This window comes from Loxodonta africana, chromosome 14, assembly GCF_030014295.1.
Source record: "Loxodonta africana isolate mLoxAfr1 chromosome 14, mLoxAfr1.hap2, whole genome shotgun sequence".
Classification (NCBI taxonomy): domain Eukaryota; kingdom Metazoa; phylum Chordata; class Mammalia; order Proboscidea; family Elephantidae; genus Loxodonta; species Loxodonta africana.
In genome coordinates this window covers 23,924,579-24,068,757 of record NC_087355.1, presented here as the reverse complement: position 1 = coordinate 24,068,757, position 144,179 = coordinate 23,924,579, and the positions used below count along the sequence as shown (strand labels likewise).

Genomic DNA, 144,179 nt, shown 5'->3' with positions numbered 1-144,179 from the left:
TGGCCGGGCACCAACTAGTTCTTCTGGTCTCAGGATGATGTAGGTCTCTGGTTCATGTGGCCCTTTCTGTCTCTTGGGCTCTTAGTTGTCGTGTGACCTTGGTGTTCTTCATTCTCCTTTGCTCCAGGTGGGTTGAGACCAATTGATGCATCTTAGATGGCCGCTTGTTAGCATTTAAGATCCCAGACGCCACATTTCAAAGTGGGATGCAGAATGTTTTCATAATAGAATTATTTTGCCAATTGACTTAGAAGTCCCCTCAAACCATGTTCCCCAGACCCCCGCCCCTGCTCCGCTGACCTTTGAAGCATTCATTTTATCCCGGAAACTTCTTTGCTTTTGGTCCAGTCCAATTGAGCTGACCTTCCATGTATTGAGTGTTGTCTTTCCCTTCACCCAAAGCAGTTCTTATCTACTGATTAATCAATAAAAAAACCCTCTCCCTCCCTCCCTCCCTCCCCCCTTCGTAACCACAAAAGTATGTGTTCTTCTCAGTTTTTATTATTTCTCAAGATCTTATAATAGTGGTCTTATACAATATTTGTCCTTTTGCCTCTAACTAATTTCGCTCAGCTTGATGCCTTCCAGGTTCCTGCATGTTATGAAATGTTTCACAGATTCGTCACTGTTCTTTATCGAAGCGTAGTATTCCATTGTGTGAATATACCACAATTTATTTACCCATTCATCCATTGATGGACACCTTGGTTGCTTCCAGCTTTTTGCTATTGTAAACAGAGCTGCAATAAACATGGTGTGCATATATCTGTTTGTGTGAAGGCTCTTGTATCTCTAGGGTATATTCCGAGGAGTGGGATTTCTGGGTTGTATGGTAGTTCTATTTCTAACTGTTTAAGATAACGCCAGATAGATTTCCAAAGTGGTTGTACCATTTTACCTTCCCACTAGCAGTGTATAAGAGTTCCAATCTCTCCACAGCCTCTCCAACATTTATTATGTTGTGTTTTTTGGATTAATGCCAGCCTTGTTGGTGTGAGATGGAATCTCATCGTAGTTTTAATTTGCATTTCTCTAATGGCTAATGATCGAGAGCGTTTTCTCATGTATCTGTTGGCTGCCTGAATATCTTCTTTAGTGAAATGTGTGTTCATATCCTTTGCCCACTTCTTGATTGGGTTGTTTGTCTTTTTGTGGTTGAGTTTTGACAGAATCATGTAGATTTTAGAGATCAGGCGCTGGTCGGAGATGTCATAGCTGAAACTTCTTTCCCGGTCTGTAGGTGGTCTTCTTACTCTTTTGGTGAAGTCTTTAGATGAGCATAGATGTTTGATTTTTAGGAGCTCCCAGTTATCGGGTTCCTCTTCATCATTTTTGGTAATGTTTTGTATTCTGTTTATGCCTTGTATTAGGGCTCCTAGGGTTGTCCCTATTTTTTCTTCCATGATCTTTATCGTTTTAGTCTTTATGTTTAGGTCTTTGATCCACTTGGAGTTAGTTTTTGTGCATGGTGTGAGGTATGGGTCCTGTTTCATTCTTTTGCAAATGGATATCCAGTTATGCCAGCACCATTTGTTAAAAAGACTATCTTTTCCCCAATTAACTGACACTGGTCCTTTGTCAAATATCAGCTGCTCATACATGGATGGATTTATATCTGGGTTCTCAATTCTGTTCCATTGGTCTATGTGCCTGTTGTTATATCAGTACCAGGCTGTTTTGACTACTGTGGCTGTATAATAGGTTCTGAAATCAGGTAGAGTGAGGCCTCCCACTTTCTTCTTCTTTTTCAGTAATGCTTTGCTTATCCGGGGCTTCTTTCCCTTCCATATGAAATTGGTGATTTGTTTCTCTATCCCCTTAAAATATGACATTGGAATTTGGATCGGAAGTGCGTTATATGTATAGATGGCTTTTGGTAGAATAGACATTTTTACTATGTTAAGTCTTCCTCTCCATGAGCAAGGTATGTTTTTCCACTTAAGTATGTCCTTTTGAATTTCTTGTAGTAGAGCTTTGTAGTTTTCTTTGTATAGGTCTTTTACATCCTTGGTAAGATTTATTCCTAAGTATTTTAACTTCTTGGGGGCTACTGTGAATGGTATTGATTTGGTTATTTCCTCTTCGGTGTTCTTTTTGTTGATGTAGAGGAATCCAAGTGATTTTTGTATGTTTATTTTATAACCTGAGACTCTGCCAAACTCTTCTATTAGTTTCAGTAGTTTTCTGGAGGATTCCTTACGGTTTTCTGTGTATAAGATCATGTCATCTGCAAATAGTGATAACTTTACTTCCTCCTTGCCAATCCGGATACCCTTTATTTCTTTGTCTAGCCTAATTGCCCTGGCTAGGACTTCAGGTACGATGTTGAATAAGAGCAGTGATAAAGGGCATCCTTGTCTGGTTCCCGTTCTCAAGGGAACTGCTTTCAGGTTCTCTCCATTTAGAGTGATATTGGCTGTTGGCTTTGCATAGATGCCCTTTATTATGTTGAGGAATTTTCCTTCAATTCCTATTTTGGTAAGAGTTTTTATCATAAATGGGTGTTGGACTTTGTCAAATGCCTTTTCTGCATCAATTGATAAGATCATGTGGTTTTTGTCTTTTGTTTTATTTATGTGATGGATTACATTAATGGTTTTTCTGATATTAAACCAGCCTTGCATACCTGGTATAAATCCCACTTGATCATGGTGAATTATTTTTTTGATGTGTTGTTGGATTCTATTGGCTAGAATTTTGTTGAGGATTTTTGCATCTATGTTCATGAGGGATATAGGTCTATAGTTTTCTTTTTTTGTAATGTCTTTACCTGGTTTTGGTATCAGGGAGATGGTGGCTTCATAGAATGAGTTGGGTAGTATTCCGTCATTTTCTATGCTTTGAAATACCTTCAGTAGTAGTGGTGTTAACTCTTCTCTGAAAGTTTGGTAGAACTCTGCAGTGAAGCCGTCCGGGCCAGGGCTTTTTTTTGTTGGAAGTTTTTTGATTACCGTTTCAATCTCTTTTTTTGTTATGGGTCTATTTAGTTGTTCTACTTCTGAATGTATTAGTTGAGGTAGGTAGTGTTTTTCCAAGAATTCATCCATTTCTTCTAGGTTTTCAAATTTGTTAGAGTACAATTTTTTGTAGTAATCTGAAATGATTCTTTGAATTTCATTTGGTTCTGTTGTGATGTGGTCCTTCTCGTTTCTTATTCGGGTTATTTGTTTCCTTTCCTATATTTCTTTAGTCAGTCTAGCCAATGGTTTATCAATTTGGTTAATTTTTTCAAAGAACCAGCTTTTGGCTTTGTTAATTCTTTCAATTGTTTTTCTGTTCTCTAATTCATTTAGTTCAGCTGTAATTTTTATTATTTGTTTTCTTCTGGTGCCTGATGGGTTCTTTTGTTGCTCACTTTCTATTTGTTCAAGTTGTAGGGACAGTTCTCTGCTTTTGGCTCTTTCTTCTTTTTGTATGTGTGCATTTATCGATATAAATTGGCCTCTAAGCACTGCTTTTGCTGTGTCCCAGAGGTTTTGATAGGAAGTATTTTCATTCTCGTTGCATTCTGTGAATTTCCTTATTCCCTCCTTGATGTCTTCTATAACCCAGTCTTTTTTCAGGAGGGTATTGTTCAGTTTCCAAGTATTTGATTTCTTTTCCCTAGTTTTTCTGTTATTGATTTCTCGTTTTATTGCCTTGTGGTCTGAGAAGATGCTTTGTAATATTTCGATGTTTTGGACTCTGCAAAGGTTTGTTTTATGACCTAATATGTGGTCTATTCTAGAGAATGTTCCATGTGCGCTAGAAAAAAAAGTATACTTTGCAGCAGTTGGGTGGAGAGTTCTGTATAAGTCAATGAGGTCAAGTTGGTTGATTGTTGTAAGTAGGTCTTCCGTGTCTCTATTGAGCTTCTTACTGGATGCCCTGTCCTTCTCCGAAAGTGGTGTGTTGAAGTCTCCTACTATAATTGTGGAGGTGTCTATGTCACTTTTCAATTCTGTTAAAATTTGATTTATGTATCTTGCAGCCCTGTCACTGGGTGCATAAATATTTAATATGGTTATGTCTTCCTGATCAATTGTCCCTTTTATCATTATGTAGTGTCCTTCTTTATCCTTTGTGGTGGATTTAAGTCTAAAGTCTATTTTGTCAGAAATTAATATTGCTACTCCTCTTCTTTTTTGCTTATTGTTTGCTTGATATATTTTTTTCCATCCTTTGAGTTTTAGTTTGTTTGTGTCTCTAAGTCTAAGGTGTGTCTCTTGAAGGCAGCATATAGATGGATCGTGTTTCTTTATCCAGTCCGTGACTCTCTGTCTCTGTACTGGTGCATTTAGTCCATTTACATTCAGCGTAATTATAGATAAATAAGTTTTTAGTGTTGTCATTTTGATGCCTTTTCATGTGTGTTGTTGGCAATTTCATTTTTCCACATACTTTTTTGTGCTGAGACGTTTTTCTTAGTACATTGTGAGATCCTCATTTTCATAGTGTTTGACTTTATGTTAGTTGAGTTGTTACGTTTTTCTTGGCTTTTATCTTGAGTTATGGAGTTGTTATACCTTTTTGTGGTTACCTTATTATTTACCCCTATTTTTCTAAGTAAAAACCTAACTTGTATTGTTCTATATCGCCTTGTATCACTCTCCATCTGGCAGTTCAATGCTTCCTGTATTTAGTCCTTCTTTTTGATTATTGTGATCTTTTACCTATTGACTTCCATGATTCCCTGTTATGTGTATTATTATTATTATTATTTTTAATTAATCTTAATTTGTTTGTTTTTGTGATTTCCCTATTTGAGTTGATATCAGGGCATTCTGTTTTGTGACCTTGTATTGTGCTGGTATCTGATATTATTGGTTTTCTGACCAAACAATATCCTTTAGTACTTCTTGTAGCTTTGGTTTGGTTTTTGCAAATTCTCTAAACTTGTGTTTATCTGTAAATATCTTAATTTCGCCTTCATATTTCAGAGAGAGTTTTGCTGGATATGTGATCCTTGGCTGGCAGTTTTTCTCCTTCAGTGCTCTGTATATGTCGTCCCATTCCCTTCTTGCCTGCATGGATTCTGCTGAGTAGTCTGAACTTATTCTTATTGATTCTCCCTTGAAGGAAACCTTTCTTTTCTCCCTGGCTGCTTTTAAAATTTTCTGTTTATCTTTGGTTTTGGCGAGTTTGATGATAATATGTCTTGGTGTTTTTCTTTTTGGATCAATCTTCAATGGGGTTCGATGAGCATCTTGGATAGATATCCTTTCGTCTTTCATGATGTCAGGGAAGTTTTGTGTCAGGAGTTCTTCAACTATTTTCTCTGTGTTTTCTGTCCCCCCTCCCTGTTCTGGGACTCCAATCACCCGCAAGTTATCCTTCTTGATAGAGTCCCACATGATTCTTAGGGTTTCTTCATTTTTTTTAATTCTTTTATCTGATTTTTTTTCAGCTATGTTGGTGTTGATTCCCTGGTCCTCCAGATGTCCCAGTCTACATTCTAATTGCTCGAGTCTGCTCCTCTGACTTCCTATTGTGTTGTCTAATTCTGTAATTTTATTGTTAATCTTTTGGATTTCTACATGCTGTCTCTCTATGGATTCTTGCAACTTATTAATTTTTCCACTATGTTCTTGAATAATCTTTTTGAGTTCTTCAACAGTTTTATTGGTGTGTTCCTTGGCTTTTTCTGCAGTTTGCCTTATTTCGTTTGTGATGTCTTGAAGCATTCTGTAAATTAGTTTTTTATATTCTGTATCTGATAATTCCAGGATTGTATCTTCATTTGGGAAAGATTTTGATTCTTTTGTTTGGGGGGTTGGAGAAGCTGTCATGGTCTGCTTCTTTATGTGGTTTGATATGGACTGCTGTCTCCAAGCCATCACTGGGAAACTAGTTTTTCCAGAAAATCCGCTAAAAAAAAAAAAAAAATGCAGTCAGATCCCTATCAGAGTTCTCCCTCTGGCTCAGGCTATTCGGATGGTAATGAAGCCGCCTGACTGGTACGCTGGCTCCAGGCTCTGAAAACAATCGCTGCCTCCCTGTATTTGTTCATTCTCCGTCTCTAAATCTGTGTTTGTTGTTTAGGGTTCGTAGATTGTTATGTATGTGATCAATTCACTTGTTTTTCCAAGTTTTTGTTGCAAGAGGGATCCGCGGTAGCGTCCACCTAGTCTGCCATCTTGGCTCCGCCTCCTCTAAACATCATTTTTAATTACATGAGAGATAGATGAATACATTCTTCCCAAACCAAAGAGCACTACAGATAACTAATAGCCCCCTTGATCACTTTAGCACAATCTCACCAACCTCCTTCTCTCTCCAGAAGAAGCCATGATTATGAACTGGTGGATATACATCCAGGCTGGTTTTAACCCTTTACACACATATATATGTGCCCACAGAAAACACACAGGCTTGTTTCATGCAAGTATTTTTATATAAATGATTACCACACTGTATACATTAAAAACAAAAACAAAAAAGCCCATTGCCATTGAGTCAATTCCAACCAACTCATAGCGACCCTATAGGACGGAGTAGAATTGCCCCATAGGATTTCCAAGGAGTGGCAGCTGGTGGAGTCGAACTGCAGACCTTTCGGTTAGCAGCCAAACTCTTAACACTGTATACATATAATCTGAAAACTGCTTTTCTCACTCACTAATATGCTCTGGGAAACCCTGGTGGCATAGTGGTTGAGTGCTGCGGCTGCTAACCAAGGGGTCAGCAGTTCAAATCCACCAGGCGCTCCTTGGAAACTCTATGGGGCAGTTCTACTCCGTCCTATAGGGTTGCTATGAGTCAGAATCAACTCGATGGCACTGGGTTTAATATGCTCTGAGGATCTATCTCTATTGATCCATAAAGATCTGATTCATGTCTCTTACCTACTGGATGTTATTTTGCTTAGGCATTTCCCCTGTGTTGTATATTTATAATTTTCACATATACAAGCAATGTAGTATCGAGCAGCCTTGTATTATGTGACTCCTTGTGCTCAGATACAAGTGTTTCTCTAGAGAAGATGCCTAGAAGTGTAACTGCTAGGGCATGGAGGAGAAACCATATTAGTTATAATGTTGTTATTATTAGCTACTGTCAAGTTGGTCCCTGACTCATGGCAGCCCTATGCACAAGGAGTCGTGATTCACAGGGTTTTTATGGGCTGATTTTTGGAAGTAGATCACTAGGCCTTTCTTTTTAGTCCAACTTAGTCTGGAAGCTCTGCTGAAACCTGTTCAGCATCATAGCAACACGAAAGCCTCCACTGACAGATGGGTGGTAGCTGCACATGAGGTGCACTGGCCGGGAATTGAACCTGGGTCTCCAGCGTGGAAGACAAGAATCCTACCCCGAACCACTACTTAGGGCAGTTGGTCTCGTCTTTTAAGTGTTTGCCCTCAGGCTACAGGGGAACCACCATGCATTCGGCCTTGATTTAAGAATTTTCAAGAGCTTCAAGACTGAATCACTGACTCCAGCTCTGGGGGTATCCAAACCAAACCAAACCTGTTGCCGTCAAGTCAATTCCGACTCATACTGATCCTATAGGACAGAGTAGAACTGCCCCACAGGGTTTCCAAGGAGTGGGTGGTTGATTCAAACTGCCAACTTTTGGTTAGTTGCCGAGCTCTTAACCACCGCACCACCAGGACTCCATGAGGGTATCAATCAGGGTGAAAAAATTACCAATGGAAGTAATTTTTTTTTTTTTTTTTTTTGATTATCAAAAGCCTTGGCCAGGCTCCACAACTGGTAATAAAAACATTCCTTTTATGTAGATGGGATTAAGTGCAATGTTTTGTTATGGATCAGAAACTGACTTAGAAGCAGGAAACACATGGTAAAGACAAGCTCTGGGTAGAGACACTCAAACAACCAAATCCTCCATTGCCTGTAATTGGGAGTGGTCCTTTAAACAACATTGTGTGCAATACAAAGTACACAGTAGATCTTTAAGTCTGCGAACAGCAAGCTGGAGTCTGACAGATCTGTCCTTGGGCAAGTTTTTTAACCTATAAGCCTCATTTTTCTGATCTGAGAAATGGAAATAAATGTGCCCTCTTTGTTAGGTGGGAGCCCCGGTCATGCAGTGGTTAAGAGCTCAGCTTCTAACCAAAAGGTCTACAGTTTGAATCCACCAGCCACTCCTTGGAAACCCCTATGGGGCAGTTCTGCTCCACCCTTAGAGTCACTATGGGTTAGAATTGACTCGACAGCAATGAGTTTGGTTTTTGGTTTTTTTAGGTGAGTGTCCCTGGGTGGCACAGTATGTGCTCAACTACTAATCACTGAAAAGTTGGTAGTTAAAACTCATCTAGTGACACCGCAGAAGAAAAGCATAGCAATCTGATTTTTGTAAAGATTACAGCTAAGAAAACCCTATGATGCGCAGTTCTACATTGTAACATTGATTTGATGACAATTTATTATTGGTTTGTTAGGTGATGGTGGCAAATGAGATAATACATTTTAGCTCCATGCCCGGCCTACTCTGGTGTAACCGTTAATTTTATTTCTGAGAAGGAAATACCAGAACACCAAATCCATGGGGGGAAACTACAGGAAAATTTCAATGAAACGGATGTTAACCCTGAAGGATGGATGACATATGTATCCCAAAGCACATTTATCATCCTATTGAAAACCTGGGCTTCTTCCAGGAACATTTATCTCACTCGGTGGCACCACCATTCAGCTGACTGAGCCTGAAAAGTAGGGATTATCCTCAGTGCCTCCTTCACTGGCCCCCATCCACCCATCTAATTCTGTTCTAGCCTGTAAATATCAATTTTTCTCCCTTCCTCAGAGGTTAGCAAACTTTCTGAAAAGGAGCAGATAGTAAACATTTTTTTGCATCGCCAACCATAAGATCTCTGTCACAACTGCTCAACTCTGTCCTGTTAGCAGGAAAGCAACTGTAGACAGTATTTAAAGGTCTAGGTGTGGCTGTGTTCCAATGTAGCTTTACATAACACAAGTGAAGGGCTGGATTTTGCCCACAGGCCTTAGTTGGCCTGGCCCCTGATTTAGACCCTCACAATCTCCCTCCGTGATTACAACTGTGGCCTCCACAGCTCCCTGCAGAAGCTAGTCTAATTTTGTCATGGCCACTGGAAAATCTTGCAATGATTTCTCACTATTTTCGCAAAGGGTGGAGGTGAGACACTTCTTAAGATGCAGAGTTCCAGGCTCCTTTCTGGAGCCACTAAATCAGCATCTCTTGGAGAATGGGCTGAGAAGCCGGATTTTAATGAGCTTGTCAGTGATCCTCAGAGTGGTTCCCTATATCCTTTCAGGGGAGTCACAAGGTCAAAATTATTTTATAATGACACTAAGGTGACATTTGCCTTTTTTTCTCTATGTTAACGTTTGCACTATGGCGCAAAAGCTGTGGTGGGTAAAACTGCTGGGTCTTAGCAGGAATCAAGGGTGAGATTTCAAACTGAATTAGTAGTCATTGTATTTTCACCACTGGGCCCCCACAGCAAACAAAGAAAAAAAGCCATTAACACAAATATCCTTGGCAAATCTGTAAGAATTATTAATTTTATTAAATCCTGACCCATGAGTGCACAACTTTTTAACATTCTCTGTGACAAAATGGGGAGTCCACATAAACCATGTATGTTGGCAGTTCAAATCCACCAGCCACCCCTTGGAAACCCTACGGGGCAGTTCTACGCTGTCCTATAGGGTCGCTATGAGTCGGAATCCACTCAACAGCAATGGGTTTGTTTTTGTTGCCTATCAAAGTGCAGTGATTGTCTTCAGTAAAAGCCTTTGACTGATTGTTTGAGTTGCAAGTAGAACTAGGTACTTTTCATGAAACATCATTTTTACTTGAAAGAATGACTAACAAACTATCGTTATTCAAATTTAGGTATTTGGTAGACATTTTCTTCATGGAAAACAACTGCTTGTATTTGTTGCCAGTGATAAGATGCCAGTTCCCATGCAAAAAAAATAGAATTTTGGAAAACTTGTATCTGCCATTGTGAACTTGACACTTTTCCAATGCTTAAGCACTTTTCTTATGAGGTCAGTGGTGATAATAACACTGTGATCCTTTTTAAATGTTGTATAAAAATATGTCAACATTTGGAAGATCCATGTAACTCAGCAAATCAATATTTTCCCAATGATGCGTGAATAAAAGACCCACTCAAAGTGCAACATAGACCAATGAAGCTTAATATAACAGAGTGTGAAAAGTTCATTAGAATGGACTGAAGTTCACATTGCAATTAAGCTCCAAGCAATTGCCACTTGTCAAGTTTTGGTGTAATATCAAAGAAGAATATCCACAATTATGTGGAAAGGCTATTAAATTAATTCTCTCTCTTACAGGTGTATATTTGTGTGAGGCCATATTTTCTTCAAATACTTCAAAATAGATTTCACAATGGTTGGTGTTCAGTAGCAGATATGAGACTATAGCTGTCTTTTAACCACATGTTAAATGTAAAACAATGCCACTTTTCTCAGTAAATATTTTTTCATTTTTAAAAAGGTCTTTTTAAAAATAAAAATTGGGTTATTTAAAATAATGCATAATGTCATGGATTGAATTGTGGTCACCCAAAATATGTGTCAACTTGGTTAGGCCATGATTCCCAGTATCGTGTGGTTGTCCTCTATTTTGTGATTGTAATTTTAGGTTAAAGAGAATTAGGGTGGGATTGTAACACCGTTCCTAAGGTCACATCCCTGATCTAATGTAAAGGGAGTTTCCCTGGAGGGTGGCCTGCACCATCTTTTATCTTACAAGAGATAAAAGGAAAGGGAAGCAAGCAGAGAGTGGGGACCTCGTACCACCAAGAAAGCAGTTCCGAGAGCAGAGCGTGTCCTTTGGACCCAGGGTTCCTGCATGGAGAAGCTCCTAGTCCAGAGAGAGATTGATGACAAGGACCTTCCTCTGGAGCCAACAGAGAAAGCCTTTCCCTGGAGCTGACACCCTGAATTTGAACTTCTAGCCTACTAGACTGTGAGAAAATAAACTTCACTTTGTTAAAGCCATCTATTTGTGGTATTTCTGTTATAGTAGCATAACTAAGACACATAATGAACTTATATATATATATATTTGTTTTAACTTTTTTATCAAGGTGAAATTCACATGACACAAAATTAACCATTTTGAGTGAACAATTGAGTGGCATTTAGGACATTCACAATGCCGCGCAATCGCCCCCTCTACTTTCACACTATTTTCATCACCCCAAAGGAAACCCCAGACCTACTAAACAGTTACACCTGTTCCCCCTGTCTCCTCAGCCCCTAGTAACTGTCAGTCTGCTTTCTGTTTCTATGGATTTGCTTATTCTGGATATTTCAAATAAATCATATAATATGTGACCTTTTGTATCTGGCTTCTTTACTTAGCATAATGTTTTCAAGGTTCATCCACATTGCAGCATGCTGTTATTGTTATTTTTAAACAAATTGATAAAAATGTAAACATCTTTTCAGTTTTACTTTCTAAAATGTTAAATGCAGATAGACATAACACACCTAAACATAAGCTCTTTAGGGTCCTCAATATGTTTTAAGAGCGTGAAGCGGTCCTGAGACCAAAAACACTGAGAACCACTCTTCTTATGCATTCTGAAGGATAACAGTCCTTTGCCTATGGGATAAAAGTAAAGTCCCAGCACCTGGCATATGGACATTTACTTCAGCAACAAAAAGCCCTGGCAGATCTCCTCCTGCCTTCCTCAGCAGCCACATTTCCCCCATACCTGTCCAAGCACGTTACTTACCTACATATTTTAGGCTGTTTGTCCCCTCCCTGCTTTATTCATAATGCCTTCTCTTCCTGGATGCCTTCTAGTCAAATCCCTTTTCCTCAGCACCAATTTATCATCCTGAGGACTCATTCTAGCATTGCTTCCTTTGGGAACGTCACTCTTTGACCACCTCTCCAATCCGGGGTTACATGCCCATATCTGTGCTTGTAATAGTTAAGATTGTGTGTCAGCTTGGCTGGGCCATGATTCTCAGTGGTTTGAGTTATGTAGTGGTGTAGTTTGTCAGTTATGTAATGATGTAATTTGGCAGTTATGTAATGATGTAGTTATCCTCCATTTTGTGATATAATGTCATCACCTCCATGATGTGATCTGATGTGATCAGACAATCAGTTGTAAGAGGAGTTTCCTCAGGTGTGTGGCCTGCATCCAATATATATAGACATTTTGGCAAAGCTCGCTGGTTTTTGCTTGCTCTGGATTCTGCATCAGACTCATCATCATCTGCCCTGTGGTTCTTGGGACTTGAGCCAGCAGCCCGCCCTATTGCCTGCTGTTCTTGGGATTTGTTGACCTCTGCAGCCTATGAGTAAACAGCCTTGCTGCCTGACCTGCTGATCTTGGATTAGTCAGCCCCTGCAGCTACATAAGTCAGAAGAAGCCTCCAGTCTGAAACCTGACCCACAGACTTGGGGCTTGCCAGCCTCTATGACCATGTGAGCCATTTTCTGGAGATAAATAAATAAATAATATGTACACTACATTGGTTTTGCTTCTCTAGAGAACCCAGACTAAGACAGTGCTACATTAGGCTCCCTATACACAATTCTTTGTTGCGCTTAATCTACTGTACTAAGTGTACACATGGATATACAAAATTCTTCACTGGGCAGGAGCTATTCCCTCAATATTTCCAGGTAGGAGAGCAGGGCTTTGGAGTCTGACTCTCTGCGGTTGAAACCCAGCCTCTCCATTAGCTGTGTGACCTTATATAAATAACTTAATCTCCCTAAGCCTCCATTTTCTGATCTGGAAAATGTGCATTATAATATGACTCACCTGACTACATTTGAGCTGAAGATCAAATGAGATACTGTATTGCATTGGTTTTAAGACACACTTTTTTTTTCTTCAAATTTTAATGTTTCTGAAATTGGGCCTTGTCTTACAATTGATCGTTTGTATGGTAAGAAAGCAAGGTGTCAGATTAACTGGAGTTTTTTTTTCCTTAGTGCAATGCAAAATAATGGAGCATTTTACAATCCAAGACCTCTTAGATTCTATCCTAATCAAGTAAAGAATTTATGGTGGTGCCTGGCACAAGTGGTCAATTCTACTATGAATGAATGTGTGAATGGCTGACTAGATGAATGCTCAATGGCTCCCCATAGCCTTCAGAACAGGTCCAAACACTTCTGAAAATTCTACAAAGACCCTCATAGTCTGTCCCTGGTTTGTCACTTCAGCTTCAACATTCTCCACTCAACCCATTCATGCATGCAACAAGTATTTACTGAGCACTTACTATGCTCCATCCACACATGAGTCTAAGTGCTGGGGATAGAACAGAGAACAAAGGGGACAAAAATCTCTGCCCTTGAAGAACTTATATCCCAGTATACATATAGAGAGGAAACAAAATGAATAAGTAACCTACATAATATTTAAAATTTAGGTGGTGATAAATGTGAAGTGAAAGAGCGCTGGTGACACAACAGTTAAGCCACTCTGCTTCTAACTGAAAGGCTAACGGTTCAAACCACCCTGTGGCTTCATGGGAGAAAGACCTGGTGATGTGCTTCTGTAGAGATTACAGCCTAGAAAGCCCTATGGGGCATTTCTACTCTGTCACATGGGGTCACTGTGAGTCGAAATCGACTTGACAGCATCTAACGACAACAACAAATGTGATGCAGGAAAGGATAATAGAGTGTGTTGAAGCGGCAGGAGGGCCTCATGGAGAAGGTAGTAGCTGAGTACAGGTCTGAAGGAGGCAAGGAAGTATCTTAGTTACTTGGTGCTGCCGTAACAAAATATGCCACAAGTGGGTGACTTTAAAGAGCAGAAAGTTATTTTCTCACAGTCTAGGAGGCCAGATGTCCAAATCAGAGCCGTGGCTATGTTGATTCTGTCCTTGTTGGTAGCCCCATGTGTTCCTTGGCTCCTTGGTGTTCCTTGGCATGTAGACGATCCTTACATGGGGTCTGTCTTCCCCTGTGTGTGTGCGTTTGTGTCTATTCTTTTTTCTTTTTTTTCTATAATTCAGAAGTAACTAGGTTCAGGATCCACCTTACAGTGCTATGGCTTCATTAATATAACAAAAGAAAAACTCTATTTTCAAACAGGATCACATTCACAGGTACAAGGGCCAGGAATTCATTACATATTTTGGGGGAAAGAATTAATCCATAATAGGATTAATAGCATTCCAGGCAGAAGGAACAACTGGGGCTAAAGGCCAGTGTGGCCGGAGTGAAGGAAGGAAGGAAAGAGCACTGAGGGTGAGAAGATGAGGCCAGAGAAAGGGGCCCAGACAGATGGAGTGGGGCCCTGGAGGCCATTGTGAGGACTTTGGCTTTTACTCAGAGCAAAATGGGAGTCACTGGAGTTTTGAGCCAGGCCAAGCTATGCAAGCAATTCTAGGAATTTAGCCATCTTTTCTTCCTTCCCCAAACAATCCTTTCTTTTCTTTCTCCCTCCCAACCTGAGAATTTATCTTTCTCCCCTTCTGGGGTATAAGTTCCTTGAGGACCCAGGCTTGTCTTATCTTCCTTTATCTGCGGTGCCAACAGTGCCCAGGATATTATGGGTATTTGACAAACATCGAAGAACCTCAGAATGCCACTGTCTTCCTTTGGGGCTTGTTTCTGATTTGAGCTTATAAGAACTTCTTGAGAAAAATGTAGTCTTTTTAAAAATAAACATTGAAAAATATTTGTTTTCCTATAAGTAGCTTAATAAATGACGTATTATCTTTTATTTTAAAAATGCCATCATCAAAAACCCAGCATTTCACCAGAGGACCAGGAATCAACATGCCTTTCCTTTGTGATCATAAATAAATCTGAACTTAAAAAAATGAGTATTTTCTGGATGCGATTCAGTGGCATTCGAGAAGCAAACCCCACTTTTCTGTATTGGATCATCAGGGAGTTTCACAATTCTCTTTTCTCAGAATGTAGCTGGCCTTCTGAGCTTATGTGTCTCCCGCACTGCCCCAGGAGGATCTTTCTGGGCAGTGTTTTCCTCAGCGCCATCTGAGGAAAGAATTAGACACTGTTTCCGCTCACAACACAAGCTGTTTCCTGGCCTGAGACCCCAAGGCTGCCATCTGGGAGCTACACAGCATGGGTCCCTTTCTTTCTCCTGGTTCAATCTTCTCTCCTCGTCATGGTCAACAACCGGCCACTTTCCTGGCTGTCCACAGGACTAACCACCTCAGAAGCCCAGACAAGACCTGCCTGTGAGAACCTACCAGAAGCTCCCTTCCTCTCATCCTTTTTCTTCCAAAAAGGGCATGAGGGAAGCAAAAGTCCCCACATTCCTTTCCAAAGCTTGAAGTGTAATGAACTCTAATGGAGGAGATTTTAAGGAAGAGGAATACCATTGTTCAAAGAAATCATAGTATCTGTGTGTGTGTGTGTTTGCAAGTGCCTAAATGTGTGGCCCGGAGTCCCTGGGTGGCACAAATGGTAAATGCACTTAGCTGCTAACCGAAAGGTTGGAGGTTAGAGTCTATCCAGAGGCACCTCAGAAGAAAGGGCTGGCAATCAAACTCCAAAACCAGCCACTGAAAACCCTAGAGAGCACGGTTCTACCCTGACATACATGGGGTCGTCATGAGCCTGAATCTGTTCCACGGGAACTGGTATAGGAAAATAAAGCTTTTTTCTTCCATAACTGAGTGTATGGAACAAGGCTCACTACAAGTGAATGGATAAATAAGCTATAGAAAGATCACATGCTACTTATGTTTATCTTTTTTTTTCTTGTTGAAGGAATAAATGAGTAACTGGGGAATTAGGCCACAGGACCCTGCAGGAGGGAGATGAAATCAGTTTCGAACACCTCTTCACCAGAACTACAATAAAACCAGACCAGTTTCCAACAGGAGATGGGTATCTTGTGTGTACACAGAGAAGACAGAGGGTCTCAAATGCCATTGAATAAGGAGGTGCATGTTACCTTGCCTAGGTATCAAGATTCTCCCTCTCCACAAGTCTCGAACTAAGAACCTAGCAGGCACTTAATTTTTGTTTTTCAAAATAAAATAAATACCAACAACAAGATGGTGTGCAGATATTTGAGAAAGAGACAAGCAGAACACACTGACCATGGGGTGTAGGGATGGGGTTTCTTACCCAGATTCTGTTTAAGGATTGGGACTAAACAGCCCTTGCTGCAACATTTCTTTATACCTGAACTTGTCTCATCAGTGATGCACCTTTTAAACCAGGGTTGTGTCTGGACTACCGTAGGACAATCTCCTTTCCTCCCTGCAGAAAAAAGGGAGACAGAGACACAGAGAGGCAATAATGGTACCCGGTGACACCCACAAGCATAACAGAAGGGAAAGTAAGAGGAAGGCGTGCTGAGCTTCACTGAAGCCTCTCTGGGCTTCGGTGCTAAAGCAGAAAGACAACAAATATGACAACAAAGCAATAATAGCTAACACTTACTGTTAACATTTACTGTACCAGGAACATCTCATTTGATCCTTACAACAATCCTAATAGTTGGAAACAATTACCCCCTATTTTGTTGTTGTCGTTGGGTGTTGACAAGTCGATTTTTGACTCACAGCAGCCCCAGGACAGAGTAGAACTACCCTATAGGGTTTTCTTGGCTGTAATTTTTACAGGGGCATATAGCAAGTTCTTTCGCCTGCGGAGCCTCAAGGTGGGCTCAAGCCACCAACAGAGCCCCACCAGGGCTCCCAGTATCCCTATTTTACAGATAGGGAAACTGAGGCTTGAAACTTAATGCTCAAAAGAGCTATTTCAGGCTTATTTAAGACAAAAAGTCTGCCTGGCTCTAGGGTCTACTCTCTTTTTTGGGGGGGGGGGGTGAGATAATTTTTTCATATTAATGCATTATCCTCCTGGTGCTAGTTTTTGAAGAGTTTTCAACAGGTATGGATTACAGCTTTATTGAATACTTTCTTGATATTCATGAAAGGCTTTGATTTTTTATTAATGCTTTCCATTAAATTAATACATGTATTTTTAAAATTAATTTTATAAGATACAAATGTGGAACTGAATTTAGAGGATCAGTTGAATAATACTTGTTAGATTATTGATGACTTTTTTTTTTTTTTATGGGTCCAGCAGTGTTAGGTGTAACCCATTGCCATCGAGCCAATTCTGACTCATAGGGACCCTATGGAATAAAGTAGAACTGCCCCACAGGTTTCCAAGGAGCAGCTGGTGGATTCGAACTGCTGACCTTTTGCTTAGCGACCAAGCTCTTAACCACCAAGCCACCAGGGCTCCATGTTAGGCATGGTGGGACCTAAAGAGATGTATGTATGGCCTAGTCCCTGCCCTGAAAGATCTTGCAATCTGCCTGGGTAGATAGGACTACGATCCTTGAAACACATACAGGAAGACAGAGGTGCTACATGGTCAACTGCTAAACTGCGCAGACAGAAGTTCAGAGAAAGGTGGAATCAATGTGTTTTGGAATAAACAATGAAGGAAGCTGGTATTTGTGACTTCAGAGCTTATGCAGTGGAATATCTTAATATTTGGAAATACTACCTGGGAATTACAATGGTTGGTCTTACCCTTGTACCTATTTATTTAACAAACCTTAGTATGTGGTTAGCATTGTTCTAAGACCTTTGTTTATTTGACTTAATCCTTAAAATGACCCTGTGAAGTAGACTAGTATTATCCCCATTTTTCAGATGGAAAAACTAAAACACAGAGAAGTTAAGTAACTTGTACAAGCTTACACTGCTTTTAAGAGGTGGAGATGGAATTGCGAATCTAGCTAGGCAACTGGGCTGCAGAGTCAGTGCTAGTGACCACTATGCCAGCTGCCTGTGTTTTGCTTAGACTAGAATGGTGCCTGGTACAAAGCAGGCATTCCATAAATGTTTATCAAATTAATGTAGAGGTATGCTCAATAAATAGTTTCGTTTTCTACATTTTGCCTGAGTAAACTTTAAATCCACCATGTGTCTGTTACCTTGCCCATAAAGTGGAAGCATCCTGACTCCCTCATTAGAGACGTGGGAGATGGAACTCACCAATTGGCTCTCAACCATGTTCCCTGCAAGGCATGGTAGGGAGGACACTGACACGTAACATGTCCCCCGAATCCAAAGAGTTACAGTGTGGTTGGGAGGACAAAGCTGGGGAAACTAAAAGAGAAAGCGATGAAAAATAAACATACGAAGGCCAGAAGAGGCTGACGTCACGGCCAGAGGAACAGAGTGTAGGGAATAGGGGAGAGAGAGAAGGGAAGGTATCGTTGGAAAGAAGAATGAAATGAACAATGAAGTGGAAGCAGGGACGAAAATGGTAGGTTCCAGTTTTTACAGAAGATCAATATGGCTGGAGGGGAATGCTGATGTCACGATCTTATCCTTAGACAAGAGAGAGGTGCCAGACAAATTGTGGTAGTTCCTAACACCAAGCTAAGGAGTCTGGACTTATCTTGTTACAAAATTTGCAGGGCTCAGCGCAAAATAAAAATGCAAGACTGAGGTGATGGTTGAACAACATGATGAACGTAAGTTAGTGTTACTGAGCTGTACACATGAAGAATATTGAAATGGCCAACGTTTTGTTACGTATACAGTGAAACCTGTGAGAACAGGAACTTTGATGGGATTGCCTTGATTTTTTCGTGGTCTCAAATATTTCTGCCTTTGGCAGGGTGCAGTCTTACTATTTTTCTATGGCACGTTTTAGTGGAAAAGATTTGAGTTTTCCTTCTCTGACAAGTTTCTGGCTTACACAGGTTCTGGCTTTTGAAGGTAGTTCCTGATGTATGACAGGGTTCCATTCCGACGATTTCATCATAAGTCCATTCTGACATGTCAAATACCTCTTTATTTTTAAGCTTTCATTCTTATTGCCTTTTGCTATCAGTATCTTTATAAATCTGATCTTTATTTGTCTTTGAAGGTTGGAAACATCATACATAAACTTACAGATAAAACTTTATACATACATACATTTGTAAAAAATATACACGAATCATAAAAATTTACTCCAACGATGAAGAAGAGTTGGTGTTTTGTCAGTTGCAGTAATAACACCCCTTGAGGAAGGTTCTGGGTCATCTGGATTATCTCTAGCAATGAGGATGGCGTTTCTAGCCAAAAAATTAGTGACAGTTGCCTGTATGGCCCTTGTATTTTTTCTTCGTATATTTTGTGGTAATATCTCACTTATTCCCAAATCTGCATATTGACTTTAGCAAAGTGTTCAGCATTTGATTCCATGTTTTCAGGCAACAGAAGCCCCTGATTTAGTTGAGAAAAACCTCAGCTAGTCCTTTCGCTGTGAAATTTTTTGACAACTTCTTTCCTTCCTCTTTATTCTTTCTTTCTTCTTCAGCATTTCTTTCTTTTCAAAATGAGTCAATTCCCCTTCTTTGTGATCTATGTGCTGTTCCACATTAGTGATATCAAGTTCTGAATTCAGCGTTCTTGCTGCAACATGCAGTGCATATTACTGACTTCATAGGTCGTATCTCACAAAGCTCACCTAATGTGTAAGTACTGAAGATGCATTGAAAGATTTTGAGCAAGGAAACGCTGCTTAGAGTGGTGCTTCAGAAAGATTAGCTGTTGGGTGCCATCTGGATTTCTACGAGCAGGAAGTGAAGGCTGGGATACCTATTAGGAACTCCTTAGACTAGTCCTAACGTGAGGTAAAAAGTGCACAGAGAAGTTTGGTGGTTGTAGACATGGGAAGAAGGGATATATGTGCTGTGTTGGGATGGGTCATTGAGTTTGTGGGCTGACCTGGGGAAGAGCCATGGCTCTCCATGGTACTGCTGTGGTTTGAGCTTGGACAAAGCTGGCATCATCATGAGAAAGAGGAAATGTGGACAAGGGAGCTGCCTTTGAGAGGTTGACAAGGAATAACCAGCTTTAGTCATGCTAAATGCGAGATAAGAGCAGGGCCTCCAAGAAGAAAGGGCCAGCTGGCAGCTAAAGATGAGGAGGAAATGTCAGGTCTAGAAATGTAGATTTGAAAGATACCCCTGTTTCCTAACAGTTGAGGTTATGAGGCCATATGCAATTTCTAAGGAATTAGTGGATAGATAAGCACCGGCTAAAAAAGAGATGAGTCGGAATCCACTTGATGGCACTGGGGTTTTTTGGGGACTTCAAAATGGTATTTCCTACCACCAGTGGAAGGAATTGGGCAAGTAGCGGTGATGTCAGATCCAGCAGCCTAGTGGGAGATCTTTCCAATGGCAATGCACATGAGCTGGTTGTGCAGAATAACAGATCTGTTTGCATCTTTCAGTGCTAAAACATGGTTTAAAAAAAAGCTGAAATACTGGTAGAAAGTTATTAGCATTAACTGTCAAAAGGCTCTTGTGGCAGGTCTTTCCCGCCCCCCTCCCCTTTTCCTCACTTTTTAATGACCCATTTATATTTCAGACAATTCGTTCAGGAATTTCAAAGTTTAAGCAGGGGTTACGTGGAGAACTAACAGGAAATGTCTCATCTTTCCAAGTTTATTGTTGAGAGTGGCCAGATGTCATTTGTTTGTGAGTGGGAAATGGGAAGTTAGATCACAGAACGTGAAATTGAAAACTCCACGTTTAAAAAAAAAAAAGAAAGGAAAGAAAAGGGAGTGGAGAGGAGAAACACGCACAGGGAAACCACTTTGACTCCTGCGACTGTGTCAACAGCATAGTGGGGCAGTGCTCACGAGCAAGACGCTAATATGAGAACACGTTTTAAAGTCTGCAGGCACTGCTGTCTCAGAGGCCTGTGCGTAAACAGCTGGTCTCTGCCTGGCCACGCCAGGGTGTTTGGGAGCTCTCTGTGGATCTGCTATAATTATAAACCCCATGAAGGGCTAGGAACTAAGGCCAGTGTTCTTATTGGTTATCGTGCCCCAGAATAAAGAATCAGAAAGGAACTTGCAAAGAGTCCGAAGGTATTTAGCGCTTACAAAAGCAATTATATTGATTTTTTTAAATTATATTTTCAGCCTCTGTGGTTTAAACTCTGGGTCAAACACTTCCAGACGGTGAGGGCTGGCTGGCTAGGATCTGGCCCCTTGTCTCTAATTACTTGCTGACTGTCCCGGAAATACCCTCTTCATCCCTTGCTGTTGTTACAGTGGGCTTTGGCCCAGCTCCCCCATCGGCCAGGTGTTTTCTCCAGCAGTTGCCATGGCAGTGATGGACAACAGAGATTCTGTGGGGCTTGGAATTGACAAACTGGAGGTGGGGCCTGAGTTCCTGTCTCCAGCCCACAATTTGCTGACCCATCTGTTCTCCTTTGAGAGGGAGCAGAGACTGCAAGCTTGTGACTCCGTGAAAGATGACAGGCTCCAGGTCAGACACAAGACATAAACTTGGAATTGATTATTGGATCCCTGGGCCAAACACTGGAGCCTTGGTGGTGCAGTGGCTAAGAGCTTGGCTGCTAACCAAAAGGTTGGCAGTTTGAATCTACCAGCTGCTCCTTGGAAACACTACGGGGCAGTTCTACTCTGTCCTATAGGGTTGCTATGAGTTGGATTGGACTCGATGGCAATGGGTTTCTGTTTTTGAGGCCAAACATAGGGACACTTAGCTAAATGGGGAGATAAAAAAGGAAGGGACCCAAGAGCAATGCCAAGGTTCTTGTCTGGTTTGACAAGGGAAAAGGAAGAGAGCCACCACCTACCTGCTGCACTTATAAGGACGACAGGAAAGAGTCTCCTTAACCCCGCTCCTCTTCTTCCACTCCAAGTTATGTAGCAGGTTTTTATTCCTTGGGCCCCAGCAGAGATCCTGAAATTCCCACGTTAGTCTCTTCTTGGGGTTAAATTGTTAAGGCTCCATTTACACAAGTAATTGAAGGCATTGCCAAGCTTTTAAGTGATTCTTCAAAACAGAAATATGAACTCTGAAAAAATTCCTATACATTTAAAAAAATGGTGAAAACTTTATGAATGGAATTAATGCCACTGTTATGGGTTGAGTTGAGTTCCCACAAAATACATGTTAAAACCCTAACCCCTATACAAGTGAATGTGACCCTCTTTGGGAATAGGGGATTTGTTATATTAATGAGGACATACCAGAGTAGGGTGGTGTCATAAATTGAATTGTTTCCCCTAAAAATATGTGTATCACATTTGCTAGGCCATGATTCCCTGTATTGTGTGGTTGTCTACCATTTTGTCATATGATGTGATTTTCCTTTTGTTGTAAATTCTATCTCTATGATGTTGATGAGATGGGATTAGTGGCAGTTATGTTAATGAGGGCGGACTCAGTCTACAAGGTTAGATTGTGTTTTGAGTTAATCTCTTTCGAGAAATAAAAGAGAGAAACGAGCAGAGAGACACGGGGGCCTCAGACCACCAAGAAACAAGAGCCAGGAGAATAGCATGTCCTTTGGACCCAGGGTTCCTGTGCTGAGAAGCTCCTTGACCAGGGGAAGGTTGATGAGAAGGACCTTCCTCCAGAGCCAACAGAGAAAGAAAGCCTTCCCCTGGAGCTAACTCCCTGAATCTGGACTTGTAGCCCGCTAGACTGCGAGGGAGTAAATTTCTTTTGTTAAACCCATCCACTCGTGCTATTTCTGTCATAGCAGCACTAGATGACTAAGACCGGTGGGTTCTAAACCTAATCACTCCTGAATGGTGTCTTATAAGGGAGTGTATGGATACAAGAGAGACAGACACAGACATACATAGGGGAAGAGACACACGAGGGACCTTCCATAAGCCAAAGAATGCCCTGGGCTACCAGCAAGGAGGGACATTCCCCTAGAGCCAACGTCCTGATTTGGATTTTTAGCCTCCAAAACTGTGAGGCAATAAATTTCTGTTCATTAAAGTCACCTATTTGTGGTATTTTTGTTACGGTACTACAAAACTAAGACCATCACTGGATTGTATACTTAAAAAAGGTTAAAATGGTAAATTTTATATTACCTATATTTTACCACATTGAAATTTAATAAAAGGAAGCAATTAAAAAAAAGTCATGAAAACAATGAGGATATTGGACTCCTTATGATTTGTTATGTTTCCCAACTTGATCTGAAGCAACTGAAACCCTAAAATGAGCGATGGTGAAGTTTGTACACTTCCACTGCCTCTTGCCTTCCGTCCTCCCCGGTTCTAAATCCCAACAGTTGTTACGTTGGGTTATTATTTTTATCTTATCAAGGTTATAACGTTTACATTCACAACAGGCAAGTTGTGATGGGTGAAGTGAAGGGAAAAATAAGGGGACCAGGAAGTCTGAATACTGAGGCAGATCATTTCATAACACTGGGACCACATACTTGGGGCTTCACCATCACAGCTGAGTAATGATACTGATGAAGATGGGCAACTTTTTTGAGTGCTTACCATTGAGTGCTTAATTCCATGTATTAAGTTATAACAACCAACCGTCAATGCTACTGGCTACATACTTTTATTATTATTTTCACTCTAGAGATGAGGAGCTGACACTCTGTGAAAAACTTGCCCAAGGTCACAAAGCTGGTAAGACCTGGACCCAGGCAGTTTGACTGCAGAGCTCCACCTCTGTGTTCCTTCTCCTAACTGTAGAAGTGAACAGCCATTGGCTCTTTCTAGTAAGAATCCCCAAGGGTGAGGGAGGATTGTTGGGTGGTGGGTATCTAATCCTCTATGTAGTCATGGCATTTCACATGATGTATCTCATCTGCTCATCTCTGTTATATTCCCATTTGGCAGATGAGTGAGAGGGTAAGGGACTCCTCAGGGCACACAGCTGGTGCTCTGACTCTACTTTGCTCCTCTCCTTGGCCCAGGGCTCTCTGATGCTGATGATGGTCCCTGGCCAATTCAAATGGACTTGGGTGTGGGCTTCCTTTAAAAACAAAAGAATCCTTTTGAACTAACATCTTCTGTTGGATGTCAAAGAAAAATCAGGGGCTCTGTAATAATTTCCTGCGGCTGTCATAACAAATTATCACAAATTGAGTGGTTTTAAACAACAGAAATGAATTTGTTCACTGTTCTGGAAGCCAGAAGTCCAAAATCAAGGTGTTGGTAGGGCCACATTTCCTCTGAAGACTCCAGGGGAGAATCCTTCCTTGCCTCTTCCAGCTTCTGGTCGTTGCCAGCAATCTTTGGGATTTCTTTGCTTATAGGTGCATCACTCCTGTCTTTGCTTCCATCTGGAACCACTGAAATATGTACAAGTAATTCTAGTCCAGCATTCTCCCTATGTAACCCAGAAAATGTTTCTTTTCCAAGTGACTCTAAATATGTAAAAACACCTGTGAGAGACTGCTTCTCCTAGATATGATTTGATTGATTAAATCATTCCAATTCATGTCCCACTGACCAAATGTTAACAGTATGTATTCTGCTGTGTTCTTTGCTTTACATTACTGTGTCCTCTCTTATGAGAACACTTGCATTGGATTTAAGGCCCATCTTAATCCAGGATGATCTCATGTTGAAATCCTTAACCTAATTACACCTGACGTATCCAAATAAAGTCACGTTCACAGTTTCCAGTAAGACACATCTTTTGGGGAGCCACCATTGAATCTATTACAGGCTCGACAGGGAATGGCTGACTCCGAAACCAATGGTCCCCTAGTTGGTGTTTTTGAACCATCAATGACAGTGGACAGAAAAGTCACCCAGTGATTAAACTTCAGGCCTGTTTTGGGTTCCATCTCCCAAGATCGAGCCAGGCCAATGACTGCATATCTATAGGTTTTAAAAAAATCAAGTTCATTGCTGTCAAGTAAATTCCAACTCATAGCAACCCTATAAGATAGAGTAGAATTGCCCCATAAGGTTTCCAAGGCTGTAATCTTTGCAGGAGCAGACTGCCACATTTTTCTCCTGTGGAGCAACTGGTGGGTTCGAACCGCTGACCTTTCAGTTAGCAGTCAAGTGCTTAACCAACTATGCCACCGGGGCTCCGTATCTATAGGTTAGGTCCCTACATTTTGCTATTGGATGTATTTTCACTGTAGGGACTAAAACTGTACATCCTCGCTTAGCTTCTGACTGGATAAAAGACAGCAAAGCTCACATCCCACGGGACTGTTCACAAGTCTGTATATAATGCTCTCTTTCTGTTGGTCACACAAAAATCCCACAAAGGAGTTTTGTTGAATGTTTTCAACTGTCCCCAAATTTACAGGACATAATACAGGGTTGGAACATCTGGTAAATTATTTTTGGAAAATAAGCTGAGTCCTAGTCCAGAGTGTACATTTAAACCTGTAACCATTTGTTTAAATCTATGTCTTTAGCTAAGAGCATGGTGGTCTGGGAGCTCTGGTGGCAGAGTTGTTAAGAGCTCAGGCTGCTAACCAAAAGGTCAACAGTGTGAATTCACCAGCCACTCCATGGGAACCCAATGGGGCAGTTCTACTCTGTCCTATGAGTCAGAACGTTTCCTGCTTTTTAAGGTCTAAAATTTCAACTGCTGCCTTGATATCTTTGAACCTCACAGGGCCCCAAAGGCCTCTGTTCTCACCAGATATGCCCCCCACCCCACAAGAAAGGCTGCCCACCTGGCTAGTTCCCCTATCAACCTGACCAGCTGGACTTCACCTGTCCCTCAACCTAACAGTCTCACTTCCCTTCCAGTCTGTGGAATTATGCAAACAAACCAATCACATACTACAGGAACCAGGGGGCACCCACCCTCTTGTTACTACAAAGCCCGCCTCTCAGCAGCCACTGCTGGTTCACTCTGTTCCCAAATGCAACCTCCACATGGTCCTGCAGGGCATGCAGTATCCTCCTCCCCCAGGCTGTGAATATATGTGACTAATAAACTGCTGTCAGTCTTACCATTCACTGTCGGGTCATGTACGTTTGCCCATATCATAGTATTTAGGGTAGGGGATCCCTCCTTCACCAACAGGGTAGATAGGAGTGGTCAGAACAAACCCATCTCATACCTAATTTGAAGAGGCTTAAAATGGATCCCTTTTTTTTTAGTACCATCTAGTACCATTCAGATCTTTCCTAGAAGGAAGTCTCCTTTTTCATCATCCTGGTTCAGAAACCCTGGTGGCGTAGTGGTTAAGTGCTATGGCTGCTTACCAAAGGGTCGGCAATTCAAATCCGCCAGGTGCTCCTTGAAAACTCTATGGGGCAGTTCTACTCTGTCCTATAGGGCCGCTAGGAGTTGGAATCGACTCAACGGCACTGGGTTTGGCTTTTTTTGGTTTGTCTAACTCAGCACAGTAGGATTCCGACAATCATTTCCTTGAATATTTCCCCACTTACCCCAGGCCTCATAAATCAAGCCCTCCTGTGACATCTCAAAGGCTTTATTGCTGTATCCTTTACCAGCACTGGGCATACATCTTATCACCGCTGCTGGAATGTAGATGACTGCCAGTCTTCTGCCTCCATGTATCCCCCTTCTGTGTCTGGGACCAGCACTTACTAGATGTGAAGTCTACACTGTTGGAATGACATTGAAAGCCCTGGGTATACCTGCAACCCTCTGGTCAGCAGCAAGACACTCGGCTTCTCAGAATTCAATAGCTTCATAAAATTCATTCATTGTACAACAGGTCAGTCTTCCATTGATTTCTATTTATCCTGAAAATGGATTGCAGAAATCCCTAGCTTTGCTCCTTTTAACCCTATAGGGCAGTTCTACTCTGTCCTATAGTGTCACTGAGTAGGAATGGACTTGACAGCAGGGGGTTTTGGTTATTATTCATTTTATTAGTTAGAACCCATTCTGGTTTCAGAAAAAAATCTCAAGCATCACATACTGGAATTTGTCACATTTTTATCCGTGACTAATGCTATAGCCAGTGAACCAGTGAGATAAAGGCTACCAGTCACACATTGCTCCTACATCACTCTCTCCTGCTAGGAAATGAGACAGGATTCCCTATCAACCAGGGTGCTCACACCCAACCCACCTTAGTCATTACTGATGCATGACTCCCCACACTCAGTGGCAGAGAACAGCTTCCTCACCCTTCTTCCGTGGGCCCTGCTAAGAACTCACACAGCGTGTATTTGAGTCAGGTGCTGTTTATGTGCTTATACACATATTTAATCCACACAACAAGACTATATGATGGTCTCTATTATCTCCTCCACTATAAAAGGAGGAAACGGGGCTCCTGAGAAGTTAAGTAACTTGCCCAAGGTCACAGACTTGGACCCAAGCCCCTGGCCTCAGAGTCTGTGCCCTTGGCCCCTATGCCAGCCTCTATGCCAAGGCAGGAGGTGCACCAGCCACAGGGCCACGCTGCCACCTCTGGGGAGAGATGATGTATGTCTTAACAACATTCATCTGGGGCTTTGTCATGTGAAAAATAAATTTCGATATTATCTGATTTAGTATGACAAGAATCCCAGAGTTAGGAGACAGGCACTATTTTTATCCCTATTTTACTCATGAGGAAACTGAGGGTTCAAGTGGCTTGATTTGCCCAAGTGGGTAGGTGAAGGAGGCCAGATGTGAGCGCAGCCCTCCTTTCTCTGAGTTTGTGCTCTCTAACACATCTTACTATCTCCCAGGAGCAAGCCTTCCCTTAAATGCTGGGGCGGAGCCCAGCTAGTCCGATTTGGTCATATTGAAGATGCTCCCTGTCCTCCAAACATCTTCTGTACCCGCCTACCCTCTTCCTGGAAACCCTGGTGGCACAGCGGTTAAGAGCTATCGTCGTTAACCAAAAGGTTGGCAGTTCGAATACACCAGGTGCTCCCTGGAAACCGTATGGGGCAGTTCTATTCTGTCCTATAGGGTCACAATGAGTTGGAATTGACTCAAAAGCAAGCGGTTTTTTTTTTTTTTTTTTTGACCCTTTCTCCTGAAATCCTCCCTCCATTAAACCAGCAACTAGATGCCATCAAGTCGACTTTTTCTCATGGCGACCCCGTGTGTGTCAGAGTAGAGCTGTGCTCCATAGGGTTTTCAATGGCTGATTTTTTGGAAACAGATTGCCAGGCCTTTCTCCCAAGGCACCTCTAGGTGGTTTCAAACCTTCAACCTTTTGGTTAGAAGGTGAGTGTGTTAAACATTTGCACCTCCCAGGGACTCCGTTCTCCCCCCCCCCAATTAGGGCTCACTGCTTATCCTCAGCATCTGGCCTTTAATAGGTGCTGCTCACAAATGAAAAGTTGAAAGAAAGAATGGACTTGTTCCGGGTAAGGAGTTTTTCCCAGAAAATCCCAGTTAAAATGCAAATGTGTTGTCTGGCAGCAAAGCCTGGAATTTGTTTATTGGTTCCTTTCCAGAGAGCAGGGCTTTAAGGGAATAGGACTTGGTGGGACTAAAGGAGAAAGGGAGGGGAAGCCCTGGAGTTTAGGGAAATGCCCAGGGAAGACAGTGCCCTGGAGAGGTGAGGCAAGGCCCTGGGGAGGAACAGCGATGAATGGGCCCTGCCCCTTTCATTTTCATCGGGAGCTGGCCCCAGGGCACAGTGAGTCTGGCCACCTCCATAGATAATGTGTGAGGCCCACTGGCTGACTCTAAGGGCCAGATTCACCTGAAATCCTGGATAAGGGCAGAAAGAGCAGGTTTCCCCAAGACAACTCTGGGAAGGAGCTTTCTTACCCACTATTCTGTCCTGTTAGGTCAAGTGTCTCCTCTCCTCTCGTGGAACAGTACACTGCGAAAGCAGAGGCAATGTCATTGCGCCCATCTCTACCCCCATCCCAAGTTCATGGAGCAGGAGTTCCATAAACGGGCTGAGCTGAACTGTTTCTGCGGTCGAGGAGGCAACCATGGCAGGCCCACCAGACGCGCTTGAGCCCCATTTCCAAGGTTTCACCCCTGGCTATAGGCAGGCAGACAGATGACACCCAGAAAGGTGGGAGGCTTCCCTTTACTCAGGGCTATTTCCTCCCCTTTACCCAGACAACTGTGGTGGGGAGCCTAGTAAAGAACTGTGACCCCTCTGGTTTTGAGCTTCTATCTCCGGTTGTGGCCTCCAGGAGGAGAGACCACAGCCTCCACTATGGTTACCTAATGCTCTGGAGCCCTGGGCAATAGAGCAGGAACGTTAAAAACTGCACAAGTAAATAATTCAAATAGAACCAAAGTCTGCAGAATAAAAAAACAAGTCTCTTCCCTCCCTCTGGTCCTGCTTCCCTTCCCAAAGGTACCCTGTCAACGGTTGGGCAAATTTTCAATTTTCTCCCAGGTATTTTTCTATGCATTTACACACGCACACACACACACACACGCATGCACATATATACACATACATATGTATATATACGTTAATGTGCTCGGCTGCTATCTGAAAGGTTGGGTGGAGGTTTGAGTCCACCCAGAGGCGCCTCAGGAGAAAGGCCTGGCAAAAAATCAGCCATTGAAAACCCTGTGGAGCCCAGTTCTACTTTGACACACATGAGGTTGCCATGAGTCAGAGCTGACCCCACAGCAATTGGTTATACATATAAATACTTATAAAATATATAAATACTAATGTGTATGATAATGGGATCATGCTCTCCACGTTTCGTGGCTTACCTTTACCATTTAGGTACATTGAGTGCCCCTCACTGTCAATTCACACGGATCTGCTACCATCTTTTGAAAACAGTTGCATTGTCTTTCATCCTAGGGACCTATGCGACATACTGTAAAGTACTAAGCCATGGTCCGCTGACCAACAATGCAGTTGTCTCCAATTGTTTTGCTGTTGCAACCAGCGCTAAATGAACATTTATGTAAGAGCATCTTGTGCAGCTGGAGCAGCCTTCCCCTTTAAAGAGCTCCCACGGACCACCGTGGCCTTTACTTAGGAAGTGAAAACACTTGAGTGCGTTTCTCCTGGGGAGAGGGCTTGGCTTTAGAAACCCAGCTTCTAGCTGCCCTCCAAGCCGTGCCAGGGCAGCGGATGAATGGCTTCCCGGAGGTTTCTGAGCCTATGTAAACGAGAATGCACCGAGTGAGACTCCTGACCTCACAGGGGCGCCGCCCAGGCCGGTCTCTAGCCTCTCATTCCGGGGAGCGGAGGCACCCCTGCATCATTTTCTGGAACGCCGAAGGAAATCCCCGGATGAGGCGGACACCCTCCAGCCACACACAGGGCGCACCCCCGCTGGCGCGGAGATAAACGCACCAACGCTGGTTTCATCACGCTGCACAGCTCTTCCCGGCTGCCAAAAATCCTCTCAGCTCATTGCTGCCGCTGCCGCAGCCAGACACAGCACTTCCTAGGACATCGTCACTCCATTTACTGTTTATTCTTGGGGAGGATCGCTTGTTTCCCATTAGCTCTTGCAGCGTCCAGGGTAGATTTCTCAGTAAATTTCATGAGATGTCTCCATGAAGGGCAAAAGAGGTTCGTTATGCTGTCTTGTTATGTAATATGCTATGTTATTTGATGTTTAATGTGCCAGGGAAAAGGAAACTGTAGTTGCGTATTTAAAAACCAAGCTATAGACAGTGCTACATAGAGAAACCCAATACTGTTTTATAACCACGATCTTTAACTGTCCAAACAGTCAGGGAGGACAGGAGAACTGTTTGTTCATCACACAATGGAGTAGACAAATTTCTCATACTTGTCACTGACAGTCTTGATTTTTGCCGGACCTATGAACTTTCTTGTTGTCCATAGATGCTATCTAATCGGTTCTGACTCACAGGGACCCTATGCACAACAGAACGAAACACTGCCCGGTCCTGCACCACCCTCACAATCTTTCTTATATTTGAGCCCATTGTTGCCGTCACTGTGTCAATTCATCTCATTAAGGGTCTTCCTCTTTTTCGGTGACCTTCTGCCTTACCAAACATGATGTCCTTCTCCAGGGACTGGTCCTTCCTGGTAACATGACTGTCATGGATTGAACTGTGTCCCCTCGAAATATGTGTCAATGTGGTTAGGTCATGATTCCCAGTATTGTGTGGTTGTCCTCCATTTTGTGATTTTCCTACGTGTTATAAATCATAATCTCTGCCTGTGGTTAAAGAGGATTAGGGTGGGATGTAACACCCTTGCTCAGGTCACATCCCTGATCCAATGTAAAGGGAGTTTCCCTGGGGTGTGGCTTGCACCACCTTTTATCTCACAAGGAAAGGAAGCAGAGAGTGTGGGACCTCATACCATCAAGAAAGCAGTGCCAGGAGCAGAGTAGGTCTTTTGGACCCTGGGTTCCTGCGCAGAGGAGCTCCTAGTCCATGGGAAGATGGATGACAAGGACCTTCCTCTAGAGCCGACAGAGAGAGAAAGCCTTCCCCTGGAGCTGATGCCCTGAATTTGGACTTCTAGCCTCCTAGACTGTGAGAAAATAAATTTCCCCTTGTTAAAGCCATCCACTTGTGGTATTTCTGTTACAGCAGCACTAGATGACTAAGACATGACTAAAGTAAGTGAGATGAAGTCTCACTATCCTTGCTTCTAAAGAGCATTCTGGCTGTACTTCTGCCAAGACAGATTTGTTCGTTTTTCTGGCAGTCCATGGTATATTCAGTATTCTTCACCAACACCGTAATTCAGATACATCACTTTTTCTTCAGTCTTCTTTATTCATTGTCCCGCTTTGTATGCATATGAGGTGATTGAAAATACCGTGGTTTGAGTTAGGCACACCTCAGCCCTCAAAGTGATGTCTTTGCTTTTTAACACTTTAAGGATGTCTTTTGCAGCTGATTTGCCCAGTGATTGCTGCTTCCTTGGGTGTTAACTGTGGACCCAAGCAAAATGAAATCCTCGACAGCTTCAGTCTTTTCTCTGTTTGTCATGATGTTGCTTATTGGTTCAGTTGTGAGAATTTTTGTTTTCTTTATGTTCAGGTATAATCCATTTTTATTATTAGTTCCTTCGTATTATTTTTAATAGATTGTGCCTTTTAGAGCGGTTTTAAAACTCAGCAGTTTTAGGTTTACAAAAAATGTGCAGAAAGTATAGAGTTTCCATGTGACCCTTCAACCCTTGCATGCCATTTCTCCTACTGACATTGTACATTCTTGTGGTACACTGGAAACCCTGGTGGTGTAGTGGTTACGTGCTGACTGCTAACCAAGAGGTCGGCAGTTCAAATCCTCCAGGGGTTCCTTGGAAACTCTGTGGAGCAGTTCTACTCTGTCTTATAAGGTCGCTATGAGTTGGAATCGACTCAATGGCGGTGCGTTTGGTTTTTTTGGTTTTGTGGTACCTTGGCTACAACTGATAAACCAATATTGATACATTATTTTTAACTAGAGTCCATGGTTGATATTATGATTCACAATTTATGTTGTACAGTTCCTTATTATTTTTAATAACTTTTTTATGAAAACATAACTTCATCCTAATTAATAGCTTAAGTAATGAGTTTGATGTGCTACTGGTATTTTTTTCTAAAACCGAAAAACCAAACCTATTCCCGCAGAGTCAATTCTGACTCATAGTGACCCTATAGGATAGAGTAGAACTGCTCCATCAGGTTTCCAAGGAGTGCCTGGTGGATTCGAACTGCCAACCTTTGGTTAACAACCATAGCACTTAAACACTACAACATTTTATGGAAACCCTGGTTAAGAGCTTGGGCTGCTAACGAAAAGCTTGGCAGTTTGAATCCACCAGGCACTCCTTGGAAGCTCAATGGAGTAGTTCTACTCTGTCCTATAGGGTCGCTCTGAGTTGGGATCGACTCCATGGCAGCGGTTGGTTGGTTGGTTTGGTTGGTAACTTGGCAATCTGCTCCTGTAAAAATTACAGCCAAGAAAACCCTATGGGACAGTTCTACTGTGTCACATGGGGTCCTATGAGTCGAAAATGACTCGATGACACCCGACAACAATATTATGAATATTAACAGTTGGTCTTTTTTTTTCTAAAGCATATTAAAATTAAAATAGGGTCTATCACCTGGCGTGCTCAGAAGTCCTATACATTAGTGGCACGTCTTGATAAATGTTGGGCTATATTGTATTCCGGAGCCCTGGTGGTGCAGTGGTTAATAGTTCAGCTGCTAACCAAAAGATTGGCAGTTCGAATCCACTACTGCTCCTTGGAAACCCTATGGGGCAGTTCTACTGTGTCCTATTGGTTAGCTATGCGTCAGAATCAACTCGACGGCAGTGGGTTTGGTTTTTTTGTGTGTTTTTATACAGTATTCCAGACTCCAGCCTCCTGTTGGGGTGTTTTCGGAGGCCAATTGAGACCAGTTACTGTTCAGACATTTGTCATTGCATTTTTATGTTATCCTTCTCACAGATCCAGAAATTGGGGGTGGGATGGAGACATGTTCTACTTTTTGAAAGGCAGAGCAGCTTAATGGAAAATGCGTGGGCTTTGGAATCAGGCCTAGGTACAAATCTTAGTGACATTAGACAAGGTCCCTCATTTGTAAAGCAAGCATAATTAGAGCTACTTTATAAATTGGCCCAAAGATGAAATGAGACAATAGATGGCAAGTGCCTGGTTGAGGGAAGGTACTTATACCTGATGACAACCAGCAAGACTTTCAGTGCAAGTCCTGAGGTGGTAATCACCCACATGCAGATGGATCCTAGCAAATGGCAGGTAGAGACTCTTGTTCCACCAGGGTCCTCTCAAGGTGAAATAAAAAAATCAGCAGGCTTCGAAAGAGATTTCAAGTCATGAGAGGATCAACTTCCTAAGGTTTAAGAAAATAACATGAAACAACCCTGAACCCCTTGGGAGATCCTTGAGAGACATCCAGAGTCCCTGGGTAGGCCAAAATGGATAAGTGCTTGACTACTACTAATTGATGGTTCAAACCTACCCAGAGGTGCCTAGGCAGAAAGGCCTGGTGATCTGCTTCTGGAAGCCCTGTGGAGTAAGTAGTGCAGTTCTACTCTGCAGCACACGTGATAGCCGTGATTCTGAGTCAACTGGATGGTGACAGGTTTTGGGAGACATCCTGCTGGAGAGCTTCCTTTGATTACTGGAGAAGCATCAGGAGAAGTTCTCTCTGTTGTCCAGAGCTCTTGTACCTCACATTAGAACCAAGAGGTAAAAGGATCAGAAAATAAGATGAAATATTGGGCAACCCTCCTGAAAAAGGGAAAGGCGAGGTCCAGTTTCAGAACTTTCTTTGAGTATGAAAAGGCAACAGAGCATCATGGTGAAGGTGTGGGCCTGGATGGGCCTGGACCTGCTGCCTGGGTTTGACTCTTGCCACCAACATGTGCTATCCCTAGGACAGCAAAAACAAAGGCCTGGAGGTGGGGGTGTGGCTGGAGGGTCAGAGACATCAAGGAAGCTGATGCGACCAGAGTGGACTGAGCTAGGGCGGGGAGGGGGGGGCACTACAACATCTTGTGTGGTGCAGTCACAGACCACAGCGGCAGTGGTGCCCCCAGAGCTGGGGGAACTGAGCTGGGCAGATGAGGGTTGGAGGAGGTAGTGCAGGACCTCGAAAGCCATTGTAAGGACTTTATTACTCTGAGATTGGAAGGCATTTGAGGGTCTTTGAGCAGAGGAGTGACAAAACCTGATTTATTCTGTTTTTCTCAATTTAAATTACCCATATCACAGAGCTACTGTCTATTTCTCTAGGTCTAGAATAGAAGCCACGGTAAACCAAAAACCAAACCTGTTGCTGTTGAGTCAATTCCTACTCATGGTGATCCCATGTGTTACAGATTAGACCTCAACACCATAGGGTTTTCTTGACTGTAATCTTTAGGGAAGCAGATTGTCAGGCCTTTCTTCTGTGGCACTGCTGGGTGGATTTGAACTGCCAACCTTTAGGCTAGTAGTCAAGCACAAACCTACATTATTTGTACTCTAGTCCCAAACAATGGGATTCATTGGTTCTGGTGGCTCCCCCAGCTCTGCTCAAAGCCTCTGGGAAGAGAAGCAGGTGGGGAGGCATAGAGCCTGGCCTTAGAGACATTCACACCTGACCTGAGCTCAGAGCTTGACTCTATCCCTTGCAGACCATGTCATCCTGGACAAATGACTTAACTTCTAGGGATCCTCAACTTCCTCAGCTGTACAATGGGGATAACTATCTATTCACAGCGCTGTGGAAAAGGATTAAATCAAAACAAACAGGAAAGTGCCCTAGGCACACAGTAGGCCCACAGCCTATGTGACTGGCCTCTGAACTGTGCTAGTATTAACAGGTGTCTTGGTGCTATTAAGTGGGGGCTTCTTCTTGTCTTCTGGGAGCAGGGAGCACCATGAGGTAGTTGTGACTATAATCCACATTTTTAGCTGCCAGCACCAAGGGACTGTGCAATGATATAAAATAGTCATTCTAGATTCATGAATACACTGGGCAGAGTGTGGCAGGCACTTGAGGGCACTCTCTAGCTTATCTAAGCCTAAAAAAAAGCCTAAGTGCAGTGATATTTGTTGCCTTTTTGAGCAGAGGATGGAGGAAAAAAAAAAATGCACTTGGGGAACCAGAAGGGGTGTCAGGCACCCGCTACATTAACCTCCATTATTTTTGCCCCTCCCTGCCATTCTCTCATCTTCCTCTCCACCCACCACGCAGTGTGGGGTCCAGGCTCCCAGGCTGCGGTCCGGGCGTGGTGGTGGACAGGTCAGGGGAAGGGAGGACTCCACACCGGCTGAGCCCCTACCGCTAGCTCTCACAGAGTTGGCTGGCTTGGAAGACACACTCAGAGGTGATGCTCAGAAAACAGCTCTGCTTCCTGCAGAGACTTGGGAAGCCCACGCCCCTGTCTACCGCTGCACATTTTTGCAGCTGAAGGAGAAAACTGTTGGAAATAGGAGTTTCCCTGATGTCATTGGGACGAATCTGACTGTGTTCTCCCAGAGACACCGGGGAGTTGGTTCAGGAAGGGCTGGGTAGGAAGTGATGCAACTTTGTACAAAGTTTTCTGGCTCTTTACAAAGCCCCCAGGCATTTACTAAATGACCTGGAAGTAAGGTGGGTCCCCTGGGTCTGAGTCAGCTGAACTTTCCTCTGCCCTGGCAATAGAAGTTCCAATCTTAAGAGCAGAGGCTTTGGAGAAGGGGATGAGCAGGGCAGGGTTGGTGCCCACCCAGGTAGAGCCATGTGAGGATCTTGGAAACCTTCCTTCCTCCTCCCATGCTACCCTTCTCTATCCAGAAAGAAAAAACTTTCTTTCCTATTGATTCATTTTAGTGCTTTCAGCTCCCTTTATTCATTCTTCTGGGTTGCAGTGTCATCCTCAGGGGGATCCTTTAAAGATCCCTGGAACACGGAAAGGAACGAGGGCTTCTAGAGAAATGGCTGATCCCTGATCAAGATAGGAAATGTCCAAACTGAGTCAAAGACATGTGGTTGTGCCAGAAAACAGAGAAGCAAGCTATCAACAACTGGCCAAAGATGGGAATTATTTATTTACTATTGCACTTTAGATGAAGTTTTGCAGAACAAACTAGCTTCTCGTTAAACAGTTAGTACACATATTGTTTTATAACATTGGTTACCAACCCCACATGTCAACACTCCCCCTTCTCGACCTTGGGTTCCATATTACCAGCTTTCCTTTCCCCTCCTGCCTTCTAGTCCTTGCCCCTGGGCTGTTGTGCCCCTTTAGTCTTGTTTCGTTTTATGAACCTGTCTAATCTTTGGCTGAAAGGTGAACCTCAGGAGTGACTTCATTACTGAGCTAAAAGGGTGTCCGGGGGTCATACTTTCTGGGTTTCTCCAATCTCTGTCAGGCCAGCAAGTCTGGTGTTTTTTTGTGAGTTAGAATTTTGTTCTACGTTTTTCTCCAGCTCTGTCTGGTGCCCTCTATTTTGATCCCTGTCAGAGAAGTCAGTGGTTGTAGCCAGGCACCATCTTGTTGTACTGGACTCAGTCTGGTGGAGGCCGTGGTAGAGGTGGTCCATTGGTTGTTTGGACTAATCTTTTCCTTGTATCTTTAGTTTTCTTCATTTTCCCTTGCTCCTGAAAGGGTGAGACCAGTGGGGTACCTTAGATGGCTGCTCACAGGCTCTTAAGACCCCAGACACTACTCACCAAAGTAGAATGTAGAACATTTTCTTTATAAATTTTGTTATGCCAGTTGAGCTGTGGAGACCATGGTCCCCACAGTCCTCAGCACAGCAATTCCGTCCCTCAAGGAGTTTGGATGTGCCTTCCATGACCTTGCCTTGTACAGGTTGTGCTAGCTTCCCCAGTATTGTGTACTATCTTAGCCTTCACCAAAGTTACCACTTATCTATTGTCTATTTAGTGTTTTCCACAAAGATGGGGGTTTTTTTTGCATAAAAAATTGATATGTATTGAAAGATATCAAATGTAGAAATTCGTGAGTTTGTAATGATAAAACAGAACACTTATTGGTTATCATGAGAAATCACTCATTTCTCTGGAAATTGATACAGGGAAAAATAAGCATTGATCCTATCTTTCCTGTGTGAACTATGGTTGATGAAAGACAGTTCATCTTAATATAAGAATTCCCCCAAGGAAAGGCAGAAGGAATAGTAGGATTAGAAATCATGATTTTGCAATGCCTAAAAAAAAAAAATTTTTTTTTTTTAAATAAAATAATGGATTTGGAAATGATCATCAATAGATGCTAAGACTATTTGATGACAGGTTGATAGGGAACTTTAAAATAGGAAATACAAGGCAAAACCTATGAAGTATTCTTGAAACACAAAAAACTTAAACCTGAATCTAATCAAGCCTCCAGGTTTGTCTTGTTCAATATGATAGCCATATGTGACCCCTGAACACTCAAAATATGGCTAGTCTGAATTGAAATGCACTTTAGGTGTACAACACAACCTGATTTTGAAGACCTATTTTATAAAAGCCAGGAGTCCTGGTGGCGCAGTCATTAAGCACTTGGCTGCTAACCGAAAGATTAGTGGTTCGAACCCACAAGCTGCTCCTTGGGAGAAGATGTGGCCGTCTGCTTCCATAAAGATGACAGCCTTGGAAACCCTATGTGGTAGTTCTACTTTGTCCTAGAGGGTCGCTATGAGTCGAAACAACTTGATGGCAGTGGGTTTGGTTTTGGTTTTAGTATATATATTAAAAAAAAAAACTCATAATTTTTTATATCAATCACGTGTTGAAATGGTAATCTTTTAAGTAAATACATTATTAAAAATAATTTCACCTCTTTCTTTTAATTTCTTCTAATGTGGCCGCTAAAAAAAAAAAAAAAAGTTGCTGTCAAGTCAATTCCAATTCATAGAGACACTAAAGGACAGAGTAATGGATTTTGCTTCATCCATGTAAATGTAAATGGTGCAGCCACTGTGGAAAACAGCATGACTGACAGCTCCTCAAAAAATTTAACATAAAATTACCATATGACCCAGCAATTCCACTCCTAGGTATATGCCCAAAAGAAATGAAAGTGGGGACTTAAACAGATACTTGTGCACCAGTGTTCATTGCTGCATTATTCACAATAGCCAAAAGGTGGAAACAACCTAAATGTCAATCAGCAGATGAATGGATGTACAAAATGTGGTATATACGTACAATGGAATATTACTCAGCCATAATGTGAAATGAACTTCTGACACACGCTACAACATGAATGAACCTTGAAAGCTTTATGCTGAGTGAAATAAGTAAAACTAAAATGCCAAACCGTTGTCATCGAGTCAATTCCAACCTCATGAGTTGCAGAGTAGAACTGCAGGATAAAACCATAGGGTGTTCAAAGTGGTGACCTGTCTGAAGCAGATCTCCAGGACTTTCTTCCAAGGTGCCATTGGTTGGGTTCAAACCATAAACCTTTCAGTTAGTAGTCAAGAACTTAACCATTTGCACCACCCAGGGACTCCAAGTGAGACAAAAAAGGACAAGTACTGTAGGATCCCACTTATATGAAATATCCAGACTAGGCAAGTGCATAGAAACCAAAGTTTATTAGTGGTTACTGGGTCGAGTGGGAGGGGGAAATAGGGAGATATTGCTTAAGGGATACTGAGTTTCTGTTAAGGGTGATGAAAAAAAATGGAAATGGATAGTGGTAATGATTGCACAATAGGGTGAGTATAATTAATGTCACTGAGTTGTACACATAAAATGGTTGCAATGGCAATTTTATTTTGTTATATATATCATCACAGCAAAAAGTTAAAAAAAAAAGTATAATTTTACAGTTTCATAGGGACTATGTTTAAACTCTAGGTCAGTTGTTGACCAGTTGTGTGGCCTTGGGCAAACAGCCACTCTAAGCTTGGGTTTTGTAATAATTCACACCCTTGACTTGATTGCAAAAAAAAAAAAGATTATATAAAGCATCTGGTACAGTGCCTGGCGCCTGGAAGGTACTTGTTAAATGATAGCTATAGTCGTTGGTGGAAACCCTGGTGGCGTAGTGGTTAAGTGCTACAGCTGCTAACCAAAAGGTCTGCAGTTTGAATCCACCAGGTGCTCCTTGGAAACTCTATGGGGCAGTTCTACTCTGTCCTCTAGGGTCACTATGAGTCGGAATCAACTCGATGGCACTGGGTTAGTCATTGGTGTGTTACTATTATTGTTGCAACTTAGACTTCACCTTGTTTAAGTGTGTTTTGCTCACAGATGCTAAACTAAATGCCCAAACTAAAAATACTTCCACATTCCAAATGCAAATACAGCCACCCTTCCATATCCATGAGTTCCACACCACGGACCAAAAAAAATTTTTTTAGGAAAAAAAAAATTGATTCAAAATGGTTCCTTTGCAATAAAGTGCTTGCAAAGACAGAGGAAGCATTAAGTGTAAGCATTAATGACTATTTATATAGCATTTATATGGTATTAGGTGTCACAAGTAATCTAGAGATGATTTGGAGCCCTGGTGGTCAGTGGTTAAGAGCTTGGCTGCTAACCAAAAGGTCAGCAAATTCGAATCCACCAGCCACTCCTTGGAAACCCTATGGGGCAGTTCTACACTGTCCGATAGGGTCACTATGAGTCGGAATCCACTGTTGGCTATGGGTTTTTTAAATTAGACATGATTTAAAGTATACAGGAGGATGTGTGTAGGTTATGTGAAAATACTACGCCGCATTCTCAGGAAACCCTGGTGCATAGTGGTTAAGAGCTCAGGCTGCTAACCAAAAGGCTGGTAGTTCGAATCCACCAGACACTCCTTGGAAACACTATGGGGCAGTTCTACCCCGTCCTATAGGGTCATTATGTGTTGGAATCGACTTGACAGCAACAGGTTTTGGTTGAGCGTTCTCAGATTTTGGTAACTGTGGATTTTGGTATTCGCAGGAGTCCTGGATCCAATCCCCCTCGGATACTGTATAGGAGGACTATACGAGGCATTTCTTGATAAAATTAGAAGTGGGGCCAGGTTGGCTAACCCCGTAAACAAAATATATCTGACACGTTCATTCTGCTTGTTTCTCTGATCTAGCAATTCCACAGGACTGCAGTGGTGGGAAATGGAAATGGCTAACTTGGCACTCTATACAAAGTTATTAATTGCAGCCAAGTCTGCTCCAACTTTATGTCTAACAGAAGGAAACGTTGCCCAGTCCTGCTCCATCTTCATAATCATTGATATGTTTGAGCCCGTTGTTGCAGCTATTGTGTCAATCCATCTTATTGAGTGTTTCTCTTTTTTTTGCTGACCCTCGACTTTATCAAACAGAAAGTCCTTTTCTAACGATTGGCCTTTCCTGATGACATGTCCAAAGTGAGTGAGCCGAAGTCTCGTCATCCGCACTTCTAAGGAGTATTCTGGTTGTAGTTCTTCTGAGACTGATTTGTTTGTTCTTCTGGCAGTCCATGGGATATTCGGTCTTCTACAGAGTTAGCCTTATTTTCCCCAGTAGCTTGTCTCCCTATCTGCCCCCAAGCCCTTCTCATAGAGCTATCCTCTTCATTAGCAGTCTTCTTGTAAAGGATGGTATTAATGACTGATAGTGCTTAGTGGGTTACCCTCAGAAGGACATTTGCTTTTGAGCTCAGCATAGAGGCCTAACTTAGCTCAAAATAATAAGCCTGTAAAGATTCATGTCAGAATCTCAAGTGCCTGGCACGTAGTAGGTGTTCAATAAACACTTAAGTGATTCATGGAGGGAATTCTGGTACTGTAGTGACTAGTGGAGGGACATGCTTTAGGCTGGGGACTTTCCTGGAACCATTCCGATCACCCCACAGAGGGTGGTTTCCTCTTCCAATTCCTCAGAAGGTCAGCCCTGAGGAAGGACACAAGACCAGTATTTCATTCAGGGTTAAGACTGATTCTAATCGGGGCTTTAGGAGCCTTCAGCCCCACTGTGCTTTAGATCCATTAAAGCTTTACTTTGGTGAGGTGGGCTCCCAGAAGGAGTGATAGAAAGCTTACCACTTAAGTCATTTAAGCTTTGGCTGCCCAAGCCTGAAAAAAATGCCCTTGGGACTGCTCCTCAAGTGCCTGCGGAGAAGTTAAATGGCTTAATAGATCCTGGCAGCTTCAGAAGGACTAATGGCTCACTGTTAATTGAGTACAGAGTGAAGATGAATCTCAGAAAAGGTAATCCAGATTTTCCTGTGCAGCTCTTACTACTACAAAGCATTGCAGCAGTTGACCCTCAAACTGATCCTGATGATTAAAGACCCACGAAGGATCCACATTTGCATTGGCCTTCACACTCCTGATGCACTTGTTATTTCCCTCAACAAGCTTGTTTCGAGTACCTACTGGGGGTAGGCATTATGCCAGGGGCTAGTGACAGGAGAAGTTAAGGTCCCTGCCTCCATGGAAGGCAGAGCAGGAATCAGAAAACAATGAGGAAAACACTAGGTTCTTTAGATCCAAGGAAGGCGCATAGGAAGGTGGAGACCCTGGGGACCAGTGGTGCTGCATGTGGTGCTGGGTAGCCTGGGCGGTTCCATAGTTGGTTGGGGACTGGAGGAGCAAGACTGACCTTGAAGTAGGCAGAAGTGCACCTGGCAGAGGGAGCGGCATGCTCACTGAGGCCCGAGAGCTTGACTCGTCCAGGGAGCTGTAAGCAGCACACAGAGGCAGAAGGAGTGGTGGGCTGGAAAGTTGGGCAGGAGCCAACTCACCAAAGGCCCTGCACACCTTGCAGAGGCGTGTTTACCTGTACTCTGTGATGTGACAGTGAGTCACCTGAGGATTTGAAACATGAACCTGACATGTGTGGACCTTTGCGTTGTGAAAAGGACACTGATGAGAGTGTGGAAGTGAATGAGAAAGGGGACAAGATTAGAAGCAGGGGCTCTCTTTTAAAGTGATTGCAAGAGAAAAACAGGACGAGAATGAAGGTGGAGATGGGTAGGTGGTAACACGGTGTGGCACCTAGAGTCCGAAGTGGGGGTTTAAATTCTTGCTGCTCTATTTAGCAGCACTCTTAGCCTCCCTGAGCTCAGTTTCCTTCCTTATGGAGAGGAACAAATGATAAATTGCCTCACAAAGAGCATTATAGGGTACGGGTGGTGCAATGGCTAAGTGCTAGTCAGCTAACTGAGAGACTGGCAAACTCACCAGCTGCTCAGCTGGAGAAAGATGTGACAGTCGACTTCGGTAAAGATTACAGCCTTGGAAACTGTGTAGGGCAGTTCTACTATGTCCTATAGAGTTACCGTGAGTGGGAATCACTCAACCTCAATGGTGTTTTTTTTTTTTTTTTGAATTGCAAATGACAGAAAATCATCTTGGACTAACCAGTTGCTGGAGTCAATTGGAATTCATGGTGACCCCATATGTTTCAGAGTAGAATTGCACCCATAGGGTTTTGATGGCTGTGACCTTTGAGAAGTAGATCTCCAGGCTTTTATTCTGAGGTGCCTCTGGGTGGATTCTAACTGCCAAGTTAGCAGCTGAGTGCTTAACAGTGTGTACCACCCAGGGACTCCCATCTTGGATTAGTTTAGGCAAAAGGAAGAGTTTCTAGGAAATCTCATGTTGCTAGGGAATAGGCAGTGATGTGGTGGTCTTCGGGTGGCAGGAACAGTTGCTGGGAGGCTCTCCATATACGCATTTTTGTCCCTTTTGAACTCTGACACATTCCTTCCAAGGGCCTTCACCCACAGAGCAGAGAGACATGGCTACCAGCCAGTCCCACATGGCAGATCTTGCAGCTTCACCATCAGAAGAGTCTGCAGCTCTTCTTTTAGTTCTAGCACGAAAAATCCTGGAGAAAACCTTGATTTGCCAGGTTGGGGTCCGGTGCTCTTCCATGGATTAATCAATTATTGACTGGAAGTGAGGTACTGTGATTGGCTCAGTTTGGGTCTGGAGCCTCTCTTCAGCCAATTACATATGACCAGGAAGGCAGAACCCAGAAAAAAGCTGGTAGCTTCCATTCAAAAAAGAGGGTTGTATTGTGGGAAAGAGCATTTCCTAAAAGTATGAGTGCAAGGGGTACAATTCCCAGAAGAAGAGAAGAGGTGCTGGGCAGATATAACAACACATCTGCATTAAAAAATACTTTGTAAATTTAAAACACCATACAGATGTAAGCTATTGTTCACTCTTTCAGAGTGGCACTTTAAAAAAAAAAAATTGTGGCAAAATACGTATAACATTTGCCATTTTAACCATTTTTAAGTGTACACTCCAGTGACAATTACATTTACGATGTTGGGCAGCCATCATCACTATCTTTTACCAAGACTTTTTCATCACCCCAACTAGAAACTCAGTATTTGTTAGGCAATAACTCCCCTTTCTCCCCCAGCCCTGGTAAGAGTGGTACTTTTTTTATATTTATCTCCATAGAATTAGTGCATAGAATAGTTACTGACACATAGTAGGGACTTCATGAAAAATAGTATTGAGTTAGTGGATAGCATGTATGAATCAGCTTTATGCAGATGAGTCAAATTTTATGCAGGGATTGATTAATGTGGAAATCACATGTAATCATCATAACACTTGAAACCTCCCCAGGGAGGTGCCATGTCAAAAAACCACATACCGTCACTCAGTAAGTTTGACAGAAGCATTTTTCCTCCAAGGTTGGAACAGATCACTGTTTCCTTTAGTCAAACACCAGACGAAGTAGCGCCTTTTACTCAAGGGTAATGCTTTATAAAAAAAAATATATTAACATCAGAATCCCATTCAGCATGATGGGAACAGCAGGATTCACTTCTTCCATCTCAGACGCTCTCTGGATGTGGGTACACTGAGTGGAAAGACAGGTGGACTTGCTTGCCTTATTTAGTTATTTTTCTCTTATATTGCTGAACAAATGTAGTTGAAATTATGTAAATTAAATGGGTATTTAGTGTCATATTTTCTTGTTTATGTATTTGTATGTTGTCTTGTGTTCATCTATTAGAATATGTATTCAATGAGTTAGGAAGCCTGTCTGCCTTGTTCACTATAGACTCTCCAATGTATATACCCATTCCTGGCACATAGTAAAAAAAAACTGGTTGCCATCAAGTCTGCTCTGACTCATGAAGACCCCATGTGTGCACAGTAGAACTGTGGTCTTTCTAAAGTTGACTGCCAGGCCTTTTTCCAAGGTGTCTCTGAGTGGATTTGAACAACCAAACTTTTGGATAGTAGCTGAGTGCTTAACTGTTTGCTGCAGCCAGGGATTGGCACATAGCAGGCCCTCAAGAATTATGTGTTGAAGGAATGATTTCACTGCACCAGGCACAGTGCTTGGTACTGAAGAGGTGGGGATAAGGAGACCAGTGAGACTGGTCCCGCCCTCAGAGCACAGTCAATCTAATAAAGGAGATAAGACCTCAAATGCCTAAAAATACATGAAAAGACAATAGTACCAAGCAGAGAATGTTAATGCCTAATGACTAGTAGAGGAAAATGTTCTCATGGACTCATAGAGGAAGTAGGACTTCTCAGAGGACTTAGGATTTGAGCTGGGCATTCCATTCTCGCCCATCTCTAGGAACAGTCCTTCCGTTTTTTTCTGTAAACCCCATCCTGTCAGCTTCTCCTTTCATCCAGACAGGTTTGTGCTCTCCTTCAGCCTGGGGCAAATTCAACCCCGAAGGTTTGCTTCAACTTTTGCGTGGTGCCTGGAGCCAGCCTCCTTGGGACCCATTTGCTCAAGGATGTGCCTGGCGGGGGAGGGATTCCCAGCTGGCACTGGCTGACCATCAGTGAACACCAAAGCAGATTTCTCTGAGCTTGGAGAAGCATGACATTGTAATGACGCATCATGACAGTTAAGTCTTGACTTGGCGACAACCCCCAGGGTAGGGGTGGAGTATCTTACATTCTTTCCTCTCCCTTGGCCCACCCCTGGTTTGGGGAGAAGGACCCTGGCCTGTTCTGACTGCTGATTTGAGTATATGACCCTAATTCTAGAGCAAAGCTGCTGAGGACAGCCCCTACCTTTATCCTTACAAATCTGTCCATCTGAGGAGCAGCAACTCTCCCTTTTCCCCAAGAGGGGAACAAAGGCTACACACTCTGACTGACCTGCTGTGGTCTGGAGGAGTTTCTCTGGTGGTGGCTTTAGACTCATATACTGACGGAGGTCATGTAGCTGTGATCATGGGTGAGCCTCAGGATGGTCTAGCTGCCAGGTGTATGCTGCTGAGGGAGGCAGCTTCCAGGTTCATCTGATGGCCAGGTCACTTCCAGCCCATGTGAAATACATACATTATTTTATTTTACTGCAGAAAAATTAGCAAGTATGCATAAATAACCACTGTTTACAGGAAATACTCTTCCAGGCTTTTTAAAATTTTCTCTATATTTTAGATTAGAAGCCCTGGTGGTGCAATGATTAAGCACTTGGTTGCGAACTGAAAGTTTGGTGGTTCAAACCCAGCAGACTCTCTGTGGGAGAAAAGACCTGGCGATCTGCTCTGTGGTGAAATGAGTTCCTTTATGTGGCCTTTTGTCTTACTTCTTTGGAAAAACAGATTGAGAGATTTTCCCCCTAAGCCCAGAGGAGTTACCTTTGCCCTAGTTTTCTACTCCAGAGGGTTTGTTACTTTTGTCCAGGTTGACTGACATTTCTTGGGTAAATTGTAAACAACTTGGTTTTGATACATTTTGTCTGATAGTGGGCTGCAGTCTGTCCTGTGATTGGTATGCACCTTGCAGAGGTTGGTCAATAAACTATGCAAATAAGGTGATTTGTAGTCCATCCTGTCTACAATGCAAATAAAGTGAGTGTGGCCTAATGAGAGGGGATTGACTAGTTCATGGCCTTGGTGGGAGTGCCATATCTTGAAACTGACATGGAGTTTGTGTATATATGCAGCACCCCACAGAGGTTTTTTAGACAAAAAGAAATGAGAAGAGAAGCAGCAGGAAGAAGCAGAAGGAAGAAAGACGAAGCAGAGAGAAAGACAGGAGGCAAGGCATCTCCTAAAAGAGCTGTAACACTGTTCAAGGGCTGTATGTAACACTGAAGACACAGAGAGGCCCAGAAGGGGCCCAGAGGCAGAGCCAGTGGCGACAGGCTTAGAAGGGGTTCAGTAGAAGAGCTGGTGGTGACAAATGACAGGGCCAAGAGGAGTCTGTCTTGAAGTGGCCAAGAGGAGCCTTCCTGAGGGGGCTGAAAGGAGCCTGTCTTCAGGGGGCCAAGAGGAGCCTGTGCTCAGGGGGCTGAGACAAGCCTGTCTTCAGGGGTCTGAGAGGAGGCCTACACAACTGAGAGGAACTAAGAGAGCTGTCTTGCACTGAAGAAGGGAGACTCTGCCTACGTGTTTCCTGATTGTGGCTCCTGAGTTGTAGCCTGCTAATCCTGGGATCCCCAATTGTACCCTATTCCTTAATAAACCACTTAACTGTTGCATAAGGGCTTTTTAAATCAAGGTGTGTGGAGTATCTGAAAAGCCTGGTTCAGACCTGGACCTGACTCCATTTTTTAACTTCTTTTGCCTTAGCAACAGTAAACATTTGTAGAGACTCAGTCATGCAGATAAGGAAGTGCTTTCCTAGGTTAAAGATGTGGAAACAATATCTCTGGGAGAAGACCTTGTCTCTGACTCTTATCTAAATCTCCTATGCACATAACCACAGGAAAGATCTTGCTTGAGCAAACTGTTTCTAAAGAAAGAATGTCCTGTAATTAACTCATAACTACCCCGTAACTCCCCTTTTGTCACATACTCTTGCAATAATCGTGCTGTAACCAATCTAAGGAAGACACATAGCATTTTAAACCAATCCCTTTCGAGATCCGACTTCAAATAATCCTGTCTTACACTGATTTAAGTTTGTAACTTCCGATCAAATAATGTACCTTAATTTTTTTTTCTTACCCTATAAAAAATCTCTCTGCAGCTTCACCATTTGGGAGCACTGGTTTCAGTCCATGAGATCTAGTGTCTCCCTGGCTTGAGCTACCTCTACTTTCAATAAATCTGTCTTGACTTTATTTTAAACAGCATATGTGTCATTACTCCACAACAATTCTTTGGCACAGTCTGCAGGATTTGTAAGTGCCATATCTTCATTCCCGAGAAGCTGTGGACCCAGCCCTTCGATACCAAGCAAGCCCCTTGCACTCAGTCATTTCCTCAGGCTCTTGGGGATCACCTAATGTAAGCCCTCTCTAATCAAGCCTCCACTTATTGTGAAGATGGTTCTTTGAGAGATTTATTGTCTGTCTCTTCACTTTACTTTTGTTTTCTGCTTACCTCTGAAGCATCATGTTGAGTTCATTGCCAGACTAGGTTTGGTGAGGCTGACATCTGGTGGCCAACTTGTTTTATTGAACTCTGTTTTTCTCTTTCATGTACCCTAAGATTCAGGGTTTAATACTTATAAATTTTTTAGTAAGATGGGGATGCCATGTCCAAAACTGATGCAGAACCCCCTTGAAGGACTCTTGCAGCTTATATGACCAAGGATTCTGGCCCCAGTTCAGTTTTGTATATTGAGCACTGGCATGTGCTGACTAAAAGAAATTTAAAAGATCAGTGGCTATTTTGGGGGCACATTTAAATAAGTTAAGGTTTCTGTGCAGTAAATTAGAAGCCAAAGGCTCCCGAATTAGGCAAACACAATGGGATGCTGCTTATAGTTGGTATCTGGAAGTCCAGAAGGCATCGGGATAGCAATTTTGCCGCCCTGCAAGACACCATTTCAAAACAGGCTAAATAAATTAAGGAATTACAATGCCAGAGGCCTGTAACTTCAGTGATTGCCCACCCAGCTATGGTTCCTCCAACCCTCTCAGTCCCTTCACAGCCACCCCTCTTTTCCCATTTTTGCCATCCTAAGCCCCCCAACCCACTGCTGTCAATTCTGATTCATAGTGATCCCATAAGGTTTCCAAGGCTGTAAATCTCTAAGGAAGCAGACTGCCACATCTTTCTCTATGGAGCTGCTGGTGGTTTCAAACTGCTTACCTTTTGGTTAGCAGTTGCTCACTTTAACCACTGTGCTAACCAAGAGTCTAAACCTGTACCTGAGATGCCTTTTAAGGTTAAAGACCCAGAAGAACCCAAGAAACCTCCACAAATTACCATTTCTCCCTGGTCTAAAACGGAACTTCACATAATAGTAAAAGAATTTCCCAGACCTCATGAAAAGCCTCAGAAATTTATGTCTGAATTTAAAATCTTGATAGGAACTTAGGAGTCCAGGTTATCAAATTTATATCAATTGTTACATATGTTGGTGAGACTTGGAGAAGCCCAATTATGGATGGAGGTGGCCAACTGAAAATACTCTGAAAGATCTTTGGCCATGGGGATGACAATTTCTGGGGTTGAATTAATAAACTGGGCAAAGAATGTAACTAAAGATCTTTTGGATGCCATTCCCAAAGTGTTTCCTAGGAAAATAGATTGGGTAAAAGTCCAAAGCTGCAAACAATAAAAAGAAGAAAATGTTTACACTTTGACCAAAGTTTTTCAAGAACATTCTGGACTCAAATTAGAAGAACCTGGAGCAGGCATAGCCTTTAATTCCATATTTCTTAACAGGCTCCATCATGAACTTGTTGAATTGGTCAAAAGCCACAGATCAGACCTGGAAAATGTTTCCAAACCAGAATTAACTACTTTAGTCTACTAATTAGCTCAAACTGGATGGAGGCAGCAAGCTAAAGAGACAGAACAAAAAATTAAGTCTAAGCAGAATAAACTAATAGCCTTACAATTGCAGCAGCTACAAACTCAGCCAAAGGAGAAATTCCTATTTCAAAAAAAGGACCTAAAAATACCAATGAACTCAGGACTAATGTTTGCTTTTATTGCAAGAAACCAGGACGTTTTATAAGGGATTGTTTTAAACTAAAAAACAAACTCAATAATATGCAAATTAACAGAACATCTCTTAAATCAGAATGAAGGGGCTCTGGGGAAACTACAAGGGCTTTTCCTATGGTAGTGCTAAATTCCCAAGGAGAACTTACTATCCAGATAAACAGAGGACCACGTAAATTTTTAATCGACACAGGTATTACCTTATCTGCTATAAAACCCACAAATTTACAAAAGCCCTTGTCCCAGAGTAATAAACCTCAAGAATAGTGGGGGGTCACTACTCACGAACAAATTTTTACTCACTCTCAACCGTTTTCAATTTCTCTAGGCTCCATTGAAGACATGCACCTATTTTTCCTTAGCTTAGATACTCCAGTGAATTTATCAGAGATTTTTTATTTAAATGCAATTTTGCCACTTAACATTTTTCAAAACAGGGGAAATACTATTAGATTTACTTGATATTTACTACCAAATCAGCTACCCTATAGAGCCGGTTTCAGACGTAGGGGAGGCCCTTTGTTATTTACAGACACTTATCTTGTAGCCACTGGAAAGCAACTCCTTAGCTTCACCTGCCCCAGCAGACTGCCTGTCATCAATACCAGAGACTGTATGGGCTACTATATCTACAGATGTTGACTGAGTACTATCGGCAGAAACCATCAAAATTCAAATTAACACTTCCAAACCCTTACTCCCAAATCTCTCAATATCCCCTGAAAAGGGAAACTAAAGAAGGATTGATTCCTATAACTCAAGACTTTCTAACTAAAGGGTAATTATTCCTTGCACTAGCCCATGCAATACTCCTGTTTTCACTGTTAAGACACTCAGCAATTGAGATTGGAGATTTGTACAGAGCTTATGTTCCATCAACTGTATAGTGATTTCTAGATTCCTGGTAGTTTCCAATCCCCATTTACTTCTTCCTAACATACCCCCTAAAGCAATTATAGTAGTTGATCTTTGCAGTGCTTTCTTCAGCATACCAGTGCATCCAGACAGTCAATATTTACTTGAGGAAATCAACAATATACCTGGGCCATGAAGCCTTAGGGCTTCACTGAATCCCCCACCTATTTTTCTCAAATCTTACAACCTTTACAATTTACTCAAGAATCTATGTTGTCACAATATTAATTGTTCTAATTATTCTAATTATTGGTATGTTCTAATTCTCAGCAGGCACGTCCACAGATAGTATTCTGTTATTACAACGTTTGGCCACAGGAGGGCACAAAGCCTCCAAGGAAAAATTACAATTAGCCCAACCTTCAGTTAAATATTTAGGACACATAATTTCAAGGAAGGGAATCACTATTGACCCCAAAAGAAAAGGATGCAAATGTGATGACCAAGGCCAGGATGACCAAGGGCAGATAAACAAGAACCCTTTGAAGGAGAACCCTGGCCTAGGATACTCCTTTTTCAGAGCATTCCTTCCTTGGTATGGCATCACTGACATAGAACATGCAGTCCAAAATGTATCTAACTCTATGGAGCAAATAGCTGATAATATTGCTAATGGAATGTCAGTACAGCAGAAATCCCTAGATTCCCTTGCCAAGATTATAGAAGAAAATAGAATTGCTCTACATTTTCTTCTTGCCCAGTAGGGAGGAGTCTGTGCTGTTATTAACACCTCTTGCCATACTTGGATTAAGAGCTCAGGAGAACTAGAACAAGATATTAAGCTGATTCACCAAAAAGCCACTTGGCTCGTATACTTTCATGTTCAGACTCCCCCTTCTTAGAAATTTTTAGCTGGTTGCCTAAAGGCATTGGATCATGGATCAGGTCTATATTATTAAATGAATTAATGATATTCATCATCATTGTAATAATTGTAGGAACTGTTAAATATTGCATGAAATTTTTAACCAACAATGTCATCCAAAGAACTAATCTGATGCCCATGAAAAGGTTAATGAATATTAAAAGTTCAAATATTTCAGACAGATTTGAGCCTGACCTCTGAGCTGGCCCTAAGAAGCTAGGTTATTTCTCTAATATGGCATTGCCCTACACCAACCCTAACACAAGGAGACCACAGAAGCAAAAGGCTAAATTATGGCATGGTGAAGATGTTGGATGGTGTCTGGTTACATTTTCACATTTGTAGCATCTGGGGTATTAAAGGCTTGTTGAACAAGCAGCCAACCAAAATAATCATGCAGATCAAGTCCATGCAGAAGAAAGCACTCTTCAATGGTGGTTAATGAAGTGATCAAAAAATTTCTCTTGAAATTCTTGATCAAAAGGAGGGGTTGTGTAAGAGCCTTTTAAATCAAGGTCCCTGGTGTATCTGAAAAGGCTAGTTCAAACCTGGACCCAACTCCATTTTGTAATTTCTGCTTTTGCCTTAGCAACAGTTAACTTTTGTACAGACTTAATCATATAGCTAAGGAAACGTTTTCTTAAGTTAAAAATGTAGAAACAATGTCTCTGAGAGAAGACCTTGGTGCTGACCCTTATCTGAATATCCTATGCACATACCCACAGGAAAGGCTTCTCTTGAATAAGCTGTTTCTAAGGAAAGAATGTCTTGTAATTAACTTGTAACTTCCTGTAACCCCCCTTTTGTCACATACTCTTGCAATAATCATGCTGTAACCAATCTAAGGAAGACACATAGGTACTTTGAACCAATCCCTTTCAAGCTCCCACTTCAAGTAACCCCACCTTACATTGATTTAAGTTTGTAATTTCCAATCAAATAGTGTACCTTAAGTTCTTTGTTCTCACCCTTTTGGAGAGCTGGTTTCATTCTGTGAGATCCAGTGTCTCCCCAGCTCAAATTGCCTCTACTTTCAATAAATCTTTCTTGATTTTATTTTAAACAGAGTAGGTGTCATTACTTTACGGTACTATAAGTATGGTCTGTGAGTTCTGTGTGGCTATTGCAATGTATTATTGAACCCAGAAGAGAAGGAGAAAGTGCCAAGGGAGGAATGGCTGGTGTCAGAATTGGTAAAAATGTTGGAGAGTTGGAGGTATGTCTGACCTCCACCTTATAGGGAACAGCCTTGGGCTGATCTTGATTTGCATTATCTCCTGTGAAGTTAGACAGGCACTGACACTAATACCAATACTAGTACTACTATCACTATCCCCCACCATTTTACACGCTCTCATAAAGATTACAGACTAGAAAAACTATGGAGCAGTTCTACTTTGTCTTACAGGATCACTATGAGTCGGAATCAACTTGATGGCACACAATAACAGCAAAAACATATTTTAGACAGACACACAAATACAATATAGGATCACATTATCATTTTGTAACCCGCTTCGCTACATCATGAATATATATCAATATCAAGAAATAGAGATTTGCCACATTACTTTTTATGGCTACATATATTTCATTGTATGAATGTACCATAATTTGTTTAATAGTATCTTATCACTGGATATTTAGGTTGTTTGTTATTTTTTGCTATTATTATAGACAATGCTGTGATGAAACCTTTTATATACTATTGCATACACTTCTTTGATTATTTCCTGAAGAGAATTTCCTAGAAGTAAGGTTAGAATCAAAGGTTATGCACATTTTAATGTTGAATCAATTCACATCCTGCTAGCAGTAGATGAGAGAGCTGGTTTCCTGTCTTACCAATAGGTACATACACTGTTTTTTTGTCTTTACTGCTCATCAGATATCTTGTAAAGAGCTCTGATGGCACAGTGTTTTAAGTGCTCAGCTGCTAACTAAAATGTTGGAGGTTCAAACCTACCCAGCAGCTCCATGGGAGAAAGACCTGGAAATCTGCTTCTGTAAAGGTTAAACTAAAAAAAACAACAATGACAAAAAAAAAAAAAAGTTCCTGTTGAGTTGATTCCTACTCAGAGCAACCCTATAGGACAGAGTAGAACTGCCTCCAAAGGGTTTCCAAGGCTGTAAATATTTACGGAAGCAGACTGCCACATTTTTCTCCTAGGGAGTGGCTGGAGGGTTCAAACCGCCAACCTTATGGTTAGAGCCTAGCCCTTAACCACTGTGCCATCAGGGCTCCCTGTAAAGATTACCTAGGAAATCCTGTGGAACAGTTCCACTCTGTCTTACTATGAGTCCAAATCAACTTGATGACCCCTATCAACAACAACAACATGGATACATCACACAGTTTACCCATTCATCAGCTGATGAATATTTGGGTTGTTTCCACCTTTTAACGATTGTGAATTGTGCTGCTATGAAATTTCTTATACAATTACTGTATCTGTTTTTAACTTTAAAAAAAAATTTTTTTTTATTGTGCATTAAGTGAAAGTTTCCCATTTGATATAGTTTTACTTAAAGTGTTCCATGACATTGGTTTCATTCCCCACAATGTATCAACATTCTCCCCATTTCTGGCCTGTGTTCTCGTTTCCTTTTGCCCTGATTTTCTACCCTTCCTGCCTTCTTATATTTGCTTTTGGACAAATGTCACCCTTTTGATCTCATGTAATTGATTGTTCTAAGAAGCAGTTCCTCTCCAGTGTTATTGTTTATTTTATGGACCTGTCTATGGTTTGGCTGAAAGGTGGTCTCTAGGAATGGTTTCAGTTCCAGTTCAGAAGGGTGTCTTAGGGTCACAGTCTCAGAGATTCGTTTTTAACTCTTAAGGAGCCCCTGTGGCACAGTGATTAAGCACTTGGCTGCTCAAACAAAATGTCAGCAGTGATCTGAGGAAGAGAGATGTGGCAGTCTGCTTCTGTAAAGATTTACAGCCTTGGAAACCTTATGGGGCAGTTCTACTCTGTCCTATAGTGTCACTATTAGTTAGAATTGACAGCAATGGGTTTTTTTTTGTTGTTGTTTTGGTTTTCAACTCTTAGGAGTGGAATAGCTGGGTTATATGGTAATTCTATGTTTTACTTTTTGAGGAATCATCAAACTGTTTTCCACAGTGGCTGCCCATTTTACATTTCCACCAGCAATATATGAAGGTTCAGTTTCTCCACATCCTTAATATTTTCCATTATATTTTATTATAGCCATTCTAGTGGGTGTGAAGTGGTATCTCATTGTGGTTTTGATTTTCATTTCCCTAATGACTAATGAGGAAACCCTAGTGGTGTAGGGGTTAACAGCTACAACTGCTAACCACAAGGTCAGCAGTTCAAATCCACCAGGCACTCCTTGGAAACTCTATGGGGCAGTTCTACTCTGTCCTGTAGGATCGATCACTGTCTTAGTCATCTAGTGCTGCTATAACAGAAATACCACAAGTGGATGGCTTTAACAAAGGTAAATGTATTTCTTCACAGTAAAGTGGGCTAAAATCCAAATTCAGGGTGTCAGCTCCAGGGGAAGGCTTTCTCTTTCTGTCAGCCTTCTTATCAATCTTCCCCTGGACTAGGAGCTTCTCCACGCAGGGACCGTGGGTTGAAAGGAGGTTTCTGCTCCTCGCACTGCTTTCTTGGTGATATGAGGTCTCTACTGTCTGCTTCCCTTTCCTTTTTATCTATTGAAAGATAAAAGGTGGTAAAGGCCACACCCCAGGAAAACTCCCTTTATGTTGGATCAGGGATGTGACCTGGGTAAGGGTGTTACAATCCCACCTTAATCCTCTCTAAAATAAAATTACAATCACAAAATGGAGGACAACCATACAATACTTGGAATCATGGTCCAGCCAAATTGATACACACAGTTTTGGGAGGACATAATTCAACCCATGACAGTCGCTATGAGTTGGAATTGAGTTGATGGCAAAGGGTTTTTTTTTTTTTTTGGTTTTAATGACTAATGAGGAGCCTTGGTGGTGCAGTGGCTAAAGCACTCGGCTGCTAACTGAAAGGTTGGTGGTTCAAACCCACTGGCTGCTCCATGAGAGGAAACATGTTGGTCTGCTTCTGTAAGGATTTCAGCCTAGGAAACCCTGAGGCAGTTCTACTCTATCCTACAGGGTTGCTATGAATCGGAGTCCACTTGATGGCAACAGGTATTTTTAAATGACTAATGATGTTGAGCATCTTTTCATAAACTTAATGCTTTTGAATTGGAGGCAGTTTGATTGCCTTGTCAGAGGTTGTATTGTAAACAGGGAAAAGCATTTGGAGAATCTGACTCTGCCTTTTGGTTTTCCTTGATTTCCAGGGCTTGGTATTGACTCTGTGAGTTCTATGTTACCTCTATGTATCCCTGGGTGGTGCAAGTGGTTTATGCTAGACTACTAACCTATTTTTTTTTTTTTTTAACTAACCTATAGGTTGACAGCTTAAACTCATCCAGCAGTACCACAGAAGAAAAGTCTGGTGATCTGCTTCTGTAAAGATTAAAGTCAAGAAAACCCTGTGGAGCAGTTTCTACTCTGCAACACATGGGGTCGCCAAGAGTCATAATTGACTGGAGAGCAACAAGTTTGTTTTTTTTTATTTTAGTGGCACAAGAATTGGAGAACACCCTCCTCTGTTAAACAGGGACAGCGGTAGCTGCCTCCAAATGAGGGCAAATGAGATGAGGGAGTAGTTGAGAGTGCAGCTCTGAAACCAAATCACTGGTGTTCAAATCCTTCCTTCTGTGGCCCCACCTAACTGTGTGACCTTGGGCAAAATGAACAAATGTCTCTGTGCCTCAGTTGCTTGTCTGTAACTGAGTTTAAGAATAGTAACTCTCACATAGGGCTGTTGTGAGGATTCGGTGAATTAATATAGAAGCCAGCACTCAGTAGGTGTCTTCTATTATTGTTCTCAGCATTTTGTATTTAGGCTTCGGCCAGATGTAGGCTGTCAGGCTTACGTTTGTTCTGCTGCTCCGCTCACCAGCCTCCTCCGAGTTCTTTATAGACCATCTTCCATTTGAACTACATAAGAACTCTCTCATCTGTTATTTGTCTATATTAGTCTTCAGAGTAAGAGTGTGGTCTCATTTAATAGCTCACCTTATGTTCAAGCAAGACTTTGATGAAACTCTTTAAAAACTGTACAGTTCTGATCATCAGACATGGGGACAGGAACACAGATGGAAGAAGGGGAATTTGATATGTGAGTTTAGCCCTCCAGTTATTTGTGCACTGTGAGGCAGAAGGAAGCCTGTTTCTCCTTCCAGCCCAACCCTCCCTGTACCCTTCTCAGACTCCCATTCCAGTCCCACACTAGGTCCTCAGTCACTTGAGCATGTGGCTTGGCCCACTTAACCCTCCAAAAATCAGTTGCTGTCAGGTTGACTCCAACTGATGGTGCGCCCCCATAAGTTTCAGAGTAGAACTGTTCTACCAATGACTGATTTTTCAGAAGTAGATCACTAGCTCTTTCTTCAAGGAACATCTGGGTAGACTTGAACCTCCAGCATTTCATTTAGCACCCAAGCACTAACTGTTTCCAAAACTCAGCAACTCTGAACCTAACCTAAACACTCCAGAATGTTCTTCTAAAGAAATCCACCTTGAACCTTTCCTAAAGAAGCCTTCCCCTGCTACATCTAGGTTCCTTCAGCTTCCTTGATTCTCTGACTCCCACAGGTTTTTTGGGCCTTAAAAATCATAGGAAGGGAAGCTCTTTTGGAGGGGAAAGAGAAAAAAGTTACTTTGAACTTCTACTTCAACTATGCCTTTTACAACGGTTTTCTAGCTAGAGTGAACAAAAACAGTTTTAGGTGGTGGGAAACACCCTTGCCAGGGAGACAAAGCTGGGCATGAATGGGCCGTGAGAAGGAGGGTGGGCAGAGCTGCCATACATAGTGCCACCAGCGTTAAAGTCACAGACCAGTTCTGGCCTGAAACTGCGCTTCCAAGGTGTTTGGTAGGAGCCGTTCATGCTCACAGGAGCAGATATCTTGGTTTCCTAGCGCTGCCATAACAGAAATGCCATGAGTGGGTAGTTTTAAAGAACAAAAATTTATTTCCTCACAGTTCAGGAGGCTGGTAGTCAGAATTCAGGGTGTCGGCTCAAGGCGAAGATCATTGTCTCTTTCAGCTTCTGTAACCCTAATATTCCTTGGTTTCTTGGTGATACTCACATGGTGTATGTTTTCCCAGTATGTGCTTGCTTCTGTTTCTAATCTGCTCTTTTTATAATTCAGAAGTGATTAGGTTTAGGACACACCCTGCACTGGTATGGCCTCAGTATAACATTAGATTGCATTAAGGAAAGTGATTATATTACATTACATTGTATCTACAGGTATAGAGGTTAGGATTCTAACACATATTTTGGGGGGACACAATTCAATCCATAACAGCAGGTTTACCATAAAGGGGTCTCTCACTAAACTGCAGGAACTGCAGGTAGGTGTGACAGCAAGGGCACTTGAACCAGCTGCCCTGGTCCAAATCTTGGCAATGCATTGGTATTTGTGCAAAGTGGGATTAAACAGATGTGTTCCAGTATCACACAGACTTTAAACACGGGCTGTGTTTGGCTTCCCAAGATCTTTGAGCAAATCTTCCAATGATTGACCCAATAGAGTGTAGCTCATGCTCTCAATTGAATATATACGTATGGAAATCTAGCCTGGAAGAACCAGACCCAAGATAGGAAGACTCCTGGATACTTCCAGGACAAGCCCAAGACACACCTGGGGCACCCTACTTCACCCTCTGAGGAGCTCAAGAGCGTCTTCCAAGGATGATGCAGCAGGGTCTACTAGACACCAGTTTGGTAAATTAGGGGTGGGGGGATTTGCAACGAATTGGAAACCCAAGCTTCCCACAGCTCCAAATTCAAGTGCCTCTACTGGGCCTCATCTCCAACTACTTATTGATTTAGACTAGGCATTTGTAGTATGCAAATTGACTCCATTGCCCAGAGTAGGGGCTTCAGGGAGGCCTAGAGCCAAGGTAGGCACTAGGCACAAGGATGTTCAAAGCCTCTGAGAGAGGTAGGGAAGGAGATAGTGGCTCACCTCCTAGAAACACCATTGGCCCCACCGCTCTGACAGAAATGCATAAACCCCAAATCTGTGCCCACCTCCTTTCCTTCTGTGACACAGTGTTCTCTTCCTTCCTTTCCTCTTTAACCAAAATCAAAGAATCAAGAATCACAGACTCTATGATGGGTCCTGGGGGGGACCCTTTAGACAGGTTGGTAAAACAGACACTCAAATGCACGTGTGGGTATGTGAGTGGAGACCTATAAAGAAGCAAAGGCATATATTTATATGTCTACATAACTATCTATCTACTCATTGTGATGGGGCACCTCTGTTGGATAAACTGAGGGTTGACGGCTGGAGGGGGCTACCCCTCAATGCTCCTCGGATATGCTTGCATGTTCCTCCTTCAGGGCCTTTTCACTGGCTGTTTCCTCTGCTTGGATCACTCTCCCCTCAGATTTCTCTGTGGCTCACTCTTTTGCCTCTGCAAGTCTTTCCTCAAAAGCCACTTTCACAGTGAAGTTTACTGTATCCCCCCAATTCTGCTTTATTTTCTTCCAAGTCATGTAACCAAAAAAAAAAAAAAAAAAAAACAACCAAACCTGTTGCTGTCGAATTGATTCCTACTCATAGGACCTTATAGGAGGGAGTAGGACTGCCCCAAAACATTTCCAAGGAGTGGCTGGTGGATTTGAACTGCTGACTTTTTGGTTAGTAGCAGATTGCTTAACCACTTGCCACTGGGGCTCCAAGTCACATAACATCTTCTATAATTTTACTTATTTTTTGTTTTTATTGCCTGTCTCTTCCCACCACAATTTGAGCTCCATGAAAACTTGTTTTGCCACTGCAGTATCCCCAGTGCCTGGGACAGGCTTTCATTAAATATTTCCTAAAGGACTAAATGGGTGAAGAAATGACTGTAAGTTACCTCTAGCTCGAAGAGGCTTGGATTTTAGATGGTAAATATAAAAGAAAACTGGATTCAGAATCAGAGGGCCTGAGCTGGAGTACCAGTTCTATCACTTAGAAGCCAGAAATTTAATTGAAAGTATAGGCATCTCAGTTTCCTTAACTGTAAAATGGGATTAATAATAAAAAAAAAAAAAATTTTTTTTTTTAATAGATAATATTTATTTTGTATTTGCTGTGTTCTAGGCACTGAACCAAGTGCACTGCTACTTTAGCCAAGTGACAAGACTTAGTATCACTTACAGTGGGATAACCTGATATTACTTGTCTCCTGCAGTGGTGCAATATTCAGTATACTGCATCATCTACGAAGTATTCTTGCCAGAAATATTTAACACGTCTTTGGCCTAACTTCTACTTTACAAGAAAAGCAGAGATGAAGAACCACATTAAAACAATCCCATAAATAAATGACAAATTCCAAATCTGGGATATTCTTCAAGACAACTGGCCTACTCACTGTAAACTGGTTAGTTTCATGGAAATAATTATAAAGGTAAAGGACTGTTCTAGATTAAAATAGTATAAAGAGATATGCAGTGCATGATTCTTGGTTGGATTGCAGTTTTTTTGGGGGGGAACATCATTTGAATACACATTTGGGGACATTTGAATATGGACTTGGATTTAGATGACATTAGAAAATCATTGTTAACATTGTTATATGGTATGGTTCTAAAAGAAGATATTCTTATTTTCAGCAGATTTATACTGAAGTATTTTGAGATAAAGTGTCATGATGTCTGCATATTACTTGGAAATGGTTCTGTAGATAGATAGATAGGTACATAGATAGATAAGTAGGTAGATAGATTGATCTACCTAGATAGAGGTAAATAAAGCCGATAAGACAGAAAGTTAACAAGTGTGTCTAGATGATGGGTTTATGGGGGTCCAGGTCCCTGAATGGCTCAGATGGTTTGTGCTTGGCTAATAACCAAAGGTTGGCAGTTTGAATTCACCCCACGGTGCTGCAGAAGAAAGGCCTGGCATTCTACTTCCGTAAGATTGCAACTATTGGAGTGCAGTTCTACTCTGACATACACGGGGTCACCATGAGTCAGAAGCAACTAGACGGCAGTGGGTTTGTTTGTCTTGACATATATGTTCGTTGTACTATGTGTTTTTTTTGTTTTAACTTTTTGTATGTTCGAAAATTTTTATAATAAATGAAAAAAAAAAAAAAATCCAGTGCGTTTGAGTGTTTATGGAGCCCTGGTGGTGCGGTGGTTAAGAGCTTGGCTGCTAACCAAAAAGGTTGGCAGTGTGAATCCACCAGCCACTCCTTGGAAACTCTATGGGATCATTCTACTTTGTATTATAGGGTTGCTATGAGTCAGAATCGACTTGATGGCAACGGATTTGGTTTTTGTTGGTTTCTGTGCTTGTATAGTGGCAGGGATTAGGGAGAGGACACTTGATCTCGGATGTCAGCAAGTTTGGTGCCTCCTGGATGTCCTTCCTTCTCATCCACGTGGCCCCTCTGCCACTTCTGGAACGTGCTGTTGTGAGTGTGAGATTTTATTTTTTTAATGTCCTTGAGGGGGAAATTTTATGCATAGAAAAAACTATTTGTGGTTACTTAAAAATTCTTTTGTTCAATTTTATTAAGTACTAAATTGAAAAAAGAAACCCAAAATTTTCTTAAGCTTTCAACTTTAAATGACAACTCTAATTATTATATTTATAAATCTTGTAAATTTTAACAGTCACTTTTAAAGGAGTTTTTTACACCAAAGTTAATTAAATCCCCTTGTATATTTTAAACTGGATTTATGCATTTAATATTTGATTTTCTTTATAAACACTTCAAACACCTAACAAGCAGAACACTTCCAAGTACTTAAACTATTCTAATAAGTATAGTAAATTGATCTTATAAATATAGTGCATTTCAAGGTCCCATAAACATTACAACATTGTTTACAAAACTAGGACAGAAACAAACCTAAACAATGACTCAGTTACACATTTTAAATTGTAATCATGAGGTTAATACAGTTGAATCTTTAATGCCAAATCCTCTTAAACATCACAAGTATTCAAAATGCCAAATATATGCAGACTGTTACTAAACCTAAGAGAAAGTATTAATATTTAATTTGAAACTTCTTAAGGTCAAAAACACTCACTCATCAAGAAACAATTAAATTGAACCAAGCGACTTTCGATTGCCTCATATGCATGCAAAAAGTGGATAATAAAAAAGGAAGACAGAAGAAGATTCGAAGCATTTGGATTGTGGCATTGGTGAAGAATATTGAATATACCATGGACTAAATTGAACGAGCAGAAGAATGAGCAAATCAGTCTTAGAAGAAATATAACTAGAATGTTCCTCAGAAACAACGATGACAAGACTTAGATTCGCTTACTTTGGACACGTCATCGGGAAAGTCCAATCAGAGGAGGACATCATGTTGGGTAGAGTGTCAGCGAAAACAAGGAGAACCCTCAAGGAGATGGACTGACACAATAACCACAATAATAAACTCAAATATACCAACGATCGTGGAGGTGGCATATGACTGGGGCCGGACACATAGGTGCACTATGTTTATAATTGCCCCCTCACCGTCCCCGAACTGCTAAGGGACCTAATAGCTACTAATGGACAGAATGTCAAGTATGTGCTTTAGGGGGAGATGTTTGCCCTCTGAAAAAACCCAGAACTCTATCATGTTTTAAAAATGTATATATATAAACCCATTGCCTATGTATAGAGAGAGAGTTTCATTTTGAGGAAATGGGTCACACAATTGTGGATGCTGGCAAGTCCCAAACTGTGAGTCAGACAGCAGGCTGTAGAATTCTCCTGACTCAGGTGGCTGCAGGGGCTAATCAACCTAAAATCTGCGGGTCAGGCATCAGGCTGCTGGCTCACAGGATTGCCAGTACTGGAGAATCCTAAACCAGGCAGCAGGCTGAAGGCTTCTCGCGTTCCATGAACTGGAGGTCAGGGGATGTCCGAACGAATGCAGGACTGAGAGAGCATGAACTTTGCCAGAATATCCGTATACTTTGGATGCAGGCCACACCACACCCCCAAGGAAGGTCCCCTTCCAATTGATTGGCTGCTCACATCAGATCACAAGATTACATAATGTCTGCCAAACCACTGAGAATCATAGCCTAGCCCAGTTGACATAACATTAACCATCACAACCTGCATGACAGAGGAACAAGAAAACCAGTGTATCGAGAGCGGAATGAGCAAAAGCGAGAATCACAGATGACATTAGAAGGTAGCAGACCAGATTGCATGGGCCCTTGTAGGCAGCTGGGAAGACTCACAGCCAGAGCTCTATCTTAGTGGGGTAAATAAGAGCAGTTCTCTGTCACCAGTAAATTTAGAATAGACTGAACAGGGGCAATAAACGATGTCTACTGCCTACAGGCAGCCTTCTACTTTTAATACCCCCTTTTACCTGTTATTGCCCCCTTTCATTACCCCAAAAGGACTTGGTGGCACAGTGGTTAAGCACTTGCCTGCTAACCAAAAGGTCGGTGGTTCAAACCCACTAGCCACTCTACAGGAGAAAGATGTGGCAGTAAGCTTCGCTAAAGATTACTGCCCTGGAAACCTTACGGGACAGTTCTACTCTGTCCTATAGGGTTGTTTTGAGTTAAAATCAACTCGACAGCAACAAGTTTGTTTTTTTTTTTTTCATTATCCTTTCCCTTCCCTGCTCTCTGTACATGCTATGCGGCATGCAGACATTGCTGTCCGATTAGTATTTAATCCCAGGAGAGAGGAATTTAGGCGTTCTCCCAAGATGTGAACTGGGGCATGCTTTGATGCAATCTAACCCTGCGGACGGGAGCCTAACTTTGGGGAACCTAGGCTGCTGCTGATGTGTGCTGTTCTACTCATCCCTGTTCTGTCTATTCTGTGGCTAATAAATGCCTATTGATCACACCATTAGAAATGTCTGGTCTGTGCTCTGCTCCAAATGGTCTTTCTCTAAGAACTTGTGAATATAGTGACATTGCGACTGGGCAACATTTCATTTTGTTATACATGGGGTTGCCATGAGTCGGAGCCAACTCTACAGCACCTAAAACAACAACGAGAATATACTAGAAACCCTAAGGCTGATTAAAAAATACCCAATCTACCTCAGCCAGGGAGGGCAAAGCAGACAGACCTGGTGAATCTTAACAATTTCATGCATTTTTCTCTAGTCTACCATAACCTTATCCTTTGCCCTTTAGCTGACATTGAATTCATCTTTAAAGTTACTTGGAGTCCCTGGGTGGTACAAACAGTAAAGCGCTTGACTACAAGCCAAAGGTTTATGGGTCAAATTCACATAGAAGTGCCTCAGAAGAAAGGCCTGGCAATCTGGATTCATAACTACCTTTAAAATCCTATGGAACACAGTTCTACTCTGCAACACATGTGGTCGCTGTGAGTCAGAATGGACTGCGGCAACTAGCAAAAACAAATGAAGTTACTTGATGTCTTTTTTCCCATACATAAAACACTACTTCTTCCTTTCTAAGATAAATCATTTCAAACTGATATTTCTTCATTAAGAAAAAGCCAGAAGTACCCAAATTGCACAAATTTCTTGTTTTGTGGCTCCCGGAGCTAAAACCTAGAGGTGTGAATGAAACTCGTTCCCAAAAGCGCAGTCCCACAGAGGGAAATCTGGCCAATCCCTCTCCTTCAGAATATACTCCAGTTCCCTACTGCATCTGTAGCAGGTAAGGAGAAATGGCTCCTCAGCTTTCAGCTGGCTGTGGGCTTGTCTTCAGGGAATGACTCCAGGCACTGGTGGAGCAGGAAGTCCGAGCAGCTGGAGGAACTGTGGTTAGGGAGTCTCCCTGGAGGCTGCAGCTTTTGCTCCATCTAGTTCCTTCCGTGACAGCAGTATTCATTTCTTCACTTCCAGGCCAGGTTCTGCATTTCCCGGCTCTCAGTCCTCCAGGGCCTTTGCTTAGGAATGCTGAGGGCAGCAGATTGGGTTCAGGAGTCCGTCATGAGAAAAGCATCTTTGGTCCACTTCCAGAGATGTTCCAAAGACCCTTCAGCATCCTGCAGTAAATCCCAGAAAGTCTGACAATGTCACGCCATTGCCAAAGTCAGAAAAAAGGAATAGAAAATAAAATGCAGCAGCTTCTGGAAAATTGAGCTGTCTATTTATTTTCTTCTGAAAGTATAAGCTTTCCATTGTCACTTCAAGCCAGAAGAAAATGGTGTTTATAGGGGCTGGATTAAGGCTTCTCCACTTAGGTCTGCTCCAGTGCTTATCCTTCTCAGAACATTGTTAATTTTTGTTTAACTCTCCTAGCTTCCCAAGACTTCCTGATATTCTGAAGGGTTGGGAGGACTCTCCCTGTTCGCACTTTGGCAGCAGCAGCATCTGTGGCGGCACCTTGCAAACTTTTCTGGTCTTTAGTCACCTTTTGCAGATAGATGAGATGGATCAAAGCAAAGGGTTGAAGGGCATGTAAACAGAAAATTCCTTTGTCCTCATAGCTAGTTTAGATGCAAACAGAGCAGGGGGAAGAAAACAATACTTCAGTGCACAGAAGACTTGAGAAAGTCCCTTTCTTCGGTAAGGCAGAAGTTAACATATCCATTTCACAGATGGAGTCCCTGGGTGGTGCAAACAGTTAACTCAAAGGTTGAAGGTTCCAGTCTACCCAGAAGTGCCTTGGTAGAAAGGCCTGGCAATCTACTTCTGAAAAATCAGCCATTGAAAACCCTATGGAGCACAGTTCTACTCTGACACAGAGGAGTTGCCATGTGTTGGAGTCAACTTTTTGGCAACTGGTTTTTATTTCACTGATGAGATGACCACCAGGTGAAATTTGAAGAGCACATAGTGTCACTCAGGCCAACATTCATTGAGCGTCTGCTACGTGCCAGGCTCTGTGAGTTTCTAGGACTACTGAGATGAAGAAACAGGGCCCTTGCCCTCAGATGTACAAATAACTGATGGCAACACAGTGAGTACCATAAACAGGGACTCTGATATCTGTGCTGGCACCAGGGTCACCACTACCACCATTACTGTCGGAGGGAACCACATGAAATTGCCTTTTCTGCAGGCCAAACACAGTTGAGTGACAGCAATTTCATATGATTCAGCCTAACGCTATCTCTAGAACACTTAGTGAGGCATAGGCACAGTATTGAGTGTTTTAGGTGTATCCTCTCATATATTCCTCACAATACAAAACCAAAAAAAAAAAAGACCAAACCCCCTGCCATCGATTCCAACTCATAACGACCCTATAAGGCAGGGTAGAACAGAGTTTCCAAGGAGCGCCTGGTGGATTTGAACCAGGCAATTTCCTGGTTAGCAGCTATAGCACTTAACCACTACACCACAAGGGTTTCCTCACAATATAAACCCACCTCACAATATAGTACGCCTGAAATAGGTACTGCTCGCATTCCTGGGTTACACATGAGGAGATTGAGGCTTAGGGAAGCAAGGGGCAAAGGTGGGTTTGAGTTCAGGCTGTCTGGCTGCAGAATCTGAGCTCTTCACCCCGAACTCCACAACTGCAGGGTGCTAGGTGTCTGCGTCAGGGCTAGGACCACCCACTTGCCCCCTCAGCTTCCTGGACCCAGGCAAGCCCTAGGTAGAGCCTTCAGCCGGCAGTGCAAGCAGAGGCTGCAATTGGGGGAGGGGGCCTCGCCCCCATACCTAGGAGGGGCGGCCTGCGAGTGGCGTCCAGGTGGACCACCCAGGATGCGTGGGCAAGGCAAGGGGGCATTCTTCATGGCTGTTATGCATACACATCTCTCCCCGCAGCATGGTTTAAATCACCTTGACAGGAATGCCTCAACCTTAGAATCAGGGATGATGATGCTTTGTTTTTCTTGCTAATCCCTTCTCTTTCTTTTGGCTAGTGGTAAGAAAGGTTTCAACAGTCACTGCTGAAAAGCTTGTCAGGAGCTCCTGGAAGACACTGTGTACATTTTCTAAAGAAAGGGAGCAAGTTAACTGAGAAATAATTACTTGGGGAGTAGGATTCTGGATTACCTGCCACACATTTCCAGGGCTTTCCCGTAGAGAGGGTGTCTTAGTTACCCAGTGCTGCTGTAACTGAAATACCACTTGTGGGAGGCTTTAACAGAAAATTTCCTCAGTTTAGGAGGCTGTAAGCCCGAATTCACGGTGTTGGTTCTAGGGCAAGGCTTTCTCTCTCTGTCAGCTCTGGAGGAAGGACCTTGTCTCTTTTGAGCCTCTGCTCTTGGGCGATCTTTGTGGCTTGGCATCTCCTTCCCCTATCTCTGCTTATCACTTGCTTGTTTTATCTCTTTTATATCTCACAAGAGATTGATTTAAGACACGCCCTACACTAATACTGACTCATTAACATAACAAAGAAAACTTCCCCAAATGCGATTAAAGCCAGTTATAGGGGTTAGGATTCACAGTACATTTTTAGGGACACAATTCAATCCGTAACAGAGGGGTGGTTGCGAAAATGTGTCAGTGCTTCGAAATAGCTAGGGAGGGTAATGTCAGAAATGTAAGCCCTAGCAAGAGGCATAATAAACAGTACCTGGGATTTGGTCACTTGCTCCTCTGCCTTGACATTTACTAGGAGAGCTGGGGAGGGCAGTGGGCAGGAATCTTGACCTCAGGACTTGCCCCAGAGCAGTACGTTCTTGGCAGTGGAGCACTTAGTGACTCTAGGGAACCAGATAGGAGCCCGTCTGGTCATGTAGACAGATAGAAGCTGGTCCTGTCACATCTTTTTGGCACATAAAAAAGGTTGATTTGAAATAACATGTATCCATTTGGTGATACTTGAAATGCATTTTGTTTTTCCCCAGAGTTCTCATGAAACATTGCCTGTGCATTTAAGCAAGTCATGCTTTTGAGGCCAAGCAAACAAAATTGCCAAAGAACAACGGTTTCCAGGTTTCACTTAGGAAGAAATTTTCCTTCAGTCGTTTTAACAATGGATTCAGTTACTAGAAACCCGAGAGCACAGTAGAAGACTCCATGTGCTATCTGTTAACACTGGCCTTCACCTTTTGGGCCTCTGCCCCTAGCCTGGCCACACAGACTCTTTCTTGGGCCAGACTGAGGCTTCTTACGTCTGACTCAGCCTGGGGATTAACTCCAAGCAGAGGAGATAATTGTTTCTAGTCTGGTTTCTCCCTGGGATGAGGAAGTTCTCCTCCTAACTTTGTCCCAATGTTACCTTTTACGAATTCTCCTCCTGTTGCTGCCCCCTCACATTCCCCAAGGTTTTATCCCTGGGCTTCATCTCATCCTCAGCTTCTATGCCGATGGCACTGGGATAACAGCACCAACCTCTTTGCTGAGCACCAGACCTACCGGTCTACCTGCCTGCCAGTCACGGCTACCTGGCATCTTAAAGGCAGCATTTCTAAAATCAGATTTCAGTGTTCTGCTCTCACTAAAGACTATCTGGCTCATCTTGGATTCTCCATTCTTCAGTCTTTCAAGCCGGAAAACCTTTAAAGGTCCAATCCCTGGTGCAATCAGTTGTGGAGCCTTATAGTTTCCCCCACAAAAACTCTCATACCCACCTCTTCCTTCCCATTCTCCTGGCCGCTGCTCTTCTGCTGGTCTTTATCACCACTGGGCTGGACTACTTCAATAGCTTCCCTCCTAACTGGTCTCCCACTTCCTGGAAATCCTTGACAGCAGGCTAATTGATTCTATTGATTCACAACTCTGCTCACGCCATTATCCTGCTAAAAATCTTTCTAGGGCTTCCCACTTCTCTATCAAATGAAGCACCCATTCCTCATCCTGGAATAAAGGCCATCTTCAGGAATGCGTGCCATTCTCTTTGCGTGGTCTGCATTTCAGCCACAATCGGCCTCTACCCCCTTCCTGATAATCGATCTCCTGGAACGACCAAGCTCCCATTCCCTTCTCCCCCTGCTGCGTCACCAGCCTTCTCTAAACTGCCATCTCCCCCTTCACCCCTCCCCACCTTGCTGAGACCTCATCACACTCCCAGGCTTCTTTTTTGGTGTGTGCACATAAAGGTACACATATCTGTACTTGTGAATTACCTGCAGGTTACTCAAGTACCTGGTATAGAGCCCAGCAGAAGCCCAGTGTACCTGCTGAACTGAACGTGGATGAATGCTGAACTATATGCTTCCTGCACTGTGTCCAGCTGCTCTGGTCCATTACAGCCTTGCTTTCCCTACTTCTCGTTTTAATAAGACACAGGCAATAAATTTGGCATGGAAAGAGCTACCCTCCTGCTCCCAGCCCCCACTGATTTTATATCCTGCTGGCGGCAAAGCAAATTTTCAAGATTCAGGTCAACGTCAATTTAGACTTATTTCTGCCAGTTGGAAAACTCTGAAAAAGATATGACTTGATTTTTTTTTAAAACTTGGGAAAAATCTGAAAGCTAAGGAAATAGGATACTGTTAAAACACACACACAAACACAACAAAAAAAACTAGGTTGGCTTTCTGTTCAATCCTGTCAAGTTAATCTAATCTTCTGTGATGGAGCAGCAGACCTGGCAGATCAAGGGAGGAAACAATAGTTGGAATTTACCTTTGCCTGGCTTTGAAACTTTTGATTCCTGCGTCCCACACAATATGATTATCATTAAACTGGATGAAAGGTTAGAGAGAGACGGGGTTAGTACTAACTGGGGGACAGAGGTGGTACTCCGCAGGGGGTCAGCCTTGAGCCCAGTGGCCCTGAACACTGGCATGAATGGGCTAGGGTGACAGAAAAGAGAATATATTCAAAGACAGCATTAGCGTCAAGGTGGGGGCAAGGGTAGTGTAGATGAACAATAAGCAAGAAAAGTGACCTTGGCAATTATGTAAGTAATTAACAGAAGTATGCACGCTGGACTAGAAGAGTTCACGTTAGGGGGAAAAAAGTAGCAATCAGTAATGTAGCATTCTACTACGAATATGATACTGGGATGAAGAAATACAACATGAAGGGTCCTGCAGCCCTAATTTTGCCTTAACTGTTTCCTCTTCCAAACTCCTTGGCCAAAGATGAGAAAGAGAATTTAGACAACATTCAGGGCAGAACCACAGAAGTGATTAAACTGGACATGGAAATTAAAGACTCTTACCAAAAAACCTCATGAGGGCAATAACAAACACAAACAGAAATAGATTTAAATAGCAACGCATGTGAATACAATTAAATGTAAAGATGACTTTTCTTAGTCTTAAGGTTGATAAATGGGACATCAAGGTAGAACAGATCTATCTGGGATGGCTTGAGTTTGCTCCAGGTTAACTGGAAAGCAGACCTGGACAGCCTCTGGAAACATATGTTCCCACTCCATATGGTTATGAGACTACTTCAAGGTGCTTGTTTAAATCCATAATTGAACATTAAGAGGTGACTAAATGCCTCAGCTGCTATTATGGCCTCAGGTTTGGTTATTACTTATGAAGAGAAATTCAAACATATGATGGAGCTATTCCTTAAGACCAGCACCCCCTGGGGGGCACTAGCAGCAAGACTGTCCCTGGGTGGTGCGAATAGTTAATGCACTCGGCTGCTAGCTGAAAAGTTAGATGTTTGGGTCTATCCAGAGGCATCTCAGAAGAAAGGCCTGGTGATCTGTTTCTGAAAAATCAGTCTGAAAACCCTAGGGGAGGTCTATTTTGACCTGGACAGGGTCACCATGAGTTGGAACTGACTGGGGTAGATGGCATCTGGTTTTAGCAGCAAGCCAGAACCTTGCTGACGTGGACACAGTGCAGAGATTTGATCTGTGCTGCAGCCACATGGGTAACAGGATTCTTTCTGTTTTTCCACTTTCAGTATAAATAAGCCCGTGATAGTGTCTAATCTACGTAGATGGGAACACTGGAAATTTGAGTGTACGGCACCCTAGGTTGTTAGTGTCTATTCCCAAATGCTATCCCATTCAAACATTCTTCTTTAAGGCAGGAGAGCAGAGAAAGGGCAAAAACAAAACCCACGATGATTTTCCTTACAACACTGCTGATAATAATCACACAGTCAGTTGTAAGTTAATTCTTTAAATTTAATCAGTCCTTTATAAAACTTCCCGATTAATTAGTAAAAGTTGGCTTATTTTAATAGCCTTAAACATTGGTCACTATTTAAACAAGACATTCTAAAAAAAAAAAAAAAGGCAATCACATAATAGTTTATAGTAATTTACAAGTGGATGGTATACATTTAGATACAGAGGTAGAAGTTCACTTTTACAATGTTTCACTGATACACATATACCAAATTCAAGGCACAAAATAGTTTGCTTTACAAAAAAATACTGTAAAAATCTGATTTGCTGTTCTACAATGTGAATAAACTTTCAAATGAATCTTAACCCCCTCCCATACATATGCCATAGGATACGGTTTTTCCCCTTCACTAATCATTGTTGGCACAAAAATGGGGACTTTTCTAAGTAGAAGGTCCCATTTTTAGAAACTGTTTCTTTGTGGAGCTGCTATGTATGCCAGATGAGAGTCCATCCAAACAAATGAAACACAGCAACTTCCTGAGGAAAGGGCACTTTCTGTATGCAGCAAAATTCACAGGTAGAAAACGTATGGTCTTTTTGGATTAACTAGGTCTCCAGAGAGACTTAATGAAATATTTCAGAGATGAAACTGAAAATTTGCAAATGCTATAGCTATTATGACTTTAAGAAAAAGACCTGATTCTTCTCACCATAAAACTCAAATGTCATTTACCTTGAATTGAGGGAGATTTAGAAACACCTTTTTGACAGAGCTGAACATACACATAAAAGCCACACAGGTTTTTGCAAAACTGAAACTTAGGAAACATGAGAAGATATAGCACTGTTAGTCCTTGAAGTTGCAAGGATGTCAACTGGCTAGAGTTTAATTATAAGAATTAATAAACTCCAAGGGAATTAAGAAAAACAACATACATGAAACACACTGTAGTTATTATCTCTAGACTTTCTGTTCATTAAAAAAAAAAATGATAGTCTGAAGATAGCACACAGTGCATGTCTAAAGGTTGGATTGGTTTTAGGGCTCTCTCTAAAAGGACCCCGTTGGCAAGAACCTAACTTCATTTTTGTTGATCACATTTTCCAAGTACTCTATTAGTTAATTCACACTTTATTTTTTTTAAAAAGTTGATTAAAAAAAAAAGTCAACACAGGTATAGACTCCAGAGGATGTCAGTAATGCTGATGTGCACTGGATTGAAACGTTTTGATCGTCTTCTGATACAAACGATATTCTGTACAAAAAGATTCTTAGATTCCATTTTTTGCTTCATTATTGTTTGTGGCTTGCTTTCTCTGAGCAATAAAGGGGTACATACACTTGTCCGCTCCTAGGAACCGATACATGCACACAACTGCTTCAAAAGGGAGGATGCTGAAAGAGGAGAGTCACGATCGTTAGCGAAAGGGAAGTTTCACCTATGAAGATAGAGGCGCAGGTTGGAGAGACCTGGCCCACATGGGAACCCCTCCCCCCACCCCAAACGTACCTCTTCATGAAGGTGACGATGTACATGAGCCGTGGGGTGCAGATCATGGGCTGGTCTGTGAGGATGGCCTGCATGGCCTGCTTCACACAGTAATCAGGTTTCAGAGGTGGCAGGAAAGGCTCGATTTCTTTCCTGAAAGTTATATATTCAAAAAAAATAAGAATTAACTGCAAACCAGGGAGTGAAAATTCATAGTGAGGTTATCTGAGTGATAAGATTATGGGCATGTTTTGTTTTCTTCATTGTGCTTTTCTGTATCTTCTAAAATTTCCTACTATGAACATATTTTGTTTGTAAAATCTGGAAAACAAATTAAAAAAAAAAAGGAAAATTGGTCTGGATTTCCTTAAAATGAGAAACTTATATTCTTACAATGCCTCAAAATTTTTTTTGGATTTTTTCTTTTTTCCTTTCAATAGAAAAAGTAGAAGGCATTAGGCATAACAAGCACTAAACCCAGAGAAGATGCCAAGCTTTTAGTATTACACATAGTCCAAACGATAGCACATCAACACTGGCATAACCTTTCTGAGTCAAATAAAAGTCCGCTAGATGCTTCCTACAATGCCTGAACAGGGAAAGCTCCAGGGGGCCTCTGAAATGAGTGCATACAGACTTCCTGCCTTCAGTTCAATTCATTAAGTTGTATGCTGAGATAACCTAACGATAAAAGTTTATTCCTTTCCCTTTTCATTGTCCCACCTCAGCCTCAGACACCTGTACCTGCCATTTTGCTAGACAGGAAACAGAGCCCCTCCAGACCCTCAGGAACCGGCTTGTAAGTACTTGAGAGGAAAACATCAAACCAAATCTACTCCTCCTTCCCTCACCCCACCCATTTGTACACACACAAGGGCAGAGAGGAGGAGCTCCAACCTATTCCTCCATCCTGACTCAGAGTCACTCTGAGTTTGGGACTACTCAACCGCAGTGCTTCCATTTTAAGGATGGAGGCAGTAAGTCACCCTCCACCTACTTCACTGCTTGTTCAGGTTCAGTGTGTGTTAAGAATGGCCCCTAGGCCTCCAGGGAACTGGGTTAGTTATCTTCCTTTGCCTTTCAAATTCATCCAAGCAAAAATCTCAAAGTAAGCAGCTCTTACAAGTAGCCTCTTAATGATTCACGGTTTTGTTTATTCGGCTCAGCTAAAGTCAGATGTAACCTGACATTTATATTCCCATATGCCTCCTTTCAGAGTGTGTGGGTATTTTATTTCATTTTTAGTAAACCCAAACAGCTCTTCTCATTCTGTCAGCGTGAATCTAGCTACAAACACTCTCCACAAAAAGGAAGTTTCCAAATCTGGAATGTAACATTCAAAAGTCTTTTAGAGCAGAGAAAGTCTTCTTACTCCTCTGCGACAGTGAGAGTGTTTCATTTCCAAACCAGTCACATTAAGGTAAATTCTCCTGGAGCCCCCCCCCTTTTTTCTTTACCAACACTAATACTATAGAAACCCTGGTGGAGTAGTGGTGAAGGGCTACAGCTGCTAACCAAAAGGTTAGTAGTTTGAATCTACCAGGCATTCCCTGGAAACCCTAAAAGGCAGTTCTACTCTGTCCTATAGAGTCACAATCGACTCGATGGCAACGGGTTAAGTTAATGCTGCAGAAGTGGAGCCCTGGTGGCATAGTGGTTGAGGACTTGGCTGCTAACCAAAAGGTCAGTAGTTCAAATCCACCAGCTGCTCCTTGGAAACCTTATGGGGCAGTTCTACTCTGTCCTGTAGCTCCTATGAGTTGGAACAACTTGATGGCAATGGGTTTTAATACTGCAGAAAGAAGCCCTGGTGGCGCAGTGGTTAAGCACTTGGCTGATAACCCAAAGGTCGGTGGCTCGAATCCACCAGTTGCTCCACAGGAGAAAGATGGGGCATTTTGCTCCTGTAAAGATTTACAGCCTCAGAAACCCTCTGGGGCAGTTCTATCCTGTCCTATAGGGTTGCTATGAGATGAAATCGACTTAATGGAAATGAGTTCGGGGTTTTTTTGTTTTTAATAGTGCAGAAACTAAATAACTCCTAAAGAAGTAGTTTTTAAGAAAAACCCTATGCATTTACTTTTTTCTCCTAGGAGGTGTGGAGAAGCCATTTCTTATCTGGTGCTTCTAGATTAACTTCAGTTAAGTCAATATCAGCGTGGCACAACATAATTAACGTAATTGACAGCACTAAGCTGTACACCTGAAAAAGGCTGAACTGGCAAATGTGTTATTTATATTTTTACAACAATAAAAAAGATTAAAAAAAAATCAGCATGGCATCAGCCTGACTTGTCAGTCTTATACATCTCAATTTTACATCTTGACCAAGAAAAACTTCAGTTAACTGCTAAAGGTTAAAATCCAAGACAACCTTTGAAGATCTAATTTCCATATTCTCCCAATATGGAAAGATGGCTTTTACAACAGTTTTTTAAATCAGAAGTAAGAGAGGTTCTTACTGACCTGATTCGGCAGCCTCTGAACATGCCAGTGTCTACGAGGTAAGGGCAGACCAGTGTGGTTTTAATGCCATCCTTTTCAGCAGCCTTGAGCTCATGGCTCAGAGATTCATGAAAACCCACAACTCCAAATTTACTGGCACAGTAATCCTGAGTTAGAGGACAGAGAGAACAGAAATGTTATGTGGACAAACCTCCAACTAAACTGAAGCTCCCCTGGTCCTATTGCTTTGGTTAGATGTTTGATACAAAAAGTTACAGGTGACTAAGCAAAGAAAAGGAAACCATTTTAAAAGACTGATAGCTGATGTGGTTCAGTGCAGAAATAATATTTTCAAAGCAACAGCAGAAACAGATGAACACTTTTTGCCACATCAACTAAGGATCATATTACTTTAGGGAAGTTACCACAAAGCAGTCTATGAAAGCTTACAAGCTGAAGTTAAAAATGGAGAGAGGTTCACTTTGAAGTGTCTGGAAAATTTACAAATGGCCTCTTGTTCAGTAAAGTAGACTGAAAAACCAGTTTGTTTAAATTAATGCTAGAAGAACAAAGGCAAGCCTAGCTTAGGTTCTAAGTTGTTATGATCTGACTTTCTTTTCACGGTGAAGTAAAAATGAAAACGATAACTACACCCCGTAAAGTTAAACTAGAACTTAATCACACGACACATGGTATAGAAGTTCTTCACCACTATCCAAATTTAAATTCAGGAATGGAAATATGAATCCCCTGAAGGTAAAAGCTGTCTATTGCATGAAGTGTTGTTTTCTATTTTATGCAAACAGCACAGAAGTATATACATACATATGCTCTATAACTTGAATATGATGAAGAACAGAGCTCAGTTAGACCCAGTTCTTTGAAGAGATTCATTTCTACAAACCGAAGAGTCTAGGGTGCCTGACATTTGCGATGGCCATCTCATCTGATGAGCTAATGTAAGAGAGCTCACTTTCAGCAAGCTTAACCAAAACAGAATGTCAACCTTTGGCCTCATTTATCTGCTACCCACGGCACTGCCACTGCCCTCCACGGTTTCAGTCTTGACCCTGTGCCTCCGGCATCATCCAGAGAAACTGCTAATGAAAATGGGCCAAACTGAGGGTTGGCCCGTCTATGTCTTTGCTGCTGCTCCTTTGTCCAAATAGTCTGAGTGATTTTATGGCAGGAGAGCTAGAATTCCATTTTGACAGCTGTCAGTGGGTATAATCTCCCACCCTATGTTACTGTGGAACATTCTATAAACAGCATACAGGTAGGGGGTTTTCATGGACTTTCATGAACTGTACCATTCTTAGGATTTTGGTGTATTCATCACGAGATAACCAAAGGAATAAAGGAAATGCTTTATATCTGACAAACCTCAACTCCAGCAGTGCTGAACAATCCCAAGGAGCTTGCAACTGTCACAATATGACCATGATTAATCTCCAGCATTGTAGGAAGAAAAGCCTTAGTGGTCTGAAAAAAAAGTAAGAGTCAAGCTTTAGAAGTAACGTCATGAGTTTCATCTAAAACCCAATTTAAGATTATAAGACAAACTTTAATCATATAATGTTACATCTCCCAGTTCATTTAAAAATATCTTACATTTATCAAAAAAGAGAAGACACTTCAAGTGTCTGGTTAAACTGGCACCATATCATTGGTATCGGAGGCCTATTATAAGCCATAGCCAACAAGGCTGTAAGACAAGAGCTTTTGGGGACAATGTCCAGAGGTGAAAAGAAAGCCATTAATAGAAGGCTCTTCATCACTTTCAAGTGATAGCCATCTGCTAATCTAAACTACTCCCACATTAGGTAGTGACTCCAAGTCAGAGTCACTAACATGCTATGACACTTTAGCCCAGTGACCTCATTGTCTCTGAGGGTCCTCCAGCCTACCTATGAATGACCAAAACCAAACCCATTGCCGTTGAGTCAATTCTGACTCATAGTGACTCTACAGGACAGAGCAGAACTGCCCCATAGAATTTCCAAGGAATGCCTGGTGGATTCAAACTTTTGGTTAGCAGCCACGGCACTTAACCACTATGCCACCAGGGTTTCCTACCTATGAACAAGGGTCTTATATTGTTTACCATAAGACTATGTCTAAATATAGACCCACAAATGAAGAGCGATTCCAGCATCCAAAGCTTTGGTACCAAAGTGTACTAATAGGAGGTATAGGAAAGTATTTTGGGATGGAAGAACAGAATCATTTGAAGTGAGAATGTGTCATAATGCTAACTCTGCACTGAACAGAACTTGCAGCATTCTGAGTGCCTGCACCCCACTGTGGGGTTCACTGGGGAGTGGCTCTCCCATGGAAGTGGCAGATTGGTCACTCAGTGTTGCAAATGCATGTGGCAGAAGTTCCAGGGCAGTGGACCTAGAGGCCGCACTGATTCATTAGTCACTGAACTCTCTTTCTCCTCTAGCTCTCTGGCACTCAAAATGCAAGGCTATATTTAAAAAAAAAAAAAAAAGTTCAAATTGCTTAAGATGATCTATTAACTACTCTACCAGACTCCCAACAGTTTTATAACCTGCTTCTTAAAAGAAAGCAGCAAATAGCAATCTGTCTACTGTTGAGTTATATCCTACTGCCAACACAGCTTCCCATGATTTATGAAGTTAAAAAAAAAAAAAAAAAAGTACTACACAGCCAACTTAGAGAAGAGCTACATTCCCTTCTCAAAGGATTTCTTGGCTAAGGCATACTGAGCTTTTGTTTTAAGCATGAATATCTAATTTGTTATGATAACTTTTACATGTACAGGATCAAAAACAGTGATTCCATTAATGTCAAAGTTTTTTTTATGCTCCAATCCATGATGCATACAGTTGCCATATTAATCTTTGTGAAGTATCCCAAGTTCTTCTCCAGTCTAACTGCAGGGCAATCATGCAACATCCCCCTCGCCCCCAACTCATACCCTGTTTGTTTGAGTCTCCGCCCGTCCTCCTCATGTCATGCCTATTCTTACCTGTCAAGTATTTCCTATGAGCTCTCCTCTGCCATGACAATCTACCCCAGTTCCCTCCAGTATAATTCAAAGTAAAATACTAATCACATAGTTATATAGCATTTTATGTTCTTCAAAGTACTTTAATTATACTACTGGGTTCTCCTAAAATTTTTTTATTGAAAGTAGTTAGGATATTAAGCCTCTGTCCAGTATTATTCTAGACCATCTTGGCTTTGTCTACATTTCTCTAAGATACATGTTTCAGTTTGATTTTTTTTTTTTGGTAGTAGTAAGCAGAGACGGCTAAGGCAATTACCATAGTAACTGTTATCTTGATCTTTTTCATAGTCCAAAAAAGTTGAGAATTGGTACTTTAGGTAATTATTAATTCAACTTTAGATTCTATAGCTTATATGTGGCCATTACACCGCAGAATTGCTATAAGGTAACATCACAAAAAAGTTTACAAGGTCCAGTCTAAACTAGAAAAATATTCCTAAAAGTAATCAAGCCTATTAAGTCTTTTAAGTATCTGGTTATGATTAAATTGTTCCCAATTAAATGACCCAGCGATCATTTCCAAGTGTTAAAACTTTGCCTAGTCTTGGAAGACAGGATGAATCTAGTATTCAGGGCCTATATACGCATATACACATATAGCTTACCCATCAGGACGAGCAGAACTGCCCCATAGAGTTTCCAAGGAGCAGCTGGTGGATTCGAACTGCCAATCTTTTGGTTAGCAGCCATAGCTCATATACATATATACACACACACACGCATATACATATAAATACATGTACTTATATTTAAACCAAAATCAAACCCGTTGCCCTTGAGTTGATTCTGACTCACAGTGACCCTATAGGACAGAGTAGAACTGCCCCATAAGGTTTCCAAGGAGCGGCTGGTGGATTTGAACTGCTGACCTCTTGGTTAGGAGTTGAGCTCTTAACCACTGTGTCACCAGGGCTGCAATATGACTTGGTATTAAATCCTAAGAAATTACACACAATATAAAATACCAGTAAGAATACCTAACAAATCTGACTCATGTCGGCTGCATGTGCTCCTTTAAATGGTCAGTATCCATGCTGATTAGAAACACAGACACCTGCGTGGGTTGGCCCTAACAACTTCCACATATTCATGGGCTATGTATGTTCCTGCCTGCAGGTGTGAAATGACTAATCCAGATCGCCAGCTCATATAAAGGTAGGTGATAGAAGATTGACAAGTTCCTAATTGTTTTTTAAGCTTAATTTGTTGCAAAGGTTCTGAAACTGATTAATGTCACACACACCCCACCTGAAATTAGTCTGATGGCATTAACTTATTCAACAAATATTTCTTGAACACCTACTGTATGCAGGTACTGTGCTACGATCTGGCCACACAGTGATGGGTAAAACAGAAGCTGGTCCCATTCTTGTCTCTAAGCAGAATTGATACTTACCAGCACTGAACTGTATTAAATCACTACACCAAACATAAAACAGTTCTGGTTTATCCTTCATATAAGCAGGGTACTATGTCTGCATATTGTAAAAAATGTGATTTGTGGCTGCTTTGGCAACCCTCACCCCCCCCAAAAAAGCGGTTCAGAGGGCAGTTAAGCTACTGGTTTTGTTTTTAAAAGAAAAAGAGAAACAAAAGAATCTAAACATGGTTATGTGACTCTTTTGCAACTGTGGGTTTAAACATATTTTCAGGGAAATATGTTTCACCTTAAGTAGCTAGTAAAGTGTGAAACAGGTTTGTTTTTATATGAGGTTTTCTTTTGAGGGGGAGCAATCAGTTAAAAAAAACAAAAAGGTAGTGGCAGGGAAACATTTCATTTAAAATATGTAACTTATACAGAAGGCAAACTTGCCCTTCTGCATAAATGATCTCCAATGTGTCAGTACATTTTCTACATTCCAAGAGAAAGGGCTGTGTTCTTTATCTGGAAAGGCTCACCAGTATAGGCAATACTGCAACTACTACTAACAGTGTTGACAACAACAAACAACTTGTTGAGGCAACTGTGAGGTGAAGTAAGCTATCCAAGGCCACACAATCAGCCTTGGAACCCAGACTGGGTGGATTCTGAAGCTCATGTCAAATACTTGCTGAGCTCCTAATGTGCACCCAGGCAGATAAGCCTGGCATAAGTGCACTCACATCAGGACCGCTCGGACTCCTTCTTAAACCAGTGCTCAGGTTTCATGCTGGAGCCTTATACATGTGAGTGAGCATCAAGGCGGTTAATCATTTCCTTCACTGCCTGAATGGAGGTGAGCAATTATCGCTGGTGTGTGATTTCCACAGCCAAACTTCCTGACTTATGTCTGGGGCACATTATCAAATAAACTTTGATCAACACTAATTCTGTCCCTTACTTTACAAGAAAAATGCTATAAAAAGGTGGCTAGAAAGCATCACATTTTCAGGAATTTTCTCAAGAAACCAGACTAGTTTTCCTTTCTAATTACTCTTGCCCTCAACAGTCTGGTAGATGACATCTGAGATAGCACAGCACAGTCGGTCCTTGACACAGTTTGACAGCACAAAGAAATCTGGCACTTTGTAATGAATTATTAATGTGCACAAATACTGTAGCATGTATGAGGTGGGGACCAGCAAAAGGTGAAGTGCTAGTTGCCATGACACCAGTCAGTTCAAGTTAAGGTTCGTGATCTTTAACTTTGTCTCAAAGAGTCATTAGGAGAACATAAAGGGCGAATCTCAAATGGCTTATGTATAAATTCATACATGAATCTGAGAGGGGCAACTCAAATAACTTACCAAACAAGACTGCTGTGTTACATCAACTCCAAGGATGAACTACTTTGGTCAGGAGGTACCAACTAGTAAATAGTTTCCTGAGTTAGTTGCTGTTCATGGTGGTTGGCAAGGTAAGCTAGGTGCTAAACCTAAGTCAGAGAATTATACTCTAAGAAACAAGTATGACATTTAGTTCCTCATTAAGAAAATATGGTTGACCATTGATCTAGGCAGATTTAGAGTCACTAACCAATATATGGAAACCCTGGTGGTGCAGTGGTTAAGAGCTACAGCTGCTAACCGAAAGGTCAGCAGTTCGAATCCACACCCCTCTGCCTCATTTGAGGAAGCCCTGGTGGTGCAGCAGTTAAAATGCTCAGCTGTTAACCAAAAAGGTAGGCAGTTCGAACCCATCAGCCACTTCTCAGGAAAAAGACGTGGCAGTCTGTTTCTGTAAAGGTTGCCCTATAGGGCAGTTCTACTCTGTCCTACGAGTCGGAATCAACTTGAAGGCAGTGGGTTCGGTTTTTTTTTTTTTTTTGCCTCATTTGAATCAGGAGGGTTTAGAGGATTAGAGCTGGAAAGGAACTAGAGATCATTTCTCTGCAAAACAGAAAACTCTTAATAATTGATCTGGCTGTAAAGTGTGAGGGTAAAACCTTGATTACCCGTGCTTAATTTTATCACAAGACTCCAAAACCATAATCTGCCAACAACCAATTGACAGGGTTGCTATGTGATTCAAGTGGGCACTGACGTGCCTATGAGATGTGCCTGACAGGCCTCATATTGTCATAGCTCCTCAGGGTTCCTCTTCAAAGCACTGAATGCTCTGAAAGACAACTGTAAAAGGCATATTTACAATATAAATACGAACTTAGACAGACGTGTAAGTAACTGGACTTAGACATGCCATGTCATATGTCTAGAAATCTCTGAAAGTCAGGTTTACGCCAAATTAACTTCGAACAGCTCCAATGGTCCAGTTCATTCCTGGCGCTATTAATGACAGACTGTGCAGCGCCGGCCCCAGCAGCTGCAGTGTCAGGACAAATTAGCCTAAAGGTAGACAAAAGAGTATGTGAAGAAATGTGGTATCCGGCAAAATCTGACTTTTGAAATCTCGAGACTGATAACATTTTAAAGGTGTAGGTAAAACATCCAGAAATATGTTTCCTATATTTGTAAGCAATTCCGGGTTAACGGGCACTAAGGGAAAAGCAAAGTTAATTTTTCACAGTAGGAAAAGGCCTCACACTATATTATTGTAACGCATTTGTACAATTGTCCTGTGAGCAATTCAAGAAAAGCCATCTTTTTAATGGAATCATTTAAGTGCTTATTTCTTATTTGAACTTCCAAGAAACAGTAGACATTTATTTCTAAAGAGGTCCATACAATTACATTATGATGGGTAAACCATTAAATTCACCAGCACACTGCAGAGCAGTTTTCTGATGCGTGTTTAAAGGTTTTAAGAATCTCAAAAAAAAAAAAAAAAAAAAAAGCATTATGCAGTTTGGAAAAACAAAAACAAAGATTACAAGGAAGACTCCATTGAATAGAGAACATTTAACTAGAAATCCTTAAGGTTCCCCTCCAAATCATTAAACAACTACACTCTTCATTTTGCTCCTGTCTGTTGCAACCAGAGTAACTTATCTTTATCAGAATCACAAAGAAGCATTCTCATGCTTATTTACAAGGCTAAAATGACATCTGGTGGCACTCTTCTCTAGGAACTCAGTCACTGCACCAGGAAAACAGTGATTGGACAGTAAAAATTATTTAAGGCACTGAAAATATGATGAAATGTGTGTTAAGAGGGTTAATAGTATAAGTCTGTATGTGCTCAAAGGTTAAAAACGGTAACATACTACTGGCTGACTTGGATAAGGGACAAATGGTTAAATAAATACTCTTAACTTTGCAGATTTAGAAGTATCTGGGGTTGCCATGAGTTGGAACCGACTTGATGGCAACATGTTTGTTTTGTTGTTTTTGGGTAATAAATACACTGACCACCAAACTCCAGGAATTGTATTTTGACAACACAAAGTGTTACTTGAAAAAAGGTAATTTTCTTTATTACAAATTACCTTCGACTAGGAAGTAAAGCAGACTAAATCTACCTTTGCTGGCAGTAAAAAGTACACTGACTTAAATATTTTAGTTGCAGCTGACAGCACAAGTTCTGAAATCACGTAGTTTAATGACAGTTTCCCGTCCCTCCCATTTGGGTATGTTTCCAGAGCAAAAGGTCTCCTGACCAGTTGTGCAATAAAGCCCCAAGAGCACCAACATACCAAAGCCTGGCAATACCCTCTCAGACTTTACAAAACGTCTTAATTTCCATCAGGCTGAGGCAAGACGTTCTCTCCTTAGAGAGGAGACTAAAGAATACATCATCATAGTCAGATCTGTACCAGTGTTACACCTGCCATCCTTTTAAAATGTTTTTTATTTTGAGGCTACATGGATTAGTTTAACATTTGAACTGCATCAGCAGTTAATACTTAACACAAATACACAGCAACACTCCTACAGTTGCCCTGCAACCCAGAAGCTAATAAAAGAGCTAGGCTTTTCAAATGAACATCTAGATGATGACACCATTAGTTAGTCAGCAAAAATAAATGCATCATTAACTTGCCTTCCCACTGCTAAAGGATGGGATCAACTACCCAAGGCAGCGACTCAGATATCAACATCCTCTTAAATTTCAGGCCTTGCTACACAGAAATACCAGAAATGAGGTGATTTAAAACTCAACCTGTCAATATTTTTGTGGGTCCCTGGATGGGACCGTGGAAAGTACACTGGTCTTTGGAGCCCGGAGACCCACAAGGCCCCCGGCTCTGCCAATTACTTAACCTTCCTTTTGTTCTTGATCTCTCTGAATCTTGGTTTAACTCATTTGTAAGACAGCTCTCCAAGGTTTCTTAGCTCAAAAATGTTCTACATTCAATAATTCTTTCTTCAGTTCCTACCACACATTCAAAATACAAGTCATAACACTGAGGTATTACTTTCCTAAGACTCTAGGAAATGACTCAATAAGGTATCAACTTCATTAATGCAGTTGGGAGCATCTGGTGATAAGTAAAAATATCTATTCATCAAATACTTTTATGTTGCCATGGCCGTGCCTTTTCAAATAATATAACTTGAATTCCTATCTCTTATGTATTAAATTATATGGGTTTTAAAAAATATATTAAATTATAAGTTACAAATCATCTGTGTGAAATAATCACTGATTTTTATGTCTTATGTGAAACCAGAGAAGCTCAATGTTAACAGAAACTATGAACGCTGAACACTATTTCTGAAATCCTGTTCTCCCTGACCCTTCCCCCGGCAGAACCTAGATGATCAAAGGAGTGTTAGATGATCTCCCTCAAGTTCAGACCCCTTCCCTATTTAATAACTCTTCATGGAATAATGAAAATAACCCACAAAATTGCAGCCAAATAGCCTGCCAGACAACAGGTTGTCATTAAGCCCTCTGCTTTATCCTAAGCTCAAGTCCCATCATAGAAATTGTAATAAGACAGATCTCCCAAAGGGCAGAGGCTTCGGTTCCGCTCTAGTGACTGACTAGTCACCCTTCCACGAAGCTAACCACATGCACTGAGCTCAGCCACGGCTCAGGCTGTCTGCAGTGGCAGGGCTCCTTTGCCCTGCTCCAACAGCACACGCCAGGAATGCCCTCATGATTCTCTTCCATCATCCCTTTAATTTCATAATTATAAATAGTTCAAATTCTTCCCTGCTTTCTATTTTTGCTTACTACTGTAGAGCCTTTAAAAAAAAGAATTAGTCTTTACCTAAATGGAGGATATACTCAAAAGATTCCTCCTGAAAACGAATTTTAGTTTATTCTTAAACATGCACTACAACAACTGAAATGTCACTCAATATATATGAGGGCCTATGAGGTGCCTACATTGTGTTATACATTGTTAAAAACAAAAAGAGATCTTTGCGAATCTCTTAAAGAACATTCAGGACTGTAGAAGTCAAATCAGAGGTTCTCGAACTTTGCTACATGTTAGAATCATTGGGGGTCCAGACCACACCCCATACCAGTTATATCAGACTGTCCGTGGATGGCAATCAGGCAGTGGAATACAACATTCCCCAGGTGATTCCAATATGTAGATAACTTTGAGAAGCAATGCTCTAGACTAGAACAGGGTTTCTTAGTCTTGGCACCATTGGTATTTTGGGCTGGGTAATTTTATGTTGTGAGGCCTTGTCCTGTGCATTGTAGGACGGTTAGGAGCAGACCCGGCTTCTACTCATGAGACGTCAGTAGGTGTCCCTCCCACCAGTTGTAACAAGCAAAAACGTCTCCAGATTTTGCCAAATGTCTGGAGGGAAAAGTGCTCCACGAGAACCACTCTCTAGGAGTAACATCACATTAGCAAATACCCTATCCCCATTAGAACAAGCTCTCAAAGAGAGATCTAAAACATTTCAAAACTTTTCTCCCTCATCCACAGAAGTTTGAGGGCTTAGCTTTCAAGACAAGGAATTTTAGACACTTTTAGCCTCAGCATTTTCAGAAGACAGGCCTGGTGATCTGCTTCCAAAAGGTCATAGCCTTGAAAACCCTATGCAGCTTCCTCAAAAACTTAAAAATAGAACTACCATATGACCCCGCAATTCTACTCCTAGGTATATACCCAAAAGACTTGAAAGCTAGACTCAACAGACTTGTACACCAATGTTCACTGCAGCACTATGCACAATAGCCAAAAGATGTAAACAACCTAAATGCCCATCAAAAGATGAATGGGTAAACAGAACGTGGTACATGCATACAATGAAATACTACTCAGCCAGTACGAGAAATGAAATCTTGATGCATGCTACAGTACAGATGGAGCTTGAAGACATTATGCTGGGTGAAATAAGTCAATCACAAAAGGACAAATATTGTACCACCTTACTTATATAAAACAAAACAAAAAAACAAGAAAAGGCAAAATGTACAGAGACCAAAGTTTATTAGCGGTTACCAGGGGTTCCCGGGAGGGAGAGGGAATAAGGCTTGTTATTGCTTACAGAATACTGACTTGGTTTAAGGTGATGGAAAGATTGCATCGATGAAGAGTAGGGTTGCACAGCTGATTACTGTAAGTGCTGTTAATAAGGTGTACACCTGTAAAAAGCTGAACTGGCAAAAGTTGTGTGACAGATATATTTAGGATAACGACAAAAAAAAAAAAAAAAAAAGAGTACCCGCTGAGGCTACTTATGTACAACCAAACACCTCATGGGATTTGGTTCCTTGGTTTGGAGGTTTAGGGTCATGGTTTTGTGGGACATCCCACTTAATCGGCCTAATAACACGTTTGGTGCTTCTGTTTTACCCCCTAGTCCACTGCATAGCGCCTTGGGTCTTAAAAGCTGGCCAGCAGCCATCCAAGGCACAACAATTGGTCTCTAATTGCCTAGGGCAACAGAGGATGGAGAGTCAGAAATAGGAGGAGGAAATGGAATGTGTGGCTAATTGCCTCCATGAACAACTGCCTCCTTTGCCATGAGACAAGGAGAATGGTCTCATGGATGGTGCCTAGCTATCATTACTGAACACTTAGATCAAAGATTCTATAGAATAATTCAGATCAAAAGGGGAGAAATGAAGGACACAATTACAAATTCTCATGGACTCTAGACTTTCTGGAGCCATCGAGGCTGGATGGACCCCCAAAACAATTGCCCTGAGATCATCTTTAAACCTTAAACCAAAGATATCCCCTGAAGTCTTCTTAAAACCAAACAACAGGTTAGCTTACCTAGTAAAAAATGTTTGCCTTAAATATAATGCTCTTTTAAGATCTGCATGGGATCAAACTGACAACAGCAACTCAAAAGATCAGACAGAAACCTTAAGGGACAGTTAGTTAATGTTAATGCGAAAGGAACAACTCAGAAAAGGAGGGTGAAAATGGTTACACAACTTGAAGGCTGTAATCAATGAGGCCAAATTCTGCATGTAGAAAGTGTTGACTGGATGTATGTTTTGCCGTGTTTCTTCTCAAAACAAAACAAACAAACAAACAAAAAACCCTATAGAGCAGTGCTATGCTGCACACAAGGTCACCATGAGTTGGAATCCACTTTATAGCAACTAACAACAACAAGCCTCGGCATCTACTTCTCTCACATTCCATCTTTACCACAGACACAGGGGCTATAGAGTGATCTACAGAAGGTTTCATTCTTCTATAAGCCCATGAGAAAACCTCACCTAGGAAAAAATTATCCCCTTTAAAACTGAGATGCTTGGGCCATTAAGCTTGGATGCATCATCAGTCATTTGGCAATACTGCACAGTTTTGAAAGTTCATGAGTAACATTTCCAAAGACGAAGCTTATGGAGCGATCTGGAATCTTGATCTCATAAGAGTATTACATAACAGAATAAAAGTTTTACATTTTCTAGGAGATAAGCTAAAAAACAAAACTAAAACCACACTGTTATTGAAACTTTGGTACCAAGTATTTATGGAACTTTGTTCAGTCAAGTCCTTGTAAAAGAACCTTTTTTATTCATTACGTTTTCTTTGTTGGTCAATGCTGACACCCAAACTTGGAAGAGAAGGCAAGAAGGTGGGTGACTATAGATGTACTACACTGTTCTCAATGAAATCACCACCTCAGATATGGACTGTGAGAAATTACAGAAGAGACACAGAAAAGCAGATGGATTGGGCTTTGGTAATAAAACTCTAGCATGGTATTAGTTCTTTAGGCTAGAATTTTACATGCTGTCTAATTTAGGGAGCAAACTTTCTCGAGATATTAAGCTAGGTTAATCAGTCATTGCTAAATTAACCATACTAACCAGCTACAACAAAAACAAAAAACAAATAACATTTGAAGATTAATACTTACATTAAACCACAGGTCCAAAGCATAAACCTACTGTATCAGGGGTTTCGAAGTCAACATGTAGTCCCGACAGCTATTGGTAAAGGATATAATCAGGAGGCCTAGGATGAGGGTCTGGGCCCTAGCTTCTCCCTTCCCTAGGGGTGACCTAAGGCAAGTCCCATAACCTCTTTAGATTTGCTTCCTCATCCATAAAACTGGGGATAATGGGCCTACTTAATTCAGAATTGCTGTGAGGCTCAAATGAGAGAAGAGTGTTTATGAAACAGCTTTGTAAAATTTAAGTGCTATACAGAAGTGCAGTGAAGGCACACACAGAATATTAAGCATATATTTATAGGCTACTTTGGTTTTTTTTTTTTTTTGGTTATAGGTGCTATCTGTTTCTGGTTATGTTGTTCCTTCAAGTTCCTGTAGTTCCCGGTTCTTATCATGTATGACTCCCAATGCTCCGTGCCCTTCATGCAGTGCCAGACCACTCATCCAGCTAAAACCCAACAATGACCACTAGGAAAAGCCTCAAAACCATATTGTTAGCAGTTGCTGCAGCTGCCTACCTGCTTCCATCGGGAATCCTGGATGATGCTGGCAAACACCACCACCACCACACTTTCCCATAATATCCCTTTTCTAATCCTCTTATGCAATCCCATTTTACTAGGAGCAGAAAACAACTATATATAAATATAAATCAGAATGCTCGAAGGAAGAGTCCAGCAAACACAAAATACTCAGCTAGTACACAATTATTTTCAAATAATTTATTATACCTTATGTTTCTCTTTCCCAAGAGATTGTAGATTATCCTGTTTTAAAAATCCTTCAGAAATCAGTAGGGGGCAGTATGTTAAATACAATTTGCAGGTGGGAAAATGCAGGCTTTGAATTTTAAGTTTCACTTGTCCTCAAAATACCCATGTGCTCACATAAGTGACACGGCAAATATTTTCCCAGCTACACTGACTTGAGAAGTGTTATTTTGAGGCCCATTGTTTAGAATAACACTAACAAGCCGAACCATGTTAATATTCAAAAGTTCCAAAACTAAGCTATTTGAAGGAAAGGCAAGAAATTCACATTTTATGCAAGCAGCAAATGAGAAACACTGTGTTTTCCCCAAACCAAAGAACACAATGTTAACACCATTACCACCTTTCACACATTTGAGTATCTTTGAAAGTTTCACAGAACCAGTAATGTTTTGTTTCCAAATGTGAATTCATGGTAAGTGACTTGTCAGTTGGGTTAATTTGACAGCACTCAAGGTTGTGGCAGTAATTGCCCTTCCTTGTTAAATATTCTAGCAGCATTTGCTGCAGTGTTGAAAGTTTTTTGATCATTATGAGAGGATATTCAATTTTTCCCCTGCGGTTCACTTAATTTTAGTTTCAGAGCATTTAGGAAAATGGTCTCTGACAGGTGTGAACCTGAGTTTTAAGAGAATTGACAAATAAAGTAGAAAAGAAAAAGGAACTCAAGAAGGGGCCATGCTGCGGAAGATCATCAAGTAAAATATGTCAGCATCCCTTCCTATGAACAGGCATCCATCGGTACTGCTGAAATGATGTAAGCCTCTATAAACCCAGGGTAGAACTTGTTTCAGTGGCGAAGATCCAGGTGACTGAAACTGGTCAACCTGATTAAATCCTTAAGCCATACACTGCCAGCCTATACTCTGTAGACAAGGCAATCTTAACAGTGTTAAGTAACAATACAGGAAAGCTTTATAAGGCTATCCTATTACAGGGGCCAGCTGTGTGCTTTATCTACCTACATGCAGTGGTTAAGAGATCAAGCTGCTAACCAAAGGTTGGCAGTTTGAACTCACCAGCCACTCCTTGGGAACCCTATGGGGCAGTTCAACCCTGTTCTATAGGGTTGCTATGAGTTGGAATTGACTAGATGGCAACGGGTTTGGTTTTCTGGTTTTATATATCTGTATATTTTCAAAGGAAGTATTAAGAGATTCAGTGCTGAGTTATTTTTGATTATGCTTACAAAGGGTCTACCTGAAAGGCGCTCCTAGCTCAGTTAACAGAAATTGTTAAGAAAAGCTTAGGAGGCAGAGTGTCCTCTTAATAGTTAACTACTATACTAACTTCTAAGATAAGAAAAAAAAAATGTTTTTTGATAAGAAGTCACTCATTAAACCACAGAGGTGAACACACCTTAATCTGATCTCTGGAGTTATAGGGTCAAAACATTGGGCTTAGCCCATTAAATTGGTGGGGAATAATTCCTTACTTCTTAAGGACTATTAGATTAAAAAATTTTTTTAAGTATTTTATTTTTGTTGTTGTTACTGAGAATATACACAGAACATACACCAATTCAACAGTGTCTACGTGTACAAGTCAGTGATATTGATTACATTCAAGTTGTGCAACGATTCTCACTCTCCTTTTCTGAGTTGCTCCTTCTCCCATTCACATTAATGCTCTGCTTTCGAACTGCTGTTGTCAATCTGATCCCACATAGATCAAGCTTAAAAGAGCAAAATGCTCAAGTCAGACATTCTTTACTAGCTAAAACTATTGTTTGGTTTAAAGGCTTCAGGGGATATTTTCTATTAGGCTTTTTTATACTCCAAAGATCAGCTACAAAAGGCCCTTTCTCTTAAGAAAATATAGGTTGTGTGTGTAGAAGGAAATAAGATACAGATCCACCCTGCCAGTACACCCCCTAGTGGAATTTCAGCATAGTACAGTTTCGGGGTCCAAAATCATTCTGTGTATTCAGGACTTTCATAGACTTCAATAGACTTTCCCAGGTCTGGTGTCTCTAACTGCACTGTAGTCACGTGCCCTCTACTATATTACTCACTTAGCATACCAAAATGAACCGACAAAACACGTCATCTATACATTCATCCATATAGGCAGATATCCAGATTAAACAGAAGCAAATTGGCTACTTATCATAATTGAAGCAGGCTTAATTTTAGTTTCTGAAAGAAAAGCAAAATTTTATATAAATTTGCTATTAATATTCCTTACCTCAAGAAGAAACATATAAAAGGGGTTTCCTACTTAAAGAAAAATTATTCTAACTCCCAAGCAAGGTTATTAAATTGCTTGAAAGGAATTTTCTGATTGCCATGGCTTAGATATGTTCAAGTTACTAAAATCAATTTCCTGGAATTTGCCAAAAACCTTGAAAATCTTAAAGATAGTTAGAGTGAAAACAAATTCAAGGAATAAGAATAAACTGAAAGAACCTGATCAGTTAAGTATTTAACCACAGGGTCTGTGTTCTTCTCTAGGCCCTCAGTGACCCAATCCTTCTGTGAATGGCTCAGTATTCCTGGGGCACTCTCCATTCAGGCTCTTTGAAAAAGCTATTCAATCAGTGTTAGCATTAGCACAGGTTAAAGAGTGCTTCCACTCTGACATGTCCTATAGATTAATTTCTACTTGGACAGAAAGTAGATGAAGCTGGGATGCAGAAATAATGATGGAGAAAAGAACAAACAGCACCTTTGCTTCAAGCAATCGAGATAAATAGCGAGCTCAGTACATGATCAGACATGGAAGGGCCATTCCCTGAGCCAAGCAACTGTCGACTATTCTACAGGGACTGCCACCCTTAACATGCTGTGGCTAGCTGCCATTGAGTTGGCCCCCAACTCACGGCGACTGCATGTGTTACACAGAAGTACTGCTCCTTAGGGTTTTCTTGGCTGTAATCTTTATAGAAGCAGATCACCAGGCCTTTTCTTCCGCAGCGCCACTGGGTGGGTTCAAACTGCCAACTTTTAGGCTAGCAGCTGACTGTAAACTGCTTGCGCCACCCAGCCTCCTCACCCTTAATATATAAAGGCATTATTAAGTTAACATGAAAATACTTTGGATTTGTGTTTTTCTTTCTCAGCAGCGTGAATACATTTTGATCGAACTATTCAACTACTTTTATCTCCCATTAAGACAGGGCTCTAGTGGTAGAAGAGCAAGTGGAGGCTCTTGTAGGAAGCAAGGGCGTGAGTCCACCTGGCTGGAGCTTAGGGTATACCAGGAAATGCAGGTGAAAAGCTGGGAGGCTAGGTGCAAATCAGGTTTGGGAAGACCTAAGATGTCATGTTAATGAGTTTGGGCTTCATGCAATATGAACAATATGGTCACACAAAGGTTTTAAGCAGGCATATAGCAAGTTGAGTCTGGCTTAAACAACCCTAGGTTGGAGAGCGAAGACTGTAAACAGGGAAAAGTTCAGAAGCTCTTTCAAGAAAGGGTCCAGGCAAGAGGAGATGAAGACACACACCAGGAGGCTGGAATGGAAAGGAGGGAAACAAAGTATATGGTAGCAATAAAACAGCTGGGACTTGGTGGCCCATGAATGTGTAGCGGACGGGAGAATTCAAGATAATGCTAATGTTTCCAAGCCTAATGACTGGCCACGCTAGGGAGTGTATGGAACCCCCAAGACAGTGTATGAATCTGGGAACGTCCCGAGAAATCACAGTTGGAGCCATCTGAAATAAACAGATTATCCAGCTAGAGGTGCACAGTGAGAAAAGATCTGAGCACAGAATATGAAAGAATCCTTACATTTTGGGGGTAGGCACACTGAGTGTTGGGAAGGCAGGGAGAGAAGAGAGAGCAAGTGGGCATACTGCAGAAGCTAAGGGACTAGAGTTTCACAGAGATTGTCAGGCTCACACTCGAGAAAGAAAGATCAAGCCACACACTGGATTTGGCATTCAGGAAATCTGTGCTTTTGCTTTTACATAGCACAGAAATTACGACATTGGTACTCAGCAGTGTTTTCTAAACAATTGAGATAACAGACGCAGATTAGAACATGCACAGATGATGTTGGGAAGCTTTTTACACGGTACAGCACCTAATGCTCTGCTCACCAGTTACACGAAGGGACATTTTATCACGTCAGAGATTTTGATTTTTACTAGCAATAGATTTGGGGCTCAGCATGTGATATATCAAATACAGCAATTAAAAGCTCAATGAGCATGTGGTCTTATTTTGTGTTAGGAAAGAAGGCTATGAAATGGCCCTTTCAGGTATACAGTCCCAGGTACCCAAGCAGGTGTCTAGAGTAAAACAAATGTGCTTTACTCGGTTTTTAACTGTGACCACATCGGTGCATTCAACAAGAATTAATAAAATGAAGTATGCTTACCCAATACTAATTTACAACTCAGGCCAACATATAAGAATTCCAAGTTCGCAGGAGCTATCCTAGGATATGTGAGGCAATACTAAAATATTCAGTCTTACAATTTTTGATATTATGGTATAGAGGAGGAGCTATTGCCCAAATAATTTTATCTGAATATTATTTAATTCCTTAATTCTAAAACTCGGTCTCCCTAACTAGGGAACAGAAGAACACAGTGTTTGAGATTACAAACCAGTAAATCACATAAGAACTTAAACATTCACGATTTGGGACCATTCGTGCGGCGTTAGGTACAGTCCCTGTACTAATGTCTTTAAGTGCTACATCACTCAGATCTAACCGGTGGGCTTTTACTTTTCCTGGATGGATTTTAACTAAATAGACCTTAGACATTTGGATATAGATAAATGCCTAATTCAGTAATTAGTATTTTAAAACTGTGAAACCTTTTAAGTTAAGTGGCCTATTAATTAACTACCAATTATCTTGTCTGACTACCATATCAATAGAAGTAAATTACCGACTAGCTCTTTGACAGATTTAGTCCTTTACCATGCAAAATTTCTTCTAGAATATAAAAGTCCTGGAGTTAAATGCTTTTGCTTCCCCATTTTGGTTAATCAGGGATCAATTTGCAGGTCACATACAAAGGCCAGATGTAGCTTTTTGGTCGAAAAAGGACCTACAGATAAATTTTGGCTGTTAGAAATGGCAAGACAAGATTGTACTCACTCTCTTAAAAAATAACAAGTGAAGCAATGTTAATATTTTTGGAGATATACAGGTCTGCAGTTCCTGTATGGAGGACAACTTTCCATATATCAAAGGGGAATAGAGGCATTTTCAAATTTTTGCATCTCACTGAGACACAGAGAAAGCCTGAGTGAATGATATCTATGATTATTCCAGAGTTAAACTGCACATGGAATCCCTGGGTGCACAAACTGTTAACATGCTCGGCTGCTAAGTGCTTGAAAGGTTGGTGGTTCAAGTGCACCCAGAGGCACCCAAGAAAAAAGGCCTGCCCATCTACTTTGAAAAAACCAGACATTGGAAGCCCTATGGAGCACAGTTCCACTCTGACACACATGGGGTCGCCATGAGTCAGGGCTGGCTTGATAGCAACTGTTTTTTTCTGTTTTTATATTGCATGGACTTTCCATAGTCTTGTCATAACCTTGAGTGTTTCACAGCAGAGCATGCTGACTACAGCCTACTTCAAATCTATCACTTGACTGTCGACCAAGAGAAAGTTCCTGGGAGAGCAGCCAGTGACAGCAGAACACTGGAAGATGAAGAACCATGGAAGACAGGAGGGCTGTGCAGAACAGTGCCGTGCAGCATGAAAATACCTACAGGGTCATGGAAACGGTATGCGGCTAAGACGCAAGGAAGGAAACTGTATGGATTCTCTCCTTGAAGACTCGTAATTGGGCAATATGAATGGTAGCCATACATTCAATTTGAGCTTGGCCAACATGAGACTTCTTAAAAGTCGCTGACCTCACACCCATGAGCAGAGTGAACACGCTATAGTACAAACGTGCAAACAGGTGGGGCGGGAAGTGGAAAAACTGTACAGCTTAAAACAAAGGGAGCTGCAAACAATAATGAATGTGAGCCAAGCCCCATTTTGAAATATCATCAATCCTACACAGCTTGGGTTAGCCCAACATAATGCTTACCTTTTGAAACTTCAGAACATGAACCCACGTGAGCATTGTCTGAACAGGTTATCTTCTAAATATTTAAGCAGAAGCCTAGCCTGTTTTATCAAACATTTACTGAGTGACTTGTAAGTAGAGTTCTGTTCCAAGCAGGGAAAAACAGATGTATTTAACAAACTGCCTTCAAACAGCTTGCCATCTACTTTGGGATGTAGGGTATGTGCATCCCAAAGTAGACAGCAACGTACTAATGAATAAATGTATACAAAAACTTACATCAAAGAGCATGTCCTATGCACCAAAAGAGAATGATAACAAATACTGTAAAAGCTTAAGGGAAAGAAAGGAAAAGCCTCAGACAAGTCATTTTACTGCAGCTTCATCAGAAAACAAGGGGTTGGACAATGTGGTCTCTAAGGTTCCTTGTAGCTCTAATATCCAAAAATGCCAGGAAAGGGCTGGAGTGGGGAGGGTTGGTTATATCAAGAACTTGAGCTGGGCCTTAAAAGGCATATGGAGTGGGGAAAGAGGGTATTCCGGTCACGGGGAATAGCATGAGGAATGGTCTGGGAGTGGGAGCAAACAGCTCTTCAGTGGAAGGTAAGTGGACCAGTCTACATGATTCTCAATTTGACTGTACATGACTTTAACTATGAGTCAGGATCAACATACTACTTGTTTTCCTACGAAAATAGACATCGACTTCTACTTAAGAATCTGGCTCAGGATGATCTGTTCAAAGGACTGAACAAGTCTTTGCTCAGCTGATCTACTTTTTAAAAAGTATAGTGACTTCTCTTCCCTACCCAGATACAGTAAAAAGACACACTTTTATTATTTTTTCTGGAAGGAAAACAGTATGTGCCAATACATCTTTAAAAAGTTACCATCAACGTTTTCACCTAAGAGGACTACTGGAAGGGAAGCTGAATTCTGGTGGCTCTTACGACACCATTTAAAATAACAACAACAACAAAACACTAAAAATTATAGTAAATATTCTTTTAAATTGTAGTTGCTAGATTTTAGCTTCTCAAAAGGATTGTAAATCTTGGCAAGAGGTCAGAAATTCCAACTCTAAAATGAGTTTTCTGACTCAACATTGAAAATAAATTCTTAAGTTTAGATGCTTAGGGGAAAAAACAGCTGGAGAATTCAGGAGCCTCCCATATTTTAATATGAAGTGACGTCATAACTGACAAGGCTTCCAAAAACTCCCTAAATTGTGTGGTTAAGTAACATCTCAAAGCACAGTGAGAACTCTAGGAAGGTGGTATGTTTCTCCTTGGTATACGGATTCAGTTCCAGGATAATTTTTCTCTTAGAGATTTTACTCAATTTTCTCCTTCCATTAGAAAACAGCCTAACATTGTAGGTACAGTATGCCAAGTAATATGCATTCCCAAAGTGACGGCTGTGAATTTTCTGTTCTTTACACATTCTGAATTTACAGGATGTCTAGGGAAGATAAACTGCTCTCCTGTTATCAGTGTTTAATTGCAGATCATATAGGTTTTCGTTAACAATCTGGTTACATTTGAAATTTTAAAGTTCAGCAAAATAATCATGCAGAAAAAGTAATCAAATTTCAGAGCATTTTGTGTAGGTAAAAGTTTATAGTTAGGACATTCTGTATCACCTCAGTCAAAGGTTATTGTGAAAAATGATCCCAGTGTCTGTGGTTCATGTCTGAGATTGTCTAGTCAACTGAAATCAACTGCAGCTTCCATGGCAGCTTCGTCCTTAACCATTCTTCATATATGAAAACTACAGTCCACCTGCAACTTACATACATCTTTTATTTCAAGTGGTGGTTGTTTATTTCACTTAGAACTACAAACACACAAGATTCTGGATAAACTGTACTGGCTCTTACCCACTGACTCACCTCTCATTTCCTTTATCATTTTTTGCCTGTTCTTGTGGACCTGGCAGCAGCAACAGAACTTTAATTCAGTTCCCTGCCCTCACTGCACACAACAAACACACACCTACATGCATGGTGCGCACACACATGAGCACACTTATATTTCCCCCAAACTGTATTTAGTAATCCCCTTACTTGTTTAAAACACAGATATGAGTTAGCTCAGGATATTTATATGTTCATCACTGGAGGTTTGGAAATGAATAAAGTTCACGTTCAAATACAAAACAAAAAACCATTAAATAATTTTCCAGGATTAGTGAGAAAGTCTGATGTTCAACGAGCAACGTTTGAGTAAGTGCTTCTAAAGCCAAGTTAAGTTTTTAAGCAGTTGCTAAAAAATTAATGAGGTTTAATGTGACCTATTTAGGAGAAACAGTTCTTTGTTGTGTTCTATTAGAAAACTAATAGGCCTACAGAAAAAAAAAAAAAACCATATCCCCTTATCCTTTCTTCACTGAATCCTATCCGCCTATAAAAGTAAAGGTGAAATACTACCTGGAAAAAAAGCATAAAGTGGGTCAACTGTATGCAGGGCTACAGGGGAGAGCTTCATACCTACGCTTACTGACGGTAAGTTTAACTGAAAAACGAGGGGCTGGTTTTACCCTCAAAGTAGTAAAAGGCCCTACCCCTGATCCCTGGATGCTACAGCAGTGATGGTTAGATGCTGAGGTGGTTTAAATGCCAGCTCAGCAGGTCTCACGTACCCACCCTCATACAGTGACTCCCATAGGAGAAGCAACTTCTCAGATGCAAAGTCCTGAGATATCCTCCAAGAGGATGTCCTCCGTGGGCCCTGTGGAGGCTCAGTTAAGTGACTGCCAGGGTGGCCTGACCACTCCCAGTGGACCACAAATGCTGATCTCAGAAACCATGGCACTTTCTGAAATGTGGCTGAATAGTAATTTGGAAGCCTAAACTCTGACTTTAGGAATTCATAAGAACAACCGATGTTTTACAAACTCTACAGAAAGCAAAATAAACAAAATCAGGATTTTATCCTCCCTCCTGTTATTTTTATGGCAGGCTTTCAAATAGCTCAAAACGTTCAGCTCTCTGCCCTCTCAAAAAATACTGTATTTTTTTGTAGTCATTGGCATACACTGAGAAGCCCTGGTGGCACAGTGGTTAAGTGCTCAGTGGTTCAAACCCATCAGCGGCTTCATGGGACAAAGATGTGGCAGTCTGCTCCTCTAAAGATTACAGCCTTGCAAACTCCATGGGGCAGTTCTACTCTGTCCCATGGCGTCACTATGAGTCGGAATTGACTTGCTGGCATTGGGTTTGGCATACATCGTAATTCACCATGGGAAGGTAGCTAATTAGAAGCAAGCTCTCTGGTGAAAGAGCACAGGTGTCTTTCAGGCTGGTACTGAAGTCTGTCTCCTTCCCAACCTTCTCATTGCGGAGGGAACAGCAGTAAAAACAAAGATGTTTATATTTACCCAGAAGTGTGCGTGGCAATTGACCATCATGGTTCTCTCAATGAGCTCGTCAGGACATTCCAGGAGGTGATGCCCAGAGACCACGCCGGCGTTATTGACCAGGACTGAGACCTCGCCAACTTCCTTACGGACCCTTTCAGCTGTCAGGTAGACATTCTCTCTCTTCCCCACATCACATGTGTAGGTAAAAACCTGTAAGTTACAGTGGGGCAGAATCTCTTCCTCACCATTCCCAGCTGTCCTCAGAAGTCCACATGAGGAGAGAAATGAACAGAAAAGAGGGTGCAGAAAGTGAGTCACGTGGCAATCAGGGACAAAGATCACACAAAACAAAAATACTACAGTGAGCTTCAAATTACTAACACCATAAGGCTTGCCAATGACTGAACTTACAGCTGCCTTCCTCTCCTAAAAGTCTTTGGGAATTACAGCAATTTACTGGATAACTTTGCTTAGGGGAAAGTGGTGTAATTGTGACAAGCCCAATATAAGCCAGACCACATGGGATCAGCTTCCTGGAGCTAAAGACACCTGGAAAGAGCTGTTCTCAGCCCAGAGAGTAGAACCCCTTCCCAAACACACACAGTACACACTCCCTTTTGATGGGAACAGTGGCCAAAGGAGCTCTTACTGTTGAGTACGAGCACCCTCAAAATGGAATCTCACCTCTAGGCTCAAAAATCAAAACGTAATTAATAATTGGAATTCACCCAAAGCCAAGAAATAAAGTTTCTCATGAAAAAGTGGAGGTCACCAGTTTGCTCAAACTTGGGCTGCTGACTCCCCTAAGGTTGCTCTTACACCAATCAGGCTTAGAAGTAAATATGCAATTTTACCTCATAAGAACTCACACAATTTAAAAACCAAAATCTTTTCACTGAAAAACAAATACCTTTATCTTTTAGGTCTTGGCAGAGAGCACAAAAATCTGAATTTTCTGCCCCTCTGTTACTATCGTTGAAAATGTAATAGTTTCAATCTTGGGCTTGCTGACCTAAAATGCAGCTGTCAATAATTGTGATGACAAATGATTGATATGCAGAGGGGGTGGTGTCTAAATTCTCACCATAGTTCAATGCTTTCCCTGGAAATGAAAAAATTTCTCAAAAGTGGAGAGTCATTATCAAGTTTCCTGGACCAACATGTATGGTTGGTCATAGTATCTACTTCGGCTTAAAAAAAAAAAAAAAAGTCTCAGATTCAGGTTATACAGGACATAGACATGCAGATTTTTTGAGGTTACCAAAAACATGGGAGAGATTTACAAAGAGGCTTAAAGCCTTCAAGTGCTTCCCTTAAGAGACGGTTATCTTTTCAATCACGTTTAGGGTAACTAAAGCACTTAGTTACCTCTAGCGAAACAATGTAATTATTTTCTTGTGGCTAAAGTTGTACTGAAATCATCAATTCTGCCCTACTCTAAGCGGTTCAGACCACAGAAACATAGACACATGTTTCAGTACAGTCTGAGAACAACTTCCCAAGCATTTTAGTTTCCCATCGCAAACGCGAGCGAGAAATTTTAGGATCCAACTTTGTGATAACAAGTTTCTTCTGCGTTTCCTAGCCTCAGCGGGCTTTGGAAACCCCACAGTCGTCGCAAAGGGACATGCCTCAGTCGGGTACAGGTTTGGCACTTTCCCCCTGCTCACAAAGGTGATCATGTTTCTCTATTACGAGGCAAATTCCACTCGCTTCCAGAAGACCGATGGGGGTGTTCTTTTCCTCCAGAGCGGGACTGACCGTGACAGTGGAGTTTCGCCCCCCCAGCCCCCACCCCAGTGTAGGGCGCGGGGGCCAGGGAGGTTTGACCCAACAATGCTTGGGCGCGGGTCTGAGTTACCTTGCAGCGCTGCGGCATCGGCCGCTTCCAGGTCGCGGTAGATGTGGCGCACCATGCCCGCCGTCTCCTCGTTGCTCTGCGTGTTGATGTCCCAGAGCACCAGCAGCGCCCGGCGCCGGGCGAACTCCAGCGCGAAGAGGCGGCCCAGGCCGCTCCCAGCGCCGGTGATGAGGCACACCTGGCCCGCCACGCTCTTCTCCTTGGGCCGCACCAGCCAGCGCGCCGCGGCCAGCACGAACGCCCAGAGCACTTTGAAAGCCACCACGAAAAACTCCACCACGATGTTCATCGTGACGCCCGGGGCCCCGCACGAGCCCAGCGGCTGCGAACGCGCCCACCCCTCGCCGGGCAGCCGGACTCCCGGCCCCGGAGCGCTTGTCAGAACGTCCAGGACAAGAAGGCTGCGCCCCGCGCCCGCCCCCGAGGTGCCCGCCGGGCTGGAGTGCGCGGCGCCGCTCCCTGCCTGCGCGGGGCCACTCCCGCCCGGGCTTGGCGCAGTGGCCCCGGGCTGTGCCCGCCGCGGCAGCCGCCCGGCTCGGCGCCTCCTACCGGCGGCCGCCCGCCGGTCCCGGAGCGCCTGCCCTGGAGCGCTCGCCCGGCCGGTCCGGCTGCAGCGGCGGTGACAGCCGCGAGTTAGGCGGCGCGCGCTGCCCTCATGGCCGAGCCGCCGCCGCCCGAGCGTCCCCGGAGCCGGCGCGGCGGCTCCCTCTCGACCCGGGGGAGGGGCGCGTAGCGGAGACGGCACGGGTCTGCCCGCTGCCGCAGGAGTTGTCAACTTGACCCAAGTTGCCAGAGAGTGGGAGAGTGGGGTGCGGGGCAGACGGAGCGCCGGGAAGGGGCGACTCGCTAGGCGCAGGCAAGCGCTGCCCAACGGCTTGCAGCTGCCCCCGCGGTCTAGTGTCCCCCTGCCCTGCACTCCCCGCGGCTGTCACTGGGGCACCGGGCTCCGCAAAGCAACGCCGCTGGCAACTCTGAGCGCTCCCAGCTGGCTCTGAGCGGGCTCCACGCTCCGCGCTACATAACCCGCGACCGGGAAGAGCCGCCGGCGGCATCGGCCCTCCCTCCGCCCGGCCCTCCCCGCCCCCGGGCGCACCCCGCCCCCGGCCCAGCCCCCCGCCCTCCCGCCGGCCCGCCCGCCGTCCGCCGAGCCGCGGCGGGGCAGCCCCTCTCACATGGCCGTGGCCGCAGCCTCCAGCCCTCGTTGGACCTCCCTTCGAGACTCACGCCCCCTGCCGTGGGGCGTCCCAGCCTCCGCCTGCGGGGCCTGGTGGTGGGTAGTACCCCGGCCGACGTGGCCATCCTCCTCCGGCCGTCCAGTCTTCGCTTGTCTCTGTCTCTCCACTGTCTTGTTAACTAAGGGACTCCGAACTGTCCCCGCCTGCAGTCAGGCGCTGCGGAAGACAGCCCTGCAGCATGGGGCAAGAAGAGAAGGACCTCGGCCGCGCGGCAAACGGAGTGCCGGAGTCTGTGACTAGGATTGGCAGAAAGCCGGGAAGGCGGTGAAAAGCCAGGCCTCAGGAGCGACTCCGATTGCTGCAAGCCCTTTGGAACGTGGGCCAAAAGGCTCTCATTTTCCTTGGCTGGAACCACGACCGCGGTGGTTGCCTACAGTCCCCGTCAGGCGTTTCCCTCCTGCCGGGCGGGCAATGGAAGTGACGCATGCCGGGATTTGTAGTTCGCACCCGTGTGGCATGTTATTTGCATACACTACTGGGTGGACTAGAGTCTAACGCTTGTCAACGCAGCCCTAACTAGGACCCCTAGTAATTAAGGAATCAGCCCTCCTTGCTCTTGTCATATTGAGTTAAGAGCCTAATCAGTGCATATATTGTCTCCATACAAATTTTCCCGAAACTTGATTAGAAAAGGCTGCGTCAGGCAGTATTTAACTTTGCGTCTGGAAGACAGGTTCTCAGTTCTGGTTTCTTTTCTGGCATATCCTGGGACACCTATGAACCGTGGGGCTTCACTCTCGCTGTCTTTAAGTGGACAGTGCGCATGCACCAGCTTCCTCTTTTTCCGGCTGGAACCATGGAGGGTGCCGAGTAAGTTGTTCTTCCATTCGAGAATCCTTCGCCATCCCCGAGACCAGATGCTTTCTGTACCGCTTTCCCCCGCTCTGACTGTAGCCTGTGCCATTGCCCCGTTACCTGTATGTTTGTGGCGCTCTACGACACTAGTGGGACCCTAGGCTAGGATGGGATACGGGCGGCCTGGGGCGGAGGTACTGGGCGACGAGTTGTTGAGGGCCGGAAACGTGCGGAACCGGCTGGTTGGATGGAGGTCCAGTTCTCCGTTAGAGCCTTTTTGGAACGACGTGCAAAACCTGTGGATTTGGTTCGTTCTTGTTCGGCCCTCGTCCCAGGCGTCCTTGCTTCCAGGCCTTTGCTTTCAGCATGTGGAACTACGAGACTTGAACCAGGGTTGGTTTTTCTGAGGAGTCTAGGGCCTCTGTCGTTGAGAGTCTAGGTACCAACATCTTGCAGCGCTCTTTCAGTCCAGTAAGTTTTGTTGCTTTAGTGTGGATTCTTCTTACTGGTAGTTGGAGATGATTACTCACCTGGATTATATGTAAGTTTGTTATTGTATACTGGGATTGCCATGTTGGAGATGAAGATGATTGCATTAAAGAGAATCTAAAACCGTATGCATTTCATAGTGTGTGAGAGCAGATGAAGATAGAAGTCGTTAGAGCTGTGGTCTACTTCTGTTAAACGACAAAGTGGTCCGTATAGAACGGGAGTGAGTTTTTTTGAACTGTTAACAGTTTCTGTATGCTCATGTCAGAGAGAAGAAAAAGAAGGTTCCTGATGTGCCGGAAACCCTTAAGAAAAAGCGAAGGAATTTCGCAGAACTAAAGATCAAGCGCCTGAGAAAGAAGTTTGCCCAAAAGATGGTAAGTGTAAACTTTCTTGGCCATTCATTGGGTAAAAAGATGCTTTATCACCAGGATTGAAAACGAGGTTCGTTGCTTCACTACTGTATCAGGCAATGGGATTGCTTAGCTTTTTAATGAGGCATTCTTAACTGAAGGGTAGTACCCGCTTTTTGGAATGCTATGGTGTGCTGTGACGAGGAAAAGGTTTCAAGGGAAGAATTTTGATTTTTTTTATAATTAAGATCATTATTGTTAGCTGTGCTTTTGATCGAAAATCAAAGATCGTTAACCGATATTTGTTTTCAGCTTCGAAAGGCAAGGAGGAAGCTTATCTATGAAAAAGCTAAGCACTATCACAAGGAATATAGGCAGATGTACAGGACTGAAATTCGAATGGCTAGGATGGCAAGAAAAGCTGGCAACTTCTATGTACCTGCAGAACCCAAGTTGGCATTTGTTATCAGGATCAGAGGGTAAGTTCAGTTTTTACTTTGTTAAAGACATTCTGGTCTTAAAGGGGAAGGTACAACTTTCCATTACTTCTGGGGGCTCTGGTTCTAAAACATTGGAATAAAAATCTTTTTCGGGGTAGATAAAACAAGGGCTTACTATTTTAATGGTTTAGTCGCTGGCCTGTATGCAAAACTCTTTTATCTGTCCTTAATGTATAGTTCTATAGAGATTACCTTTAAGATACAACATCAGCACGTAAGATAAAAATGTATATACAGTGAGGACCAGGTAAGAGAGTCGGAAAGATTTGAATGTCAAAAGTATATTTCAAACAAGTTGGGGGAGAAATAATATCAGTTAGTAAAGGAAAAACTCCAGTGGTTTTGGTAATATGAGAGGGTTTTTTGTTTATTTAGGTGGGACTTGTTCAGAATTACAGTGATTAAATTTCATGTCCTTTATTAGTGAAGATTCAGAAAAGGGCCAAATGGAGAATGTTTTGTGTTTGTGTGTTTTTCTACCTCCTTTTCACTGGCAGTATCAATGGTGTGAGCCCAAAGGTTCGAAAGGTGTTGCAGCTTCTTCGCCTTCGCCAGATCTTCAATGGCACCTTTGTTAAGCTCAACAAGGCTTCAATTAACATGCTGAGAATTGTGGAACCATATATTGCGTGGGGGTAAGTCTTTCAATTTGTTTGGTAGTGCTTTATTAGCAAATTAAATGGGCTACATAGGAAGATGAATTTTAGCTGTTTAAACAGTCTCCTGGTTATGAATGACAGGATCATGTAGGCTGAATTTGTGGGTAAGTCAAAACAGGTACCTGTGGTTTATTTAGCATCAGGGAAATGTTTGTCTTGCTGTATGTTGCATGTTTTAGCTTTTTAAGCGTGTAAAACAATTCACTTCCATACTGTGCAGTGTTTTCATGAGCTGCACGAAGTGAATGCTATTGTTATTACAAACAATATGACAGTCCGCTCTTAGTACCAGTTGACATTCGTTACTCGGGGATTGCCTGCAATTGTATTCTGTGACCGTTTATGTCTGCTTTTTGCGTTTTAGATACCCAAACCTGAAGTCAGTGAATGAACTGATCTATAAGCGTGGTTATGGCAAGATCAATAAGAAGCGAATCGCCCTGACAGATAACACTTTGATTGCACGATCTCTTGGTAGGTTCTGCCTATTTGAGGAAAAGTTTCTTATCAGACCAAGGTGATGTGTTCTGGGATTTTGTAGCCTTAACGTTTCCCGTTTTTATGAACTATATGACATTATCTATGGTGGTTAAATCTAGTGTGTTTTCATTGACTTGACACCCCATTTTTGTAAACAAAGCCGTGATTTTCTCCTCTTGATGCTTTACTGTTTTTATGTCACGGCCTGTGATTGACACTCATTGAGCGCCCTGAAATTTCCAGGTAAATATGGCATCATCTGCATGGAGGATCTGATTCATGAGATCTATACTGTTGGGAAACGCTTCAAAGAAGCAAATAACTTCCTGTGGCCCTTCAAATTATCTTCTCCACGAGGTGGAATGAAGAAAAAGACCACCCATTTTGTAGAAGGTGGAGATGCTGGCAACAGGGAAGACCAGATCAACAGGCTTATTAGAAGGATGAACTAAGGTGAGAGACTGCACCCTGAGAGAAGTTTACTTAATGCTAGAGAAAGGTGGTAGTCCTGAATACTTTCTTACAGTAAATATTAATGGGGGTTTGGTCACGTCTTAATATTTTCAGTGGAAAAAAACTTACAATAATAACAGTATGTTTAATCACTTTTGAGGACATTTTAGGAGGAAAGAAAAGGCCTGTTTTTATTTAAAAATGGAAAATGAGTTTATATTTTCTTAAAATTGTCTGATCTACGTTAATTCCTAACTGTTAAGGTGGTTTATGTAATGGTTTTTTTTCCCCCCTTTTTAGGTGTCTACCGTGATTATTTTTGTAATCTGGTCAGTTAATAAAACTGTAACTGCTTTCAAATTGAGATATTGTATTGGTGACTTTTTGTTAACCTGCCCCTTCCCTTAAGTATTATGGCAAATTTTGGTGTATGATAAAATTAAGCCAAATAAACTTCCTATTGTGTGTAAACCTAGGGTCCAGTTTGTATCTTATGGAAAAACTTTACAGAAAAAAAACTTGGCTTCTGAATTGTGGCAAGATGTGTTGTTTCCTTTTAATAAAGCGTATTTATCCACGTCTCGCAGGCGTTTGTGCACAATTTGTAGTGTAAAAAAGTATAAAAGTTTGATTCACAGGTGCAAATTCTGTTGTTGGAATCCATTGCTCAGGCTCTGGCTTGCCTATAAAGCTGTACCGTGTAAAGGTATTTTCCTTTATGTTCCATTTTTATGCTGTCCTTTTTTTTCCTTTTGCATCTTTTAGCCCATATTTGGGTGAATTAATTCCATTATGTATTATGAAAGGAAGGAATGAAATTTGCACCCATGGATTGGAGGTTATTTCAGACCATCTGAAATACCGGTGAAGTTGATCAGCAACAGCTTGAAAGGCAAAATTTTGGGATTTTTTTATAAATAACATTCCTGTATATTTTATGTATCTCCTTTAGACTGATGAACTAGAAGTTTTAAGTGTGCAGAGTGTAACATGAAATGGGTAAAATAAAAGTAAGATATTGTGGTCCTCACTGATTGTGCCAGGGGTATGACACAGTGTGAAACAGATGCCCTGTTCTTTTTGGCACTATCACACCAGAATTGTTTTTTAGTATTCGAAAGTGGTTACGTATAGATTTAAGAATTTCTTTAAATTTGTTTTTGGTACTGGAGGCTTTTCCTGGCTTAGTGAGTTTCTTTAGGATCAGTGAGCTCTGGAGAGAAATAAAAATACTTTAAGAAGTTTATGTAGGTCACGTGGTGTTTGAGTTACCAGTATTTGACTGTTGAATCAATGTAAAGAAAACTTGTACTTTAAACTCTAGGTGGCGCCAAAGAGCGTAGGTTTTGAAATTTCTTGTGATTTTGTTTACTGCTTTAGTAGATGTATATAAGCTTTCAGGCTCCCAGTCTTTGAAGGAAGGTGGTGGGGGTGTTCGAGTGTCTTATATGTGTTTGCGTTATCCAGTGTCATGACCGTTGAGAGTGGCGCAGATGATGGTAGTCCCTTTGGCTTAGTGGAATAGTGAGGGCCATGAGTGGCCTTTGTGGGGTCTAGATGTTTAAGACTATCTAGTTATGATAAGCTGGGCAATACCTAGCTATAATAAAGTTGTTATTATATGGCATGTTGTTAGGTTTGGGAAGGACTAGATGTTTGAGGAATTTACTAAACACTTGTCCTAATTGGAATCGTTAAGACATAGAGGTGACACTGTATATGGGATGGGGTTGTTTTTGAGCTGGTGTGGGTTAGGAAGATTGCGGAGGGATATCTAGGATAAAGAAGAGCGTATCCGTTGTACATAACCTGCAGACATTTCTGCTTTCCATCCTGGAAACTTATCTTTTCCGTATAAAGCCTTTGCCTAATGGGGCCTGAGGCCAGGACCACCAGAGGGTGAGGGAGCTTGGGAGTGGGGAGGAGTTGTAGAGACCCAGGATTATAAGGAGAGTGCTGAAACCCTTGCAGGGGAGTTAAAGACCATAGGCAGGGTTGGAGAGCGGGGAAAATACAAAAACTTAAAGCATTGCAGTCAGGTGACAACTTCTGTCCTCAAGTTTCATACAGGTAGAGTGGAATGATACCTACTTTTCCTTCATCACAAGATTATGAGGGTTAAAAATGGGTGTGAAAATGTTTTATCAACTGTTAGGATCTATTCAAATGGAGGCTGGTGCCTTATTTTACTTTGGAAACCCGCTTTTCCTAAAAGTGGTTTCATTGCCTACAGGGTTCCCTCCACTAGATTGCTCAACCAACCTTTCCAAAAGGCTTGAGCACCCTCTGGGTTCTACAACAAAAATTTATCTCACGTAACATTTTCGTCTCTACCCTTCAAAGTTAAACTTTTCTCTATTAGATCTTTCCCTGGCCATCCCAGTCTTTATTTTAGTCTGTGTTGTCTGTTGCACCTAATTGGCCTTTAGCCTGAGTAACCTAGTATTTTATCTTTGAAGGTTCATTTGTGGTAGACTGTTGAGTGCTGGCTCTGGAGCCAGATTGCTTGGGTTTGTAGTCAGCCTCCATATACTAGCTTGAGCTAGTAAGTTTCTCTCAATTTTGTATCATTAACATGGGAAAAATGGTAGTACTTGATTCCATAGGATTGTGATGAAGATTAAATGTGTCAGGTCATATCAGATGGTTGTAAGAGTGTCTGGCACAAACTAAGTATTAAGTCAATGCTCCTTAACTATGTACTGTAACTTGAGTGACCACTCGGTGTGGGCACAGAATAGTAAATAGCCTGTCTGCTTGCATGTGTCCATCTAGTGGGTGTGACACAAATGTAGTGAAATGGGTGCTAGGGAGAAGTACAGGATATGATAGGGCTTGTTTATGGGGTGTATTGGGGGGACCCACCTGAAGGCGAATGAGAGCTTCTTTCCTGCTCTCAGTGTTGGATTTGGTGTCAGAGCAGCCACGACGTTGTTTTCCATAATTGCCCCTTCTGTTAGATCGTAAGCTTTTTGTGAACTTTTTATCCTATCCAGTACCTGCCATGTAGTAGATACTCTGCTACACAAATGTATTAGTTTCCTATTGTTGGCCACCACAAATTAAAAAAAAAAAATGAAATGGCTTAAAACAAATTTATTTTCTCACAGTTCTTGAGGTCAGGAGTCCAAAGTCGGTTTCACTGGACTAAGATCGAGGTGTCAGCAGGCCTATGTTCCTTTCGGAAGCTCTAGAGAATCCATTTCCTTTCCTTAGGAGCTTCTAGAAGCTACCCGTATTCCTTGGATCGTTGCACCTTCCTCCACCTTCTAAGTGCCAAACCTCTGCTTCCGTCCTTACAGTCACTTGCTCTTTCTGACAGTGATCATCTGCCTCCTTGTAAGAGCACATGTGGTTATATTGGATCCACCTGGAGAGTCTGCACATCTCAGTACCCTTAGTTGAAGCAAATCTGCAGAGTCCCTTTTACCATGTTTTAACATTCACAAGCTCCAGGGATTGGGGCATGGATATTTTCAGGAGACTATCGTTCTGTCTCCTACAGTAGACATATTCGCATATACTACAAAACAAGGGAATGCAGAAACTTGTGTAAGGCAGAAGCCTGTCAGAGAAGGAAAACCAATTTTCCACTAAAACGAGTGATAAAAAAGCAGTAAGACTGCACCATGTGAAAGGCAAAAAACTTCAGAGACCTGGCAAAACCAGGTAGTCCTGGTGAGTTCTGGCTTTCACAGTTTTCACTGTATGACAGTTTGTCTCTCTCATCCATCCTGTCCAGATTACCATTTCTCACTTAGACCTCTGTGATAGTTACATATTTCGTTTCCCTTACCTGTCTGCTCCCCTCCCTTCATTTTCCATAGCAGCCAGTGATTTTTTTAAAAAGCAAATCTTAGGTTTCCTGCATTCGCCTCCCTCCTTTCCTCTAGTGGCTTTCTACCACACTTGTTATAATTCAGACCCTTGAGTGTGGTGTATAAAGCCATCATTTGGCCTCCATTAACATCTGTTTATCTTTTATCTCTGGCTTCCCTCCTATATTGCTTCTCTTCAGAAATGCCAAACTTCTGTTGTGGGGTCTTGGCATTTGCTAATACTCGTGTGTGGAACACTTAGCCCTCAGGTCTTACATTCTGGTCTCAGCCCAAGTCATAAGAGGTATTCACTGATAAGACTCTCCATATGACCCTGTTTTTCTTAATAGTATTCTTACTGTCAGACCTTTTTCTGTTTACTTACCTGCTGCTTCTCACAGCCTCTCCCCAATAAAAGGTTTGAGTGGAAGTTCTCAGTGTTCTAGCATTTACCATCACCTGGTGCATTGTTGGCACTTTTTTTGATTGAATGAGTCTGGCCTCTTTAAGAGCAAGAGCCCTTTATAGAGTATTTTGAATCTTGGGTTCTTGGCACATTGAGTCTTTGGGTATTTGGTGATGGGGAGTAATGAAAGGATGAGGGCCAGGATGTGGATTTATGGATAATTTTTTTACTTTGGAGGACTCAAAGTTATATTGTATAGGCACTTGGAGATAGGGTCCTTGAGCAGAATTAAATGTACTCTAAGAATGTTGGAGGAAGGCTGAGAGAGGGGATTCATCTTCAGCATCCATTATGGGCAAGACTTGGGAAAAATGACAGGTTGTACCCAAATAAAATGTAAGGGTAAGTAGTAAAAGAACAAAGTTCCTGGGTGGTGCAAATGGTTAACACGCTTGGCTAACCAAAAGGTTGGAGGTCCAAGTCTACCCAGAGGTGCCTCAGAAGAAAGGCCGGGTGATCCACTTCCCAAAAAATCAGTCATTGAAAACTCTGTGGAGCACAGTTCTACTCTGACACGCATGGGGTCTCCATGAGTCGGAACTGACTCGAAAGCAACTAGTTTAATAAGAGAACTTGCTGGGGAAACAGGTTCATACCACAGGGATTGGAAAGTGTAACAAAGGTGGTAGAATTTGGACACCTGTTAATAGAATAATCTGATTAAGTCATAGAGATGGGAAAGAGAAGGTGTATTGAAATAAATGGGTTAAAGCCAAGAGGATGGGCTTGATGGCAAAACTCAAGGGAATTGGAAGCCATTTAATAAACATTTGGTCACTTGAGTACCATTGTATTAACCCATGATGTCCATGTGATGTTTAACACGCACCTTCCTGTCCTGTCAGGTAAGTATATCAGTATCCTCAGTTTTTAGAGGAGGTAACTTGGTCGAGATCACACAACTCATAAATGGTAGAGCTAGGTCTAATTTGAGTTGGTTTTTTTCAAACAAGCTGGAAAGGATTAGTATCAAACTTAGTTAATTCAGGAATGAGAACTGAGAAAACGGCGTTTGAGAGCAGTTTCAGGAGTTCTGTGGAATCTGAAGCTGCAATACCAGAGCTATGGGTTGCAGTCTTAGTGTGAGGGTCAAGAAATGAAGGCTTAGAGTTGAGAACATTGATAATTTGGTAAGAGTATAGACACTAATAAAAGGAAGCCTCACTGCAAGTCAGGGTGCTGGGCACACAGGCCTAACCTCTCAACAAAGGACCTAAACAAAGGAGCCATAGAAACATGGAATCTAGGTGGATTGAGTAAGGGAACTCAGGTGACAGTCACAATCCGAAGGGGACTTAGAAGATTGGGCTGGTCAGGTATTGCTGGGCTAATAGCTGAAGGGTCCAGGCTCACTTACGCTCTTTGTGGAGCCCAAATACTTTGAAAGATTGTCTTTGATAAAAAATGGTTCAGAAAACAGCAGTACCAATCCTGTCAGCGAAAAGTAGATCCCTCACTGCCCACCACACTATGCTGCCGTGGCATACTGAACCTTCCTGCCCCACTCAACCTTGTGTCATGGTTGACCCCATACTTGGGGGTGAGCGTCTAGGGGTCTGGCAACGACCCGGTCAGCCCACCCCCATCCGAAGCCGTGACACCAAAGGCGGCGTCCTGTGGTACTTATCAAATAAGGCCTGGCCTTAGTCGCCTCAGCACAGATCCTGGGCAGGTCACGTCCCCTTATCAGCCCCTTCCTCGGCGGGCCAACCGACCTCCGTTCGGTGGCTCCCGGCGCCTAGCAACGGGCACGCACGGGGCGGGCGGGGCCGCCGGGGCCCTGGGTCCGGCCCGCGAGGCTGAGCGCCGCGGGCAGCGCTCCTAAGCGTCGCCGGGCTGCCGGCCGACGAGCATGCTCACCCCGGGAGCGAAACCCGTGCAGGGGCGCAGCTGCCCGCCTCATCTCGCCGCCGCGGCCATACCCGAGACACGGCGGGGCTGGGGTCGGGGCTCCGGTCGGCGCCCGGCCGCCGCCGGCTCCCGCGCTGCCCGCTGCCCCCGCTGCAGGAGCCTCTGACCGGGGCGCAACGGGCTGGACGTGCTAAGGATCCCCTCCCCTCCTCGGCGGAGCTGCGCGGACTGTGAGTGCAGGCGGGGGCGAGGGAGGGCCAGGGGGTCGTGCCTGGGCAGGGCTGGAAGAGAGGTCTGGCTCGGAGGTGCAGCCCACTCCCAACACGGGGAAATGGAGGCCCAGAGAGGAAAATGTGTCACCAAGAATTCTCTTGAGTCACATTATGAAAGGAGTTGGCACGAAGCCGGGGCGTGAGAACCCGACTAGGGGTGCCCTGAAAGTCAGGTGGTAGGGAGAGATGGGAATGAAACCTGGGGAGGTGGTCCTGCCTGCAAATTTGTATTTTAAGGGGGAGAAAATGTGTTCCTTTGACTGCCATTGTGTCTCCCCTTCTCCCACACCTGCACCCAGGCTTGTGTGAGGACCAACTTGGGATGCTGACCATGTTAGATTGTTCTAACCCAATTTTCATTGCCAATTTTGCTTAGTACCTTTTCTGATTTACCTATAATTTATGTGTTCATTACTTTTATTTATGAGGTTAAAAATACTAGGAAAGATTTGTGTAATGTATAGTGTCTGTCCTGTTGTACTGATAGTTTTCCTCTACAGCCTTTTCCAGTCATAGACATCTTGAAAACCGTGGAGCTTCTCTCCAGAAAAATGCAAACAATTTTGCAGTCATTTTCAGGGCATTTTACTGCACAAAAAAAATCCCTGCTCTTCATCTTTCTTGACTTTTTAATCCACCTTGCTAATGGTGAGTTAAAATCTCCCATTACAATAGTGTTTCTTGAAAAATACTTCTGAGATTTATTTTTTTAAGTTCTTTCTTACATTTTTGAATTGTATTATGCATTAATACTTCTCACTCAGACAGCACAGATATAAAGAGAAGGTGAAAGCCCCCTTTCTACTCCTACTCCCTTCTTAGAATTAATTTAGTGTTTATCCTTATTTTTTTTTTGTCATAAATGGGATCATATATGTTATTTTGAGAAACTTTTCACTTAGCAAAATATGGTGAATACCTTTCTATGTCAGGTTACTTGGGTCTACACTGAATATTTCAAAGTACAAATGTATCATAATTTATATAACCATTCCTCATTAAGATTGTTTTCAGTTTTGCATTATTACAATGATACAATGAACATTCTTATACATGGGAAGGGTTCTATAGAATGAATCCCTTGAAACAGAGTCACTAGTTCAGAAGTATGTACATTAAAATTTTTTTTTTAGAATCTGGCCTTCCCAAAACTCTTTACCAATTTACATTTCCACCAACAGGCTTATAGTGAGACAAACCTGGGTTTATTATTTTAAAATAATAAAAAATAATAGTGTCCACTTACTGGGTGTTTATTACATATCAGGCAATATACTGAACACTACATTCATTTAATAATTTAATCCTCACTAATCCTATGAGAAACAAAAACCAAACCCGTTACTGTTGAGTCAATCTCAGAGCAACCCTATAGGACAGTAGAACTGCCTCAGAGGGTTTCCAAGGCTATAATGTTTACAGAAGCAGGCTGCCACATTTTTCTTCTGTGGAACAGCTGGTGGGTTTGAACCACTGACCTTTGGGTTAGCAGCCAAGTACTTAACCACTGTACCACCAGGACAGCTATTGGCAGAGACAAGATTAGAATTCAGTTTTATCTCACTCCAGTGCCTCTGCTCTTTGTAAGGTCTGAATCCCTGCTCAGCTGTTGACTGGGAACTGTGTTTTATTGGGCCATTTGAGGATTAAGTGAGATAATGTATTTGGTGTTCTCTCCACTAAATACTGTAAGATTGAGTATGGTTGACCATCTAGCTTAGGCTGGGTTCTCTAGAGGAGCAAAACCAGTGAAGCGTGTGTGTGTGTGTGTGTGTATGTATATATATATATAACCTGTTGCCGTCTAGTCGATTCCAACTCATAGCAACCCTAAAGGACAGAGTAGAACTGCCCCACAGGGTTTCCAAGGAGTGCCTGGTGGAGTTGAATTGCCGACCTTTTGGTTATCAGTCATCCCCCTTAACCACTATACCACCAGGGTTTCATTTACACATATATATAGCAAGTGAGAGAGATTTATCTCAAGGAAATGGCTCATGTGGTTGTAGAGGCTGTCAAGTCCCAACTCTATGGGTCAGGTGTCAGGCTGGAGGTTTCTCCTGACTCACGTAGCTGCAGGGCTGACAAACCCAAGATAGGCAGGTCAGACAGCAGGCCACTGGCTCACGGGCTGTGGAGGCTGACAAATCCAAGATCAGCAGGTAAGATGGCAAGCTGCCAGCTCACAGGCTGCGAGGGCCGATGAATCCCAAGATCATCAGGAAATACGGCAGGACACTGGCTCAAGTCCCAAGAACTGGAGGTCAGATGGTGACAAGTCAGATGGAGGATCCAGAGCAAGCTTTGTCAGAATGTACATATATGTACAGTCGTCCATCAGTATCTACAGGGGATTGGTTCCAGGACCCCCTGTGGACACCCAAATCTGCAGATGTTCAAGTTACTTATATAAAATAGCTTATTTGCATATAACCTATGCACATCCTCTTGTGTGTTTTAAATAATCTCTAGGTTACTTATAATACTTAATACGATGTAAATGCTATTTAAATACTTGTTTCATTACAATTGAAGACTTGCTCTGGAGGGTAGCCTTTCTCTTCTGTGAGTTCCTTAAGCTCTTCTGGGAACATTGATGCTGCCTGGGCATCAGCTGATGCCAATTCTCCTGTGACCTTTAAGTTCTTGAGGCTGTAGCGCTTTACATAGCTAGTTAACCATCTCTCTTGCTCTCCTCAACTCCCTCACACTTAGTCTTTGAGGGACTGCTTTGACCACTTAATTGCTTTTTAGGAGCCATTTTTTTCACAGAAACAAAGGGTGCATAACATGTAGCGAGTGAATGAGATGTGAGGTGAACAATACTCAAACAATGAGTGCTGGAGAGAGACCGAGGATCTATGAAATGATGGGACGCCACTGCAGGGTATTCCTACACATTACTTCATTTGCATGGATTCAGTGTAGTGCTGGGGTGTGTGGCAAAGTCAAGTTTTGCTTTCAGGAACTTTCTTTTTTTTTTTCCAAACATTTTTGATCAGTGGTTGATTGAATCTGCAGATACAGAGGGCCGACTGTATTAGGTGCAGGCCACACCCCCAAGGAAATGCCCCTTACAACTGATTGGCTGATCACATCAGATCACATCATGGAGGATGACTGCGTCATTACATAACTGCCAAACTACGTCATTACATAACTGCCAAACCACTGAGAATCATGGCCCAGTCAAGTTGACACACAACCTTAACCATCATAGTCCACCCCTTGTCAACCTGGCACCTGTCCATATCTCCTTGAACCATACAACAGTCTCTAAAGACAATTACAAATTTATACTTGTGCTTAACATGATACAATTAACATGCATATAACTGAAAATGCAGTACTGCCGTTTACATCTTATATTTTGTAAGTGAAGAAAACAAAAATATTTGATGCACACATACGAAGAAGAAATGCGTGTAACAATTACAGTCCTCGTTTCTGCAACTGGTCACGTAGTTGTAACTGGTATTTTGAACTACCTACTTCCACCACCATTCTGTATTCCCTTTACCCGCAGCAAGGACCTCACCTGGTTGTGGTTCTTTGCCTAGTGGAGTGACCCAACCCTTCATTCCTAAAGGGTCTGGGCCATTAGTAGTCATGTCAGAATGGAGTTGCTGTAGTTTTTCATTGACTTCAATCACAGCATGGTTGTTTTAGTCATCTAGTGCTGCTATAACAGAAATACTACAAGTGGATGGCTTTAACAAAGAGCAGTTTATTTTCTCACAGTAAAATAGGCTAAAAGTCCAAATTCAGGGCGTCAGCTCTAGGGGAAGGCTTTCTTTCTCTGTAGGCCTTCTCATCAGTGTTCCCCCAGACTAGGAGCTTCTTCTCACAGGGACCTCAGGTCTAAAGGACGTGCTCTGCTCCTGGCATTGCTTCTTGGTGGTGTGAGGTCCCCCTGTCCATCTGCTTGCTTCTATCTTTTCTAGCTCAAGAGATTGCCTCAAGACACAGTCTAATCCTGTAGGTTGAGTCTTACCTCACTAACACAACTGCCACCCGTCCTCCGTCATTAACATCATAGAGGCAGGATTTACAACATATAGGAAAATCACATAATACTGGGAATCATGGCCCAGCCCAATTGATAACACACAATTTTGGGGGGGCATAATTCAATCCATGACAATGGTAGTACTAAAAGACGCCCTAAGCGATCTGTATTCCAGACATATTCTTCTTTACCTCCATCATGGGACACCAATCTGATTTCCCGTTGGTAGTCAGGATCAGTCACACCAGTCATTATGGTAACTCCCTTCTTTGCCATTTGATCCAGAGGCATGAGGACCCTAAAGTGGCCAGGTGGCATTCTTAGCTTCCAGTTCAGTGGAATTCGTATTGTGTCTCCTGGTGGAAGCATTCCTCTCTCTGGAATTAAGACCTCTAGACTTGCAGAGCATAGAGTTGCAGGGGCAGGGCGCAAATATTTTTCGAGTGTGTCACTAGGGGTAATAGTGAGTGGTGCCACTTCCATTTATACCAATTGATTCCTGGAACCATGAACCCTGGCTGTGGGAGAAACAGCACCATATATTGGACACTGGTTTAGAGCATATACAGCCTCCTGGAGAGCATTGTCCCAATGCGGCAAGGTATTGCCACCTAGCTGGTGCCATATTTGTGTCTTTAGGAGGCCATTCTATTGTTGTATCAAGCCAGCTGCTTCACAATGATGGAGAACATGGTAAAACCAGTGAATGCCATGAGCATGAGCCAATTGCTGCACTTCATTGGCTGTGAAGTGAGTTCCTTGATCCAAGGCAATGCTGTGTGGGATACCATAACAGAAAAGGCATTCTGCGAGTCTGCAGATGGTAGTTTTGGCAGAAGAATTGCATGCAGGGATGCATGCAGGGAAAGCAAATCTGTATCCAGGATAAGTGTCTCTCCCAGTAAGAATGAAACATTGCCCTTTCCATGATGGAAGCAGTCCTACGTAATCAACCTGCCACCAGGTTGCTGGCTGATCGCCTCGAGGAATGGTGCCATACCGGGGACTCAGTGTTGGTCCCTGGTGCTGACAGAATGGACACTCAACAGTGGCCGTAGCCAAGTCAGCCTTGGTGAGTGGAAGCCTGTGTTGCTGAGCCCATGCATAACCTCTGTCCCTGCCACCATGGTGACTTCGTTCATGAGCCCAATGGGCCATGACAGGAGTGGCGAGGGAAGGAGGATGACTGGTTGCCATAGAATTTGTCACCCTATCCATTTAATTGTTAAAAATCCTTTTCTGCCAAGGTCACCCCTTGGTGAGCGTTCACATGAAACAAAAATATCCTCACTCCTTAGACCCATTCAGAGAAATCTATCCATATGCCTCTTTCCCATACTGCCTTGTCACCAATTTTAGCAATCGTGTTCCTTCCAAGTCCCTGACCATCTAGCCAAACCTTTAGCACAAGAGTCGGTATACATTTGCACATCTGACCATCTCTCCTTTCAAGCAAAGTGAACAACCAGGTGCACTGCTTGAAGTTTTGCCCACTTGGGGTTGTAGTGCTGTCCTTGTCCGCTTCAAGTGGTACCTGCATATTGCACAGAACCATCTGTAAACCAAGCATGAGTTTTCTCTTCCTCAGTCAACTCTCTTGTGTGCTCTCAGCAAAATAAACGACGAGACGCTATCATACACTATTTACAACCTGCAGGATGACCTGGTGACCAAGCGGGAGCCCTGAAGCTTCTCTGTGGACCAATACTGTACTCTTCCAAAGAAATGGGTGCGGTCCAGCAACTGGGCCAGGGAAAGGATATCAAGGGTCTGCTTTATTTCAAGCTCAGGCAGAGGCTGCACTTCTCTAAAATCTGGAGGGGCAGCGTGTGAGCCAGGGAGGCCTGGTTGATGGTCACCAGCAGCTGCAGCTTGCCCAGGCAGTCCTGTAGCACCGCCTCGGAATGTCCGCCCGGGAGCAGGTCCACCGGGCGCGGGAGCTGCAGCATGCGGTCTGCCAGCGCCAGGAAGCAGATGGCCGGCAGGGAGCGGGGTAGCTGGTGAAAGCATAGTCCCTTAGACTCAGCTTCACCACCCTCTGCACCAGGGCGTGCACCTCCAGGGCTTTGGTGACTTCCGCCTGCCCGGCCTCCACGTGCGTGTGCGTAATGCTCCAGGAAGAAGCTGATGGTGGGCGCGCCCAGGCTGAAGCGCAGTTTGTGCAGCAGGATGCACTCCAGGTTGCAGAGCTGCTGCCGGGAAAGGCGCCGCAGCACAGGGCCAGGAGCTGCTTCACTTGCGGAGGCTGCACCTCCACCTGTTTGCAAGCGATGAGCAGGTAGGTGACCCCAAGCAGCTGGAAGCAGTCTGCAGCTACCGGTGTGGTGGTGAGGAAGCGGTCCAGTTAATAAAACTCTTATTCAAATTTACGCAGCAACCACTAGGGCCAAAGATGAAGAAATAGAAGATTTTTATCAGCTGCTGCAGTCTGAAATTGATCGAACATGCAATCAAGATGCATTGATAATTACTGGTAATTGGAATGTGAAATTTGGAAACGAAGAAGAAGGATCAGTAGTTGGAAAATATGGCCTTGGTGATAGAAATGATGCTGGAGATTAAATGATAGGATTTTGCAAGACCAATGACTTCTTCATTGCAAATACCTTCTTTCACCAACATAAACGGCAACTATACACATGGACCTCGCCAGATGGAACACACAGAAATCAAATTGACTACATCTGTGGAGAGAGATGATGGAAAACCTCAATATCATTAGTCAGAACAAGGCCAGGGGCCGACTGTGGAACAGACCATCAATTGCTCATATGCAAATTCAAGCTGAAACTGAAGAAAATCAGAGCAAGTCCACGAGAGCCAAAATATGACCTTGAGTATATGCCACCTGAATTTAGAGACCATCTGAAGAACAGATTTGACGCATTGAACACTAGTGACCGAAGACCAGACGAGTTGTGGAATGACGTCAAGGACATCATCCATGAAGAAAGCAAGAGGTCACTGAACAGACAGGAAAGAAAGAAAAGACCAAGATGGATGTCAGAGGAGACTCTGAAAGTTGCTCTTGAGCGTCGAGCAGCTAAAACAAAAGGAAGAATTGATGAAGTAAAAGAATTAGAAGATTTCAAAGGGCTTCTTGAGAAGACAAAGTAAAGTATTATAATGACATGTGCAAAGAGCTGGAGATGGAAAACCAAAAGGGAAGAACACGCTTGGCGTTTCTCAAGCTGAAAGAACTGAACAAAAAATTCAAGTCTCGAGTTGCAATAGTGAAGGATTCCATGGGGAAAATATTAAACGACGCTGGAAGCATCAAAAGAAGATGGAAGGAATACACAGAGTCATTATACCAAAAAGAATTAGTCGATATTCAGCCATTTCAAGAGGTGGCATATGATCAGGAACCGATGGTACTGAAGGAAGAAGTCCAAGCTGCTCTGAAGGCATTGGCGAAAAACAAGGCTCCAGGAATTGATGGAATATCAATTGAGATGTTTCAACAAACGGATGCAGCGCTGGAGGTGCTCACTGGTCTATGCCAAGAAATATGGAAGACAGCTTCCTGGCCAACTGACTGGAAGAGATCCATATTTATGCCTATTCCCAAGAAAGGTGATCCAACTGAATGTGGAAATTACAGAACAATATCATTAATATCACATGCAAGCAAAATTTTGCTGAAGATCATTCAAAACGGCTGCAGCAGTATATTGACACGGAACTGCCAGAAATTCAGGCTGGTTTCAGAAGAGGATGTGGAACCAGGGATATCATTCCTGATGTCGGATGGATCCTGGCTGAAGGCAGAGAATACCAGAAGGATGTTTACCTGTGTTTTATTGACTATGCAAAGGCATTCGACTGTGTGGACCATAACAAACTATGGATAACACTGCGAAGAATGGGAATTCCAGAACACTTAATTGTGCTCATGAGGAACCTTTACATAGATCAAGAGATAGTTGTTCCTACAGAACAAGGAGATATTGAGTGGTTTAAAGTCAGGAAAGGTGTGCGTCAGGGTTGTATTCTTTCACGATACCTATTTAATCTGTATGCTGAGCAAATAATCCGAGAAGCTGGACTATATGAAGAAGAACGGGACAACAGGATTGGAGGAAGACTCATTAACAACCTACATTATGCAGATGACACAACCTTGTTTGCTGAAAGTGAAGAGGACCTGAAACACTAACAAAGATCAAAGACCACAGCTTTCAGCATGGATTACACCTCAACATAAAGAAAACAAAAATCCTCACAACTGGACCAATGAGCAACATTATAATAAACGGAGAAAAGATTGAAGTTGTCAAGGATTTCATTTTCCTTGGATCCACAATCAACAGCCATGGAAGCAGCAGTGAAGAAATCAAAAGACACATTGCATTGGGCAAATCTGCTGCAATGGACCTCTTCAAAGTGTTGAAGAGCAAAGATGTCACCCTGAAGACTAAGGTGCGTCTGACCCAAGCCATGGTATTTTCAATCACATCATATGCATGTGAAAGCTGGACAATGAATAAGGAAGATCAAAGAAGAGTTGACGCCTTTGAATTGTGGTGTTGGTGAAGAATATTGAATATACCATGGACTGCCAAAAGAGCGAACAAATCTGTCTTGGAAGAAGTGCAACCAGAACACTCCTTAGAGGCAAGGATGGCGAAACTGCGTCTTATATACTTTGGACATGTTGTCAGGAGGGATCAGTCTCTGGAGAAGGACATCATGCTTGGCAGAGTACAGGGTCAGTGGAAAAAAAGAAGACCCTCAACGAGGTGGATTGACACAGTGGCTGCAACAATGAGCTCAAGCATAGCAACGATTGTAAGGATGGCGCAGGACCAGGCAGTGTTTCGTTCTGTTGTGCATAGGGTCGCTATGAGTCGGAACCGACTCGACGGCACCTAACAACAACAACAACAACAGTCAACTCATCATAACTAACTCCCCATGAGGCCATGGGTGCAGACTGGGAGAGGCTGGGTAATGTAACAGTGGTGGAGACCATGGGCATTTGGGCCACTTCCTCATGCAAATTACTTGTGCCTTCAGGTCCTGCTCGGGCCTGATCTTGTATCTACCACTTCCATTTAATGATGGAGTGCTGCTGAGCATGTGTGACTTTATGACTCTGTGGGTCAGACAACACCCAGCACATGATGGGCAAGTCAGGCCTCATGGTGACTTGGTATCCCATGGCTAAGAGTTCAGTCTCTACTAAAGCCCAGTAACAAACCAAAAGCTGTTTCTCAAAAGGGAGTAGTTATTTGCAGATGATGGCAGGGCTTTGTTCCAAAATCCTAAGGGTCTGCACTGTGATTCACCAATACGGGCCTGCCAAAGACTCCAAAGAGCATCTCTATCTGCCACTGCCACTTCATCACCATTGGATCAGCTGAATCACATGGCCCAAGTTGCAGAGGGACTTGCATGGCAGCCTGAACCTGTTGCAGAGCCTTCTTTGCTCTGGGCCCCACTCAGAATTAGCAGCTTTTCGAGTCACTTGATAATTAGGCTGAAGTAGCACACCCAAATATGGGATATTTTGCCTCCAAAATCCAAGGTGGCCTACCATGCGTTGTGCCTCCTTTTTAGTTTAGGAGATGCCAGATGTAACAACTTTTCTTTCACTTTAGAAGGAATATCTCAACATGCCACTCGCCACTAGACTCCTAGAAATTTCATTGAGGTGGAAGGCACCTGAATTTTGTCGGATAAATTTTTCACCTCTAGCACACAGTCATGGAATGTCCAGAGTCATGGACACTTCCTCCTTACTAGGTCCAATCAGTATAATGTCATCAGTGTAATGAGCCAGTGTGATGTCTTGTGGAAGGGAAAGGTGATCAAGGTTGCTGTGGACTAAATTCTGACATAGGGCTGGAGAGTTGATATACCTTTGAGGTAGGATATTAAAGGTGTATTGCTGTCCTTAGCAGCTGAAGGCAAACTGCTTCTGGCGCTCCTTCAAAGTCAGAATCGAGAAAAAAGCATTGGCCACATCAATAGCTGTATACCAGGTACCAGGAGATGTATTAATTTGCTCTAGCAATGAAACCACATTTGGGACAACAGTTGGAATTGGAGTCACCACCAGGTTAAGTTTACAGTAATCTACTGTCATTCTCCAAGATTCATCCTTTTTTTTGCATGAGCCGTATAGACAAGTTGGATGGGGATGTGGTAGGAGTCACTAGCCCTGCATCCCCCAAATCCTTGATGGTGGTAGTAATCTCTGCAATCCCTCCAGGAATGTGGTATTGCTTTTGGTTTACTATTTTCCTAGGTAGGGCAGTTCAAATGGCTTCCACTTAGCTTTTCCTACACATAATAGCCCTTATGCCTTTTGTCAGGGATACAATGTGGGTTGGGGGTTCTGCCAGTTGCTGAGTATATGTATTCCAATTATGCATTCTGGAACTGGGGAAATCACTACATGATTGGTTTGGGGACCCCCTGGACCTGCTCTGAGCCAAACCTGAGCCAATACTCTATTAATATCCTGACCTCCATATGCCCCCACTCTGACTGGTGGGCCACAGTGACATTTTGGGTCACCTGGAATTAGTGTCAGTTCAGAGCCCGTATCCAATAATCCCTGAAAAGTCTGATTGTTTCCTTTTCCCCAATGAACAGTCAGTGTTGTAAAAGGCTGTAGATCCCCTTGGGGAAGGCTGGGGGAAAGATCAACAGTATAAATTTTTGGCAGTGTACTGGGGTCCTTTTCAAGGGGACCCAGCCTCCCCTTCATTCAAGGGGTCATGGGCATGTAAACTGGCTCAAGTCTGGGAATTCATTGAGAGGCCATAACTCTCTATTCTGGTGATTTGGGTTAGACTGCCCTTTACTTGACCTAGAATTCATGCACTTGTAGAAATCAAATAAATATTTAGTCGATTTCCTGTTTATATTACTCCTAGGGACACCATGACCAAGCAGTCAATGCCATAAATCCATACGAGTCGGGTTATTCTGATTACTGCTTTGACTCTGCTGTCCATTACTATAACCATGCCCACCTTATCTTTGTCTGTTGAGTGCCACCACTTGGCCCCTACTGCCATGGGGTCCAATCAGCCCCATTGTAGTTAGGTGTCTTAATGTAATTAGGGCAGTTCCCACTGTCAAATCTGACTTACCTAAAATAGCAATCACAGCCCCCAAGAATGCTGGGGCTCCTTTCACAAATTTGTTCCCATGATTCTGGTAAAAGCTGTGTCCTCTGGGCACTCCATGTGTGGGTCTGTGAGTCTAACCTGATAAATCCACTCTAACATTCCAATTTCCCTAAGCCTTTGGATACCTTTTACAGTATACAAAGGCAGGTCTGGTACTTCAGCTTGATTTAGTATAGGCCACTGCATAATCCATGCTTTAGCAAACCAGCCAAATAAACTATTAGATCCTTTACCAACCTCTTGAGCTGAAACATTGAATGAAGAATCTGTGCTTAATGGACCCATATCAATAAACTCAGACTGATCCAATTTTATGTTCCTTACACCATTATCCCACGTTGTTAATAGCCATTCCCACACATGTTCCCCAGGTTTCTGTTTGTGTATATTAGAATAATCAAGCAGTTCTTTTGGAGTGTAACATACCTCCTCATGGTTCACACTTTGTACTTCACCTCTTGGGCTTTCTAGGACTTAAGTCTGGTTATAGGTCTAGAGGAAACCCTGGTGGCTTAGCAGTTAAGTGCTATGGCTGCTAACTGAAAGGTCGGCAATTCGAATCTGCCAGGCGCTCCTTGGAAACTCTACAGGGCAGTTCTACTCTGTCCTATAGGGTCACTATGAGTCGGAATCGACTTAATAGCAATGGGTTTGGTGTTTTTTTTGGACAGGTCTAGAAGCAAAAATGGGTGGTGGGGGTGGGTGCTGGGAACATTCAGCAATGTCTTGTAAGGCATCTACCCCAGGCAATGAGTCAGACAAAGGCTCTTCAGACACAGGTGGGTTAATCTCATCAGATGGGGGTGTAGGTTGTTGTTGTTAGGTGCAGTCGAGTCAGTTCCAACTCATAGCGACACTATGCACAACAGAATGAAACACTGCCCAGTCCTGCGCCATCCTTACAATCGTTGTTATGCTTGAGCTCATTGTTGCAGCCACTGTGTCAATCCACCTCATTGAGGGTCTTCCTCTTTTCTGCTGACCCTGTACTCTGCCAAGCATAATGTCCTTCTCCAGGGACTGATCCCTTCTGACAACAGGGGTGTAGGGGATAATGGTTTTAATATGAATGGTGGCTTAGCAGACAAAGATTGATTTATCTTCAGATGGGAGTGAGAGGGCTGGTTTCTGTTGTCAGGAGTGATTTAATGGATGATAGGGGTTCATTGTCCCCAGCTTCCTGATTGTGATGGTTAAGGTTAAGTGTCAACTTGGCTGGGCCATGGCTCTCAGTGTTTTGACAGTTATGTAATGATGTAATTTGGCAGATATTGGACTAATTGCTGTTCCGTAATGTAGTCACCTCCATGATGAGATCTGCTATGAGCAGCCAATCAGTTGTAAGAGGAGTTTCCTCAGGGGTGTGGCCTGTATCCAATATACATAGATGTTCTGGCAAAGCTCTCTGCATTTTGCTCACTCTGGATCCTGCATCCAGCTCATCATCATCTGACCTCCAGTTCTTTGGACTCGAACTTGCAACTTGCCTTCTGATCTTGGGATTTGCCAGCCTCCACAGCCTGTGAGCCAGCAGCCTGATATCTGACCTGCCGATCTTGGGTTCATCAGCCCCAGTAGCTATGTGAGTCAGGAGAAGCCTCCAGCCTGACCTACAGACTTGAGACTTGCCAGCCTCTACAACCATATGTATATGTGTATATATGTATATACATACATGCATACACATACACACACACACATATATACACATATATATATACATATTTTATATAGGTGTATATTTTATGTCTATATATATGTCACTAGTTTTGCTTTTCTAGGGAGCCCCACCTAAGATAATGATAATCTGCCCATACATCCACATCCCAAGTTTCAGGATCCCATTTCTTCCCAATCGTTGTCCTCACTTTAACTTCAGACACCATTTGAAGTGGGGAATTCAACTATGGTTGTGATTCAGACACTCATACTGTAAGACTCTGGGTTTCATTTTTGGCAATATCAGCTTACTACAAGAAAAAAGGCTTTCTTTCAGGGCACAAGTGTCAACTTTGAGGTCTTTTATATGGCACTTGAGCTGGGACTCTCAGGCTCTGAGTCTATCCCTTTCTTTTACCATTTTGTCTAGTCAAAGTAGGACCAACCAACCAGCTTCCCTATACTTCTCATTGTGACAAAGCTGTAGAAAAGTATCAAACGTGATCACCCAGAGCCTCACTTCTCACCAATACTTGATATATTGGTTGGTGATATTTTGCGTTTTAATATTGCTACCTCATGCTATGGATTAGCAGCACCCTCATTACTACTGGAGACAGAGTCATCAGTGCCTTTAAGACTAGTCAGACTTGAGAACCAATTTGGAAAACTCATCCTTAAATGATTTCGTTTCTCTAGAACTACTCTTGGCACATAGAGAGAGAGAGAATGAGAGGGAGGTTTAACTCAACGAAGTGGCTCACGTGATTGCAGAGCTTGGCAAGTCCCAAGTCTGTGGGTCAGTTGTCAGGCTGAGGGCTTCTCCTGACTCGCATAGCCACAGGGGCTGTCAAACCCAAGATCGGTGCAGGTCAGACGGCAGGCAGCCAACCAATCCCAAGACTGACAGGCATTACAGCAGGCCAACAGCTCAAGTCCCAAGAACCAGAGGTCAAATGATGATGAGCCGGATGCTGGATCCAGAGCACGTGAGTGAGCTTTGCCAGAACATCCATATATATATTGAATGCAGGCTACACCTTTGAGGAAACTCCCTTGACAACTGATTGGCTGATCATATCAGATCACATCATGGAGGATGAATACATCATTACATAACTGCCAAACTGCATCATTACATAACTGCTAAACCATTGAGAATCAAGGCCCAGCCAGGTTGGGACACAACCTTAACCATTACACCATCTCTTAGTTTTCTACTCTGTCCTATCATGCTCGTTCCTCTGGATCATCTGCCTCTCTGATCTGTACCTTTTCTTCATCTGGCTTGCCTATATTTTAAGGCTTTCTTTGGCTTCTTTCTTTAAAATCTCCTTTGCGAACTTTCATTTAGTATCTGGCTTAAATTCTCACCTGCAAATGTTGTTGTTATAGGTGCCATCAAGTCAGTTCGGACTTATAGCAATCCTATGTACAACAGAATGAAACACTGCCTGGTTCTGTACCATCCTCACAATTGTTGCTATGCTTGCGCTCATTGTTGCAGCCTGAGCCCACTCTGTCAGTCCATCTCATTGAGGATCTTCATCTCTTTTAATGACCCTTTACTTTACCAAGCATGCTGTCCTTCTTCAGGGACTGGTCCCTCCTGATAACATGTCCAAAGTATGTGAGATGAAGTCTTGCCATTCTCGCTTCTAAGGAACATTATGGCTGTACTTCTTCCAAGACAGATTTGTTTGTCCTTCTTCCAGTCCATAGCGTATTCAATATTCTTTGCCAGTACCATAATTCAGACGGATCCATCCTTCTTCAGTCTTCTTTATTCATTGTTCAGCTTTTTCATGCATATGAGGCAATTGAAAATACCATGGCTTGGGTTGGGCACAGCTTAGTTCTCCAAGTGATATCTTTGCTTTTTAACACTTTAAAGGGGTCTTTTGCAGATTTGCCCAATGCAATATGACTGTCTTAGTCATCCAGTGCTGCTGTAACAGAAATATCACAAGTGGATGGCTTTAACAAAGAGAAATTTATTTTCTCACAGTCTAGTAGGCTAGAAGTCAAAATTCAGGGTGTCAGCTACAGGGGAAGGCTTTCTCTCTCTCTGTAGGAAGGTCCTTGTAATCAGTCTTCCCCTGGCCAGGAGCTTCTCTGCACAGGAACCCCTGGTCCAAATGACACACTCTGCTTCCAGTGCTGCTTTCATGGTGATATGAGGTTCCCCCACTCTCTTTACTTTTATCTCTTATAAGATAAAAGTTGATGTAGGTTACACCCCAGGGAAACTCCTTTTACATTGGATCAGAGATGTGGCCTGAGCAAGGGTGTTACCTCCCACCCGAATACTCTTCAACATAATCCAATCTTGCCTCATTAACCATTAATCTCAGGCAGAGATTAGGGTTTACAACATATAGAAAAATTATATCAATCACAAAATGGAGGACAACCGCACAATACTGGGAATCATGGTCTAACTAAGTTGACACATATTTTTGGGGGACACAATTCAGTCCATGACAATGACATTTGATTTTTTGACTGCTACTTCCACGGGCGTTGATTGTGGATCTAAATAAAATGAAACCTTGACAACATTAATTACTTTCTCCATTTATTGTGATGTTGCATATTGGGCCAGTTGTGAGGAGTTTTGTTATCTTGATATTGAGGTGTGATCTATATTGAATGCTGTGGTCTTTGATCTTCATCAGTAAATGCTTTAAGTCCTCTTCATTTTCAGCAAGCAAGGTTGTCATGTGCATATTGCAGGTTGTTAAGAGTCATCATCTCATCCTGATGCTGCATTCTTCTTCATATAGTCCAGCTTCTCTCATTATTTGCTCAGCATACAGATTGAATAAGTATACTGAAAGGTTATAGCCCTGACATATTTCTTGACTTTAAACCACAGAGCATCTCCTTGTTCTTTTTGAAGGACTGCCTCTTGGTCTATGTACAGGTTCTGCATGAGCACAATTAAGTGTTCTGAAATTCCCATTCTTCCCAATATTATCTGTAATTTGTAATGATCCACACAGTTGAATGCCTTTGAATAGTCAATAAAACACAAGTAAACACCTTTCTGGTATTCTCTGCTTTCAGCCAAGATCCATCTGACATCAGCAATGATATCCCTTGTTACATGTCCTCTTCTGAATCTGGCTTCAATTTCTGGCAATTCCCTGTCGGTGTACTGCTGCAAATGCTTTTGAATGACCTTCAGCAAAATTTTACTTGTGTGTAATATTAATGATATTGTTCCATAATTTCGACACTCTGTTGCATCACCTTTCTTTGGAATGGGCACAAATATGGGCCTCTTCCAGTAAGTTGGCCAGGAAGCTTTCCTCCAATTTCTTGACATAGATGAGTGAGCACCTCCAGTGCTGCATCAGTTTCTTTAAACATTTCATTTGGTATTCTGTCAGTTCCTGGAGACTTGTTTTTTGCTAATGTCTTCAGAGCAGCTTGGACTTCTTCCTTCAGAACCATCAGTTCTTGATCATATGCTGCCTCCTGACGTGGTTGGACTTTGGTCAATTCTTTTTGGTACAGTGACTCTGTGTATTCCTTTCATCATCTTTTGATGCTTCCTGCATCATTCAATATTTTCCCCATAAAATCCTTCCCTATTGCAACTTGAGGCTTGAATTTTTTCTTCAGTTTTTCAGCTTGGGAAATGTTGATTGTGTTCTTCCCTTTTGGTTTTCCATCTCTAGCTCTTTGCACATTTCATTATAAAACTTTGTCTTCTCGAGCCACATTTCGAAATCCTCTGTTCAGCTTTTTTACTTCATTTTTTCCGTTTGCTTTAGCTACTCTGCATTCAAGAGCAGCTTTCAGAGAATTTTCTGATGTCCGTTTTGGTCTTTTCTTTTTTCCCTGCCTTTTAAATGACCTCTTGCTTTCTTCATGTATGATGTCCTTCTACAACTTGTCTGGCCTTTGGTGTCATTAGTGTTCAATGCATCAAATCTTTTCTTGAGATGCTCTCTAAATTCAGTTTGTATATACTCAAGGTCATGTTTAGCTCTTGTGGAGTTGTTCTAATTTTATTAAACTTGAACTTGCATATGAGCGATTGATGGTATGTTCCACAGTCAGCCCCTGACCTTGTTCTGACTGATGAGAATGAACTTCTCCATTATCTCTTTCCACAGATGTAGTCGATTTGATTCCTGCATCCCATCTGGCGAGGTCCTTATGTATAGTTCCTGGTTTATGTTGTTGAAAAGGATATTTGCAATGAAGAAGCCATTGGTCTTGTAAAACTCAGGGGATTTCCCGTGTCATTTCTATCGCCAAGGCCATATTTTCCAATACCGGTCCTTCTTTGTTTTCAACTTTTGCATTCCAACCACCAGTAATTATCAATGCATCTTGATTGCATGTTTAATCAATTTCAGACTGCAGAAGTTGGTAAAAATTTTCAGTTTCCACATCTTTGTCCTTAGTGGTTGGTCAGTAAATTTGAATAATAGTTGTATTAACTGGTCTTCCTTGTAGGCTTATGGACATTATCCTATCACTGACAGTGTTGTACTTCAGGTTATATCTTGAAATGTTCTTTTTGACAATGAATGTGACACCATTCCTTTTCAAGTTGTCATTCCTGGCATAGTAGATCATATGATTGTCCAATATCAGTCCATTTCAGCTCAGAATGCCTAGGATACTGATCTTTATGCATTTTGTTTCACTTTTGACAACTTCCAATTTTCCTAGGTTCATAATTCATACATTCAACTTTCTGATTATTAATGGATGTTTACAGCTGCTTCTTCTCATTTTGAATCCTGCCACATCAGCACGAAAGCTTGACTCCATACACATCATTAAGGCCGGCTCTACTTCAAGGAGGCAGCTCTTCCCTAGTCGTATTTTGGGTATCTTCCAACCTGAGGGGCTCATCTTCTGGCATTATACCAGACAGTGTTTCACTGCTATTCATAAGGTTTTCATTGATCAGATTTTTCAGAAGTAGACCGCTAGGTCCTTCTTCCTAGTCTGTCTTAGTGTGAAAGCTCTGCTGAAACCTGTGCACCATGGGTGACTCTGCTGGTATTTGAAATACTGGTGGCATAGTTTCCAGCATCACAGTGACACACAAGCCACCACAATATGACAAAGTGATGACACATTGGACATCTGCAAATAGGTAACTCAAATTTTAATCTCCAAACCAAACCCATAGCCCTCATTTTCTACTGCTTGGATCCAGGCTATGTATCTCCACCTGATGTTCTATACCTCACACTCTAAAATTGAACTCATTATTGCCCTTCACCTCCAGACTAGCACTTTCTCTTTGCATCGGTTAATGGTTCCATAGTCCTCTTAGTCACCCCAGCTCACAGCCTCAGCCATATTTGCCAAATCTTCTCCCATATTCAATCGTCAATCTCACATTGACACTGCTACTAGTATAATTCAAGTATGTACTCTGGACTATTGTATAGTAAGGTCTCTAGGTGGTATAAATGGTTCACACTCTGCTGCTAACCTAAAGGTTGGCAGTTTGAATCCACCCAGCAGCTCTGTGGAAGAAAGGCCTGGCAGTCTGCTTCCATAAAGATTACAGGCAAGAAAAGCCTTTGGAGCAGTTCTACTCTGTAACACATGGGGTTGCCATGAGTCAGAATCAACTCAATAGCAGTGGGAAAGTGGGCTGTTATAGTAGCCTTTTAACTCCTCTCCTTGGCTCCAATCTCTGTCTGAATAATCTTCCTAAATCATAGCTGTGAATATGGCACACCCCTGACCAAAAAACCTCGAGTGGTTCCTCATGACTCAAAAAGAATGTACAAATCACTTTGTTCAGGATTCATATTTGTCAGTGATCTCACCCAAGCCTTCTGCCCCAATGTCATTCCATTATTTCTCACAATGTCCTTAATTGAACCCCTCTCTCCAGACAAACTAGAATACTCATTCCATTCTATATGATATCTGTTTCATCTATATCCTTTCTTGGAATACCCCTACCCACATTTCTGCCTGACTAAATCCTACTCCAGTGCCATTTTCAAATCTCTTTTGAACCTCCTCCTGAGAGTAGTATCTTTGTCCTTCTAACTCCTCCCCAACTTTGTATGTATCTATCCTAAGGCATAATTTCACACACTGCCTTTTTGTTGTTTGAGTGGGTACTTTTTTTCCTTTTGGACTAGAAATTCTGTGAAAGTAGAATAATCTATATGTAATTCGTTTATGTGTTTCTCAGCACATGGCACATTGATTTGCACATAGTAAATGATTAGTGAGTATATTTGACTAAATGAGCTAATATAGTCACATTTGGGAATAAATAAAATCCATGTATTAGTGTATTGCTAGTTGTAGTAACAGATAGATCCCAATATTTTAGTGACTTAGCATATGGAAATTTATTTCTTGCTTACACAACAATTCCTGGTCAGCAGGCAGCATTCCTCTACTTCGTAGAAAGACCCAGCTCCACCATCTCTTAGGGCCTCACTGTTGTCTAAATGCAGCCAGCAGAAGGGGAAGAAGTATGGAGAAAGCAGACCTTGTTCTTCAAAGCTTGTTGTAGAAAATGATACCCATTATTCCTCTCACATTCCAATCACAGGGAAGCAGCCACTTCCCAGGAAAAATTCTGTTCTCTGGAGGAGGGGCAAGACTTTTAGTGGACATTTAGCCTTCTCTGCCACAGTTAATTTCCACTTATCAGAACCTCTGTGACTTAGCTTGAGTGTCATTTGCTTAAAAAAACAAAACAAAACCCTCCTACTTTCCCAGCCTGAGTAGGTTACTAAGGGCTCAGTTGTACTGTAGAACTTGAACATAGCTTTATCATTAATTTTTTGTCATAATGAACTGTAATTGTTTTTTTACTTTGTTCTCCTACAAGACTATGCTTTTGTATCTTAGTTATTTTGTATTTCAACATCTATAACAGTCTCTGGCATTGTGAATAAACAAATAGCGTTCTGAATGAAACTGTAACTTTTCAGTAATGGTTTTGGTTCAAATAAAGGTAAAAATAAAGATGATCTAACCATCTCCTGTTGTCTGATGTTTGGGTTATTTTCAGCTTTTTCTTTTCTGTTACTAAAAACAGGATTTGATGTCCTTGAAGATAAATAATTCTTCCTTTAGCATATTTCTAGGAATATTATTCCATAACCTTCCAATGATTATTCCTTTAGGAAACATTCCTGTCAGTGGAATTAGTGGAATTGCTGGGTCAAAGTAACTAAAATTATAAGGAAATATTTACCCTTGCTATAAATCAGAAAGGAAACCCTGGTGGCATAGTGGTTAAGTGCTATGGCTGCTAACCAACAGGTTGGCAGTTCGAATCCGCCAGGCGCTCCTTGGAAACTTTATGGGGCAGTTCTACTCTGTCCTATAGGGTTGCTATGAGTTGGAATCGACTCCACGGCAGTGGGTTTGATTTTTGGTTTTGGTGTGAATCAGAACTGACAGCCACAGGTTTTTTGGTTTATATACTCTAGATTTCCTTCTGTGAGTTATGCCAATATGTGCTCACGCTGAAATCTTATGAGAGTGCCTATTTCCATGAACCCCATTTCACATTAATATTAAAGAAAAAACTACCATTTTGATTGATGAAAGTAGTAGCATTATGTTATTTTGTTTTTTTTTTATTAACTTTTATTAAGCTTCAAGTGAACGTTTACAAATCCAATCAGTCTGTCACATATAAGTTTACATACATCTTACTCTGTACTCCCACTTGCTCTCCCCCTATTGAGTCAGCCCTTTCAGTCTCTCCTTTCGTGACAATTTTGCCAGCTTCCCTCTCTCTCTATCCTCCCATCCCCTTCCAGACAAGAGTTGCCAACACAATCTCAAGTGTCCACCTGATATAATTAGCTCACTTTTCATCAGCATCTCTCTCCCACCCGCTGACCAGTCCCTTTCATGTCTGATGAGTTGTCTTCGGGGGTGGTTCCTGTCCTGTGCCGACAGAAGGTCTGGGGAGCATGGCTGCCGGGATTCCTCTAGTCTCAGTCAGACCATTAAGTATGGTCTTTTTATGAGAATTTGGGGTTTGCATCCCACTGATCTCCTGTTCCCTCAGGAGTTCTCTGTTGTGCTCCCTGTCAGGGCAGTCATCGATTGTGTCCGGGCACCAACTAGTTCTTCTGGTCTCAGGGTGATGTAGGTCTCTGGTTCATGTGGCCTTTTCTGTCTCTTGGGCTCTTAGTTGTCGTGTGACCTTGGTGTTCTTCATTTTCCTTTGCTCCAGGTGGGTTGAGACCAACTGATGCATCTTAGATGGCTGCTTTTTAGCATTTAAGACCCCCAACGCCACATTTCAAAGTGGGATGCAGAATGATTTCATAATAGAATTATTTTGCCAATTGACTTAGAAGTCCCCTCAAACCATATTCCCCAGACCCCCGCCCTTGCTCCGCTGGCCTTTGAAGCATTCATTTTATCCCGGAAACTTCTTTGCTTTTGGTCCAGTCCAATTGAGCTGACCTTCCATGTATTGAGTGTTGTCTTTCCCTTCACCCAAAGCAGTTCTTATCTACTGATTAATCAATAAAAAATCCCTCTCCCTCCCTCCCTCCCTCCCCCCTTCGTAACCACAAAAGTATGTGTTCTTCTCAGTTTTTACTATTTCTCAAGATCTTATAATAGTGGTCTTATACAATATTTGTCCTTTTGCCTCTGACTCATTTCGCTCAGCATGATGCCTTCCAGGTTCCTCCATGTTATGAAATGTTTCACAGATTCGTCACTGTTCTTTATCGACGCGTAGTATTCCATTGTGTGAATATACCACAATTTATTTACCCATTCATCCGTTGATGGACACCTTGGTTGCTTCCAGCTTTTTGCTATTGTAAACAGAGCTGCAATAAACATGGGTGTGCATATATCTGTTTGTATGAAGGCTCTTGTATCTCTAGGGTATATTCCCAGGAGTGGGATTTCTGGGTTGTATAGTAGTTCTATTTCTAACTGTTTAAGATAACCCCAGATAGATTTCCAAAGTGGTTGTACCATTTTACATTCCCACCAACAGTGTATAAGAATTCCAATCTCTCCGCAGCCTCTCCAACGTTTATTATTTTGTGTTTTTTGGATTAATGCCAGCCTTGTTGGTGTGAGATGGAATCTCATCGTAGTTTTAATTTGCATTTCTCTAATGGCTAATGATCGAGAGCATTTTCTCATGTATCTGTTGGCTGCCTGAATATCTTCTTTAGTGAAGTGTGTGTTCATATCCTTTGCCCACTTCTTGATTGGGTTGTTTGTCTTTTTGTGGTTGAGTTTTGACAGAATCATGTAGATTTTAGAGATCAGGCGCTGGTCGGAGATGTCATAGCTGAAACTTCTTTCCCAGTCTGTAGGTGGTCTTTTTACTCTTTTGGTGAAGTCTTTAGATGAGCATAGGTGTTTGATTTTTAGGAGCTCCCAGTTATCTGGTTTCTCTTCATCATTTTTGGTAATGTTTTGTATTCTGTTTATGCCTTGTATTAGGGCTCCTAGGGTTGTCCCTATTTTTTCTTCCATGATCTTTATCGTTTTAGTCTTTATGTTTAGGTCTTTGATCCACTTGGAGTTAGTTTTTGTGCATGGTGTGAGGTATGGGTCATGTTTCATTTTTTTGCAAATGGATATCCAGTTATGCCAGCACCATTTGTTAAAAAGACTATCTTTTCCCCAATTAACTGACACTGGTCCTTTGTCAAATATCAGCTGCTCATACGTGGATGGATTTATATCTGGGTTCTCAATTCTGTTCCATTGGTCTATGTGCCTGTTGTTGTACCAGTACCAGGCTGTTTTGACTACTGTGGCTGTATAATAGGTTCTGAAATCAGGTAGAGTGAGGCCTCCCACTTTCTTCTTCTTTTTCAGTAATGCTTTGCTTATCCGGGGCTTCTTTCCCTTCCATATGAAATTGGTGATTTGTTTCTCTATCCCCTTAAAATATGACATTGGAATTTGGATCGGAAGTGCATTATATGTATAGATGGCTTTTGGTAGAATAGACATTTTTACTAAGTTAAGTCTTCCTATCCATGAGCAAGGTATGTTTTTCCACTTAAGTATGTCCTTTTGAATTTCTTGTAGTAGAGCTTTGTAGTTTTCTTTGTATAGGTCTTTTACATCCTTGGTAAGATTTATTCCTAAGTATTTTATCTTCTTGGGGGCTACTGTGAATGGTATTGATTTGGTTATTTCCTCTTCGGTGTTCTTTTTGTTGGTGTAGAGGAATCCAAGTGATTTTTGTACGTTTATTTTATAACCTGAGACTCTGCCAAACTCTTCTATTAGTTTCAGTAGTTTTCTGGAGAATTCCTTAGGGTTTTCTGTGTATAAGATCATGTCATCTGCAAATAGTGATAACTTTACTTCCTCCTTGCCAATCCGGATACCTTTTATTTCTTTGTCTAGCCTAATTGCCCTGGCTAGGACTTCAAGCACGATGTTGAATAAGAGCAGTGATAAAGGGCATCCTTGTCTGGTTCCCGTTCTCAAGGGAAATGCTTTCAGGTTCTCTCCATTTAGAGTGGTATTGGCTGTTGGCTTTGCATAAATGCCCTTTATTATGTTGAGGAATTTTCCTTCAATTCCTATTTTGATAAGAGTTTTTATCATAAATGGGTGTTGGACTTTGTCAAATGCCTTTTCTGCATCAATTGATAAGATCATGTGGTTTTTGTCTTTTGTTTTATTTATGTGATGAATTACATTAATGGTTTTTCTGATATTAAACCAGCCTTGCATACCTGGTATAAATCCCACTTGATCATGGTGAATTATTTTTTTGATGTGTTGTTGGATTCTATTGGCTAGAATTTTGTTGAGGATTTTTGCATCTATGTTCATGAGGGATATAGGTCTATAATTTTCTTTTTTTGTAATGTCTTTACCTGGTTTTGGTATCAGGGAGATGGTGGTTTCATAGAATGTGTTCGGTAGTATTCCGTCATTTTCTATGCTTTGAAATACCTTCAGTAGTAGTGGTGTTAACTCTTCTCTGAAAGTTTGGTAGAACTCTGCAGTGAAGCCGTCCGGGCCAGGGCTTTTTTTTTGTTGGAAGTTTTTTGATTACCGTTTCAATCTCTTTTTTTGTTATGGGTCTATTTAGTTGTTCTACTTCTGAATGTGTTAGTTTAGGTAGGTAGTGTTTTTCCAGGAATTCATCCATTTCTTCTAGGTTTTCAAATTTGTTAGAGTACAATTTTTTGTAGTAATCTGAAATGATTCTTTGAATTTCATTTGGTTCTGTTGTGATGTGGTCCTTCTCGTTTCTTATTCGGGTTATTTGTTTCCTTTCCTGTATTTCTTTAGTCAGTCTAGCCAATGGTTTATCAATTTGGTTAATTTTTTCAAAGAACCAGCTTTTGGCTTTGTTAATTCTTTCAATTGTTTTTCTGTTCTCTAATTCATTTAGTTCAGCTCTAATTTTTATTATTTGTTTTCTTCTGGTGCCTGATGGATTCTTTTGTTGCTCACTTTCTATTTGTTCAAGTTGTAGAGACAGTTCTCTGCTTTTGGCTCTTTCTTCTTTTTGTATGTGTGCATTTATTGATATAAATTGGCCTCTGAGCACTGCTTTTGCTGTGTCCCAGAGGTTTTGATAGGAAGTATTTTCATTCTCGTTGCATTCTATGAATTTCCTTATTCCCTCCTTGATGTCTTCTATAACCCAGTCTTTTTTCAGGAGGGTATTGTTCAGTTTCCAAGTATTTGATTTCTTTTCCCTAGTTTTTCTGTTATTGATTTCTCGTTTTATTGCCTTGTGGTCTGAGAAGATGCTTTGTAATATTTCGATGTTTTGGACTCTGCAAAGGTTTGTTTTATGACCTAATATGTGGTCTATTCTAGAGAATGTTCCATGTGCGCTAGAAAAAAAAGTATACTTTGCAGCAGTTGGGTGGAGAGTTCTGTATAAGTCAATGAGGTCAAGTTGGTTGATTGTTGTAAGTAGGTCTTCTGTGTCTCTATTGAGCTTCTTACTGGATGTCCTGTCCTTTTCCGAAAGTGGTGTGTTGAAGTCTCCTACTATAATTGTGGAGGTGTCTATGTCACTTTTCAATTCTGTTAAAATTTGATTTATGTATCTTGCAGCCCTATCATTGGGTGCATAAATATTTAATATGGTTATGTCTTCCTGATCAATTGTCCGTTTTATCATTATGTAGTGTCCTTCTTTATCCTTTGTGGTGGATTTAAGTCTAAAGTCTATTTTGTCAGAAATTAATATTGCTACTCCTCTTCTTTTTTGCTTATTGTTTGCTTAATATATTTTTTTCCATCCTTTGAGTTTTAGTTTGTTTGTGTCTCTAAGTCTAAGGTGTGTCTCTTGTAGGCAGCATATAGATGGATCGTGTTTCTTTATCCAGTCCGTGACTCTCTGTCTCTTTATTGGTGCATTTAGTCCATTTACATTCAGCGTAATTATAGATAAATAAGTTTTTAGTGCTGTCATTTTGATGTCTTTTCATGTGTGTTGTTGGCCATTTCATTTTTCCACATACTTTTTTGTGCTGAGACGTTTTTCTTAGTAAATTGTGAGATCCTCATTTTCATAGTGTTTGACTTTATGTTAGTTGAGTCATTATGTTTTTCTTGGCTTTTATCTTGAGTTATGGAGTTGTTATACCTTTTTGTGGTTACCTTATTATTTACCCCTATTTTTCTAAGTAAAAACCTAACTTGTATCGTTCTATATCGCCTTGTATCACTCTCCATATGGCAGTTCAATGCCTCCTGTATTTATTCCCTCTTTTTGATTATTGTGATCTTTTACCTATTGACTTCCATGATTCCCTGTTATGTGTATTATTATTATTATTTTTAATTAATCTTAATTTGTTTTTGTGATTTCCCTATTTGAGTTGATATCAGGACGTTCTGTTTTGTGACCTTGTGATGTGCTGGTATCTGATATTATTGGTTTTCTGACCAAACAGTATCCTTTAGTATTTCTTGTAGTTTTGGTTTGGTTTTTGCAAATTCTCTAAACTTGTGTTTATCTGTAAATATCTTAATTTCGCCTTCATATTTCAGAGAGAGTTTTGCTGGATATATGATCCTTGGCTGGCAGTTTTTCTCCTTCAGTGCTCTGTATATGTCGTCCCATTCCCTTCTTGCCTGCATGGTTTCTGCTGAGTAGTCTGAACTTATTCTTATTGATTCTCCCTTGAAGGAAACCTTTCTTTTCTCCCTGGCTGCTTTTAAAATTTTCTGTTTATCTTTGGTTTTGGCGAGTTTGATGATAATATGTCTTGGTGTTTTTCTTTTTGGATCAATCTTCAATGGGGTTCGATGAGCATCTTGGACAGATATCCTTTCGTCTTTCATGATGTCAGGGAAGTTTTGTGTCAGAAGTTCTTCAACTATTTTCTCTGTGTTTTCTGTCCCCCCTCCCTGTTCTGGCACTCCAATCACCCGCAAGTTATCCTTCTTGATAGAGTCCCACATGATTCTTAGGGTTTCTTCATTTTTTTTAATTCTTTTATCTGATTTTTTTTCAGCTATGTTGGTGTTGATTCCCTGATCCTCCAGATGTCCCAGTCTGCATTCTAATTGCTCGAGTCTGCTCCTCTGACTTCCTATTGCATTGTCTAATTCTGTAATTTTATTGTTAATCTTTTGGATTTCTACATGCTGTCTCTCTATGGATTCTTGCAACTTATTAATTTTTCCACTATGTTCTTGAATAATCTTTTTGAGTTCTTCAACAGTTTTATTGGTGTGTTCCTTGGCTTTTTCTGCAGTTTGCCTTATTTCGTTTGTGATGTCTTGAAGCATTCTGTAAATTAGTTTTTTATATTCTGTATCTGATAATTCCAGGATTGTATCTTCATTTGGGAAAGATTTTGATTCTTTTGTTTGGGGGGTTGGAGAAGCTGTCATGGTCTGCTTCTTTATGTGGTTTGATATGGACTGCTGTCTCTGAGCCATCACTGGGAAACTAGTTTTTCCAGAAAATCCGCTAAAAAAAAAAAAGTGCAGTCAGATCCCTATCAGAGTTCTCCCTCTGGCTCAGTCTATTCAGATGTTAATGAAGCCGCCTGGGGAGGGTGGGGGAGGGATCAGAGAGATAGGAGAGTAGCACCTTAGAATATAGCCAGAGTTGCTTGTCTTGCTTGGATTGACTATTATATCTGAGATTCCCATGGGGGCATCGCCTATGTGTGCTGGTCGTGTAGAGATTGCCCCCGGGGGGTCTGGCCCGCTGGAGTCACGGTCAGATCCTCTGCTGCCAGCCCCACGCCCAACGTTAAGGTTCCTCTGCTGGGATGGTGCACTCTCGACTCCAAAATCAGTCGCTGCCTCCCAGGGACTTCTCGTCCTGCCAGCCGCGTCGCCGTGTCGCCTCCGAGAACCGGCTGGGCCTCCTCCCGGGGTTAGTTCAGGTGAGTGGAGCAGCTCCCCGTGCTTGTGCCATGATCGCGTGTCCCGGCTGGGATGCTGCTCTCCCCGCTCCAAGACCAGTCCCTGCCTCCCGAGGACTTCTCCCATCGGCTGCATCGCCAAGCCGCCCGTGCGAACTGGCTGGGCCCCCTCCCGGGGTTAGTTCAGGGGAGTGGAGCAGCTCTCCGTGCTTGTGCCGTGCCTGCACCCAGTCAAAATCCCGGCGGGACGGTTCCCCGGCTGGTACGCTGCTCTCCCCCCTCCAAGACCAGTCACTGCCTCCCGGGGACTTCTCCCACTGGCTGCGTCGCCACGCCGCCCGTGCGAACCGGCTGGGCCCCCTCCCGGGGTTAGTTCGGGGGCTAGGGCTGGGCCCCTTGTTTGTGCCGTCTGCTCCCCTGGGCTCTGCCCCAAATCGGGCGCCGAAAGTTACCTGACTGGTACGCTGGCTCCAGGCTCTGAAAACAATCGCTGCTTCCCCGTATTTGTTCGTTCTCCATCTCTAAATCTGTGTTTGTTGTTCAGGGTTCGTAGATTGTTATGTATGTGATCGATTCAGTTGTTTTTCCAAGTCTTTGTTGCAAGAGAGATCCGAGGTAGCGTCTACCTAGTCCGCCATCTTGGCCCCGCCTCCTGTTATTTCGTTTTTATTTGAGCATTAGTAAGAATGAACTTCTTATTGACCATTTGTATTTTTTCTATAATGAGTTACCTGTTCTTTAATAAATCCACTCTGTAGGATTAATTTTCTCTTTCTTTCTGGTTTTTAAGTTTCTTGTATGTAAAAGATGTTAAATTCTTCGTTCTTTATCTCATCATTTGACAAGTTATTTGGGGAATATTCTGGAAACTCCTGAGCAACATGGCAGAGTGAGCTGACATCGAAGGGTTCCCATCCTGCTTCAATGTATTTCAAATACTGGGTAAAATCTGTTAATTTATGGATATGTAGAAGAGAACAAAATCTCCAGGTGCCAGAAATGAAGAGATACCTCAAGATTAACCACAATTAGCAGCAGCTGAAGCCAAAGTGGCTCAGGATAAGTGAATCAGACTTAGGCTTTAATGACTGCAAGCTGGGGTATTGTTTCCTGAAAGGGAATGAAGCCAGGACACAGGCACTGTGAACATAGGAATGTTCACACAGGAAGCCACCGTTGAGCCATCTGTTGAAAACTGGGGGTCACAAAGGAGTACTGTTCCAGTTATTATGACTGCATAACAAATTTCTCCAAAATGTAATGGCCCAAAACAACCATTTATTGTGCTCATGGATTCTGTGGGTCAGGAATTTGGACAGTGCACAGCAAGCACAGCTTTGCTCTGCTTCGTGATGTCTGGGGCATCACCTGGATGGATGGTTAAAAGGCTGGGGGCTGGAGTCATCTGAAGACTCATTCACTCACATGGCTGGTTCTTGATTCTGGCTGTTGACTGAGACCTTAACTGCAGCCTCTCTATATGTAGCCTCTCCATGTCATGTGGCTTCCTCACAAAATGGTGGCTGGCTTCCAAAGATGAGTGTCCCAAAACAGTGCTAGAGAGAGAGATAGGTGGAAGGCATGTCACTTTTTATGATCTAGGCTTGGGGATTATACAATGTTGCTTCCACTGCATTTTATTGGTTGAGACAATTACAGTGTTCTGCTCAGTTTCAAGGAAGGGAATACAGACCTCTTCTCTTGATGGAGGAGCATCAATGTCACACTGTAAGAAGAGCATGTGGGATGGGGTATATATTAATGTGACCATCTCTGAAAAATACAATCTGCCACAAAAAACTTGACCTGAAATGATAACTAGAAGAATATAACCCCTGGCTTGAGGAGATGGCAAGGAATCTTACCATCCACTTGGAGCTATAGTAGGAAGAGTCGGCTGCTAGAAGTTAGAGCTTCAAGCTCTATATCAACTTGTCTTGGGTCTGAATTCACATTACTACATGGTTCAAGGACCACAATCTAAGAAAAAGTCATATTAACTGGTGTGGCACCTCTGAAACCCAGGGCCAGGCAGAGACAATGGAAAGCCTCTCTGTATAGCAAAGTTTCCATAGCTCAGTGAACGCTGAACTCCTGTACATAGCAATTTCTCCAAAGACGAGCTCACAAAGGTTACAAATTATATAAGGAAATAAACTGCAAGGAGGAAGACTTGGAAGATGCAACAAATGGGAAATTTGCAGCCCAAGAACTAAAAATAATAGAACAGCAATGAAAAGAATTTAAAATAAATTTATAATGTTCAAGGAGAGGAAGGCCAGAACAGGAAATATGAAAAAGTATAGGAGGATTGGAAAAATATCCTGTAATACTTGAGACAGTCTGATGCAACAAAAAATTGTCCCACCCAAAATGCCAGTGGCACTTGGTTTGAGACACCAGGCAGAAGATAGTTTAGAAAGGGGGAAGTATAAAAAAATCAAATGACTTTTGTTTAAAGATAGTAACTGAACACATATATTAACTCACTCCCTTCTAAAATCCTATGGCAATGATAATAAAAGGATTTAAAAAAATGGTATAAATTCAGAAAGATTTAGAGAATAATAGAAAAGATAACATCAACAGAATTTTGGAAGGCAGAATCAAAATGGCATCAGACTTCTCAATAGCAATACTAGACACATAGACAAGGGAATAGTGCTTTCAAAACTTTGGGGAAAAATTATTTCTAACCTGGAATTCTATTCCTAACCTGAGTTAGCAATTAAGTGTGGGGATAAAATACAGTCTTTAGACATGAATGTTCTCAAAACAATTTACCTTCTATTTACCCTTTCTCAGGAAGCTTTACCAAAACAAGGGATTAAGCAAGATAAAGCTTATATACATGCACAACACACACACAATAACATACATACATACGTATATGTATATGTACATGTATACATATAACACAGATAAAGAATTTTTAGACATTAAGGCAGTATTATATTGGCTCCGGGATAGAAATAAGATATCAGGGCTCAGAATCAGACTCTAGCATTTAGGGGATCTTGGCATTTATCTTTATTTCTTGGTATAGAAAGGATTTCTTTAATATGACGTTCATAAAGGAAGAAATTGATGTATTTGACTACATCAAAATTAAAAGCTTCTGGTAGGATAAAAGACACTACAATCAAGTTAAAAAATAAACTAACAGTGGGAGAAAGTATTTGCAATGCGCATAATTCAAAGAATTATGCTCAGAATATATAAAGAACTACAAATCAATAAGAATAGGACAAATCTACAAAAAAATAGGGAAAGAGTAGAACAAAGCAGTTCACAGGAAAGGAAACTTAAGTGGCCAAAACACACTGATTTTCAGGGAAACAAAAATTAATACCACAAGGTACTGTTTACTGTCAAAGATTAGCAAAAATTGAAATGACTACTCATTAGAAGTATACACAAAAATGTGAGTAAACAGAAGTTCTTATGGGACTACATGCTGGTATAATCACTTAATATAAATTGCTGTGAGTGCATTGGGGAACAATTTAGTAATAGCATGTAAATTTAAAAATCTGCACACCTTATAGAGCAAGTGAATTCAGTTCTAGAGTGAATCCAATTCTAGGAATGTACCATAGAGAAACACCAGCACGCACGTCTAAGGAGTCATACGCAAGAGCACTAACTGTGGCATTCTTTGTAATATTGGAAAATTGCAAACGATTCACAGGACTACCGGTAGGAGAATGGACAACCAAATATTAATATAACTTACATAACATAGGTAGCAGTTAGAATGAACAAACTAGTTTATATGTATAAATATAATTTGCCATCAAGTTAGTGAAAAAAGTTGCAAAACTATATACAATTTATGTAAAATTAATAAAAGCTCAGAACATTTCCTTCTATTTTTAATGGATACCTATACTGCCCTGGTGGCATAGTGGTTAAGAGCTACTCTGCTAACCAAAAGGTTGACAGTTCGAATCCGCCAGCCACTCCTTGGAAACCGTACGGGGCAGTTTTACTCTGTCCTATAGGGTCCCTGTGAGCCAGAATCAACTTGACGGCAACGGGTTTGGTTTTTGTTGTTGTTATATCTACATGTTGTTAAAGTATAAAAGCAGACTTCAAAGATTCTTGAAAGGAGAAGAATGATAGTAGGACTGGGAAGATATTTGAATTTTTCATAAAAAAATATGAAGCAAACATGCAAATTCTTAAACTTCGTTAATCCTGGGTGAGAGGGAAACAGGTGTTTGTTATGTTATTCTCTGCACTTCTGTATTTTTAAAACAAAGATAACCTAAAAAGAAGATGAAATGTATTCCATTGTATACTAAATAATACTAATAGCGTCAAACAATTTTTTTGTGTGCTTTAAGTGAAAGTTTACAAATCAAGTCAGTCTCTCATATAAAAATTTATATACGCCTTGTTATATACTCTTAATTGCTCTCCCCCTAATGAGACAGTACACTCCTTCCCTCCACTCTCTCTTTTCCTGTCAATTTGGCCAGCTCCTGACCCCCTCTGCCCTCTCATCTCCCCTCCGGACAAGAGATGCCAACATAGTCTCATGTGTCTACTTGATCCAAAAAGCTCATTCTTCACCAGTATCATTTTCTATCCCATTGTCCAGTCCAATTCCTTTCTGGAGAGTTGGCTTTGGGAATGGTTCGTGTCTTCGGCTAACAGAAGGTCTGGGGACTGTGACCACGGGCGTCTTTCTGGTCTAAGTGAGACCATTAAGTCTGGTCTTTTTATGAGAATTTGGGGTCTGCATCCCACTGCACTCCTGCTCCCTAGGAGTTCTCTGTTATGTCCCCTGTCAGGGCAGTCATCGGTTGTAGCCGGACACCATCTAGTTCTTCTGGTCTCAGGCTGACGTAGTCTCTGGTTTATGTGGCCCTTTCTGTCTCTTGGGCTCATAATTACCTTGTGTGTTTGGTGTTCTTCATTCTCCTTTGCTCCAGATGGGTTGAGACAAATTGATGCATCTTAGATGGCCGCTTGCTAGTGTTTAAGACCCCAGACGCCACTCTCCAAAGCGGGCTGCAGAATGTTTTCCTGTTAGATTTTATTATGCCAATTGACTTAGATGTCCCCTGAAACCATGGTCCCCAAACCCCCATCCCTGCTACACTGGCCTTTGAAATATTCAGTTTATTCAGGGAACTTCTTTGCTTTTGGTTTAGTCCAGTTATGCTGACCTCGCCTGTATTGTGTGTTGTCTTTCCCATCACCTAAAGTAGTTCTTATCTACCATCTAATTAGTAAGTGTCCCTCTCCCACCTTCTCTCCTTCCCTCCCTCCCCCGTCTCATACGTCTCATAACCATCAAAGACTCTTTTCTTCTCTGTTTAAACTATTTCCCGAGTTCTTATAATAGTGGCCTTATACAATATTTGTCCTTCTACAACTGACTAATTTCACTCAGCATAATGCCTTCCAGATTCCTCCATGTTATGAAATGTTTCACAGATTCATCATTGTTCTTTATTGATGCGTAGTATTCCATTGTGTGAATATACCATAATTTATCCATTTATCCATTGATGGGCACCTTGATTGCTTCTATCTTTTTGCTATTATAAACAGTGCTGCAGTGAACATGGGTGTGCATATATCTGTTCATGTAAAGGCTCCTATTTCTCTAGGATATATTCCAAGGAGTGGGATTGCTGGATCGTATGGTAGTTCTATTTCTAGCTTTTTAAAAAGGAAGCACCAAATCAATTTCCAAAATGGTTATACCATTTTACATTCCCACCAGCAGTGTGTAAGTGTTCCAGACTCTCCACAACCTTTCCAACATTTATTATTTTGTGTTTTTTGGATTAATGCCAACCTTGTTGGAGTGAGATGGAATCGCATTGTAGTTTTGATTTGCATTTCTCTAATGGCTAATGATCGTGAGCATTTCCTCACGTATCTGTTAGCTACCTGAATGTCTTCTTTAGTGAAGTGCCTGTTCATATCTTTTGCTCATTTTTTAATTGGGTTGTTTGTCTTTTTGTAGTTGAGTTTTTGCAGTATCATGTAGATTTTAGAGATCAGGCACTGATCGGAAATGTCATAGCTAAAAACTTTTTCCCAGTCTGTAGGTAAAGTCTTTTGGTGAAGTCTTTAGATGAGCATAGGTGTTTGATTTTTAGGAGCTCCCAGTTATCTAGTTTCTCTTCTGCATTGTTGGTAATGTTTTATATACTGTTGATGCCAAGTATTAGGGCTTCTAACGTTGTCCCTACTTTTTCTTCCATGATCTTTATTGTTTTAGATTTTATATTTAGGTCTTTGATCCATTTTGAGTTCGTTTCTGTGCATGGTGTGAGGTATGAGTCTTGTTTCATTTTTTTTTACAGATGGATATCCAGTTATGCCAGCACCATTTGTTAAAGAGACTGTCTTTTCCCCATTTAACTGACTTTTGGCCTTTGTCAAATATCAGCTGCTCATATGTGGATGGATTTATGTCTGGATTCTCAACTCTGTTCCGTTGGTCTATGTATCTGTTATTGTACTAGTACCAGGCTGTTTTGACTACTGTGGTGGTGTAATAGGTTCTAAAATCAGGTAGAGTGAGACCTCCCACTTTGTTCTTCTTTTTGAGTAATGCTTTGCTTATCCGGGGCCTCTTTCCCTTCCATATGAAGTTGGTGATTTGTTTCTCCATCTCATTAAAAAGTGTCATTGGAATTTGGATCGGAATTGCATTGTATCTATAGATCACTTTTGGTGGAATAGACATTTTTACAATGTTAAGTCTTCCTATCCATGAGCAAGGTATGTTTTTCCACTTATGTAGGTCTATTTTGGTTTATTGCAGTAGTGTTTTGTAGTTTTCTTTGTATAAGACTCTCACATCTCTGGTAAGATTTATTCCTAAGTACTTTATCTTCTTGGGGGCTACTGTAAATGGTATTGATTTCCTCTTCGATGTTCTTTTTGTTGGTATAGAGGAATCCAGCTGGTTTTTATATGTTTATCTTGTATCCTGATGCTCTGCTGGACTCTGAGGATTCTTTAGGGTTTTCTGTGTATAAGATCTGCAAGTAGAGATGCGTTTACTTCTTCCTTGCCAATCCGTATTCCCCTTATTTCTTTATCTAGCCTAATTGCTCTGGCTAGGACCTCCAGCACAATGTTGAATAAGAATGGTGATAAAGGGCATCCTTGTCTGGTTCCTGATCTCAAGGGGAATGCTTTCAGAATTTCTCCATTTAGGACAATGTTGGCTATTGGCTTTGTATAAATGCCCTTTATTATGTTGAGGAATTTTCCTTCTATTCCTATTTTGCTGAGTTTTTATCATGAACGGGCATTGAACTCGGTCAAACGCCTTTTCTGCATCAATTGATAAAATCATGTGGCTCTTATCCTTTATTTTATTTGTATGATAAAAGAAAAAAATTTTTTTTATGATAGATTACATTAATTGTTTTCCTAATGTTGAACCATCCCTGCATACCTAGTATGAATCCCACTTGGTCATGGTGAATTATTTTTTTGATATGCTGTTGA

At 42.0% G+C, this 144,179-nt stretch overlaps 2 protein-coding genes and 1 pseudogene across 2 annotated transcripts; 1 reads left to right on the top strand and 2 right to left on the bottom strand.

Moving 5' to 3' along the window:
- Window positions 1–70,551: 70,551 nt before the first annotated feature.
- Window positions 70,552–98,583, bottom strand: RDH10 (retinol dehydrogenase 10). The gene is made up of 6 exons (XM_003408347.4): window positions 98,184–98,583; window positions 96,341–96,576; window positions 74,897–74,995; window positions 73,535–73,680; window positions 71,090–71,221; window positions 70,552–70,974 (listed from the first exon to the last, which is right to left on the bottom strand). The coding sequence occupies exons 1-6, from the start codon at window positions 98,470–98,472 to the stop codon at window positions 70,851–70,853; spliced, it is 1,026 nt and encodes a 341-aa protein (XP_003408395.1). The 5' UTR covers window positions 98,473–98,583; the 3' UTR covers window positions 70,552–70,850.
- A 1,516-nt stretch (window positions 98,584–100,099) lies between these two features.
- On the top strand, window positions 100,100–103,733 carry RPL7 (ribosomal protein L7). Its single transcript, XM_003408346.4, has 7 exons — window positions 100,100–100,228; window positions 100,971–101,079; window positions 101,368–101,534; window positions 102,053–102,190; window positions 102,579–102,688; window positions 102,938–103,147; window positions 103,448–103,733. The coding sequence occupies exons 1-6, from the start codon at window positions 100,182–100,184 to the stop codon at window positions 103,144–103,146; spliced, it is 780 nt and encodes a 259-aa protein (XP_003408394.2). The 5' UTR covers window positions 100,100–100,181; the 3' UTR covers window position 103,147; window positions 103,448–103,733.
- An 11,605-nt stretch (window positions 103,734–115,338) lies between these two features.
- On the bottom strand, window positions 115,339–115,907 carry LOC100655434 (cyclin-O-like; annotated as a pseudogene).
- Between the last annotated feature and the right edge of the window lie 28,272 nt (window positions 115,908–144,179).

Bases quoted from the DNA above. Each gene is read 5' to 3' on its own strand.
- RDH10 (XM_003408347.4), bottom strand. From the start codon at position 98,472: ATGAACATCGTGGTGGAGTTTTTCGTGGTGGCTTTCAAAGTGCTCTGG. The intron at 96,577-98,183 runs GTAACTCAGACC...TTCTGAGGACAG, and splicing joins CGATGCCGCAGCGCTGCAAG to CTGGGAATGGTGAGGAAGAG. The intron at 73,681-74,896 runs GTTTGTCAGATA...CCTCTAACTCAG, and splicing joins TCAGCACTGCTGGAGTTGAG to GATTACTGTGCCAGTAAATT.
- RPL7 (XM_003408346.4), top strand. From the start codon at position 100,182: ATGCACCAGCTTCCTCTTTTTCCGGCTGGAACCATGGAGGGTGCCGA. The intron at 101,080-101,367 runs GTAAGTGTAAAC...ATTTGTTTTCAG, and splicing joins AGAAGTTTGCCCAAAAGATG to CTTCGAAAGGCAAGGAGGAA. The intron at 102,689-102,937 runs GTAGGTTCTGCC...TGAAATTTCCAG, and splicing joins TTTGATTGCACGATCTCTTG to GTAAATATGGCATCATCTGC.